This window comes from Saccopteryx leptura, chromosome X (assembly GCF_036850995.1).
Source record: "Saccopteryx leptura isolate mSacLep1 chromosome X, mSacLep1_pri_phased_curated, whole genome shotgun sequence".
Classification (NCBI taxonomy): domain Eukaryota; kingdom Metazoa; phylum Chordata; class Mammalia; order Chiroptera; family Emballonuridae; genus Saccopteryx; species Saccopteryx leptura.
Genome location: NC_089516.1, coordinates 55,391,430 through 55,493,714, shown reverse-complemented (window position 1 = coordinate 55,493,714; position 102,285 = coordinate 55,391,430). Strand labels below are relative to the sequence as shown.

Genomic DNA, 102,285 nt, shown 5'->3' with positions numbered 1-102,285 from the left:
AAGATAAAATATATTATGCTCACTTTGTTAAAGATGCCCATGTGGAAGCCGTCGCCCAGGTGATATTAATGCGTGTTGGGGGCTGTCTGTGGGCAGGCAGGATCCTTGTAGCCTGGGGCTTGGTTTTAGGACTAAGCTTTTCCCACCCTTTTTGATGTGGGGTGGTGCAATCCCAACATGCCCCAGATAAGTGACTTTGTATTAGAGACTTCCCTATTTTGTATATTGAATTAAAGGTTTTGATTTCTGCACTATAAAGTGGGGCAGTCCGAAAGCTTACTCTCTTGGTTCTTGAGATTTGCATTAGAGAGGAGAGAGCAGAGAAGAGAGAGCAGAGAAAGGCCACGTGGAAGAGGCCAGGAGAAGCAGCCAAGATGGTGGAGTGCTGAAGGAAAAGCCAGTTTGTGCAGAGTTTGTGCAGAGAGAAGGAAGGAGATGGGGAACAAAGGTGAATAAGTCTGGTGAGCTAGAAACCTTTGATTCTAGGAAACTTGGATAAAGTCAGTAGCTTTGTGAGCACTGAATGAGTGGGTTTTGGAGCCCAGTGTGTGTTTTTACTTGCCCGCCGGGTGCAAGCTAGGATTAAAGATGATGGCCCACCAGCTTTTGGCTCCATTGCTTCTTTACCAACTGTCTGAATCCAATGCGAACCTGCATGGGCCAGGCGGCTGTGATGGTGGCGGTGCCTACTGGCTTTACATAAACCAAGTGCAGAAGTTCCAGGGTGGCATCAAAACGGTAGCTCTACAGATGGTGGGAAGGTGGGTTGTGGGAGGGAGGGAGGTACAGGGTGGGGAGGAATTACTACAATGTATAGAACTGCTCCTGCTTGGAGATGTCAAGACCAGGGAAGCTCAGGAGCCTCACCCAAAAACTTTTCTGGGTAGAAAAATTGAGGAAAAACAAATCATTACTAATCCTTCATTTAACCCGAACTTTTTTTTTTTTTTAACCCTGTATCTCCATAGTAAATCTGGGTAGTTTCCTAAGCAAAGCACTTTTTGCATCATTCCTTTGTAGATTTCAACCCCCAAGTGGCTTGGACCTTGTCCAATTGCCCAAGCCAGACGGCATCTGCTCCCGGTTCCCGCTTCCTGGGCCTCAGTAAAAATGAGCTTGGGCGGGTGACGGGGGCGACCAGCCGTCTGGCCCTAGCCGCTTGCGCTCCCCAAAACCTCCCACCCCCACCCACGTGCGCACGGCCTTGTGGGTAACGCGGGGCCGCCAGGTGACAGCTAATGGCGGCGACTTCCTAAGCCGGCTGGCTGTAAAGAGGGCTCCAGAAGGCGCACAGCGGGATCTTCCGGGCGTCGCTCCGTTCCTGACTGCGGTTTCCCCGCGGTGGCAGCGGTCTCGGTGCGCAATGGACCGGCCGGCTGCGGCAGGAGCGGGGAGCGAGGGCGCCGGGGGCCCGGGCGTGGGCCTGGCGGGAGGCTGGAGGCGCCCTCGGATCGCTGGGGGCCCGGCCGCCGGCTCGCGGCAGCCCAGCGTAGAAACCCTGGACAGGTAAGCGGGACCGACCCGCCGTGGCCTCCTGCGCCGTAACTCCTAAGTGCCCCTCGTGACCCCAGCCGCCTCCTCGGTGCGCGCGGGTAAGAGGCTGGGATGCGGCGTGCCCCTTCTTGGTCCCTTACCTAGTATCTGCGGAGGCCCCAAACCCTTTTCCAACATCCTGGGCCCCTGACCTGGCTCATTTCCGCCTTGAGCGCAAGAGCTCTCCGCAGCCCTGGGGGACTTTGCAGTTGTCAAACCATTTCCAGTGCCATTACCTACTGTGTTTGGGCTGGCCTTGTCCTGGTCACAAATCACTGGGGAGGACATTTCACACGGGCTGCCCTCTTGTAGAGTGACCTTGTCTCCTGTGCTTTGAAGACCAACATATCTTAGCAATGTGAAGTTTGGGGTCTTTGATGTTGAGGTTGGGACTGGGGACTGGGAGGCACGGAACCCGCCAGTGTCAGAGCTGGTTCACCTGGAGGCAAAGGTACCCTGATTTGAAGAATTGGGATGGGAAACGCCTAAACTGCTCCTGATACATACATAACACACATTCGTTATCGTTCGCTAAACTTGGAAGGAACTGGTTGCTTGTTTTCACTAACACAGGAGCCTACTGCTTATTACGCAGTTTCAGAACTAAGATCCATCCATTAGAAGCATAAACTGACCTTGTCTAACTGAAGGGCCACTGTAACACGCCCAGTGCAAGGGGTGGGTAATCCCATCTCCAGAATATCAAGTATTCTCACATCTTGGCCATTGCACCAACACCAGAGTGCAGTTAGGCAGGAGAGACAGCTCCATCAGGTTCAGATGTTCATTCTTGCTTGGCTTAGTCACACTACTGAGCTGAACTTTTGGGAATTTCCAAAGGCATGAGAACAACTGAAACCCAATGTAATTACAGTGTATTTTAATAAGTTAATCACCCAAGTGGTCGGCTTCACTGAAAACTAATCACAGCTAAGACAGGTCTTGAAATGGCTTAGATTTCACTCACTGTGAATACTTTAATAATGTCTGAGGACTTGGAAAGTCAGAGAATATTTGCTTTATCACCTAGTGGAGAAGACCAGCAGTTTAAATAGAATGTGATAAGGGCTAGGGTAGGGTGAATATGGAAGTACTCTGGGTGGGGTATGTGTGGGAATCAGCTGAGAAGCTTTTAAAAGAACTCTGTGGCCAGGCCCTACTCCTGAGGCTTCGGATTGAGGAGGTTTGGTGGTGGTGGTGGTTCTGGGAGGCCCAGGAGTTAGTATTTAAAACCTCACAGCCTCAGTTTTGATCTGCTACATCAGTGGTAGTCAACTTGGTCCCTAGTGCCCACTTGTGGGTGTTCCAGCTTTCATGGTGGGCAGGAGCAGAACAACCAAAGTATAAATCAGGGGCCCCCAAACTTTTTACACAAGGGGCCAGTTCACTCTCCCTCAGACCGTTGGAGGGCTGGACTATAAAAAAAAAACTATGAGAGCCCTGGCCGGTTGGCTCAGCGGTAGAGCATGGTCCTGGCGTGCAGGGGTCCCGGGTTCGATTCCTGGCCAGGGCACACAGGAGAAGCGCCCATCTGCTTCTCCACCTCTCCCCCTCTCCTTCCTCTCTGTCTCTCTCTTCCCCTCCCGCAGCGAGGCTCCATTGGAGCAAAGATGGCCAGGGCGCTAGGGATGGCTCCTTGGCCTCTGCCCCAGGCGCCAGAGTGGCTCTGGTCATGACAGAGCAATGCCCCGGAGGGGCAGAGCATCGCCCCCTGGTGGGCAGAGCATCACCCCTGGTGGGCGTGCCGGGTGGATCCCGGTCTGGTGCATGCAGGAGTCTGTCTGTCTCTCCCCGTTTCCAGCTTCGGAAAAATACAAAAAAAAAAAAACCCCAAAAAAACCAAAAAACAAAAACAAACTATGAACAAATCCCTATGCACACTGCACATATCTTATTTTAAAGTAAAAAAACAAAACGGGAACAAATACAATATTTAAAATAAAGAACAAGTAAATTAAAATCAACAAACTGACCAGTATTTCAATGGGAACTATGGACCTGCTTTCGGCTAATGAGATAGTCAATGTCCAGTTCCATATTTGTCACTGCTAGCCATAACAAGTGATATGGCACGCTTCTGGAGCCATGTCGTGTGCATCCCACGTCACCGGAAGTAGTACTGTACATGAGCAATGCTGCACTTTGCAGTGCTGCCACATACAGTACTCCAGGGTGCATCCTGTGCTCCTCTCACTGACCACCAATGAAAGAGGGGCCCCTTCCAGAAGTGCAGCGGGGGCTGGATGCGGCCCACAGGCTGTAGTTTGGGGACCCCTGGTATAAATAAAAAGATAGATTTAACTATAGTAAGTCGTTTTATAAAGATTTATTCTGCCAAACTTAGCGAAAATCCGACATAAAGTACTGGTAAATAATAATTATTATATGCTTTAACTTGCTGTAACTCTGCTTTTTTTATTTTTATTTTTTAGCTGTAACTCTGCTTTATAAATTTTATAAAGTAAAGTTACTTCCCTACTTTATAAATCACCATTATTATGGAACTGATGGGTGGTTAGAATATTTTACTACTAACAGAGATACAAAAGTGGGCAGTAGGTACAAAAAGGTTGACTACCCCTGTGCTACATTGTGGATACATGGAGGTGTGGTACTGATTTTTTTGTTAGTGGTTGGGGGATTGGCGAGTACAGACAATAAGTGAGGGCCTTCTGAGGAAGCTGACATTTGAACTGAATGGTGAAGAATGAGAAGTTAGCCAGGGGACAGCGTTAGGTGGGCTTTGGGGACATTGGATTGGAATGTGCAGTCAGGCAGGTGGAGATGAGTGTGGGGAACTGGTGAGAGAAAGGTTTCGTTGGAAAGCAGTGGCCATATTTTGAAGAGGTTTGTCTGCCTTTTAGGGAATTATACCTTTATCTTCTGGGCCAGTGCTTCTTGGGGCATGGTTCTGTGTAACCTGCCATAGAATCACCTCCAATGCAAGATTCAAATGCAAGTCCTTGACTCTCACCCTAAATCTAGTCTGTCCACCTCTGGGATGGTGTCTGGAATTACCATATTTCCCTATGTATAAGACACACCCTTTTAAAAACATTTTGGTGTGCAAAATCTGGGTGCGTCTTATACAGTGGTTGGAGAATTTTTTACTTGCATTTAAGAAGTGTGGCATTACAAATGCCATAGATAGAACTGAGGATGAGGCGATATATGAAGACAGTGATTTGTCATCAGACACAGTTGAGGACAAGCTAATGGATGGGAGTTTTGACAGTGAGGAGGAGTTATATGAATTTTGTGATGAATAAAACTTGAGTTCAATAACTTTATGTAATACTATTTTTTTTCAAATTTCAGGCCCAAAATTAGGGTGCATCTTATACATGGGGGCATCTTATACATGGGGAAATATGGTATGCATTTTTAACAACCACCTCTTCTACATGTAGAGTGGACCATGTGTTGGTCTCCTTTGCCCAGGTTGGTACTGGTTTACCAGTTGGGCCAGTGTAGTTATTAATAGCATTCTCCCTGAACTCACAGTCATGCCTTAGTTTGGACAAGAAATTATATGGTCACTCTAGCTGTGGGGACCACAAAAGGATTTTCATCAGATGAGCTACAATGGGGTAGTCAACCTTTTTATAAAAACTGTGCACTTTTGCAGTGCTGCTCAACCTGGTCCCTACCGCCCACTAGTGGGTGTTCCAGCTTTCATGGTGGGCCAATCACAGCGCTTTTTGGTTGCTGTGCTACCATGAAAGCTGGAATGCCCACTAGTGGGTAGTAGGGAACAGGTTGACCAGCACTGCAAAAGTGGGTGGTTTTTATAAAAAGGTTGTCTACCCCTGAATGATGGGACTGACATTTGAGAACAATTACTCTACAGTAGTGAGGTGAATGGATTGGAAGTGGGGAGTCTTATTTAGCAGATTATGAAAATGCTGATTACTCACTCATTTTTTCTGCAAATATGCTTGCCTACTCTGTCAGGCACTGTTTTGGGCTGAGTGTATAGCAGGAACAGACACAAATCCCTGCCCTCAAGGAGCATATGTTTGATGGGAGAAAGACAGAAACAAAATAAAAGACCAAAACAAAACATACAAACAAACAAGTGAAATATGTTATCTGATAGGAAAAAAGTCAGTTGGAAAAGGGATGGGAAATGTTAAGGGTATGCACTTGGGTAGTGGTTGGAATTTCCTGTAGGGTGCTCACAGAAAGACTCACTGGGAAAGTCACATTTGAGTAATGCCCCCAATGAGGTAAAAGATCCAGTCATACAGATATCTGGGATGATTGTATTCTAGGCAGAGTCCTATGCACCCTGGGGTGAGAGTGAATGAAGTGTTCAAGGGTTAGCAAGGAGACCAGTGTGTCACTAGTGGAGGAGGGTGGAGCTAGGAAGAGAGCAGTAGGGGATGAAGGGCAGAGGAGTCACAGGGGCAAATGGTGGAGAGTCATGGGGAGCCATTGAATGTCTTGGAGAAGAGGAGTGACATAATCTGATGTAGATTTCAGTAAGATCTCAATGGCTGCTGTGTGGACAACAGAGTGAAAGGGCAAGGAGTTGAAGCAGAGAAACTAGCTGGTAGGAAGCTACTGTAGTCATCCAAGGGACAGAGGGTAGTGGTTTAGACTGGAGCAGTAGGGTAGAGGAAGGAGAATTAGTCAGGTTCTGGATATAATTTGAAGAAAACCTCCAGGGTAGAGCCAGTAGTGTTTGCTGAAGACTGGTTGTTGGGAAAGATAGAAGAAGAATCCAGGACGATCCCAAAGTTTCTTGCTTGTAGAAAATGGTGTTATTGAGATGGAGAAGCCTAATGAAGCAGTTTCAGGAGACTGGCAGGTTCTCAGCTCTGGATATATCAGTTATGAGATGCCAGTTATATGTCCTAGAGGCAGCTGGTTTATATGAGCCTGGACTTCAGAGGTGGTATTTAGGCTGCAGACCCCAGTTTGGGAGTTACAGGCATAGAGATGGGGCTTATGCCAAATTCATGAGGCAGGAGGAGAACACAGAAGAATGATGGGTGTCTGCTAAAGGAAACAGGAATAGGATTTGAGCAAGGTGCATTCACATGATATGAGATGCATGAGTGAAGGGAGTGCTGTGCCTGGGTAACTGGCTGTGCATTTCCCTGATTTAGAAAATGTAGGCAGCCCTGGCTGGTTTGCTCAGTGGTAGGGTGTTGACCTGATGTGTGGAAGTCCTAGGTTTGATCCCTGGTCAGGGCACACAAAAGAAGCAAGCATCTGCTTCTCCACCCTTCCCCCTCCTTCTTTCTCTCTCTCTTCCCTTTTTGCAGCCATGGTTTGATTGGTTTGAGCGCTTCGGCCCTGGGCACTGGGGATGGCTCTGTGAAGATGCTAAAAGTAGCTTGGTTGTGAGAATGGCCCCAGATGGGTAGAGCATCAGCCCCAGACAGGGGTTTCCAGGTGGATCCAAGTTGGGGTACATGTGGGAGTCTGTCTATCTCTCCTCTCACTTAAAAAAAATTTAAAAATAAATAGAAAACATGGGGCTGATGCTGGTTCAGAAATGTTGAGTTGGCAGAGTCTCTGAGACCGATTAGTGGAGACATCTTCTAGTATTATAGGCATCCAGATTCAGAGGGAGAGTCCAGGTTGGAGAAACGAAGCTGGGAGACCCCAAATGGTTGTTGTTACCAGACGTGTGGAGGGAAATTTCAGACTAATAAGAAGAGGTGGAGAAGAAGAGATATGGCCTCCCTTCTCAGGTCTTAGGCATGACTATGAGTGTGGAGCCTGGCTCTCTTGCTGTGCTTCAGCCCCCCCACACACACCTCCCCTAACCCCTGTGGACTGTGAGGCCCTCTCCTCTCTTCTAAATACTGTACTTCTCTTAATGATGTCAAAGCTGTGGTCCTGCAAGAGGATGTGGCTTGCTCAAGGTCACGGAGCTGTCAGATGACAGAAACAGGACTTGAGCCAGGCCTCCTGTGCACCCACCTGCTAAACCATGCTGTTTGTAACTTTGTTAGCCAGGATGCTTATGATTGCAGGTGACAAAAAACAAATCATGCTAGCTCAAGCCAAAAAGGAACTGTCTTGGTGTACATCACTGCTGCAAATGGGGAAAAATAGCCACGGGTACATTTGGAGCCAGAGTTGCAAATAGTGTTGTCAGGGCTCCCCCCACATTTGTTGTCTTTTTCTTGTCTTACTCTTTATCTCTGTGGGTTCCTCAGGGTGGTATGGGTGGGGAGTGACCTCCAAGGGGCTGGGGTGACCTCCAGGGTCTAAGAGAAACTCTTTGGATTGGCCCAGCCTAGGTCACTTCCCTATAAATGTGTGCAAGAGGAGCAAAGAGTCTGCCACCTTCCTTCCCCCTTCTCCACAGGGGTCTATGAAGTGTGTTTGTGTATGGGGGGGTTGCTCCCCACAGTGAAGTGTCTTTATCAGAAGAAAGAGAAAAGGATGCTGGGTAGATGTTAACAAGTCACTCACGGTGGGTAAACGGGTGGGTTTCCTACTGTTAGATTTGCAATCAGGGGTACGTCCTGACAGATAAAAAGGCCACGTGAAAAGTAAGAAAAGGATGCTATAACTGGGTAATGAAGATGATTTAGACCTTAGAAAGGAGACTAAAATCCCTCTCTTTTCTCTTTTTTTTTTTTTGTTAGAAATTGTGGTAAATGAATTCTTGGCATGTCATAGGAATGTCTGCACATTCAGAGAATGTTTTTACTTGTATTTTCAGTCCCACAGATAAGCACTGAGCTATCTTGGTCAAAGACTGCAATTTATTTATTTTAATTTTAATTTAATTTAATTTTCTTATTTTAGAGAGAAAGAGACAGGAAGGGAGAGAGAGGGAGGAGGGATGAGAAGCATCAACTTATAGTTGTGTCACTTCAGTTATTCATTGACTGCTTCTTATATGTGCCTTGACTGGGGGGCTCAAGATGAGCCAAAGACCCCCTTTCTCAAGCCAGCAACCTTGGGCTCAAGCTAGTGACCTTTGGGCTTAAGCTAGTGATGTTGAGATCATGTCAACAATCCCATGCTCAACCCAGTGAACCCACACTCAACCTGGCAACCTTGGGATTTCAAACCCAGGACCTCAGCATTCTGGATCAATTCAGAGACTACAATTTAGATCACTAATAGAGAATGCCAGGTATCTTTATTTTACTATTTCGGTTATTTTACATACTGCCTAATCCAGGTTTTTCTGTCCTTCTAATACACGAGTGTGGTTTTAATCAATGATGAGATTTTTAAAGGTCTGGAACATTCTTTACAGTGAAAGCCATCTGCAAGGTAAACTTTCTTAAGCATCCTTTGTCTTTTGTCCTTTTGCTTGATTTCTTTAGTGCTTTGACCAGGTGAGAGAGAAACCTGGCCCCTAAGGGCAATTTTTAATTCCCTCTCTGCCTAGTTTGTTTATGTGGTCTTTGAAGTCAGGAGAGAATAGTCTGACTACTTCCTTAGTCAAACACTGGAGCTTCAGTTTTTTCATCTGTAAAATGAGTCATTGTGAACTAGGGGTGAGGATGTGTGTGGAAATGTGTTGAACACTTTAGACTCTAAAGTTTAGAGCAGGGGTCCCCAAACTTTTTACACAGGGGGCCAGTTCACTGTCCCTCAGACTGTTGGAGGGCTGGACTATAAAAAAAACTATGAACAAATCCCTATGCACACTGCACATATCTTATTTTAAAGTAAAAAAACAAAATGGGAACAAATACAATATTTAAAATAAAGAATAAGTAAATTTAAATCAACAAACTGACCAGTATTTCAGTGGGAACTATGCTCCTTTCACTGACCACCAATAAAAGAGGTGCCCCTTCTGAAGTGTGACGGGGGCTGGATAAATGGCCTCAGGGGGCCGCAAGTGGCCCGTGGGCCATAGTTTGGGGACCCCTGGTTTAGAGCAACATACAAATGGAAGGTGATACATACCTTTTTCTTAACTTTTATTTAGAAAATTAAATTTAACAGAATGACAATGATCAATAAAAGTACATAGGTTTCAGGAAAACATTTCTATAGCATTTGAAGTATTGATTGTATTTTGTACCCATCACCCAAAGTCAAATCATTTTCTGTCATTGTATACTTGTCCCTATTTACTCCCTCCCCCCCACACTCTCCCCCATTCCCCTTCCCCTGGTAACCACTTCAATTTTTTCTAAGTCCATGAGTCTCAGTTTTATATCCTACCTATGTGTGAAATCATACAGTTCTTAGCTTTGTCTGATTTACTTATTTCACTCAGTATAGTGGTTTCAAGGTCCATCCATGTAATAAATGGCACTATTATCATTTCTTATGGCTGAGTAGTATTCCATTGTATATATGGACCACATTTTCTTTACCCAATCCTCTATGGAGGGAAACTGGTTGTTTCCATGTCTTGGCCACTGTGAATAAAGCTGTGATGAACATGAAGCCGCATGTGCCTTTATGTACCAATGTTGTCAAGTTTTTTTGGGTAGATACCCAGTAAAGGGATTGCAGGTTCGCGTGGTAGGTTAATTCTTAATTTTATGAGGAACACAATACAGGTGGTCTTTGGGTTACAACAGTCTTGACATATGACATTTTGAGGTTACGGTGCTCATTCCCATGAAGAAGAGCTATCTGCTGAGGACCTCATTCAGCTGGAGAAGCTGCTGATTGAAGAGGAAGAGATAGTAACCCCAGAACCCAAGAGATTTAGTACCAAGGGTTTGGCAGAAGATTTTTCTATGCTAGAGGATGGGTTGGGAAAATTTCAGGCTGAGGACCTCAGTGATGACAGATTCAGTAAGGTCTACAGAGCTGTTATGGATGGCTTGCAATGCTACGGGCGGATCTTGGAAGAGAAGAAGTCATCAACCTTTCAGACTAGCCTGGAACAATTTTTTAAGAAGGTAGAGAGAGGCCTGCAACAGGTCCTGTACCCTCTACATCAGCTACTTCTTGAGATGAAACACTTGTAGTACAGGTAGAATTATCTCCAGCGTCTCTTGCATGTTCCTTAGGCAATCCTGATTCACTTGACCCAGTATCTCCAGTACCTTTTTCAGGTTCTCCTGCCTCTCCAGCTTCTTCCTCTCAATAGGTTACTCTCTCCCACCTTGCAATGCCCCTTCCAGTGTGCAAGCCAACCACAGGAATAAATGTAAGGCTTTTTTTTTTTAGCACTCATTTTTTGATACTTTTTCTGTTACTACAGTACAGTGTATAGTACAGTATATTTATGTCCTTTTCCTTTTTCTGTGACTTAGTTGTGTTTTTATGATCTACATTATGGTTTTACAACTGTATTAGGCTAGGTAAAGTGACTTTAGGCTAGGGTGTGTTTCAGCTTACACCAAAATTCGGGTTACATCACCGTCATAGGAATGGAACTGTGTTGTAACCCAAGGATCCCATGTAATTTGAAGTTAGGTAGTGTAATACCTCCAGCTTCGTTCTTTTTCCTCAGTATTGCTTCAGCTATTCAGAGCTTTTTTATGGTTTCTTACGAACTTGGTGATTTTTTGTTCTATTTCTTTAAAAATGACGTTGGGATTTTGATGGTGATTGTATTAAATTTGTATATTGCTTTGGGTAATATGGCCATTTTAACTATATTGATTCTTCTTGTCCATGAACATAGAATATTTTTCCATTTTATTGTGTCTTTTTAAATTTCTTTCAATAATGCTTTGTAGTTTTCAGTATATAGGTCCTTCACATCCTTTGTTAAGTTTATTCCTTGTTGTTGTTTTTTTCTTGCAATAGTAAAAGGAATTGTTTTTTTGAGTTCATTTTTCAAAGTTTCATCATTGGCATATAGAGAAGCAATAGACTTTTATATATTGATTTTGTATCTCACAACTTGACTGTATTGGCTTATTGTTTCTAATAATTTTTTGGTGGAGTCCTTGGGGTTTTCTATATACGGGGTCATGTCTTCTACAAAAAGTGATACCTTTACTTTTTCTTTCCTGATATGCATGCCTTTTATTTCTTTCTCTTGCCTGATTGCTCTGGCTAGAACTTCCAGAACTATGCTGAATAAGGGTGGAGAAAGTGGGCAGCCTTCTCTTGCTCCTGATTTTACAGGAAAAGCCTTCAATTTTTCACCATTTATTTTGGTATTAAGTGAAGGTTTGTCATATATGGCCTTTATTATGTTGAGGTACTTTTCTTCTATTTCGATTTTTTGAGTGTTTTAAACATAACGGGACGTTGTATCTTATTGAATGCCGTTTCTTCATCTATTGATAGGTTCATATGATTTTTTTCTTTGTTTTGTTGATATGGTGTATTATGTTAATCGATTTCTGTATGTTGAACCATCCTTATGCTCTAGAATGAATCCTACTTGATCGAGATGTATCATTTTCTAAATTGTGTTGTTGTATTTAGTTTGCTAGTATTTTGTTTAGTATTTTAGCATCTGTATTCATTAGAGATATTGCTCTGTAGTTTTCTTTTTTTGTCCTGTCCTTGCCAGGTTTTGGTATCAGTTATGTTGATCTCATAAAATGTGTTAGGGGGTATTGCTTCATCTTTTTTGGAAGATTTTGAGATGAATAGGTACCAAACCTTTCAATGTTTGGTAGACTTCACTAGTGTAGCCATCTAGTTCTGGACTTTTACTTTTGGTGAGGTTTTTGATAGTTGTTTCTACTTCCTCCCTGCTTATAGGTCTATTTAGGTTTTCCCCTTCTATGTGACTCAGTCTAGAAAGATTGTAAAGTTCTAGGAATTGATTCCTTTCTTCTAGGTTGTTGAATTTGGTGGCAAACAATCTTTCATAATGTTCTACTATGATCTTTTGTATATCCGTGATGTCTGTGTTAATTTCTCCTCTTTCATTTTGGATTTTGTTTATATGAGTCCTTACTCTTTTTTCTTTAGTGAGTCCAGCCAGGTGTTTGTCAATTTTATTAATCTTTTCAAAGAACCAGCTCTTTATTGTGTTATTTTTTTCTGCAGTTTTTTTGTTCTCTATTTCATTTAGTTCTGTTCTAGTTTTTACTATTTTCATTCTTCTGCTGACTTTGCGTTGGCTTTGTTCTCTTTTTTCTAGTTCCTTAAGGTGTAATATTAGGTTGTTTATTTGGAATCTCTCTTGTCTCTTGATATAATCCTGTAACGATATAAACTTCCCTTTTATTATGGTTTTTGCTGCATCCCAGAAATTTTGGCATGTCGTGTTGTCATTTTTTTTTTTTTTGGTATTTTCCTGAAGCTGGAAATGGGGAGGCAGTCAGACAGACTCCCACATGTGCCTGACTGGGATCCACCCAGCATGCCCACCAGGGGGCAATGCTCTGCCCATCCGGGGCATCACTCTGCTGCAACCAGAGCCATTCTAGTGCCTGAAGCAGAGGCCACAGAGCCATCCTCAGCACCCGGGCCAACCCTACTCCAATGGAGCCTTGGCTGCGGGAGGGGAAGAGAGAGACAGAAGGGAAGGAGAGGGGGAGGGGTGGAGAAATAGATGGGCGCTTCTCCTGTGTGCCCTGGCTGGGAATCGAACCCAGAACTCTTGCATGCCAGGCCGACGCTCTACCACTGAGCCAACCGGCCAGGGCCGTGATTTTCATTTGTCTGTAAATATGTTTTGATCTCTGCTTTTATTTATTTTTTTACCCAGTCATTTTTAGAAGTATGTTGTTTAATTTCCACAGCTTTTTGGTTTCTTTACTTCCTATTTGCAAGTGAATTCTAATTTCAAAGCATTATGGTCAGAAAGTATGCTGGTATAATTTCAGTCTTCCTGAATTTGTTCATATTAATTTTGTGGCCCAATATATAGTCTATCCTTCAGGATGTTCCATGTACACTGGAGAAGAATGTCTAATCTGATATTTTGGGATGAAATGTCCTATAAATCTCTGTTATGTCCATTTCATCCAGTGTATCATTTAAGGCTGATATTTATTTACTGATTTTGTTTGGATGATTTATTTAAAGCTGTCAGTGGTGTGAATTTTTTTTTATTCACTGAGAGGAGGGGAGGTAGTGACAGACTCCCACATGCACCCCACCTGGGATCCACCCAGCAAGCCCACTAGGGGGCGATTGTCTGCCCATCTGGGGCCCTTGCTCTGCTGCAACCAGAACCATTTTTTAAATTTTATTTTTTATTTTAGTGAAAGGAGGAGAGGCAGAGACAGACTCTCGCATGTGACCTGACCGGGATCCACCCAGCAAGCCCATTAGGGGGTGATGCTCTATCTGGGGCTGTTGCTTTGTTGCAAATTGAGCCCTTCTTTAGCGCCTGTGGTGGAGGCCATGGAGCCATCCTCAGCGCCCAGGGCCAGCTTGCTCTAACCGAGCCACGGCTGCAGGAGAGGAGGAGAGAGAAAGAGAGAGAGAGATTCAAGAAGGGGGGAGGGATGGAGAAGCCGATGGGCACTTCTCCTGTGTGCCCTGGTCGGAAATCGAACCTGGAACATTCACACGCTGCGCTGATGCTCTGCCACCGAGCCAACTGGTAAGGGTCCCAAGTATGATTTTTTGTCTGTTTCTATTTTTAGATCATATAGTATAGATATTTTATGTATTTTAGTGGTTCCTGGTTCGGTGTATATACATTAAGAAGTGTTATGTCTTCTTGATACAGTGTCCCCTTTATCATTATGATATATCCATATTGTCTCTGGTTACCTTTGTTGTCTTGAACTCAGCATTGTCAGATATGAGTATAGCTACATCTGCTTTTTTTTGTATATTATTTGCTTGAAGAATCATTTTTCAACCTTTCACTCTGAGTCTGCTTTTGTTCATGTAGCTTAGACTATCTCTTAAAGATAACATATGGTTGGGTTGTGCTTTTTTATACAATCTGCTACTCTGTACCTCTTTATTGGTGAGTTTAGTCCATTTACACTTAGGCTAATTAGTAGCACTTGAGGATTTCTTATAGCCATTTTATGTTTTATTTTCTGATAGCTCTGTTTCTTGTTTGGTTCTTCTCTTTTTTGTTTCAGTTGTTTTTGTTTGGTGGTTGTCCATATTTTTTTCCCCTGTTTCTTTTTTTTTATCCTGTCTGTTTCAGTAGTGGCTTTTTCGTGGGTGTTTACCATTAGGTTATTAACCCTTTGAGTAGTGAGTTTTTTTCATGCTCACTGATCCCCAGGAGTGAGTTTTTTTTTCAAAAAATGAAATTAGTTCCAGTTCCAGTTTTATTAACTTAAAATCATGTTTGATAACCAATTTATGGAAACAAGAACATACATTTGCCTTTTTTTTTTTTTGGTATTTTTCCGAAGTTGGAAACGGGGAGACAGTCAGACTCCCGGATGCGCCCGACTGGGATCCGCCTGGCATGCCCACCAGGGGGCGATGCTTTGCCCATCTGAGGTGTTGCTCTGTTGCAACCAGAGCCATTCTAGTGCCTGAGGCAGAGGCCACGGAGCCATCCTCAGCGCCTGGGCCAACTTTGCTCCAATGGAGCCTTGGCTGCAGGAGGGGAAGAGAGAGAAAGGAGAGAGGGAGTGGTGGAGAAGCAGATGGATGCTTCTCCTTTGTGCCCTGGCCGGGAATCGAATCCGGGACTCCTGCATGCCAGGCTGATGCTCTACCACCGAGCCACTGGCCAGAGCCCATTTGCCTTTTTTTAATGTTGCCTTACAAATTATTAAAATAAAAAATTTTGTACGATTATACTCTGAATGGTCAGGAGACATGAGGATGTACATGAATGTTCGTACTACTCAAAGGGTTAAAAGAAAAATGTTCATATGTACAAGAATCCTTTGTCCTATGAAAGTAAAAGGAAAAATAAATTTCTGTTTTGAGAAGTTACTGTTTTCTTCCAGTTGGTGTTGCTGTATTACAAATTTTAGCTCTATAATATTCCTGGGCTGTCCTCTGCTGAAATGTTGCTGTCTCAATGATGTAGGTGGGGCCGCAGTTGCATTGGTGTAGGGGCTTGTGAGGGTTTTACCGATTCTGTTTTCTGGCTTTGGCTTTCTGGCTTTTTGACTCTAGTAATGGTGATCTCAGGCATCAGAGTGCTCCTTCCCAGTCTCAACAGCCTGGGTACCAGACACGGAGCGCCTTTTTTCTTCAGGGGAGACAGTGGCTTTGGAGAGCTGGCTGTTGGCTTTGTCTCTGCCACTCTCCATACTGCAAGGTGAGGGAGGTGGGATCTGGGAGGCTGAGGGGCTGCACTCTGGTTTTCTCTGTCTCTGCTGAGTGCAGGCTGAAGGCAGACCATGGAAACGCTGGCCATGACCCTGCGCTCTGCTGCTACTTTGGTTCAGTATCTTCCCCTCTGCTCATTTATCTCACTACTCCTCCCAGCAGAAGGAGGCCCAGTCATTCCAGGTTTCCCTGTCCGTACCCCTCAGACAAAACCCAGGCATCTGAGCTTCCCTTTTCCCCATAGTCTGTCAGGGAAAAAAAACACCCAGTCTCTCCAGTATGTCTCCTCTTCAGAGCTGACTGAATGAATGTGTTTTATCTTCTTCCCTTTTCCACCGGTCCCACCTTAAGTCCGTTTGGTGCACAGATCTTTCAGGCATGCCTTCACGTCCAGCTGGGGTCCCTTCACTATGTTATAGTTATTCAATTTGTTGACATTTTAAAGGGAGAGATCAGGAATATCTCTCACATTGCCATTACTATGATGTCATCTCAAGGTGCTATATTTATTACATTGTAATATTCTCATATTGGCTAGCATCTGTGGTGCTGTCCTCTGTTTTGCCCTCCAGGTCAGTGAGTTGGCCACTACTGGTTGTGCCATGTTCTGGTAGAACAATCCTAATGGAGCTAGAGGCAGGCCTTCCACTTTCTGACTGGGCATATCCCCTCTTCACCAATTTTCTCATCTCAGAAACAAGTTTGCTATTCCCTTTTATGTCTTCTTATCTCATTGTGTTTTTGAGGCTCTGATATAATAATGGAGAAGAAGAGCCTTTTGTAAGACATCAAAGCCCCTACACAAATCTAAGATAGCATTATTACTAGATACAGGACATGATTTTTCTATTCTATTCTTTTAAAAATCACATAATCAACTTTTATCCATTAAGAGTCACTTTGGTATACTCAAGATTACATTTTCTAGTTTTAAAACAGCAACATGAAATCAATTGTTTGAAAAGCATATACTTTAAGATAAATATTTCACTTGAGAATTAATTTTCTGTACATATCATATTAAGAATATCCACTCTATATACAAGGGTTGGGAAAAGTAGGTTTACAGTTGTTCATATGGAAAATAATATAGTAATTGATAATTAATAGTACAAGAATAAACTTTGATATACTCACAACTGTCAACCTACTTTTGCCCACTCCTGTAATTTTAAGAGTAAAATTCCATTAAATGATAGGGAATTACTTGCTTAGAATCTTAAATTTAAAAATAAATTGTTGATTCATTTAAAATCAATCTGGAAGCTAATCTTCCTAGTGGTTAGTTATTTCAGTTCTTATATTAATATTAAGGTAAAGGAAGAAATACAAATGGCCAACAGATATATGAAAAGATGCTCATCTTTGTTAGTTATTAGAGAAATGCAAATCAAAACTGCAATGAGATACCACCTCACACCTGTTAGATTAGCTATTATTAACAAGACAGGTAATAGCAAATGTTGGAGAGGCTGTGGAGAAAAAGGAACCCTCATACACTGTTGGTGGGAATGTAAAGTAGTACAACCATTATGGAAGAAAGTATGGTGGCTCCTCAAAAAACTGAAAATAGAATTACCTTATGACCCAGCAATCCCTCTACTGGGTATATACCCCCAAAACTCAGAAACATTGATACGTAAAGACACATGCAGCCCCATGTTCATTGCAGCATTGTTCACAGTGGCCAGGACATGGAAACAACCAAAAAGCCAGTCAATAGATGACTGGATAAAGAAGATGTGGCACATATACACTATGGAATACTACTCAGCCATAAGAAATGATGACATCGGATCATTTACAGCAAAATGGTGGGATCTTGATAACATTATACGAAGTGAAATAAGTAAATCAGAAAAAAACAGGAACTGCATTATTCCATACATAGGTGGGACATAAAAGTGAAACTAAGAGACATTGATAAGAGTGTGGTAGTTACAGGGGGAGGGGGAAGAGGGAGAGGGAAAGGGGGAGGGGGAGGGGCACAAAGAAAACTAGATAGAAGGTGACAAAGGACAATCTGACTTTGGGTGATGGGTATGCAACATAAGTGAATGACAAGATAACCTGGAGTTGTTATCTTTGAATATATGTATCCTGATTTATTGATGTCACCCCATTAAAAAATAAAATTATTAAAAAAAATAAAAATAAATAAATAAAACCACAATGAAAAAAAATATTAAGGTAAACAAGTAGTCTAATAAAACTTTGTCTTAAAACATGTGGCATAGTGGTTAGAGTGTCGACTTGGAACTGTGAGATTTCTGGTTCACAACCCTGGAGTTGCCTGGTCAAGGCACATGTGACAAGCAATGAACAATTAAAGTGAATCAACTATGGGTTCATATTTCTTACTCCTCATCCCTGTCTCATCTCTCCCTGTAAAATCAATAAATAAAATCTTTATAAAATGTACATATATCCCCATTCAGTTTTTCTGAGAGCCTATGTCTTAAAATATCTTAATCACATTATTTCTTTTAGTCCTACAGGGTCGCATGTTGAATGGTGTAAACAGCTTATAGCTGCTACAATTTCTAGTCAGATTTCAGGTTCAATGACATCAGAACATATATCCAGAGATTACAAGGTAAGCATCATTGAGTCCTTAATAAATTTTCAATATGCTAAGTAGCCAAGAAGCTTTGCAATTTTTATTGGTTGATTCTTGTATATGCCCTGAATGGGGATGGAACCCACAACCTTGGTATATTAGGATGATGCTCTAACCAACTGAGCTATCCAGTCAGGGCTGGAAGCTTTGCAATTTTACTTTGAGTAAGACTTTGGCCCCTTGTTGCTGGATGACCATTTGGGAAGAAGGCTGAAAGGTTCTCTGTTATTAAACCTGAACTTTAGAAGAGAAACTTTACCAGAATCTAGTATATGTGGTCATAATTTTGTAATTGAGAGGTAAAATGGTCTTTATAATCATTTTTAAAATTACTTTCATTTTACAATTTATTATATAATGCATTTTATTATATATTATATTTTTATATTTTATTATAATAAATATCTATACTTTGTTAATATTCTGAATTTTAGAAAATGTTGATGTACAGTATTTCCCTAATGTCAATTACAGTAGTACCTTGAGATACGAATTTAATTTGTTCTGTAACTGAGCTTGTAAATCAGTCAACTCGTATATCAAACTGCCGATACTGGACCCATGTGCCAATGCGCCAACTAGCGGCAGCTTCCCGAATCATGACTCATATCTCGGAATTTTGCTCGGATCTTAAATAAAGATACGGACCAAGTCGCAGCTCTTATCTTAAGAAAAAAAATTTTGTATGTTGGTCTGTTCGTATCTCAAGGTACCACTGTATACAATTTTTTTCTGTATTTAGGTATTATCTGTGAGTACTCAGCATTAATATGTGATTACAATGTAAAAAATTTGCAAAATCTCAAGAATATTGTATGGGCAGCCTGATTTTTTTAGTCCTTATTAAATTAAGAAATATCTTTTTTGTTTAGTTTTAAAGTTGGATTTCCTGCTTATTCTAAAGTTACGAGTGATAAGCTTCTTGTCAACAGAGAGGGGCTGAGATTCTTTTACTCAACACTGATTTCCTAGAATGATTCTGGAACTTAGCAGGTGCTCAATAATATTTGTTGAATCAATTAACAAATAAAAAACTTGAGTGCTCCATCTTTTAGGTTAACGATTAACTTTGTTTTAATGTCAGTAAACTATTAACAGGTACATTAACTGAAACCATGTTTATATTTCAGCAATAATGCTTGCTTGAATTGAGGTTTCAGCTTATTATAGTTATTTTTGCTTGCTAGTAAGAAACAGTTGATTTTTTCACAAGTATATGCGAGTTATATTTAGTATTCTGGACTACCTTCAATCAACAGTCTCTGAAAATCATGGGCCTTACCAAGCATGAAATCTTACAGACAATTCAAGAACTACAGTAAAGATTTTAATTCATTCCTAATAGCTGCTCTTTGTTTAAGGTCACTGGCCTCAGTTCCTCTTTAGCTTATAATGTAGGAAGTGCAGAGGCTGACTCAAGAGGCCATGTAATTGAGATTTGGCTGTCATGTTGTATTTGCTTCATCCAAACTTCATCAAAAGTCGGATGCTTTTGATTACACCTACCGAAGGAAAGCATGGCTATAGATTAGTAGAGATGGGATGATCTGGTCAGCCAGAAGAGTGACAGTATACTCCTTAATAGGTTTCCCTGCTATCTGGTTTTCATTTTACCTATGTAGGAACAGGGCTTTTGGTCCTCAAAACCCAGCTGGGCAATATACCATCTCCAGGTGGGAGAAACTTCTGCTACCTCACTGATATGCCTGAGTGGCTGATCACTGAGCAGCTGCTGACCCTACTGATCCTGGTCACCCTATTGCCCCCACTTTAGCTAAGAAACTACCCGGCTGAGTGGAGAGGCTCAAAGACCCATATTAGCAGAGAATAGTTCTCAGACCTTGGAGTGATCTTTTGTATGGACAATTATGAGTTAACTGTAATATTTTCATTTTGTTGAATACTTGTTAGTGCTATACTGGTTCTATAAAAAATTGAATGTTGATTGTGTGCATAGTTTTCTAACTGCTACATTAATAGATCTGTACTTTAGCATGAAGCAACTAAGTTTTTTTTCTGTTTCAATTTTTTGTGTAGCAGAACTGGCTCATGTTGAAATGGTTTAACAGATAGTATTCATAAAAAAATCTTTTATATACTTTGTAAATTGAATTTAAAGTACCTACATCAAATCATAACTAAAGCCTTTGATTAATTATTGTAAAACAGTATGTCTTATAATTGTTGGAATCCATGGGAGTCTGAAAAGACCAGAGTAACAGGCTTTATTGGAAGGAAGAAAGGAACCCTGCCGGGTACTTCTCCAGGGAGAAGTGCACCGATTACAGACCAGGGGTGAATTTTATAGGGTTTGCGAGATCCTGAGGGTGTACCGAGTCGAAATTACTGGTATGTGCCCTTTTACAGTTTTACGATTTCAGCTTTCTGGAATTCTTCTGCCTCAGGGGCGATTGTCCAGTAAGTAAGGATGAGGTCAGGCAGCCAGGTGGAACAACAAAAGTACAGTTGGAATTTCATATATCTATTATTTCTCAACTCTGTGGTATGATAAAAAAGGAAAAGGGAGGGGAAGGAAAGGGTATGGGGTTCAGGAAGGAGGTTTGTCTCGGACTGGCCATCTTCTGGAGCTACTTCCTACTGTTATCCTATTGGGGGCCTCCTTCATGAACCTCTCCCTGGGACAGTTGGAGTAGGGGTGTATTTATAGGGTTCCAGATTCTTCTGTTTCACGAGGGCAGGTTTCAGGGTTGGTGTGTAGGGTTAGGTAGATTTTTCCATTTTTCTGATCAGCAGAGGTCTGCATGCGGTTCTGTAAGAAGCTAGTGAACAAACGTAAGAGACAGGGTCCAAAAGTTAGAAAAATAAATAGGAGAGTGAGTGGACCAATGAAAGGCAATAGTCAAGACACCCAGTTTCTGTGAAAACACTGATTCTATGTTTACAAATTCACTGGGCTTCAGAGAGAAAAAGAGTAGGAATAAGGGAAGTGGCCAGTTCCCCTGCCCCTAGACCTATTTTTATAGAAATTTTTATAACAACAGGAAGAGGGGATTACCTGTATAGCTTGTTTGGTCCTTAGATTGACGGGTAGTGTATTAGGAACCAGAAGAGGCTCATGGGGTGGGATTAGGTTGATACTTGGAGTGAGATAGATTAGGGTACAGGTTTTTGTCTAATTAGTAGGGAGATACATGTAGGTGTTGGTCCCACACGAGTAGAAAGCCCCTGATTGGGTGAGGCAGGCTGAGAGGTGAATAGAGAATAGAAGGACAAGAGGTCGGTTTTGTTTCTCTGTTTTTGAGCTTCAGATGGTCAGGGTGGAGGAAAGAGTTGCCCCAATAAGTGGGGAGAGTAGAGGATTGTCAGCTATGGTGACAATTAAACATTCTTTGAAAACCAGTTTTCTGACTGTACAAATTTATTTTTCTCTGTACAAACCTCCTACAACCTGCACAAACCTTCTACAATTTACATAAACCTCAGCTTTCATGCACTTTCTTATCCAGAAATAACTGGCCTTCATAACATCTTGATTTTTCCTTTTTCTTTCAAAAGTATTTCCATACCTTATACCTTCTATAATCAAAACTATACAATTCCTTTCTAGTCAGAACTCTTGATTTAAAAATCTTTAACTTTTAGTGACAATTAAATTGACTTTCTTTTTACTCTAGTTTCCCTTTTCCCAAAATCTGATTAAAAGAGTCCTTAGTTTTTTCATATATTCACCACATGTAGACCAACCAGCTTCTGGTTTGTGGTTGGAGTAAGGCATGCTGTTTTTCTACTTTTAGCAGCAGTGGGAATTGTGAGGATCACAGTGTGTAGACCTGTCTATGTGAAAGTCAGTCCTTGGGTGATGTACTGCTGGAATCGCCTCTTGGATAGTCTTTGAACAGTTTGCTGAGTAACCTGTAAATCCTGCAAGTACTTAGGGAAAGGGTGGTTACATTTCTACACTGTGCAGTTAGAGTTTAAGTCCTAGTAACCACTGCTTCTAGCTGGAATTAGCAGCAGGTCCCAGACTATAATAGGCATGGGGCATTGAGACAAGAGGAATAAAGAAGATGCTTTACATTAAATAAAGTAACAAAATCAGACTGTCAATACCCACAGTAGAGATCTTCGAGGGATAAATAAAACTCACATATTCAGGCAAGGCATTATAGATGGCCTTTGTGTTTACAAGAAATGAGATTAACTTATCTGCTACTTGGAAGAGATACCTTAGGCTCGTGAACGATATCCTTGGACCTTCAGTGGCAATTCCCAGCTTGCTGGGCAAGGTCAGGTCACGGGTAGCTGGAGCATGGCTAGAAGAGACTGAACCCTCCCTCCATGGAGCAAGGGGGCAGCTTACCTTCTCGTGTCCCTCTTTCCACAGCAAAGATGTGTAAACTGGTGGGGCTGGGAAGCCTGGTAGGCTTCTGTTCAATGACTTTTCTTTCCACTCTGGAACAGGGCCCTGATGGAATCTTATGAAGCCCTTTAGGGTGCTGGAGCCTTTAAGAGCATATGCCAAAAGCTGGTATTTCCTGACTTCTTTTGGGCCTTATTTGCCTTTTCTGTTGCTCCCTTGGTCATTATAGACCTTAAAAGCCATGCTCAGAAGATCTCACTGAGGGGCTTGACTAAGAGAGCAAAATTGGGAATCCAGTGTCTAAAGAAGCCTATTAGACCAAGGAAAGAAAGGATTTGATATGCGGTGGTACTTGGTTGGAGACTGTGGAGGGTTTGAATTCAATCTAAGGTGAGACCTCAGGTTGTGGGGGTTAAGGTGATGACCAGATAGACTATGGACTAAGAGTGAAGTTGAGCCTTAGCAGAGAAGACACGATATCTCTTCATAGCAAGGAAGTTAAAAAGGGTGGCGGTGTGTCTCCTTGAGGCAGGCAGGGAAGGGCTGCAGAAGAGTAGGTTATCTACATATTGTAAGAGAGTACTAGTTTTGAGATTTCATGCTGTTAAATTCTGAGCTAGTGCCTGCCCAAACAGATGTGGACTATTTCCAAACCCCTGGTGTAAGACAGTCCACGTAAGTTGCTGTGCTGCATTAGTGTCCAGGTCAGTCCAGGTAGATGCAAATAGAAAGTAAGAGTCAGGGTGTAGAGGAATGCTAAAGAAGGCATCCCTGATGTCTAGGACCGTGAAGTGAGTGGTGTTTGAGGGAATGTGTGATAGTAACTTGTAGAGATTAGGGACTACTGGATGGAGGGGAATTACTGCCTCATTGATTAGATGTAAAGCTTGTATGAGCCAATAAGCCCCTGAAGGTTTTCAAACAGGAAGGATGGGGGTATTGCAGGGAGAGTCAGTGGGGATGAGTAAGCCTAGTTTAAGAGGTGGGTAATTATTAGTTTAAGACCTTAGAAATAGACATAGTTACACGATAAACAAAGACTTTACATACAAATTATGAATTAAGGAATTTAAATGAGCATGCTTTACTTGTTTCAATTAAAATTATACTAGAGATTTTTTCTGACAAAGAGACAAAACAGATTATACTTCTCAATAGACAACTCTGCTTTTTAAACTTTTTTTTTTGTATTTTTCTGAAGCTGGAAACAGGGAGAGACAGTCAGACAGACTCCCGCATGCGCCCGACCGGGATCCACCTGGCACGCCCACCAGGGGCGATGCTCTGCCCACCAGGGGGCGATGCTCTGCCCCTCCAGGGCGTCGCTCTGTTGCGACCAGAGCCACTCCAGTGCCTGGGGCAGAGGCCAAGGAGCCATCCCCAGCACCCGGGCCATCTTTGCTCCAATGGAGCCTTGGCTGCGGGAGGGGAAGAGAGAGACAGAGAGGAAGGAGGGGGGGGCTGGAGAAGCAAATGGGCGCTTCTCCTTTGTGCCCTGGCCGGGAATCGAACCCGGGTCCTCTGCACGCCAGGCCGACGCTCTACCGCTGAGCCAACCGGCCAGGGCTCCTAAACTTTTCAAGATGGCAGGGAGTTGTCAGCATAGAGGGGAGGAAGAGAGGAAGCAGACGGATGGACAGTGTGAACAGCTGGATGGAAAGAAGGAGGGTCAGAATCTGCAGGAGGAGGAAGAGAAGGTTAAAGTGCTGGTGGTGGTGCCATGTGGTCAGAGGAGTCAAAAAGATTTAGAGCTCTGAAGAGAGGGGAGAGGACGAGGGGGAGAAGGGCATAGCTGTAGCCGAAGCCGGTGGGGTGGAAGGATGGGTCAAAAAAGAAAAAGAGACAGAGCCTCCCATCTGTAAGGAGGGAGAAGGGATTTAAGAACATAATGGAGAAGGGAGGGGCCCCTGGCCAGCAGTGGAGGAGAAAGAGACTGGTATTTGCAAGTTAATGAGAAAAGGATTTTCTGAAGGAAGGGGACTTTCTGGAGGGAAGAGACTCAAGTGAAAGAGATTTGCAGAGGTACCAGAGAGGGGTCCCGAGAGAGGGGTTCCCCTGGGCATCAGGCAGGAGGGAGAGAGAGTTGGGAGTCCGCAAAGAAGGAAAGATTAGGAGCGGAGGTTTTAGATGAGGTTTCTTTGGCCAAAAACGGCCTGCGTGTACAACAAGTGGCACAGGAATCAAGACCGAAGGGAGAAGAAAGCCTGCATGTAAAGAATTTCTGATGCCCTCCCCATCCAGTGGCAGAAATTGTCAAGATCTTTTAGGATATTGTAACGGTAGTAGAAAGCAACCTAGTTAGGCACCTGGGTTTTTGAGTAAGTTCATAGAAGCAGGCCGCTTGGAGTAGAAACCTTCCAAACTGTGGACCTCAGAGAGTAGAGTGAGTCCCGAAGGAGTAGAGGAGTCCTGAAGGAGTAGTCCCGAAGTAGTAGAGGAGTCTCAAAGGAGTAGAGGAGTAGTCTCTGAGGCCTGAGATTGGGAGGAGCCTGTGTTTCCAGGGGAGTCTGGCTGGACCCAGGTTTGCACTGAGAGGAGCCCACAGTAGAGGAGACTGGTGAGAGAAGGGGGCGTCCCCACCTTCAGTCACAGTTCCGAGAGGAGAAAGTCTCCGTAGAAAGAGTCTCAGACAAGAGGTCGTCACCCCAAGGCCGAGATCCAGGGACATAAGAGAGGGGCCTGGATAGGTGCGTCTAGACTTTAGTGGAAGTCCAGTAAAGGAGTAGAGGCAGACCATTTGTAGATATGGGGTCAGAAATCAAAACCATCTGACCAGGAAGGGGTGTTTTTAGAGCGAAATTTGGAGGCCAACCGGGGAAGGGGAGGGAGAAACTCCTTACCTTTCTTGTCTAGCAGGGGTTCAGGACAGGGACAGATTGCCAGCCAATCAACCTACAATTACACATCCAAACAGAATCAGGGAGTAAGCCCGGGACGAGCTGCCACTGCTCATTACTTCCCTGGTTGTAAGTTTGGATGGCAAAGGGGGATCGTCCAGGCAGTTAGTATCCTGTCCTGGGTTTCAGCACCAAATGTTGGAATCCATGGTAGTCCGAAAAGACCAGAGTAACAGGGCTTTATTGGAAGGAAGAAAGGAACCCTGCTGGGCACTTCTCTGGGGAGAAGGGTACCGATTTCAGACTAGGGGTGAATTTTATAGGGTTTGGGAGAGCCTGAGGGGATACTGAGTCAAAAGTTATGGTATGTTCCCTTTTACGGTTTTACGATTTCAGCTTTCTGTTCTTCTTCTGCCTCAGGGGCGATTGTCCAGTAAGTAAGGGTGAGGTCAGGCAGCCAGGTGGAACAACAAAAGTACAGTTGGAATTTCATATATCTATCAATAATTATCTTTGTTAAATAGTTATTTTTATTCTTAACCACAAGGATAGTTTTATATCCTACTTATAAAGTAGTTCTTAAAATCAGAGTAACCAAGATGGGCCTTTGAGACATCTTCGGCCTTGGGAGCCATTAAACGGAATTTCCCCTTAAGGTCCAGGTACAGTTCCTTGAGGACTTAATTTGTAGTCATCAGTCAATGATATTTGAATTATCGATTGTACAGATGTCTTATTTGAAGTACACACTCAATTTGGAGGTTGACTTATTATAGGTTAAACTCAAGGTCCGTAATTAAATGGAAGCAGAAGTTTATATGGAGCAGAGCACTTGTGTCATCATTTGAAATGTTGATTGTCTTCTGAGTTGTAGACTGGTGAGGGTGGTTCCACATCCTCATCCTCATCACCCTTTTATGGTTTTGTAGTAATTTTTGACTTGTCCATTTAACCTTAAAATAACCTACTGAGGTAGCTTTTATTATAGTCATCACTTAACAAATGAAGAAACCAAGCCTCAGAAAGGTTACCTGACTTGCTTAGTATCAAACAGTCAGAACTGGCATTTGAACTCAAGTTATCTTATTGAAAAGCTAGAGTGAGTTTTAAAATTTGTCCCAGCCCCTTGCCCATTGTTTTTCAAAATGTGGCTGGCCCTTGGGACTTCTCAAAGCAGCATTTGCTGGGGTGCCTGCAAAAATACAGCTTTCCTTGGACCCCATCCTACTCGGTGAATCAGAATCTCGTTTGAGAGCAGGGAACCCAGTGCTTCATATCTTACATACAATGAAATTCAAAAAACTACTTTTCCAAGGTTTATATCTGTTGAAATTGGTGATGGGACCATACATTTCTGGTGCATGTCCACAAATCTAAATAATTAGTAACTCATGTTAGATTTTGGAGAACAATTTTATTATCATAAATTGACCATTCAGAATCAGATTACTCAAAGTGTGGTAAGAGTATCACTGGTATCACATGAGATGAGTTTAGATGGTATGTCCATAGACATGTTTTAGGTTATATAATTACTTTATTGAGTGTTATAAAAAGTAACATATCAAACTTGTGATTTAATAGATGCTGTTGTTTAGACCTAGGCAAGTATGAGAAAGGAGTGGATTTAAAGTCAATGTAAAGGTAAATACTAATATTAGTACAGGCACTCTATACATATACAGCAAACCAAACTTGTAGAGGTGGTATATGCAATGGCAGAATTTTGAGAAAAATTTCCCAGCTGAAAGAATAGATAGCTATTATGTTAATTTGTAGGTCAACTACATTAATAAAGGTATGCTTTTTTGTGTGTTTGTTTTTGGTGACAGAGACAGAGAGAGAGAGAGTGAGACAGACAGGAGGGGAGAGAGATGAGAAGCATCAATTCGTTGTGGCACCTTAGTTGTTCACTGATTGCTTTCTCATATGTGCCTTGACTGGGGGGCTACAGCAGACCAAGTGGCCCCTTGCTCAAGCCAGCAACCTTGGGTTCAAGCCAGCGATGTTGGGCTTCAAGCCAGTGACAATGGGGTCATGTTTGTGATACCAGGCTAAGCCAGTGAGTGACCTGTGCTCCAGCTGATGACCGCGGGTTTCGAACCTGGGTCCTCTACGTCCCTGTCTGATGCTCTGTCCACAACGCCACCACCTGGTCAGGCAATAAATGTATGCTTTAATACCAAGTCTTCCTGAAGATTTGCTTGATAATTAAGACTCCTAGAAGAAATATAATAAAATGTTTTGTTTTATTTGATACTCCCCTACTATTACTCATTGCTTTCATTTTTACTGAGCTAACAGAGTACAGTTCTCAGAATTTGTCAATAAATTAAAGAACAAGATCAGAATGTAATAAGATTTATAGGTTAGATGAAATAATACTGTTACAAATTATACTGAAATGTTTTTAGGAACTATTAGAAGTGACACAGTTGATCAGTGTTCATTGCTGGGAAAATAGAACTAGGCCAGGAAGAGGAAACATGAGGGAACAGTACAAGAAGTACCAGTTTGGTCCGTGACCTTGTATAACCTCTGTCAGTTTCCTTATCTGTAAGGGTAAGAACGTTTGGATTAGATTGTAAGCCTCAATTCCTTTCTTTATAGAACATTCTTCAATTCTGTTTTGTCCAAAAGGATTTAGTTCTGGCTAGCCTTCAGGAAATTGGGACATTGTAATTTTAATATAATTATCCTCATTTCTCTGGCTCCATCCTCATCATTATCTTTATCACCTCCCTGTACTTCTCCTGTTTCTCCTCTTTTCATCCATGCACACATAGTAGCTAGATCTTTTTAAACATTCTGAAGAAAGAGGAGAAGATGGAGAGGGTCCTGTACTAAGTTTAATAATCACAGATTAGTACAGTGATTAAATCCTCATCTTCAACAAAAATTTCCTGAAGGGCTTTGGAGAGAAGTGGAATGCAGTATATGGGAAAGGCTTCATTATGTTTGAACTAGGTCTTAGTTATATTTTTTAAATTGAGTACTAGTTTATGAAAGTGGAAGCTAGAGCATGATCTTTCAGAATCTATAGCTGTAATCCATTGTTGATAGCTTGGACTCATGGTCTGTTTTTTAACCAGAGTTTGCAAACTCAAATGCCTGCATAGGATAGTTAACAAGCTAGACAGATATAGAAGGGTGCTGTGGTGAACTGGAGAATACAGCATGTCCCCCTAAAACAATTAAATTAGGGGAAAAACCCTGTTATTACCTGTCTGAGCAATAGGCATCCAATTTCTAACCACTGTAATAGAAAAGTGCTATCCTATCTCCCAGGGTTACATGAGGGGAAGAATTATTGCTTAAAAATATAAAGATTTGGACTTCTGTTTCTAGAAAGATGGAGCAGATATACTTTTTCTTATTATTCACACTAAGAACAACTAGAAACCCTGGGCATTATCTGTAAAATAAACCTAAGAATTCCCTGAAAGCTAGAGAGAAGAAGGCAAACTGGTCAGGGACCTTAGGACCCAAGGAACAGCAGGGTAGTGAAGTTCCTGGGTTTTGTGTTTGCCACGTATGTCCCAAACTTACTGCTGAAGAAGCCAGTAACCCACAAATGCCAACAGGCGCAGACAGCAAAAATCTACTCTCTCTAATCAAAGGACCAGAAAAGGGGCAGCCTAGAAAAAAGAAAACTCTTAGACACAAACCACTATACTCCAGCCAAACACCACAGAAAAAGTTACAGCCCCACACCCACCCTCCAACAAGACCAAATGGGAAGCCTGCATTCCACCTTTGCCAGGCTGTCATGAAGCTATGCCCACCCTCCCCTTCTGCTGGGGCAGTGTCAGAGAAAGCCAGCTAAAACAGGTTTAAATAAGATCTCCTAATACTCAGAATATTCATCTTCTCATTAAAAAGCATTCATCATATCAAGAATCAGAAAGATCTTAAACTAAATGAAAGTAGACAATAAGTGCCAAAACTGAGATGACAGAGATGTGAAAAAGCTTTGAAAGAAGCAATCAAAATTGTTTCAACAAGCAATAACAAATATATTTGAAATAATGAAAACATAGAAAGCCAGACACAAGAAATAGAAAAGTTTCGCCTGACCAGGTGGTGGTACAGTGGATAGAGTGTTGACCTGGGACACTGAGGACCCAGGTTTGAAATCCCAAGGTCTCTGGCTTGAGTGCGGGATCACGAGCTTGAGCATGGAGTCACCGGGTTGAGCATGAGATCATAGACATGACCTCAAGGTTGCTAGCTTGAATCCCAAAGTCACTGTCTTGAGCATGGGGTCACTGGCTCAGCTGGAACCCCGGGTCAAGGTAGGCATGAGAAGCAATCAATGAACAATGAACAGCAAATATGCCACAACTACGAGTTGATGCTTCTTATCTCTCTTTCTTCCTGTCTATCCCTTTCTCTTTCTCTCTCTCTGTTGCCAAAAAAATAAAAAATAAAAATAAATGAATAAATAAATAAAAATACATAAAATAAAAAGGAAGAAGAAAAAAGAGAAAAATTTCAACAAAGAAATATGAGATAAAGAACCAAATGGAAAATTTAAAACAGAAAAAATAACTGAAATAAAATACCCTCAATGGATAGGTTCAACAACAGAACAGAGAGGACAGAGAAGAGGGAATTACACTAAGTAAGAAACAACATGTATGTTTTTACTTATATAACAGTCTTCAAATGATGAAATTATAGAAATGGAGACTAGATAGCTGGCTAACAACTGGCTAAGAAAAGAGAGAGGCAGGGAGATAGTAGATGTGGCTATAAAAGGACAGCATTGGGACATTGGGGTCTTGTAGTGATGAAATTGTTCTGCTCTTTGACTGTGTTAGTGTCAGTATGCTGGTTCTGATATGGTACTATATTTTGTAATATACTACCATCAGGAAAATTAGATGACATGCTACATGGTAAATGGAACCTCTATTGTAGGTAAAATAAATTTTGATTAATATTGCTAAAAACTCATGATATATCAGAAGTAGGATTTAAGTGAAACATATAGCTATGTTATTATATATCTAAACAAATAAAAGAACAGGTGTGTTGTAATTGCTGAGCACCAGTCCGCTTCTGTAAATGTGATGTGAGAGCAGCTGTTATTTTCAAGGGGCTGTGCTGGGCTGGGCTGTATGGAATTCATAGTAGGGGAAAGTGACACCAGAAAATAGAGTACAAGTTGGACTGTGGTGAGCATTAAAAGGACACATAAACAAGAAGTGGTGGAGGAGGGAAGGGCAGAGCAGGGCATTCTGGGTATTAAGCCTAAAGGCCTTTATCAGCCTCCTCTGAACAGGTTTAGGTGGGGCTATTTCCAAATTAAGATCATGAACACTAAAACCAGCCAGCTTGTGTTTGAATTACCAACTCTGCTATTGCTGGTTTATGACTTTGAGTAAGTTACTTCACCTCTTACTGTCTTGGTTTCCTCATTTGTTATATGGGGGTAATAGACTCTCCTTCCCTGGTGGCTGGGAGGGTTGACATAACACCTAAAGCAGTTACCACAGTGCCTGGCATGGAGTGGACCTTGTTGGTATTTGTATTACTGGTACTGGGTGGGTTTGAAAACTTTGTGAAATAACTTTTACACTGTTGGGGACTTAAGGGTGTCAGCTATCACCTTCTGAAGAATTCAGACAGGAGTTGAACAGATTTAGACCATAATAATTGGTCAAAGTTAGCTTGAGGGGCCTGGCTCAAGTATGAGGCCACATTAGATGCTGAATTAAATACACTCCTAAAAGCAGCCTTGGATAACTTTGGCCTCTTCTTTGGGGCAGGGCCCACACAGGCAAATTCTTTATGGGCCAGAAAGTCCAGGCTGTACCCTCTGGGCAGGCTGGCACACAGATAGCAGAGAGTCCAGAAGGCAAAGGTGAACACATTGGCTTTCTTATGCAAATTTACACAAAGCGAGTAGTCATCTTGAACCCTTGCCTCTCTAGTGAGGAGTGCCCAAAAGGATGACTTGAATGGAACCTGTGGGCAAAGGAAGGGAGGTTTATGCCCAACACAAATTTCTATACAAATTAAAATTTGGGGGTTTTTCAGGGGAAAAAAATCACTGTTACCCACTCTGCTACTCACACTACACACCTAGAAAACAGTGGCTTGCTAGAGCAGAGGTTTGCCGGTAGAGAGCAGAAGCAAGGTAAGGGGTAGTGGCATTGATTTCTTCATCCACCCAAAAAGACAGATTCTACGTTTAAAGACTATAGTTTAAATGTGTTATTATAGCAACACCATGTTGAGGCAGTGTAGCAGACCACCTGGGTTTAAATACTTGCTCTGCCATCTTGAACGTGGCCAGATCATTTATCTGTTCCTTGGTTTTCTATCAAGACTGGAGCCAATAATAGTTTTTATCTCACAAGGTTGTTCTGAGAATAAAATAACATACAAAGTGCTTAGAAGAGTGGCACCTAAAAATCATATCATGAGTATTTTTTTACAAATTATTGAATTTATTGGAGTGACATTTATTAATAAAATTATATAGTTTTAAAGTGTACAATTCTATAATAAATCATCTGTATATTGCATTGTGTTCACTACCCAAGTCAAGTCTCCTTCTGTCACCATTTATTCCCCCTGTTACCTTCTTCTAGCTCCTTAGGCAGCTGCTGCTTAAGGAAGACAATAAAATAATTAAAAATAAAAATTTCAGTACACAGAGGCTAGGAAGAGTGAGGTAGTAGTTTGAGAAAACTTATTTTCTCATGTTTTAAAATGGGAGGTAACTGTCTAATGTTTAAAGTTGACAAATCAAGAAGTTGAAGTGTAACCATATTTATGGAGGCAAGCCTCAGAATTAAAGGTAGGTCTAATTAAACATGGTTATCACTGAGGAGTGAGGCTCAGGGAGTGGAGACTTTCTATTTTGAGTTTTTATTGCCAAATATGTCGCATTTTGAGTTTTTTATTTACATAAGCATAAGCATTCATTTTATACTAATTTTATTGAGGTGTCAATAACAGACGATAAACTTTGCCTATTTAAAGCACACAATTGAATAAGTTTTGATAGTTATACACTTGTGAAACTGTTACCACATTTAAGATGATGAACATGTTCATTACCTCACTCCCCAAGAAAAAAGCAAGGTTTAAGGTTCTTAGTCTAAATAGTTTATGTGTAGGAACTTATGGACTTAAATCTCTTTTTGCTACAGTGTCATGTAATTCAGAAAACCCTTTTTTTACTACAGTGTTTTCATTTAATGATGATTCAACGATGAAGTAAGTCTTTATGTGCTCTTCTCATCTATCCTTAGAAAAACCTATACAACAGCTAAAGAACCTCTGGCCATTTTTAACAAATGATCTGTTTTCCACAGAACATCCAGTGGTTAGGTGATTGAATTTCAGACTTTGGATTGGGGAAAATACAATTCAGGTCTTCCTCAGACCATTACCACTGTCACTTTTCAAAAGTTTCTTTTCGTTCTCTGAAATGTTTCTTCTGTTCCCTGAAATGTTCCTTCTGTTCTGGGCTTCCTGAATGCATATACTGCATGTTCAAGTAGAATTCATAGGCTACTAAAGCCGAAAGAACGTTGCTGAAATCAGTGTCCCCATTCAGTAAAGCCTGGCTTCCCCTTTCAGGAGCAGGAGCCCGGGCCTCCCCTCCCCTCCCCTCCCCTCCCCTCCTTTGCCTTCACAGACCAGCTAGGTACCCCTTCCTACCCAGAACTGCCCTTCCCCCAGGCAGTAGGAGCTAGATGTCAAGAGAGACATCCTTCTCTTGATGGGGCAGCCACATCAGGGAGGCTTAATTCTGGAGTTCCTATGCGAATTGGAAATATAATTTCTACAGAAACCAGGTTATGATTTGTGGTTAGCTAGGTTTCCTAACACCATTAACACTCTAGCTGAGCTATGTGCTCTTGGTCAGATGTGGGAGCTTTGGGGGGTTTTGGGTTTTGTTTTGTTTCTGTGGGCTGTTTTGTGAGCAGAACCATCTTTTAATATCATTTTTTCTATGGGGAAAATGTATTCAGTATTCCAAACAGACACACAAATGAACTTTTAAACACTGCTTGTTCACAATGGCTTGTGATAACACTTAACAGAGAGATTTGTGTTTAAAATAATGTTGTTTGTCTTAGCCTAAGGTCAATAAGTTTCTTCAAACCATAGACTTACCTGAAATAGGACAAATATGTTAAGATTGATTTGATATTGAATGAAACTGGGAGGAAAAATGTGTTAGGATTGATCTGGTTGATTTTATGTAAAGCATTGTGATAATTCTTAGGGAATGGGCTGTTGAACTTAATGACATCTTGCACAGGTCTATAGTAACATGTTTGTGATGATGATGTTCTGTATTTTAACTAACAGGTTTTCAGGAGGCCTGATATAAGGGTAAGAATGTTCTGCAGATGGGCCTCCTACTTGTATGTCTCTGTGCTTTATAAATACTTAGTCTATTTAGTGTTCTCTATCTTCTAACTGGTTTTTATGCATCACTCGGATCAATTTGCTGTGCTGTGTCATAGTTTTAAGTGGAAATGTTTTATTTGTTACAATGTTTTTATGTGCAATAAAAGCTAATGTGTGTGAGGGCAGGATGTTAAAATTGTTACCAGTGTGTAATACTGACTTTTGTTGTGTTACTTGAATTCTGACAAAATAGATCTTTGTGGCAGGGGCTTATAAGGCTAGGCCTCTGGAGTCCTCTTTTAACCGTGTTTATCATGTAATTCATGCTAAAGAATGCAGCAACAACAATAATAACAAAGTGGTTAGTTGTTGTCAACCCTATGTAAGTAAGATGTTAAGTCACCTTCATGTCTGCATGCTGAATCCAAAAACCAGAAGTCCTAATCCTAATGATAAGTTAAGCAAAATCAGCCCTGTTTAGTATTTCTTAGAACACAGATGTAACAGTTACATCTAGTGGGTCATAGCTTATATTTTTTCATAACTTTCCTTCCATTTATTTCAGAATATTCATAAAGCAAGACAAAGATTGGTAATGTGCATGCATTTGAGTTTCAGTATCAAATGTTAAAAATTAACCTATTTCCATCAAATGAAAACAATGTGGATTTTGATAGAATAATTTATTGACTTCAGTTTAAAATTTTTAATCTTATTGAAGCCAATGAAGTAGTACAAAAAAAGCAGATTAAGTCAAATTCTTATGATTCTAGTTGGTCTTTGTTTAATCTTTTTTTCACCATGTTTTCTTTCACACTTGAGAATCATTGCCTTCCCCCGATTCACATTGTTAAATACATTTTAGTGTTTGGCTTTACATTTGCATGAACTTTGAAATGCTGTGTGTTTTTTGTTGTTTAATGACTCATTTTCTGTTTTTAAAAAAATTTATCAAAGAATGATTCCATTTTCTTTGTATTTAAAAATAAAAATTAAAAAAGAAACTGGCTGCATTTAAGAAATTATCCTTCTTTGAAGGGTAGCAATACCAATTGTGTACTAAATTCAACCTGATATAAAGTATAAAAATGTATTAAGTAACAATGTTATTGACAAAAATAAAGGATGGGAAATAGTATATTTTAAGTCTTTTTTACTTCTTCATTGATTGCCTTTCAAAGAAATATAGTCATTGAAACCAAAGTTTCATCCCTGGCTTGTTCCCTCAGTGGTAGAGAATTGGCCCACCATGTGGAAGTTCCAGGATTGATTACTGGTCAGGGCACACAGGAGAAGCGACCATCTGTTTCTCCACCCCTCTCTGTTCCCTTCTCTTGCCCCACCCCTTTCTCTTCCCCTTCTGCAGCCATGGCTCAAATGGATGGAACAAAGTTGGCCCCTGGTGCTGAGGATGGTTCCATGGCCTCTCCTCAGGCACCTAAATAGCTCGGTTGCTGAGTAATGGAGCAGTGGCCTAAAGTGGGCAGAGCATCACCTGGTAGTTGGCTTGCCACGTGTTTCCCAGTTGGGGCGCATGTGGGAGTCTATCTCTCTGCCTCTCCGCCTCTCACTTAATAAAAAAAAAAAAGAAAAGAAAAAAAAAAGAAACCAAAGTGTCATGAAGGAAAAATATATATCTACGCTAAATTTTAATAATTTAGCCTTAGAGACTTGATGCAACTTTTAAAAGGGGTTATAATCTTGTCATCTTTAGTATTCATATTCTTTATACTATCTGCTAACTAAACATTCAATTTTTAAAGTTTCAACAACTGATTCTATGAAGAACTTAAATTAAGAACAGTGTACCTTTAAGGCAACGGTTCTCAACCTGTGGGTCGCGACCCCGGTGGGGGTCCAACAACCAAAACACAGGGTCGCCTAGAGCCATCGGAAATACATATTTTATTTAAAAATGTATTGTATAATAAATATGTATTTTCTGCTGCTTTAAGGGATTGAGAAAAATTTAAATGAAGATATGTGACTCCTTATTGGTTTTTTTGAAGCATGCTGGTACACTAATTAGAAATATTTAATATGATATTGATTCACAATTCACAGTAATAATTAGCAATAAGCAATAAGTACCAGATTATATGTATATGTATACTTATACATATAATATATATTTTCTCTCCAGCAAGTGATATATGCATGTACATGTTTGTGGAAATTTTGGTAACCCATTGGAGTTGATCTCTGGACAATGTAATAATTCTTGAGACTTTATGAATGCTTATACTATAAAATACATGTCTATGAATTGCTTTTGTATTTTGGCTTGATTTTGCCCATTACGTCGTCACTTTGGTGTGCTTTATTTTCTATGAGCATATTATGTGTCTGATTTGTTCCTTTACTATAAGCTACAGTATGTATTGCTTGATTTTAAAAAGACAGTACATTCTTTGAAATCCATGATGTTTTCTTTTCATTTTTCTACCCCAACACAAATACAGAATAAGATACGCTATTTTAGGTTGAGGATGCTATAGCTGACGTATAGATTTCCTTACCTCCAAGGGGTAAAATGTTGATTTGCAAAGCCATAAAAGGTGTTTTAACTTTTACATGTTTACTGTCTCTTTAAAAAAGAAGTTCTGTCCTTTCACCTGTATGTTTGCATGTGTTTTTCTTTGCTTTTTCTTGTCCATGCACCTGGTGCTGTGCAGGAGATTCAGGAAGAACACAATGGCTACCCTTCTGAAGCTGAAGCTGATCAGGTGGCAAGTTCTACATGCTCATCTGTTTGTAGCTACAGATTGTATATTTAGAAGCCATTTCATACTAGATTCTAGACGATAAGCAAATGCTTTTACCAATACAGCCTGCCCTCCTGTCCAAGTTTGATAGATTCTGTTATGACATTATTTGAAAAAATTGGTTTATCCAACATTTTATCACTCAGAAATTTGTTCATCTGTATTTCTCGCTTTTGCCACATAGGCTTATTGATGAGCTAATGAGCATGACAGGATTCTGAAATGCCTTTACAAAGACTTAGAGGGGACAGACGCATATAATAAATGTGCTCCTTGAGGGTTTTGACTTTGCTTTCTTCAAATGTGCATGGTCCATGGCCTGTGTTGGTACCTGGTACCTTGTAAGTATTTGTGGATTGAGTCTGTGTAGTTTGTAATCAGAAGAAAAAAATTATTTGAGTACCCTTGAGTGCTTACAGTACTTCTAGACCTGGAGTCTTTTAAAGCAGCAGAACTTTCTCCAAAGCTTATGAAAAAACTCACTATTTGAAAGCGGTAGAAGTGCAGTTCCAAGGAAATGTGGCTACCTCCCGTACTCGGCTATGCCTTTGCCTGGCCCACCCTCCTTTGGTTACTCTGGAATCACCTTTAAGAGCCTGATTTGAAAACCACTGTATTTGGCATGCAGTTGTTATAGAAACTGCCCACCCAGCAGCATAGATTCAGATGAGGAGAAAAGTTGTGGACAGGCCTGGGACATCCCATACGTTTGAGTCCTCGAGGACAATTTCAGGGAACTGATGGGCTTTCAGCTGGACCTTCAGGGTCACTGGAACATGACGTGGATGGTATCATCAGAGGAAATTCCTCAACTGGGAAATACTTGGAGCAGAGGCATCAAGAAGAATGAGTGTGTTCATGAGATCAACTGTTGTTCACAAGAATCTGTTCTTTGATTATGCTGAACATGGGTTGGATAAATCAAGGGTCAAATCATGTCCTATGAAACTTGGTAGTTGCAATCAAAGCTTAATGTAGTATAAGTGTGAGTCCCACTTCTTAATACCAGTTTTATAAAGGGAATCTACTGTACTCTCCAAACAATGAACCTATAAAAACTTCTCTTGAATTCCTATGCTAAAGCTAAGTGTGTTTCCTACATGAAATAACCCTTTTACGGGGAAATCTAAATCAGTGGGATCATTTATTTGTTTTATTCTGAGAGTAGCTTTCTCATCACTTACAAAGCATGCCCCAGGTTGAGTTATTATTAGTGAGAGGTTTGTCTCACTGTCTCACCAACACAGTCATGCTTTATAAAATTACACTGATATTTCAAGGCAAATTCAATGTGGCTTTCAGAAGAGAAGAGAAGCATTTGATCTTCAGCCTCTATTTTAAGAGCCTTGCACGTTCTCAGAATGGTCCCAATTACCGCTTTCTCCCATCTACAACATTTTGCTAGCTAATTCTGGGTTGAGGACTTTAAAGTATTTGATATGGCTTGATATAAGGCTTAAAAGTGAGCCACATTTCCCCCTACTTCTTCCAGATACAGTTGTTTAGGACAACTTGCTTTAATAAATATTTCAAAATTACCTATTCCCATTTATTTTAAAATATGAGATAAGGAACTTATGACTATATAATATATGACAATATTTAGCCATTAAAATAAGCTTTAACAATAGACTACTTAAAGTAATACAAAATTTGATAGTGATTAAAATGTCTTTCTCTCATTGCAACTACATATTATAAAATTAGTCTCTAGTTCAAGCAATAGATTAAAGAAGGTGACTTTCAAATTAAGGCTTTTATTAAGGATTTGTGATTTATTTTTAGTGTTTCTAAAACTAGACATTTGAAAGTATAAAAATATTGGTTTATGCATTAGTGTGTAAAATGTATTTTCAAATCAAGTGTGAATATAAAAAACACTTCCCCATGTCTCCTTTAACACTTTTCTACATTTCTAATTTTTTTTTACTAAAAAGTGTCATAAAAACCAATCTGGACTAAAAATTCAAATGAAATGAAATTGTTTGGACATAAACTGTATTATTTTAACCATGTTCTTGATTAGGAGGAGGACGGACTGTGTCATTTTGTGCCCTCCCCATAAATATATCCTGACCAACATTTAGCATTGAATTTGCTTTTTGTATTTTTACCTTTCCTTTTTTTATTTAAAAAAATTGATGAAACTACTATGTATAGTGTTTTTAAATTGAGTTCCTTTAATAAGTCATATTGAAATATTCTTATAGTTGTGAAAATAGTTTTGTTTTTTGTTTTTGTTTTTGTTTTCATTTTTCTGAAGCTTGAAACAGGGAGAGACAGTCAGACAGACTCCCGCATGCGCCCGACCGGGATCCACCCGGCACGCCCACCAGGGGCGACGCTCTGCCCACCAGGGGGCGATGCTCTGCCCATCCTGGGGGTCGCCATGTTGCGACCAGAGCCACTCTAGCTCCTGAGGCAGAGGCCACAGAGCCATCCCCAGCGCCCGGGCCATCTTTGCTCCAATGGAGCCTTGGCTGCGGGAGGGGAAGAGAGAGACAGAGAGGAAAGCGCTGCGGAGGGGTGGAGAAGCAAATGGGCGCTTCTCCTGTGTGCCCTGGCCGGGAATCGAAACTGGGTCCTCCGCACACTAGGCCGACGCTCTACCGCTGAGCCAACTGGCCAGGGCAATAGTTATTTTTAATTAAAATTTTTTTTTCAGATTTTATTTGTTAATTTTTGGAGAGGAGAGGAGAGGGAAAGAGAGAAAGAGAGGGAGAGTGAGAAAGAGAAGGGAGAAGCGGGAAGTATATTCTAGTAGTAGTTGCTTTCTGTATATGCCTTGACTGGGCAAGCCCAGGGATTTGAACTGGTGACCTCAGCATTCCAGATCGATGCTTTATTCACTGTGCCACCACAGGTCAGGCTATTTTGAATTTTTAATAATTTTTATTAGAGTTAAAAAATTACCAGGTTTTAATGTTTGCTTTACAAAATTATGCTGAAAACTTAGTTTGTCCTGAACTCTAGTGGCCTTCTGAAGTTAACAGGTAATATTTTTTGGAGAAAGCAGCTCCTGGTCAAATAGGTATGGGAAATACAACATACGTTAGCACCCTCTTCCTGATTTGGCATACATTGACATGCTAATGACTTATCTCACATTTAAAAAAAGAAGTTTACCTTGTTTTCTTTAATCCTGCATTTTCCAAACTTTTCAAACAAACAAACAAACAAACAAAGACCTATTCACAACTCTTGGGAATTTAATGCTCTGTGAAACACAATGGAGATTTCTGGGGTTTTGAACACATTATTCTTAACACATTGTGTCAGGGACACCAAAGAGGAAGTAACCATTTCCGTGGCAGCATCGCAATGGGTAGCAGTACCTTGGAAGAGGCCTTGAGTTCAGGCTCTGGTCCCTGGCTTTGTAGTTCAAGAGCACCATTTTCTCAGCTCCCCTGAGTTCTCTGGCATTACCCAGCCATACTCATAGGAGAGTGGCTACTGGTGGCAATCTGGACATTTAGAACTGTGGGCATGCACTCACATTTATACCTATCTATCCAAGATATGTTTTTCCTAGTGTCATTTCAGCCAGGAAATGTAATAACCTGATTAGCAATTTACTTGGTATGCGTGGAGTCAGCACAAAGTGAATTGATTTGGGAAAAACCTGATGAACACAGTGTGCTCCACAGTGTTGATTGAAATACTCTTGTCTACCACATGAGGGTGCACTTTCTCATGGCCTGGATCAGATACACACTGACAAGCTCCTGTGCTTTGCATATACACATCAGGTAGCTGGGCTACAGTACAAAAGCCTACAGCTTTTCTTAGTAATATGGCTGCCCTGAGACCTGAGACTTGAGACCTGAGACCCCTGCCTGACTACGTTAGTTTTCAGAGTTTTCCACACTGTCTCATACGCTGGGTTAAGCACCTACATCTGATGTTAATTTTATTTGTTTTGGTTTCATACTCAGAAGGTAACTTTCTTTTTTCTTTATTTCCAAATTCTGGGACACCTTTGAGCTTTCTATGTAGTGATTACAGTATCTATTATGTCAAGCCATTCCTGTATTAATGCTTTCTAACTGTGAACTTTAAATATGTGTAATAATTTGCTAGAATATGTAGCATGGTGTCCTGTGATGCAGAGCTTTGAAATTGTTTTGTAAGGGGAGGGGGTATATATTTTGCATGCTTCTGTTGCTTTGTAATGAGAACACAAAACACCATTATTATTCCCACGTTTACAAAAGGAAAGTGAAATTTACTCCTGTTTGACTTTTGCCAGGCTCTGAGGGATGGAAATAAACTGGCACAGATGGAAGAAGCACCACTTTTTCCAGGAGAATCAATTAAGGCCATTGGTAAGTCTAATGCACAATTTGCTTATGGTGATCTGTAAAATCGCATGGCACTTTCCTTGTGAGCACAGGTGATCTAAGTGCTAAAGATCAGCCAGACCAATTTCATTAGGGAACAAACGGACTAGTTCTATTCATTCTTATTAATGTCCTTTTGACCTTACTGATCCCATCCTTGGTTTTGGCATTCTTTCTGTCTTTGGCTTCTGGAACTGCATTCACTCCTGGAGGTCCTCTATGGCCAAGGTCCATGAGTTTAGTATCTATATATTTTCTTCTATATAACTTATTGTTTCAGATCTTATATTTAGATCTTTGATCCATTTTGAATTAATTTTTGTGCAGAGGAGCAAACTCTAGTCAGGTTTTATTCTTCTAGTCCTGCCTCCATACTGCTTTGGGAATGATCTGTTTAAAATGCAGAGCTAGCCTGACCTGTGGTGGCGCAGTGGATAAAAGCGTCAACCTGGAAATGCTGAGGTCACCGGTTTGAAACCCTGGGCTTGCCTGGTCAAGGCACATATGGGAGTTGATGCTTCCAGCTCCTCCCCCCTCCTCTCTCTCTCCCTCTCTCTCTCCTCTCTAAAAATGAATAAATAAAATAAAATTAAAAAAATTAAAATGCAGAGCTAATTATGTCATTCCTCTGTTTCTTCACCTGACAGCAAACTACACAGATTTAGAGTAAATATGAAGAGTGTTGACACATTATGTACCTGGAAAACCAGCATCACAGTCAAGTTAATGAACATATCCTTCACCTCCTAGGAGTTTCCTTAGGCCTCTTTATAAACCTTCCCTCCTGTGACTTTTCCCCATTCCCAAACACTATAGGCTTGGTTTTATTTTATTAGGTTTTCTAGAAATATAATCATTGAGTATATTTTCTTTCTTGTCTAGGTTCTTGCACTTAACATCATTATGTTGATACTCATTAATATTGTGGCATGGGTCAATAGTCATTCCTTTTTATTGCTGAATACTATTCTATTATATGATGCACCACAGTTTGCTTATCCTTTCATCTATAAATGAACATTTGAGTTTTTTTCCTATTGTTTGACTATTACCAGTAAAGCTGCTATGAATATTCATGAACAGTTCATCTCTGTCCTGATGTCCTATCATCCTCATGCACTCTTTGATTCAGCCATAGTAACCTCCAATAACTGGCTGCTCTCTCTTTCCTCCTCCCCCAACCTCCTCCTTGCTGCTTCCCTGCTGAGTTAAGCCAATCTTTTCTGACTTCTTACCATAATGTGTCCACATGGTTTGATAGCACTTATCAAGCTACAATATAATGATCCTTTTCAATGTATTGTTACTCACAGGTTATGGGCTACTTATGGGTAGGAACTGTGTCTAGTTATAACTGGAACCTCAACAATAGAAGCTGCTGGGTACGTAATGAGTCATAAAAAACTTTAGTAAAAATGTTTGTCTGGATGACAACTTTAGTACCTTTAGTTGGTCCACTTGGACTCATCTGTAGCTATGTATGTTCCTGTCATGCCATTGAAATGACACTTTAGGAAGATTGTGAAGGTGTGGCATCTTTGTGATAGGTGTGAGGTTCTTAATGCTCATAAGAATCAAATGTGCTGTTGATATCATATTAAATATGGTAATATTGATATTCACAGTAAGAAAATAAAAATCTATATGGATGCTGATAAGGAATTTGAAGCAAAGAAGTCTTTTACCACCATTGGATGTGGTTCTAGTATTTGTTATCTGAAAAGCAGTTGCTTTTTGGAGGTGCATTAGGGGACAGTTTTTAGCTTTAGTTTTCATTAGCAGTAATTTACTAAATGGTAGCTCAGGGTCTCCAGAATTTAATTAATATGTCTTTGATATGATTAATTGATCACTCAAGGAAAATGTTAACCACCAGGAAGAAATGAGAAAATGTAGCTTATTATGAAGCCATTCACTTAATGCATCATTAAGTACCAAAATACAATTCTGTTTGGGGAAAAAAAAGGATTTTTATTAGATGACTATCTACATCTTTATTTAAAGTAATAACAAATTAAATATTTCTAGAAAACTAGAATCATATATATTTGGAAACTCATGTTAAGATGTATTGAAGTATAAGTCTATAGTAGTAGTTTCTACTTTGAATTTTTTTTTTTTTTAGTGAAAGATGTCATGTATATCTGCCCATTTATGGGAGCCGTGAGTGGAACACTGACAGTGACGGACTTTAAGATGTACTTCAAAAATGTAGAGAGGGTGAGTTTTTAAAAGTGTGTTTTATTTTTAAAAACACTTCAGGCCTGACCAGGTGGTGGTGCAGTGGATAGAGCATTGGACTGGGACACAGCGGACCTAGGTTTGAAACCCTGAGGTGGCCGGCTTGAGTGTGGGCTCATCTGGTTTGAGCAAGGCTCACCAGATTGAGCCCAAGGTCGTTGGCTTGAGCAAGGGGTCACTTGGTCTGCTGGAGCCCCCTGGTCAAGGCACATATGAGGAAGCAATCAATGAGCAACTAAGGTGCCACAATGAAGAACTGATGCTTTCAGCCCTCTCCCTTCCTGTCTGTCTGTTCCTATCTGCCCCTCTTTCTGTCTCTCTCTCACACAAATAACAAACAAACAAAACAAAACAAAAAAACAACTTCAGAAGAAACCTGACCTGTGGTGGTGCAGTGGATAAAGCATCGACCTGGAATGCTGAAGTTGCCAGTTCAAAACCCTGGGCTTGACTGGACAAGGCACATATGGGAGTTGATGCTTCCTGCTCCTTCCCCCTTCTCCCTCCCTCCCTCCCTCTCTCTCTATCTCTCTCTCTCAAATGAATAAAGTTGTAAAAAAATAAATTTAAAAATATTAAAAAAATACTTCAGAAGCAAGTAAATAATAAAGAAGAAAGTAAGAAGTACTCTGTAATCTCATCACCCTGAGATAATCAGAAGGTGAGTTTTAAGATGTGTACATTTACAAATATTGTATCTTGGGGAAAAAAAGCTGTTAAAGTAGCATTTATACCTGGAGGGGAAGTTTAGTTGTAGTCTCAACATCTACTTCAGAAGACATGTTATAAGTCAGACTTCAGTTCTTAGCTAGGACAAAGAGGAAATGTGAAGTAAACAAACATGTTTTAAAGCCAGTGAAAACTTAAAATATAAAAACTCTCTGTTGATTTATACTAATAGGTATTCATCTTAATTTGTAAATTCAGGACCCACATTTTGTCCTTGATGTTCCCCTGGGAGTGATCAGCCGAGTTGAGAAGATTGGAGTGCAGAGCCATGGGGACAATTCTTGTGGTATAGAGATAGTATGCAAGGTATGGTATCAACACTAGTAAAACTGCAAGAAGCAACCAGCTGGGAACTTTTTCTGACACATTTTTCCTGGTCTTTGGACAGAGTAATTTGTATTATTAGTAATTCAAATGTTTTAGGACAGATAGCTCTTCAAATCTTTATCAACCAACTCGTACCACCATGTAAGTCACTGAAGTAAAACTCTTCTTTTCTCTTGATGTATTCTAATTAGCATGGACCTATACCCAGTGGTGGGAATAAAATAATGTAACAACAGGTTCTCTGCCCTAATGACCGTTTTAAGGATAAAAAAAAATGATATACTGAAAGGTACTTTATTATTTCATTCATTTAATACTTAAGAATAATAAAAGAGGTACACAAAAGTAGATTATGTTATAAGAAAGAGATTTAATATTAATGAAAAACTATTAAATAATATCTGACAAAAAACAATAAAACTGTTGTTTAAGATATTTCCATTTGCTTCTTGATTGGCATCCTCACTTGCAATTTTTTTCACCTATGGACAGAATGAACATTATTACGGATGCTTAGAATATGCTGTTGTGCAGATGAATGTTAACAAGTAGTAAGGAAAATAAATTTGTGATTTCCACATCGGGCAGCTTCCTAGGTGCCCACCTTAGAGAGAACCCTGATTACAAGTGCCATTTTAACAACCGGTTTACCAAGCTCAACAAAAAATTAGGTATCGGTTCTGCCAAACCAGTGGCAACTGGCTGAATCCCACCACTGCCTGTAACCTATATGCTGATATTATTCATTACAGTTCAGAAAAAGTGAGTGGAAAGCACAGAGCCATATTTTTTTTTCCAGTTTGTTGTTTTAAGACTAATCTTCAGAACAGTGGATGGTCAGAGACTTCCTAAAGTGCCAACAATGCAGTGGCCGTTGAACAATGTGGGGCTTAGGGGCCTGCACTGTTGAAAATCCACATATGATTTTTGTCTTCCCCAGAACTTAAGTACTAATTGCATACTGTGGACCAGAAGCCTTACTGGTAATAGTTGATTAAGACATATTTTGTGGGCCCTGGCTGGTTGGCTCAGCGGTAGAGCGTCGGCCTAGCGTGCGGAGGACCCGGGTTCAATTCCCGGCCAGGGCACACAGGAGAAGCACCCATTTGCTTCTCCACCCCTCCGCCGCGCTTTCCTCTCTGTCTCTCTCTTCCCCTTCCGCAGCCAAGGCTCCATTGGAGCAAAGATGGCCCGGGTGCTGGGGATGGCTCTGTGGCCTCTGCCTCAGACGCTAGAGTGGCTCTGGTCACAACATGGTGACGCCCAGGATGGGCAGAGCATCGCCCCCTGGTGGGCAGAGCGTCGCCCCATGGTGGGCGTGCCGGGTGGATCCCGGTCGGGCGCATGCGGGAGTCTGACTGTCTCTCCCTGTTTCCAGCTTCAGAAAAATGAAAAAAAAAAAAAAAAAAAAAAAGTAAAAGACATATTTTGTGTGTTATATATACTATATGCTGTATTTTTACAGTAACATAAGCTTAGAAAAAGAAAATGTTACTAAGAAAACCATAAGGAAGAAAAACTGTGTTTACAATATTTAATGAAAAAAAATCTATGTATAAGTGAACCCACACAGTTCAAACCTGTAGTGTATAAGGGTCAGACTGTATTAATAAATTCTGTGATTATAAACAATTATATTTCTTGGGTATGTTGGAATTTTCACCTGAGCTCTGCTTATTTTTGGTTTTATGCCCTTCCTCCAATGGGTTAATTAGAAATGGATATGATAACTTGAGTGATAATTACTCACTTAAGAAACACCTTAACTGATGTTTTTATTGGAAATACAATTTATCAATAACCTAATAATATCTGAAGTATTAGGAAAGAGTTCCTCTATGCAGAATTGGCAAGGTGCCTTTCAAACTTGAGGGTTGGGTTCCTGCCTATCTGTTTGCTTTGGTCAAATCTCTGAGGACAGCTCCCTCTGGTTGGCCCAGGACTTCAGTTGACATGCCTTTTTACAAGAGTGTGGTGGTTACCAGGGGCAGGGGAAGGGAGGAGAGGGAGGGGGTGGGGGGAGGAGAAGAGCACAAAGAAAACCAGATAGAAGGTGATGGAAGACAATTTGACTTGGGGTGATGGGTATACAACATAATCAAATGTCGAAAAAACCTGGAGATGTTTTCTCTGAATCTGTGTACCCTAACTAATCAATGTCACCCCATTAAAATTAATAAAATTTTTTTTTAAAAAAGAAATCCCTTTTTAAAAGAAGCCTCTTACTCTTTCCAGTCATAGATCTTTGGGCTCATTTGGCTTGCTTTGGGCACTGCATGGCCGTGCTGGCCTTTGATAAATTCCCGGTGTCCTTCTTGGGCCATGATTCCACCTGCGGAACTGTGTAAAGCAGCTGCAGAAGTTCAAGCAGATGGGTGACTTGATTAGTTCTGAAATTTTGAAACAAGTCATTTCTCGACTCAGAGCTCTTCAGTAGCTCCCTATTATCCTTAGGCTAAAGGGAAAACTTACCAAGACCTTGCCGGTCTGGACCTGACTTACGTTCCTCCACAGCTTCATCTCCAGCCATCTTCCCCTCCTTGCTATCCCAATTACTCTGTTACTCACACTCAAAACTGCCCCTGCACACACTCTGGGGTCTTTGCACATGTTCTTTCCTTTGTTTTTCTGTGTTTTCCTTTACGAGCAATCCTAAATAGGAATTCAGCTCAATCAGCAACCAAGGTGTTTGTGTGTAGCCAGCATAACTTTGAGGGAGGCTACACTAGGAAGTTATGTCACTTAGGCAGGTATCCTGTGGCTGTTTCACTGATGTGTTTATGGCTAAGGTGAGCAGCTGATAATACTTGAACATGGTTTCCAGCCTAAAATTATGAGGGCCATGCTCCCAGCCCTATCAGCTCATGCCTGAGAGCCTTACAAGGTATGGGGTTTGTTTTTTATACAGGTGATAATACAATTCAAAAGATAAAAAAAACTGTGTGTAGAAAAAAGTCACTTTCCACTCAACATCCAGCTGCTCTGTTACACTCCCTACAGGCACCCACTGTTACCAGTTTCCACTGATGTGGACTATACTTTAGTCTTTGAAAATATCCTGTCCTTTCTTTTTCCCCTTAACATATCTCAGAACCCCTTGCTATCAATACATATAATGAGCTATTTCTTGTTTTTAACAGCTCTCGAGTATTCCATTGACATTCATTAGTAACATAGATTTCAGCTAAACATTCTGTAGCATTTGAACTGTTGATTATGCTCTATAGCCATCACCCAAAGTCAAATCCTTTTCCATCACCTTATATTTGTCCTTCTTTACACCCACACCCCCTCTGACACATCTCCCTCCCCTGGTAACCACTTCCCTTTTATCTATGTCTATGAGTCTCAGCTTTATATCCCACCTATGTGTGAAATCATACATTTCTTAGCTTTGTCTGATTTACTTACTGTATTTCAATCAGTATAATGTTCTCGAGGTCCATCCATGTTGTCATAAATGGCAGTACTTCATCATTTCTTATGGTTGAGTAGCATTCCTTAGTATATATGTACCACATCTTCTTTATCCAGTCTTTTTTCGAGGGACACTTTGGTTATTTTCATGTCTTGGCCACTGTGAATAATGCTGCAATGAACATGGGGTTGTATGTGTCTTTATGTACCAATGTGTTCAAGTTTGGGGGGTATATACACAGCAGAGGGATTGCTGGGTCATATGGTAGTTCTATTCTTAATTTTTTGAGGAACCATCATACTTTCTTCCATAATGGCTGTCCTAATTAGCCTTCCTAACAGCAGTGAATGAGGGTTCCTTTTTCTCTACAGCCTCTCCAACACTTGTAATTACCTGTTTTGTTGATAATAGCTAATCTAACAGGTGTGAGGTAGTATCTCAGTGTAGTTTTTGATTTGCATTTCTTGAATAGCTAGTGAAGATGAGCATCTCTGCATATATCTGTTGGCCATTTGTTCTCTTGGGAGAAATGTCTGTTCAGGTCCTCTCCCCATTTTTTTTTTTTTTTGTATTTTTCTGAAGTTGGAAACGGGGAGGCAGTCAGACTCCCGCATGCGCCCGACCAGGACCCACCCGGCATGCCCACCAGGGGGCGATGCTCTGCCCATCTGGGGCGTTGCTCTACTGCAACCAGAGCCATTCTAGCGCCTGAAGCAGAGGCCACGGAGCTGTCCCCAGCATCCGGGCCAACTTTGCTCCAGTGGAGCCTCGGCTGCGGGAGGGGAAGAGAGAGACAGAGAGGAAGGAGAGAGGGAGGGGTGGAGAAGCAGATGGGCGCTTCTCCTGTGTGCCCTGGCTGGGAATCGAACCCAGGACTCCGAGTGCCAGGCCGATGCTCTACCACTGAGCCAATCGGCCAGGGCCCTCTCCCCATTTTTAATTGGGTTGTTTTCTTGTTTGTTGCTGAGCTTTGTGAGTTCTTTCTATATTTTGGATATTAACCCCTTATTGGAGCTGTTGTTTGAAAATATCATCCTCATTTAGTTTTGTTGTCAGTTTCTTTTGCTGTGCAGAAGCTATTTAGTTTGATAGGCCCTTTCATTTATTTTTGCCTTTACTTCCCTTGCCTTTGGGGTCAAATTCATAAATTGTTCTCCAAGGCCAAGGTCTATGAGCTTAGTACCTATGTTTTCTTCTGTGTAATTTATTGTTTCAGATCTAATACTTAGGTTTTTGATCCATCTTGAACTAATTTTCTATATGGGGACAAACTGTAGTCAAGTTTCATTCTTTTGCATGTAGCTTTCCAATTTCCCCAGCACCCTTTATTGAATAGGCTTTCTTTCCTTCATTGTGTGTTTGGCTCCTTTGTCGAAGATGATTTGTCTACATATATGTGGTTTTATTTCTGGGCTCTCGATTCTGTTCCATTGGTATGTATGTCTGTTTTTCTGCCAATACCATGCTGTTTTGATTATTGTGGTTCTATAGTATAATTTGAAGTCAAGTAGTGTGATACCTCTGGCTTCATTCTTTTTCTTCAGGATTGCTTTGGCTATTCGGGGTTTTTTGTGGTTCCATACAAAATTGATGATATTTTGTTCTATTTCTTTAAAAAATGACATTGAGATTTTGATAAGGATTGCATTAAATTTATATATTGCTTTGGGTAATATGACTATTTTAACTATGTTGATTCCTCCAATCCATGAACATGGACTTGTACTATTTTTTCATTTCATTGTATCTTTTTCAATTCTTTCAATAATGCTTTGCAGTTTTCAGTATATAGGTCCTTCAAACGGTCATAGTCTCTTCATGACAGAGTCCTTGCTATTAGTACTGGCAAGAAACCTCTGCCACATTTTTATTTTATGGACGGTGCAAGATCTGTAATTGATTTCTTTAGTAATCTAAAGCTCACAATTGATTATGTGGCACCTCTTTAGGAAGTAAGCTCATAGGATATTATGGGATGTCTTTTACATACTAAGCTATTTCTTGGTTGCATCTGATATTTTTTTTCCCAAAACATCCCCTTTGTTCCCATTTCCTCACTTAATTAAAAAAAAATTTTGTTGGAGGTGTATTTGTTAATTAGCTTTTAGTTACGGCAAGATGGAGTATAACATGAGGAATGAATAAAAATATTTTATTGATCTCTTTAGCATGATATCTGCCTCATAGGTAGGCAGATTGATAAATGTTTTGCTAATTGTTTAACAGGATATGAGAAACTTGCGACTTGCTTATAAACAAGAAGAACAAAGTAAACTGGGAATATTTGAAAACCTCAAGAAACATGCATTTCCTATTTCTAGTGGGCAAGTAAGTATACCAAAAATAATTTTTTTTGTGTGCTTTTGTGGGGATCCCAAATTTCATGTTTAATTATTATTTTTTCCAGAGGTTGCCTTTATATTTTTTTTCTATTTTGGTATCTAGTATTAGAATATTTAAAATTCATCAATTCTTTGTAATGATTAAGAAAACTGCATATATGTTGCTCCAAAATTTACAAATAAAATAGGAATCTTAATACATTTAGTTCATCTTAATATATTCAGCTCATAACTGAATGAAAAGCTTTAATATCGGGTATGTGACATAGCAAAGAAATACTGACATATGCGTGTTGTGGTTTTTGTATCCAGACACTCTTTGCATTCAACTATAAAGAAAAATTTCCAGTTAATGGATGGAAAGTTTATGATCCAGTAGCTGAATATAAGAGACAGGTAAAGTATGTTTCTTATCGAACTAAAAGGAATATGTCATCTTTTTTATCTTCTAAAAGGTTAGAAATGTTGTGGAGAAGAAACCTAGCTTGTAGGTTCTTCATGTCTAGGATACCCTGTTCTCCCTGTGCCAAACCTTTGACTATACCACATCCTTTTCCAGAGGCAAGTGGAGTACAAGGACTGGGGTTTAAAAAGCAAATTGACCAGAGGGTTTTTATTAGATATTCTGGTAATGAGTTGATTAAATAAGGATCAAAACCAATGGTATAAATTATATTTTATGTAATTTAATGATATGATATATAATTTAATGATATATAATCTGTTATATGTTTCTCTACCAGAAGCTCTTTAGTGCATTATCAGTTTTAAGATCTTCCAATAAGATTATTCTCATGACATTTAATCTTTATCTCTGCCAGATAATTGGTATGGTGATATATATTACTTATTTTATACATTTATAAGACATTTATGTTTCTCTAAAGGACTTTCGTGACTTATTTTCAAAAACAATACTATGTTCATTCTTTATAGAAACACTATAAGAAATGTGTAGGACTGGGATGCTAGTATATAGTTTTCATTTTTTAGTATGTTTGGAAATTCTTATGCTTCATGAGATTTTTTAAATCGGTAGGAAATGGATCATATTAGGTAAATATATATTTAAAATTTTAACTAACACTGAACAAATTGTAAATAAATTTTAGTAGGAAATAAGAAATGGATGTGGTTCATGGTTAGTACTTGTTGGAAGTAACATTGTGCTTTCCCTCTGTCTGACCCTGCACAGGGCTTGCCAAATGAGAGTTGGAAAATATCCAAAGTAAACAGTAATTATGAGCTCTGTGACACTTACCCTGCCATCATTGTCGTGCCAAGTAGTGTAAAAGATGATGACCTTTCAAAAGTGGCAGCTTTTCGGGTAAAAGGCAGAGTCCCTGTAAGTAATAGATGTCATAGGTATAAATGTATATTGTATTAGATAGTATGGAAAGAAGAGAGAAAATATCTAGTGAACAAAATGGATAGTAGAAAAATAAACCTAGGCCCTAGCTGGATTGCTCAGTGGATAGAATATTGTTCTGGTGCACCAAAGTTGAGGGTTCGATCTCTGGTCAGGGCACAGTGACTGTACAACTGATTGGAGCAAATAAGTGGAGTAATGAGTTATTGCTTATCTCTCTCTCTGTCTCTCTCTCTCTCTCAAATCAGTGGAAAAAATTTAAAAAGCCCAGTAACCTGAATGTATCTTTGATTTGCAAGAACTATCTAATTATGTAGACCATTCTGTTTGCTGACTCGGCCTTGTATGACTTCATATTGCTAAGTACAAAGGTAACTTGAATTTAACTCTCAAAACAGTAGGGGATAAAAAAGGATAGCAAGAAAGAGTTAGCATGCTACTGCTTTAATGATTTATATCACTGGTTTCACTGACTCATCCTAGAGAAAAGACTCTCTTTCTTAGATACTGCATACAAGGCTGCAGCTGCATGGGAGGGACACCATTATGAAAAGAAACAGAGGAGCCAGCATGGGGTGGATTTTTAAAATCAGCTTTATTAAGGATTAATTGGTATACAAAAACAGCACATTTTTAATGTGTACAATGTGATGAGTTGGACATATGTATACCCCTGTGATACTGTCCACCTCAACCCAGGAGGAAGTGAACTTATTTTTTATTCATTTGAGAGGAGAGAGAGAGAGAGAAAGAGAGAGTTTCGAACCAGTGACCTCAGTGTTCAGAACAATGCTTTATCCACTGTGCCACCACAGGTCAGGCTGAACTTTTTTTTAAACAGAATTTATTGGGGTGATATTAGTTAACCTGCTTATATAGGTTTCAGGTGCCCCGTTCTACAACACATTTCTGTACACCGTGATGTATGTTCACCACCCCAAGTTAAGTGTTTGTCCATCACTATCCCCCCATACCCTCCTCCACCTTCCCCCACAACCACCACACTGTTGTCTGTGTCCATGAGTATTTTATTTTCCTTTTTTTTTTGGTCTTTTTTGTTCAATTCCTCCACCCCCTCACCCAGTCCCCGTCCCTAGACAGCTGTCAGCCTGCTCTATGTGTATGAGTCTGTGTCTATTTTGCTTGTTAGTTCATTTTGTTCTTTAGATTCCACAAATGAGTGAAAGCATATGCTACTTCTTCTTTCCAGCTGGCTTATTCGAAGCAAACATTTTTGAGCCTGGAGTTTGTAGTCTGGTACAACCTGAATCTCTTGGCCACTGAAGGAAACAGGAGATTTGGGGATATAGCTTTATATTTATAAGAGACTATATATTCACTTTGTCCTCACCAGCCACATGTGTCATTGTTGAGATACAAACTTGTTTTTAAATTAGGAGACAAATTAAAACTAGTCAATCAAATAGGAAAGGTGCTTGATGTTAGTAATCTTTTAACTTAGTTGCTGTTTTTCTTAGAATCATAGAAGTTTAGATATGGAAGGGGATTTTTAAGCTTATCTAGTCAAACTTCTTTCAACCTGACCCAAACATTGTGCTTCATAGCCACTATCATTGCCGTTGATTGGCCTGACCCCTCATTTTGAGGAAAATATGCGAAAGAAGCTGTGTTTGAGAAGATAATTGGTTTTTTTTTCTTCTTTTTTTAAGTGTTACATGGTAATTAGAGCACATACTGTTTTAGGAACTGTACTCATATTTGTTACTTACAAACACTAGGTTTTGTCATGGATTCATCCAGAAAGTCAGGCAACAATCACTCGGTGCAGCCAGCCACTAGTGGGTCCCAGTGATAAACGCTGCAAAGAAGATGAAAAATATTTGCAGACAATAATGGATGCTAATGCACAATCTCACAAACTTACTATCTTTGATGCCCGACAAAACAGTGTTGCCGATACCAACAAGGTACATTCTCAACATTGCAGAACCAGTTGGTCTTATGTACTGTCTGTAAATTATTATTCAGTTCAAATAACCTGTTGACTTCCTCCCTATCTGAAGGTGGAATCTTTCTGAGTAGCCCATAGCTATTCCTCCCTGGGATATAGCCTATGGATGTCTCATGTGGGTTGAGATCTTGTCTCTCTCATTGTTTCTATACAGTCTTGTCTGCTGAATTAATTAAACAAGACCCAAAAAGAGAATTATCACCTTAAGAATCAAGTAAGTATTTTAATGAAATGATCATGAGGCCCTTGGATGTCCCTTTAAACTGTGAAATATGGTGATGGCTTGATTAATTCATATCTGGTCTGAAGCTCTGTTAGAATGGAGACAACCGTATGAAACTAGGCGAATATATGAGTGAGACATGAATATGTTCTCCCTCAGAGTTTTCAGGAGGAACTAACATTGCCAAAATGTTGATCTGTGAGTGAATAAATCTGTGCTGTTTTAAGCCCCACACTTTTTGGTCCTCTGTTACTGTAGCTCTAGGAAGCTTATCCAACACCTTTACATTACTGGAATAAATCTTGTTCATGGTGCACAGTCTCCTTAATATACTGCTGGATTCAGTTTTCTAGAGGTGTTTTCTAGAGGTTCTTTTCAGTCTAGTCTCCACATCATGGGCAGAGTGATCTCAATGTACAGCTTTGGTGTGTGCCCTCAGTTTCTTGAAGCAAGTCAGGGTTTTAAACAAGTGACCTCTGCATGCCAGGTCGATGCTTTATCCACTGTGCCACCTCAGGTCAGGCACGAAAGCTTTTTCAGTCATATTTCTTTTACACAAAGTGAACATGGAGGGAAGAAATTTAGTTTTAACCTAATACATTTGAGGCAGCTGTGTGGGAAAGATAAAGCTCTGGAGCTCAGAAGGAGGTCACACTGAGTTTGAGATTAGGGCCCAGTTGCCTGGTGGTGGTGGTTGCAGCCTGTGGGAGCACTGGGTGTCTTGAGCAGGGACCAAGCACCAAACACTCAGAAATGTTGTCTGGAGGGCAAGAGAGGGACTCTGTGAAGGAAGTAGGCATCTAAATAGTGGGAAGAGATCCCAAAGAGAGGAGTGTCCAGGAGGAAGACTGGGTTAGAAGGGGGAGTTTTAGTTCTGGCTGCTATAACAAAACACCATAGACTAAGTGGCTTATAAACAACACAGTTCTGGAGGTTGGAAGTGCAAGATCAGGGTACCAGCAGATGCCGTGCAACAATCAAGGGTGTGGGCAAAAACTTAGTTTTAAAACTAAGCCTTAGGCTATAATAATTGTTAGTGTATAAAAATGCCTCTGATTTCTGAGTATTAATTTTATATCCTGCCACCTTGCTGAATCCATTTATCAGGTTCAGTAGTTTTTTGACTGAGACTTTAGGTTTTTCTCTATACAATATCATATCATCTGCAAATAATGATAGTTTTACTTCTTCTTTTCCAACTAGAATGCCTTTTATTTCTTCTTCTTGTCGAATTGCTGTGGCTAGGACTTCCAGGACTATGTTGAATAAGAGTGGTGAAAGTGGGCACTCCTGCCTTGTTCCTGATCTTAAGGGGATTGCTTTTAAGTTTTGCCCAGTGAGTATGATGTTGGCTGTGGGTTTGGCATAGATGGCTTTAATCATGTTGAGGTATGTTCCCTGTATTCCCACTTTGCTGACAGTTTTGATCGTGAATGGGTGCTGAATTTTATCAAATGCATTTTCTGCAACTATTGAAATTATCATGTTTTCTCCTTCCTTTTGTTTATGTGATGAATCACATTGACTGATTTGCAAATATTGTTACCAGCCTTGCCTCCCCAGAATAAATCCCACTTGATCATGGCGTATGATTTTTTCCATATATTGTTGGATCCAATTTGCTAATATTTTGTTTAGGATTTTTGCATCTATATTCATCAGGGATATTAACCTATAATTTTCTTTCTTTGTGTTGTCTTTGCCTGGTTTTGGAATCAGAATTATGCTCACCTCATAAAAGGAGCTTGGAAGTCTTCCTTCCTCATGAATTTTTTGAAATAGCTTGAGAAGGATAGGTGTTAGTTTTTCTTTGAATATTTGGTAGAATTCACTTGTGAAGTCATCAGGCCCAGGACTTTTCTTTGTTGGGAGTTGTTTGATAATTGTTCGATCTCATTTGTTGTAATCAGTCTGTTTAGGTTTTCTGATTCTTCCAGATTTATTTTTGGAAGATTGTATGTTTCAAGGAATTTGTCCATTTCATCTAGGTTGTCTAGTTTTTTGGCATACAGTTCTTCATAGTATTTTCTTACAATTTTTTTTGTATTTCTGTTGTGTTAGTTGTTATTTCTCCACTCTCATTTCTAATTTTATTTATTTAAGTCCTCTCTCTTTTTTTCTCGGTAAATCTAGTTAAAGATTCATCTATCTTGTTTACCTTTTCAAAGAATCAGCTCCTAATTTCGTTGATCTTCTGTATTATTTCTTTAGCCTCTATGTCATTTATTTCTGCTCTGATCTTTATTATTTCCTTCCTTCTACTACATTTGGGCTTCACTTGCAGTTCTTTTTCTAGTTCTTTTAGATGCAGGATCAAGTTGTTTATTTGAGCTTTTTCTAGCTTCTTAAATTATGCTTATAGTGCTATGAACTTCCCTCTCAGTACTGCTTTTGTTGTGTCCCATAAATTTTGAGTTGTTGCATGCTCATTATCATTCATTTCTAGGATTTTTTTTATTTCTTCTTTTATCTCTTTCTTAGTCCATTTGTTATTTAACAACCTGCTACTTAGTTTCCATGTGTTTGAGAATTTTTGAGTTTTTCTGTTGTGATTGATTTCTAGTTTCATGCCATTGTGATCAGAGAAAGTGCTTGATATGATTTCAATCTTCTTAAATTTGTTGAGATAACTTTTGTGCCTAACATGTGGTCTATCCTAGAGAATGTACCATGAGCACTTGAAAAGAATGTATATTCTGCTGCTTTAGGGTGAAAGGTTCTGAAGATATCTATTAAATTAAGTTGATCTAATAATGTGTCCTTTAAGTCTGCTGTTTCTTTGTTAATTTTCTGTCTTGAGGATCTATCTACTGATGTTAGTGGGATATTGAAATCCCCTAGTATTATAGTATTGCTGTTGATCTCACCCTTTATATCCATCAAAGTCTGTTTTATATATTTAGTTGCTCCTAGAGTAGGTGTGTAGATATTTATGATGGTTATATCTTCCTGTTGGATTACTCCCTTTATCATTATGTAGTGCCCTTCTTTATCTCTTACTATATACTTTGTTTTAAAGTCCATTTTGTCTGATATCAGTATTGCTACCCCAGCTTTTTTTTCATTTCCATTTGCTTGAAATGTTTTTTTCTATCCTTTTACCTTCAATCTATGTGCATCTTTTATTTTAAGGTGTGTTTTTTGTAGACAGCATATGTACGGGTCCTATTTCTTATCCATGCAGCTACCCAATGTCTTTTGATTGGATCACTTAATCCATTTACATTTAAAGTTATTATTGATATGTAGTTTTTATTGCCATTTTATTCTTTAAAGCTGTATTCTTCTTTTGCTATATTCTTTTCCCACTTTGTTCTGTTTACAGCAGGCCCCTTAACATTTCTTGCAGCACTGGTTTGGTTGTAATGAATTCCTTCAGTTTTTTATTTGTCTGGGAAGCTTTTTATCTCTCCTTCAATTTTAAATGATAGCCTTGCTGGATAAAGTAATCTTGGTTGTAGGTTCTTGTTCTGCATTACTTTGAATATTTCTTGCCATTCCCTTCTGGCCTCAAGTTTTTCTTTTGAGAAGTTGAATGTCATCCTTATGGGGGCTCCTTTGTAGGTGATAGCCTTTTTTTATTTCTCTGGGAGCTTTTAATATTTTCTCTTTATCACTTAGGTTTGGTATTTTAATTATGATGTGTCTTGGTGTAGGTTTCTTTGGGTTTCTCTTTAATGGAGTTCTCTGTGCTTCTTGATCTTGTGATAGTTTCTCCTGCATTAATTTAGGGAAGTTTTTAGCTATGATATGATTGTACAAATTCTCTGTCCCTGTTCTTTCTCTTCTTCTTCAGGAACCCCTATGATATGGTTGCTTTTTCTCTTCTTGTTGTCACAGAGCTCTCTAAGAGTTTCCTCAGTCTTTTTGAGTCTCTCTTTTTTTCTTCTCTGCTTCCATGCTTTCATTCCACTTGTCCTCCAACTCGCTGATTCAGTCCTCAGCTCCATCCATCCTGTATTTAATTCCTTCCATTGTGGTCTTCATTTCTGATATTGTATTTTTCATCTTCGACTAATTCTTTTTTAATATTTCAATGTCCTTTTTTATACTTGCTATTTCTTTATTTAGGTGTTCGTGATGACCATCCATTGTTGTTCTAAGATTCCAAAGCATCCTTACAATCATTATTTTGAACTCTGCATCCGGAAGTTTGGGTATTTCCATATCACTCAGTTCATTTCCTGGAGATTTCTCTTGTGGTTTCATTTGGATTGCACTTCTCTGTCTTCTCATTATGTCTGTGTGTTTGGGTCTATTGTTTGTAGAGCTGGTTGAGTCTAGGCTTGGTATTGTCTGCCTCCAGTATTCAATTGTGTTATTTCTAGTTCTTCTTGGGTTGGCATCAGCTATTATTTGTAATCTACTTTGGGATTTGGGCCTCTTTGAAGTCTTGATGTGTTTTTTTTCTTATCAGATGATAGTCTTATTTACTGATCTCAGCAGGGGGCTTATTTGAAACTGTATCTGGGAATGCCGTGGGTGTAACCTGAGACTCTGAAGGCCTGATCTGCCAGTTACTCTCTCTGGGGGCAGGGTGTCTTCTCAGCTGCAGTACAGGGAGGTGTATCTCAGATCTCCATGGAGACCTGAGTTACTGCCCCTCCTCCCTACTTCTTCTTTTCAGCTGTGTCTTCTTTGCACTGATTGGAGCTGGAGAGATGTCTGGAGATCTGTGACCTGGAAGTACTTTAATCTTTTGTTTTGTGGAAGGATCAGCCCCTTCCCCAGCTATGGCCACCTCCAGCACTGGATGAATTAGCTTCTCAGGTTGTCCCATGCATTCCTCTGCCCCTCACTGTCTGTCTCTCTCTCTCCCCTTTCTTTTTGGAAGACAAGCCCACCCTTTCAACACACCTCATTCCCTGGTTGACAGGCAAGTGGCTGTGAGCAATATTTTATGCTCTTTTCCTTGGAGTGAGAGCCCTCTGGACTCTCAGCCTCACCCCCCCCCCTCTGTTCCTGTAAGTAGGGGAGATTCACTCACTTCCTACCAGGTTTGGTGTGGCTTCTTCTTTGCTCTTTGGTTTTTGAGAGCTGTTCTTGTAGTCCAGAGTTGGTTTTTCATGCTGAGTGTTCCTAAATTAATTTGTAATCCAGTTTGGTGGTGTGAGCTGGGCGTCTGTGCATCTGCCTACTCCGCTGCCATCTTCAGGTCTCTGTTGTTGTTTTATTTGAGAGAGAGAGAGAAAGGAAGAGGAGAGAGAGGAGAAGCATCAAATTATAGTTGTATCACTTTAGTTGCTCATTGATTACCTCTCATAAGTGCCTTGACTGGAGTTTCATCCAAACCAGTGACCCCTTGCTCAAGCCATCGACCTTTGGGCTCAAGCCAGTGACTTTGGGATTATGCTGATGATCTCACAGTCAAGCTGGTGAGCCTGGGGTTTTGAACTGGGGACCTCTGAGTTTCATGTTGACACTCTGTTGTTCACTGCCACCACTGTGTGAGGCTGACATAGTTATAATTTTTTTCCTTTGAAAATACTCTTTTTCTTTTTATTCTTTCAATCTATAGCTGCTCATCTAAGTATTTTGCTTTGTATTTCTTAAATATTGGCCTTCTTCAGGTTCTTGCCCTTTACTTTTCTTCTTACATTACACGTTGTCCTTGAGCACCATGTGCCAGACCTCTGTCCTCCAATATCATCCACATGCCTGTGACTTCATATTAATATGCACAGCTCAGACCTCTCTTCTGAGCTCCAGTCCTGTGTCTTCCGCAGTCTGAAGTTCTCTCCACTTGTATTTCTCATACGCATTTTGTGCTCACTATACTCAGAGCCAAACACTGTTTCTTTTTCAATAGTCTGTATCCCAGTAAACGATACCACCATCTCTCAGGCTGTGCAGTCCACAATCATGGGCATCACTGTCACCTCCTGTGTTACCCAGTTCTATTGTCGCAATCAGCCTCCATGTCCTGTATCTTAAATATCTCAAATCAGGTGCATGTCTCTTCCCTACTGCCTCCATCATGATTCCTTCTGCCTAATGACCAACTGTCTTTGAGCTGGTTTACCTGCACAGGGTCCAACCTCCTCCAGTACCTTCTATCCCCACGAAGCCAGTGATGATTCCATAGTGTATGTCTGATCCAGAACCTGACCACTCTGGCCTCCTCTCTCCTTATTCTCACCACTTCCCTTACTGTTCTTTGCTGACCTTCTTACCTGCCTCTTGGGCAGCCACAACCTCACCCATCTCTGGTCATCTAAACATGATTACCCCTCCACCTTGTGTGTTTTTGACCTTCCTTTCCACAGCAAAGCTTTCCTGACTTGTGTTCTCTTCTCAGTGTAGACGTGTCTTCTGCCTACCCTGGTGGCCCTATGCTCTCCTACAGTAAAAGACTTGCCCCTGTTCTGTACGCGCACCTCTTCTTACCCACTTACACCACTAGATTTTGAGGGCCTTGAGGACCATAGTCTACACTTGTTCATAATTCTTGCTCCAGTATCTAGCTCAGGGTTGAGCATTAGTACCCATTTGGTAAATGGTTGGAGCCTAAATGATGAGTGTTGTCTTTGGGTCCACAGATGCATTTATTGCTTTTATTGATATAAAATTCATGTAACATAAACTTGCCGTTTAAACATTCCAAAGTTTTACAATTCAGTGACTTTCAATATATTCACAATGTTATGCAATAATTACTATTGTCTAATTCCAGAATGCTTTTATAGCCCCAAATGGGAAACCTTGTGCCTGTTGGCAGTCACTACCACCCTCTGCCCTCCCCCATACCCTAGCAACCACTAATTTAATTTACTATATAGATTTCCTTGTTCTGTACATTGCATAAAAGTGGAATCATACAATAGTAGTCTTTCACGCCTGGTATCTCTGACTTAGAATATAATGTTTTCATGTTATAGCATGGAACAATATTTAACTCCTTTGCATAGCTGAAAAATATTCTATTCTATAGTTACATCATAATTTGTTTATCCATTCATCCATTCATGGACATTTGGGTTGTTTTTACCTTTTAGCTATTGTGAATAGTGCTGATGTGATCATTCATGTACAAGTTTTTGTTTAAATACCTGTTTTCAATTCTGTGGAACTAGAATTGCTGTGTCATATGTTGATTCCATATTTAACTTTTTGAGGAACCATCAAAATTGTTTCCAGATACTACACAATTTTAATTCCCACCAGCAATGTATTATTAGGGTTTCAGTTTTTCTACCTTCTCATCACAGATGTGTTTTGAGTGTTTTTTTTTTGTTTTTGTTTTTTTTATACAGGGACAGAGATAGAGTCAGAGAGAGGGATAGATAGGGACAGACAGGAGCAGAGAGAGATGAGAAGTATCAATCATCAGTTTTTCGTTTTTGACACCTTAGTTGTTCATTGATCGCTTTCTCATATGTGCTTTGACCATGGGCCTTCAGCAGACCAAGTAACCCCTTGCTTGAGCCAGCAACCTTGAGTCCCAGCTGGTGAGCTTTTGCTCAAGCCAGATGAGCCTGCACTCAAACTGGCGACCTCGGGGTCTTGAGCCTGGTTCCTCCGCATCCTAGTCCGACGCTCTATCCACTGCACCACCACCTGATCAGGCTGTGTTTTGAATGTTGATCTGTACAAAATATGTTAGATCAGATTTTCTTATGAGATTACCAAGGAGTGAACCATATATCCCTTTTTGTTACATTTGCATTTTAGTTTACTAAAATTGCTTGAATAAATCTCATTGTTAGGGATTTAAAAAAAAAACATTTTATTATACAGAAATTTTGTGATAGTAAAACTTTTTGTTTTCAGATAGTTGGTAATAACAACTTTTTAAACCTAAATTGCCTTGAGTAAGGTCCCTTTCTTAATGGTTTAAGAATTGATGAGACGTGATGGAGGATTGTTAGGAATGAATTGTCTCCATTAAAAGTATGTGGTGAAGTTCTAACCCTTGGTACCTGTGACTGTGGCCTTATTTTGAAATAAGGCCTTTGCAAATGTAATCAAGTTGTGATGAGGTCATGTTGGATTAGAGTGGGCCCTGATCCAATCTGACTGGTGTCCTTATAAGAAGAGAAGAGACACAGACACAAGGAAAAAGCTATGTGATGATGAGGCAGAGATTTGAGTCAATGTTTCTATAAACTAGGGACACCTGGGACCACCAGAAACTGATAGAGGCAAAGAAGGGTCCTCTACAAGAGAGTTCTGAGAGAGCACGGCTCTCCCAATGTCTTGATTTTGGACTTCCCACCTCTAGCACGGTGAGAGAAGACATTTCTATTTTAAGCCACTCAGTTTGTGGGGCTTTGTTCAGTGGCCACAGGAAACTCATACAAAAGATGTAGGAAGTTTATAATAAACAGATGAGTTTGTTGCTTCTTTAAATGGTCTCTGGTAATACTGGAGAGAACAGAAAAGATAACTCAGATGAAGTGATGTCTGCCTTTTGTCTTTTACAGGCAAAAGGTGGGGGATATGAAAGTGAAAGTGCTTACCCAAATGTGGAACTTGTATTCTTGGAAATCCATAACATTCATGTGATGAGAGAATCACTACGTAAATTAAAAGAGATCGTGTACCCTTCAATTGATGAGACACGGTGGCTATCCAATGTGGATGGGACACATTGGCTGGAGTATATAAAGGTAAAGAGGGCCAGTCCCTTACATGCTTTCTGGATAAGATTTTTCTGTGTTAGTGCCATAAACCTGTATCCAAGTGATTTCTCAACATTGCAAATAAGCACATCTTTGCTGTGTAACTTGGGCTTCCTTAGTTTCCATGGGCAGCATCTAGATTGTGGTCTTCCTTGGGGGCTTTGGTAATATAATAAAAAGGGATACTGCTTACCTCACATTAGGTTTTTAAAGTAGTTTTTGGCCATTTAATAAAGGATGCTATTTACTGCGGTAGTTTTTCTCAATGAAGCTCCCCCACTCCCATGATAGTTTCTAGTGATTTTCAATTGACTGCATTCTTGTTTGGTTTATTGACTTGAATTTCAAACTTCTCCCCAGAATTATTTTTGCTATAATAGAAGTTAAATGTTGCTTGTTCTAATAATGTGCCTTCTTTTCTGAAGATGCTTCTTGCTGGGGCAGTGAGAATTGCTGATAAAATAGAATCTGGGAAAACCTCAGTGGTGGTGCATTGCATCGACGGTTGGGACCGAACAGCCCAGCTGACGTCTCTGGCTATGCTGATGCTGGACAGTTATTACCGTACCACTAAAGGATTTGAGACTCTCATAGAAAAGGAGTGGATAAGTTTTGGACATAAGTTTGCACTGGTGAGTCAAGACAGGTTAATACTCTAGCTGTTTTACTCTAGCATATGCATGTGTGTATCATAGAACATGCACACACACACGCACATGTGCATAGGTTTTTTGCTCTATCAGACCTCAACTGCCATAATATAATACTATGGACGTCAGCATTGTATGTTCCTGGTAGGACCTTTTTTTTTAAAGTGTAGGTATGACTTTTTAAAATAAAAGTTGAGGTAAAATTCATATAACTGAATTAACCATTTAAAGTGTACATTTCAGTGGCATTTAGTACATTCACAATATTTTATAATCACCACCTCTATTTAGTTCCAAAACATTTTCATCATCCTAAAAGGAAACCCCATACACATTAAGCAGTCACTCCCATTCCTCCCTCCCCCAGCTCCTGACAACCACTAATCTGCTTTCTGTCTCTATGAATTGCCTATTCTAGGTACCTGATGATGTAAGTGTAATTATATATTTGTCTTTCTTGATTGTCTTGTTTCACTAAGCATAGAGTTTTCAAGCTTCATCCTTGTTGTAACATGTATCAGTTTAATTCCTTTTTATGGCTAAATAGTCCTCCATTGTATGTATCATGCCACTTTTTGTTTACTCATTTTGTTGATAGACACTTGGATTGTTGGCTATTATGAATAGCACTGCTGTGAACATTGCTGTAAAAGATGTATCATAGACTGGGTGGCTTAAACAACAGAAATTTCTCTCATAGTTCTGGAGACTGGAAGTGCAAGATCAAGATGGTGACAGATTAGGTTTCTCCTAAAGCCTCTAACCTTAGCTTGTAGATGTCTGCCTTCTCGCTGTGTCCTTACATGGTCTTCCCTCTGTGTATATCTGTACATTTATTTATTTATTTATTTATTTATTTATTTATTTATTTATTTTTTATATTAAATTCATACATTTATTATTGTGAGTAACATCTTGTTGATAGTATCTTTTTTTAAAATAATTTTAATGTAGTGACATTGATAAATCAGTGTACATATGTTCAGAGAAAACATCTCCAGATTATTTGGACATTTGATTATGTTGCCTACCCCTCACCCAAAGTCAAATTGTCTTCCGTCACCTTCTATCTGGTTTTTTTTGTGCCCCTTCCCTCCTTCCCCACCCCGTTACCATCACACTCTTGTCCATGTCGCTGAGTCTCATTTTTATGTCCCACCTATGTATGCATTCATATAGTTCTTAGTTTTTTCTGATTTACTTATTTCACTCAGTATAATGTTATCAAGGTCCATCCATGTTATTGTAAATAATCCGATGTCATCAGTTCTTATGGCTGAGTAGTATTCCATAGTATATATATACCAAAGCTTTTTAATCCACTCATCCACTGACGGATCCTATTTCCAAATCTTCACTGTTGTGAACAATGCTGCCATAAACATGGGGGTGCATTTCTCCTTTTGGAACAATTCTATGGTGTTCTTAGGGTATATTCCTAAAAGTGGGATAGCTAGGTCAAAAGGCAGTTCGATTTTTAATTTTTTTTTTCTACAGAGACAGAGGGTCAGAGAGAGGGATAGATAGGAACAGACAGACAGGAACGGAGAGAGATAAGAAGCATAAATCATTAGTTTTTCGTTGTGACACCTTAGTTGTTCATTGATTGCTTTCTCATATGTGCCTTGACTGAGGGCTACAGCAGACCGAGTAACCCCTTGCTCAAGCCATCAACCTTGGGTCCAAGCTGGCGAGCTTTGCTCAAACCAGATGAGCCTGTGCTCAAGCTGGCAACCTCGGGGTCTTAAACCTGGATCCTCCGCATCCCAGTCCAACACTCTATCCCAGGGGTCCCCAAACTTTTTACGCAGAAAGCCAGTTCACTGTCCCTCAGACTGTTGGAGGGCCGGACTATAAAACAAACAAACAAACAAAAAACTATGAACAAATCCCTATGCACACTGCACATATCTTATTTTAACGTAAAAGAAACAAACAAAACGGGAACAAATACAATATTTAAAATAAAGAACAAGTAAATTTAAATCAACAAACTGACCAGTATTTCAATGGGAACTATGGGCCTGCTTTTGGCTAATGAGATGGTCAATGTGCTCCTCTCACTGACCACCAATGAAAGAGGTGCCCCTTCTGGAAGTGTGGCGGGGCCAGATAAATGGCCTCAGGGGGCCGCATGTGGCCCGCGGGCCATAGTTTGGGGACCCCTGCTCTATCCACTGCACCACTGCCTGGTCAGGCTCGATTTTTAATTTTTTGAGGAATCTCCATACTTCTAAATTTATTTTTATAAGGACACTAGTCAGACTGAATTAGGGCTTACCGTAATGGCCTCATTTAAATTTAATCACCTATTTAAATCCCTTCTTTAAAGACCTTATCTCCAAAAACAGTCACATTCTGAGATTAGTAGGGGTTAGGACTTTAACATACAAATTTGTAGTGTATACAACTAAGCCCGTTAACAGTCTGCTTTTACTTCTGGGTGTATATCTAGGAGGGGGATTGCTGGGTTATCTGGTAGAATGTTCTTGGGATGCATTTTTTTATGTCCAAATGGCAGCTAATTCTTGGTTTGTCCAGGCTATTGAATTATTGGGAATTCTTTCTGAACCCTGTGTTTAATTACAATACTGCCAAAACCCCATTTGGGTTCACTTGTGGAAAGCAGAAGGATGGGTGGTTTAAGGACCTAAGGAGCTCCAGCCTTGAGGATGCTGATTGCACTCACTGTGCCTGCACTCTCATGGAGGAGAAGGAAGGGCAGTTCCATAGCATCCTTTAGGGAGCTGCTGTCAGATCCTTGGACACATGCCTTCACTCTCTGTGTCTTGGTTTCTGTTCTCTGAAATGGAGTGTCGTGGGCTGGGGATGAGTTTATATGTAAGGTGTTTAGGACAGTGCCTGGCCCATGCAGTGTGGATAAGTTTGGGCTCCTTTATTATTTAAACATGATCACAAAGTCCTTTGTCGCTTCTTCCCTCAGTAAAAGTTGTTGTCTGCACTATCACTTTCTTTCCTTCTAGTCTGTTTTTAAACCCATTTCAGCCAGACTTCCTCCTCACAACACCCTCTCCTCAAAACTGCTCTTGTCACAGTCATCAATGACAGCCACGTTGCCAAATAGCCACGTTGTTTAATAGGTGATTAAATCAAATAGGAGACTATTTGGCCTGAGTATTTGATGCTGTTGCTTCTTTCCTTCCTTTGGTAACACTTTCCTCACTTGGCTTCTAGGTCTCTACAACCTTTTGAATTTCCTTCTAACTTCTGGTCCTCCCTTTATCCTCAACCTCTTAAATTTGGGCTCCCCCAGGGTTTAGTCCTTGAATCATTTGTATTCTGTATGCTTAATCCCATAGTGATCTCAGGCAGTCCCATGACCTGAAATACATTTATTGCAAATCTTTCATCTTGCCATTGCCGCTGATGCCCCCTTAATTCAACCCTGGTCATTTTCCTTGGGACTACTATGGCAGTCTCTTAACAAGCCTCTCTGTTGTCTGTGTCCTTTCAATTCATCACCCTCACTGTAGCCAGACTGAGCTTTCTAAGAAGCAGATATGATGCTGCTGCACCCCAGTGTGAATCGCTCAGAGCCTTCCTGTAGCCTACAGGATTGGAGCAAACTACTCAGTGCAGCACTCAAAATACTTGGTGATCTGGCCCTAGTCTACTTTTCCAGCCTCACTTTGCCTCTTTTTCTTTGCCTCATCCTCTGAGCCTCAGCTGTGCTCAGCTAATAATGGCACCCCTAGTGCCCCCCACTGCTTCTGATATAATATCCCCCTGGCCAGCCAGTAAGCAGACATCTTCCTGTCCTTCAAAGTTTATCTCAAATGAGACTTCCTCCATGAATGACTTGTGTGACTTTCCCTCCTCGTTTACTCCTCTATCCCATCATAAGATGTCCACTTGTTCCTTTATGCCCCCCCATACCCATTGAAACATTTTACTGTTCTTGTTATTTATAGGTCTTTCTCCCATGACTAGACCATAAAGGAATTATTCATCAAGTATGAATACTATGTCTCATCTGTCTTTGTACCTCAGGTCCCTAGCCAAGGACCTGGCCTCAGACGCATGAAAATTCCTGAAATCCCGAAGGCCAGGCAGATGTGTTACACACCACCTAGTTCAGTGAATGTCTTTTCAAAGAAGAATGAATCCTAAACTGTGAACTGTTAGTGTGAAACTGTTCATAAGGTGCCTTCCTTAAGTTCTATTTTCACAGCCATACCGGGTGTTCTGAAAGACTGAAGAGCAGATTCTATGAATTCTTGTATACAAAGGAAATAAGGCAATACATGCAGCTACCATGGAAACCAGTTGAAGTTCTTTAAAAAAATTGAATTGCCATTTGACTAGCAATTCTGCCTTTGAGTATATACCCCAAAAATGAAAGAAGAAACTTAAACAAACATTTGGTCAGCCATGTTCACAGCAGCAGTATTCAGAGTAGCCCACAAGTGGAAGGAACCCAAGTGTCCATCAACAGATAAATGGATAAACAAATATGGTCTATACAAAGAATGGAATGTTATTCAGTCATAAAAAGGAAGGTTTTGACACATGCTGCATGGATGAACCTTGAGGACAGACATTATCCTGAGCGAAATAAGCCCGTCACTAAAGGAGAAATAGTATGTGATTCTAATTAGATGAGGTCTTCAGAGCTTTCAAATTCATAGACAGTAGAATGGTGGTTGCCAGGGGCTGGGGAAGGGGAATAGGGAGTTTCTGTTTGATGCAGACATTTTCAGTTTGGGAAGATAAAAATTTCTGGAGATGGATATATTGATGACTACACTATATGAGTGTTCTAAATGCCACTGAACTGTATACTTAAAATGGTTAGGTTGGTAAATTTTATGTTATATATATTTTACCACAATTAAAAAATTTTAGAAAGAAGGCAGTACAGTTTTACTCTGAGGTGTTGACATTGACTTGGTCATTTCCTTGTTTCTATGTCTTTCCTGATGGTAATTTCATAGACTCAGTATTTCTCACTGTTAGTATGTGGTGATTGTGTTGTATCTTCACAATGTGTTTTCTTTTCTTTTTTTGCTTAGTGTATTTGAGTCATCAGATTATTGAAGCTTATCTTAGAATGCTTACTTTTGAGTTGTTTAACTTATTTTCAATGTCTTTATCAGTCCTGTTTATGTATTGGAAGTTAGCTTTTACTTTTAATATGAATCTATTAATCTGCTAAAATATCCAAACGTATAAAATACAATTCTCGCTATCAATTATATCTCAAAATTGGAAAAAATAAATAAATACATCATTGGACTCCTAGAGCAAAGACTCTACCTATTACCATTTCAAGAGTGTGATTTTTGGGGTTCTCCAAGTCATGTAGAATTGCTTAAAATTTGTATACTGTTAATTACTATTTTGATTCTCAGACTTCCTGAGATTTCTGAACAATGGAAAACTTTCTTTCACTTGTGGAGAAAATGGCAGTCATAATGTGCTTTATGAGCTGCTAATGGATAATCCTATGGTGACACTGTGCACTTGGTATGGTGGCTGAGACCATCATTTGGACTGAAATATGCTGGCTGTTTGCTTATAACTCTTTATCCCATTTATATGAAACATTATGAAACAATCAACATGCAAAATATAGTACACTGAAATTTTGTTTCCTACGAGTAATGAAAAGTAAGTCAGTTCAATTATGTGAACATTTTTGAGTGCCTGCTATGCACTAGGAATCTGTTAGGCCTTGGGACATACAAGTGAGACATGATTCTTGTCACTAAGCAATGTAAAATGACTTTTGAAAGGACTGTGGCGTACTTGAAAACTTTTAATCTCTTGTTTCTTTTCAGCGAGTGGGCCACGGCAGTGACAACCATGCTGATGCTGACCGGTCACCAATATTTCTTCAGTTTATTGATTGTGTTTGGCAAATGACAAGACAGGTGAGATATTTCAAATATATTTTGACCTATGTGGTCTGTTTCAAGCATATCTTAAAATTGAAGAGTACATAAACCTTCATGTTTATTCAAAATGAAGATCTGTGTATATGTGTAGAATATGACCCCTTCTATTATTTAATTCATTTCTATTCAAATTCATTAAGCAATCTAAGCAGAAAATGAGAAACAACCTCTCACCAAAAGTAACTTATTGTGCAAGTGGTTTTTCTCAATCATCTGTTCCTCAGCCTTGCAAACCAAGGCCCTACACCTTAGCCATTTTGCCTCTCTTGCTCCCTTTTTGTCAATGCAAGGAAACACAATCCCCAGCTGTGCTGGAAATGCAAGATCCTGCAAGATATTAGAAATGGGGATGATACTAAAGACCAGGTGTCTATCAGCAGACAAATGGGTGAACAAGTATGGTATATACCAGTGGTAGTCAACCTGGTCCCTACTGCCCACTAGTGAGCGTTCCAGCTTTCATGGTGGGTGGTAGCGGAGCAACCAAAGTATAAATAAAAAGATAGATTTAACTATAGTAAGTTGTTTCATAAAGATTTATTCTGCCAAACTTAGCGAAAATCTGACATAAAGTACTTGGTAAGTAATTATTATTATATGCTTTAACTTGCTATAACTCTGCTTTATAAATTTTATAAAGTAAAGTTACTTCCCTACTTTATAAATCACCATTACTGTGGAACCGGTGGGCGGTTAGAAAATTTTGCTACTAACAGAGATACAAAAATGGGCGGTAGGTATAAAAAGGTTGACTACCCCTGGTATATACATACAATGGAATATTATTCAGTCATAAAAAGGAAGCAAATATTGACACATGCTACAACATGAATGAACCTTGAAGACATAAATGATTTTCACATTATGGAAAGGGAATTTGACCAGGGAATCTAGGAATCTCCATACCTTGTTCCAGGCCACAGCCCCTCTAACCTCAAGATCACTGAAGGAAATGACTATTCAAAAACCAATGGAAGATAAGAAGCTGCAGAGTATTTTGTCATCTCCTGGTGCTTAGTATCCAGCCATGCATGGACCACCCTTCCCTAAGCCAGTTGGGCCCTGATGGTTTTAGTTCAAAGCAGACTATGAGGCATGTGCTGTTTTTCCCCTCATTTTCAACATCCAAATGCGAGTTTGGGGATTTACCTTCCTGGTGGGAGATTGTGCCATGGAAATAGACCTGGAATCAAGGAGAGAGAGAGCCAGAGCCAAACAAAGAGAGATAGACAGAGATGGAGTGACAGAGAGAACCTGGCAGAGAGAGTGGCAGAAGGGTAGAGATAGAAGGATCAGAAGCAGAGAAGGGGAAAGAGAGAGACAGAGGAGCAGCAAGAGAGACAGAGAGAGAGAGCGAAATGGAGAAATAGAGGGCAAAGAGATAGAAAGAAAGAAGCAAGGAGCCTGGCCAGGTGGTGGCGCAGTGGATAGAGCATCAGACTGGGATGCAGAGGACCCAGGTTCGAAACCCCAACATCACCAGCTTGAGCGTGGGCTCATCTGATTTGAGCAAGGCTCACCAGCATGAGCCCAAGGTCGCTGGCTTGAGCAAGGGGCCCCTCTCTCTCCTGTGACTCCCCGGTCAAGGCACATATGAGAAAGCAATCAATGAACAACTAAGGTGCCGCAATAAAGAGTTGATGCTTCTCATCTCCCTTCCTGTCTGGCCATCCCTATCTGTCCCTCTCTCTGTTTCTCTCTCTGTCACACAAAAAAATAAAGAAAGAAGCAGGGAGAGGGGGCAGAGAGAGGTAGAGGAAGGACCAGGGAGAGAGAGTGGTTGAAAGAGGCAGAGAGAAGCGGTGGTGGTGGGGGAATAGGCAGAAGAGGGGAGGCAGAGAGAGACAGACAGAAGCAGAGAGAGGGGCAGAAGTAGAGAAAGGGGTAGAGGGGATAGAGGAAGGTTCAGAGCAAGATGTGCAAAGAGGCAGAGGTGGGTGCAGAGCAGGAGCAGCGGCAGGAAGAGGTAGAATGAGAGGTAGATGGGTGGTCAGAGAGGGCAGAAGGAGGCAGAGGGAGAGGCAGAGTGGGGTGGCAGAGAGTGGGGTAGGAGAGATAGGTAAGAGGGTAGGGAAAAGGGTAGGGAAAGTGGTGGTAGAGGGAGAGTGTAGGCAAGAGGGCAGGGGCAGTGAGGGGAGCAGGGGGGCAGAGGCGGAGGGGGGAATAGGAGCAGAGGGGGAGGCAGAGGTAGGTGGGCAGAGGCAGGGAGGGAGGACGGGGGCAGGGATTGGGAGACAGAGGTGTGGGGCAGAGCCAGGGGGCAGAGGCAGAGGGGAGCATGGGCAGAGACAGAAGGAAACAGTGGGGGCAGGGGTGGGAATGGGGGTGCAGGCAAGGAGTCAGGCATGGAAGCAGAGGAAGGTGGGGAGGGAAGGGGTAGAGGCAGAGAAGGGGAGGGGAGGCAGGGGCCAGAGGCAGAGAGAGGCAGGCAGGGATGGGGACAGAGATCGAGAAGTAGTGAGGCAGAGAAGGGGAGGCAGGGGGCAGACAGAGGAGTGGAAGTGGTACAGGTTGGGGGCAGTGGCGGGGGTAGAGGCAGTGGCAGAAGTGGGAGCACTACAGAGGCAGAAAAAGGAAGGGGGGGAAGAGAGCCAGGGCAGGGGGTAGGGTAGTAATCAGGGGCAGAGAGGTGGGCAGAGTCAGGAGGGTTTGGGCAGAGGCAGGTGTCACAGTGGGGGGGCAGGGAGAGTGGGGGGAAAGCAGTGATAGGAATACAGGCAGGGAGATGTGGGTGAGAGCAGAGAGTGTGGAGAGGCAGAGCAGGGGCAGAGAAGGGGAAAGAAGAAGGGTGAGGAATCAGAGGGGACTGGGGGTAGAGAAGAAGCAGAAGGGGCAGAATCAGGGCTAGAGGCAGAGAGAGAGAGATGGGGCAAAACAGAGAGGGGGAGTTGGAGCAGAGATGGAGGGGACAGATGGGAGGCAGAGGGGGAGAAGCAGAAAGGGGAGGGTCAGAGAAGAGGAGAGAGGGGCAAAGATGGGCAGGGGCACAAAATTATAGAGTTTAGCAGGTAAAGAGAGCGTGTGTCGCAGTGAGACAGGATGGCATATAGAGTATGGCACAGAATTTTCCTAAGTGCCTGCTGCCCAGCCTGGTTGAGTGTGGGGTTGTGGGGAAGGAGAGTGAGAAGATAAGAACCATGTCTGGGCTCTCTCATTCCTATTGGCATGGAACTCTGGCCTTGGTGGCTTCAGTCATATGATGGGGACCAGTGGGAAAGATTTCTGGCGACCAGCATGATTCCACCAACAGCCATGGAGCTCATTATTGAGCTTCCTGGCTGCCTTATCAGGATCATCCTGGGGCCTTTTCAGAGGACATCTGCCTCCCCCCACCCTGGAAAGTCTGAATTATCATTCCAGTTTTTTCACAGTCAGGCTCAGTTACTGATGGGGCTGTGTGTTAAGAAAGGCCACCACACTGCCTGTGCCCCTCTCTGCACCAGCTAGGGCTCTTCCCTAAGGGCCATTGGAAGACCAGAAGCCCCAACTGCCCACTTACAGTTCACACTGTCAGCCCCTGGAAACATAAAGATTTACCTGCTTGGGCCTGTTCCTGGAAACTTTTCTTCCCGTGGGTCTGGGGAGAGACCTAGGTATGTGTAGTTTTTAAAAGTTCCTTCCCCGGCTGGTTCTGATGTGCACATGGCTTAGAGCAGTGGTAGTCAACCTGGTCCCTACCACCCACTAGTGGGCGTTCCAGCTTTCATGGTGGGCGGTAGCAGAGCAACCAAAGTATAAATAAAAAGATAGATTTAACTATAGTAAGTTGTTTTATAAAAGATTTATTCTGCCAAACTTAGCAAAAATCCAACATAAAGTACTTGGTAAGTAATTATTATTATATGCTTTAACTTGCTGTAACTCTGCTTTATAAATTTTATAAAGTAAAGTTACTTCCCTACTTTATAAATCACCATTACTGTGGAACCAGTGGGTGGTTAGAAAATTTTACTACTAACAGAGATACAAAAGTGGGCGGTAGGTATAAAAAGGTTGACTACCCCTGGCTTAGAGGATCAGTAATCTTAGACCATGGCTCCAAGTGCTCAGCGTCCTCTGGGAACTAGAGATGCAAATTTTCAGGCCTGCCCTAGACCTGCTGACATGGGCGAGGGGTACCCAAAACTGTTGTTTCACAAGCTTTCCAGAGGATTCTTCCCTAGACCTGTGTAACTCAAACTTATGGGAGCACAGAAATTCCCTGGGGATTATATTAAAATATATAGATTCTGATCCGTGTGTCTGGGGTGGAGCCTGAGTCTTCATTTTTGACAAGTACCCAGGTCCACAGATCACAGCTGGAGGAGCAAGGGTCTAGAGCAGTGGTCCCCAATCCCCGGGCCACAGACCGGTACCAGTCTATGGGCCATTTGGTACTAGTCCGCAGAGAAAGAATAAATAACTTACATTATTTCCGTTTTATTTATATTTGAGTATGAACAATGTTTTATTTTTTTAAAATAACCAGATTTCCTCTGTTACATCTGTCTAAGACTCAGTCTTGACACTTGTCTCGGTCACCTGATACATTTATCTGTCCCACCCTAAAGGCCGGTCTGTGAAAATATTTTCTGACATTAAACCGGTCCGTGGCCCAAAAAAGGTTGGGGACCACTGGTCTAGGGAACATAGACATACCTTCAAAAATAAGAAAAAATTGAGGGGGTGGGTCTGAGCAGCCAAATAAAATCCCTAGAGTCTTAGGGCCTCCCTTAGAACTCACTCTTGGACTAGCTACCCCTAGCTGATTGGGCTCAACAATCCTCTTAAGTGCCAGATCACAGCTGACTGAAAGCAGCCGATGTTGAGGTAAGAGGAGTGGTCTCAGAGGTAGGCACCCTGGTGTGAGTGACAAGTAGTAGCAAATACATACTCAGAAGACTGGCCAGAACTCTCACTATTTTGTGTGCCCTGTACTTCTTGTTGTGCATATCGATGCCAAGCCAGTAAAAAAAAAAAAAAAAAGAGTGATGATTACATTCAAGTTCAGACAAGGAAGTATGAAATTCTTCCTTGGAAGGAAGGAAGTATCTTAGAAAAAAGGCATAGAAAAGTTGAACACAAAAAATAACTCTGAGGCTCTGAAAGGGTAAGCATCATTTTGTGGATGCGAAGTAGCTTATTCCTCCCAAATGTCTAGGTAAGTGTGTGTTTTTAACATCTTCAGTCTGACTACCACTTGTCATGTTGATTAGTGCCTGTTTTCATGTCTAATTTGTATCATTTTTGTACTGTTTATTTCTTTTTAAGTAAGAAAATAAGGGATTTGGATTAGAAGATTTCATATGGCATTCACAGCTCTAAGACTTTGTCCATACAATGTGTATAGTTATTTTAAAATGATATTTTAATGCATTAGATGCAGAAACATGAATGATCAGCCTTTAGTTATCAATTAAGTCACAAGTGAAGGAGATTTAGCCTGATAGAAAAGATGTATTAATTTAAGAAGATTAACTTATTTTTAGGTGTGGTCTACTGTGAAATCAAGTAAGCTATAAATAAGTGCACAGTTGTCAGGAATCTCAGAATAAAATGAACTGGTCTCTGCACAAATTAATATAGAAGGAACAAAGGGAAAAAGTAATAGAGGGACTCTTGTAGTGACTCTAGAGAAGAGTCTCAAAGATATTGCACAACAGCCATGCTTTAGATTCTGCCCTTTTGAATAGGTTTAATAAGTTGTTGATATTTTTGTCACTCAAGAGGTGCAGAATATGATTATGGATCTCTGAGGAGTGTTGGAGACAATACTTTTTAGGTAAATGGTATGGTTTCTAGGATAAGAGGCCAAAACAAACTGAATCAGAGTAATTTCTATTTACCTATTGCTACTTACTCTAATGAAATGTTTTCTGAGTTGAAATTAATGCCACAATGCCTTATAAATGTGAATAGCAGCTGTTGTTTCTCATTGAGAAGCTTATCTCGGTTTACTAAAATAATAAAATCTAAGCTAAAAAATAAACTTGTCTATCAGTGACCCTGGCTGTCACTCTAGAGATGACAGGATTAGTCATGATAATGTGCAAACATCACTCTGATTGGGGAATAGGTCTTTAAACTGACAAATAAAGACATGTTAGGGCTTTGTTTCAGTAAATGATGAATATTTTACTGTTTTAAAATTAGAATTCTCGCACATGCCTGCTTCTAGGATCATTATCATTTATAGATTGTCTCCTCATGGCTACTAAATACCAGTTACTGGCTAGAACCTCCTGGCAATGGAAAAGTCTTTGTTGGAATTCTCTAAAACTTCATTAAGAATTAGTTAAAACAACAGTTGGGATGATTATGTGATTTTCTTCCTTATGGAAGAAAACCCACCTTAAATGTGGTGAATGTCACTAATTAGTTTTTTGTAATGTTAGTGATTTTCAGATGTTAAGGCAGCCTTTCTTCCTGAGATCTGCACCACTTGGTCATGTATTGGTACCCTTTTTATATATTGCCAGGTTTAATTTGTTTATATTTTGGTAAGGATTTGAGGGTACATGTTCAGGGAGTTGTCTCTGTGGGACAGTTTTAAATTATGAGGTGTTTCTTTAATAGATGTAGACTTTCTATTCTCCTTTGAGTCACTTCTGGTGTATGCTGTGCCTGTGATCCACCCTCCCTTCTCCATGGCTCAGAATATGCCTCTAGGCAGAAAGCTGGGACAATAGTTGGGATAGCCTCCTTGTTTCCTTTCTCTTGGGAACCTCAGTCCCATGCCACCTGTTGTCAATTTCTGAAAACAGCTGTTTCATATATTTTTATCCAGCTTTCTAGTTGTTTCTGGAACAAGAGTGAATGTGGGCTTTGTTCTACAATCATGGTGAGAATTGGAAGCTCCATAAGCTTTTTTAGGCATTGAAGAGTACAAGTTTTGTTGCTTCCTCTTCAGCCAATCTATAAGCTTAGACTGAAAACTATAGTTAGTTATATGGGCTCTGTCTTCCTTCTATTTTATTTTTAAAAATATTTTATTAATTGATTTTATAGAGAGAGGAGAGGGAGGGACAGGGAGCAAGAAGTATAGTTGCTTCACTTGAGTTGTTCATTGACTGGTTGCTTTTTGTATGTGGCTTGACTGGACAAGCCCAGGGTTTTGAACCAGCAACCTTAGTGTTCCAGGTGGATGCTGTATCCACAGTAGCACCACAGGGCAGCCAGCTCTGTCTTCCTTTTAATCTTTGACTGTATTCCAAGTTGAAGTTTAGCTGTCTTTTACAAAACACTGTTTTAGAATTGTACTTTAACCTTATTTCTCTCTCCATTTAAGTTTCCCTCAGCATTTGAATTTAATGAACTATTCTTGATTACAATCTTGGATCACCTTTATAGCTGTCTCTTTGGGACTTTCTTATGCAACTGTGAACAGCAGCAGTTCAAAGAGGTAAGTGTGTTATGTCCTGTCAATTGTTTTTTTCCCAGTTGCTCAGGTGCCTTTCACATTAAGTGCCACTGTAGAAAGGGGAGGACTAAGTGGAAGGGACTTGGGTCTAGCTCTGTTGCTGTCTGTAAATGGAAGGGTTGCACTAGATACCTACCTGGGTTCACCAGCCCTAGTGCAGATGTCTGATCTTCCTGGTTATCTTAAACAAGCCCATTACTTTCTGGTTGCTGGAGGATGGAACACAGCAAGCCCACAACTCTGAAGTTTGTAGGATCACTACTAACTCCTGGATCTCCTGAACTCCAAGCTAATGTACTTTTCCACTGTACCAACTCCATAATGATACGATTCTACTTGCCATTCTCTGTGCTGTTTGGCAGAAGGGTACTTGGAGACCTAGGAAAATGAAGTCTGTAGATTAGCCCCAAACCTCCCTCTGGATAGCAAGCTAAACTTTCTTTTCCATCAAGATGGTAAAGCAGCAGCCACCAAGCCTCTCAGAATTATATTGAGTCTCTTCTTTCTTTCTTCCTTACTTCAGGATAAAAGAAAGAAATGATTAAAAGTGAGGAAGTGTTGGGGAAAGAGCTTACAGAATATCTTCTGGATAATAGAAGAGGATTGCCATGTCTAGCAAAATGTATTAGAACATTAAGAATTTAAGAGGAAACAGTAGGTCATCAGCACCCACCTCTCTATTTCTTAGCAGCCTCCTCAATGTTTAGGGCTCCATTGTTCCATGCTATTCCCATCTGGCCTTTCCTCAGGTCAGTGACTGCCTTTGCTAAGTCTCTCCTTTTTTAACCCATCTTCTATTCCATTGGAGTAACCTGGCCCCAGTCCTTGGTCCTTGTCTCACCCCAAACCCTGTGTTCTCTCTCTAGGTGACTTCATCTGTCTTAGTGCTCCAAGTGCCATTCAACTCCTTCCCAGATCTTTTGCATCTCAGTAAATGGAACCTCTTCCTATTGAGATGCTAAGGCCAAAAACTGAGTCCATCTTCAATTCCTCTCACACTCTCACCACCTCTGCCACATCCAATTCATTGACAAGTACTGCTGGCCCTGTCCCCAAGTACATTCTTAATCTGGCAACTTCTCACTGCTTTACAGCTACAAGCCTAGTTCAAGTTCCACCATCTCACATTTGGCCTAAGGCCCAGGAATGGACTTCGCTCCCTCCATTTCTGATCTCCAGTAGTCCACTCTAACCATAGCAACCAGGGCAGCATTCCCAAACTTTAGTCCCACCATATACTTCTTCCCTACTTAAAATGTCCCCAAAGCTTCCCACTGTGATCAGGATAAAACCCACATTCCTGGGCCCAGTGTGATAGAGCTGTTTGATAAAAAGAAAAAAGTAAATAGAGAGTGAATTTTATAGTATAGAAATTATATCTCAAGCCATTAAAAAAATAGCAGCAGACACTGGGGAATAATGTCAGAGTAATGGCAGCATGAGAGATACCCTTGTTTTCTCCCCTTAAAATTTCAACACATTGAACAAGTATAACATAGTGAAGGAACCTCAGCTGGGCTCCCAGGTGCATCTGAAAGATCCACACACCAAATGGACTAAAGGTGGGATGGGTTGTAAAAGGGGGCAAAAGATAAAACACATTCACAGTTGGCTCTAGAGAGGAGACAAACCAGAGTGATTGTTTTTTTTTTTTTTCTCTACCTGACTATGGGGAGGAGGGAAGCTTGCTCTGTCTGGGTTTTTTTCTCAGGGGTGTAGAGAGGGAAACCCAGAGTGACTTGGGTCTGCTTCTGTCAAGAGGAATGGTGAGAAAGGACAGAGCACCCTTCAGAGATATAGGACCAAAGTGCTGGCAGAGCGTGGGGACACAGCCTATTTTCCCATGGTCTGCCTGCAGCCTGCACTCAGCAGAGACAGAGAAAACTACAGTGTAGCTCCCCAGCCTCCCAGATCCTGCCTCCCTCACCTTGCAGTAGGGAGAGTGGCAGAGACAAACCCCACAGCTACCTCTCCAGAGCCACATTCTCTCCTGAAGAACAGAGGTGCTCCACATCTAGTGCCCTGGTTTGTTGAGAAGTGGGGAGAAGCTCCTGGAGGCATGAGATTGCCACTGCTAGAACCATAAAGCCGGAAAGTCAGAGTTATAAAGGTGAAGCTGTAAAGCCCTCACAACATGCTCCACCCACCAAATCAACTGCAGTCCCATCTACATCACTGTGATAGCAACATCTCTGTGGAGGATAGCCTATGAACTTCAGAGCTAAAACTTGGAGTACAGCAACAGCTACTGGAAGAAAACATTAAACTCTCAAAACCAAAATTTATTTCTCTTTTTAAATTTTTTACTTTTCCCCCTTTTTTTCTTATTTTTTCTCTTAAAATTTTATTTAACTTTTATATTCTTATATTTTGTAGGTGTTTTGTTTGTGATTTCTTTTGTTTTTGATCATTGTCTTCTGTGGTTATTCTTTTTACTTGTTTTAAATTTTTTATATTTTTTTGTATTTTTAAAATTTTAATTTGCATTTTTTAGTTTATATTTTAAATTTATAGTTCTTAACTGTACCACTCTCAAATGCCATCAAGGAAGAGGAAATAGAATACCATGGTTACACAAGACAAAGAGGTAGTTCAAAAAGAAAATGAAAAATCTCCAGAAAAAAATCTCAATCACATGGAAAATTTGGAGTTAAATGAGAGAGAATTCAAAATTGAAGTTCAGAAAATACTCGACGTGAGTAACCACCAATAGGCAACTTCATGAGCTCATCAAGAAGATTGAAACTCTAAAACCAGGGATGAAGAACTCAATACATGAAGTGAAAACTGAGTAACAAGTTTAGGTAATAGAACAAGCCAGATAGAGAAAGAATCAGTGACATTGAAGACAGGCAACTAGAGATGCTATAGAGAGAAATGACAGAGACTCAGAATTTAAAAACAACTGAGAGAGCTCTACAAGAATTATCTGACTCCATCAGAAAGATAAATATAAGAATAATGGGTATATCAGAAGAAGAAGAGAGGGTGAAGAGAATGGGGAGCCTATTCAAACAAATAATTGATGAGGATTTCCCAAGAAGCAAACAGAACACTGAGTTATCTCAACCCAAAGAGACCTACTCCAAGACACAGCATAATAAAATTGTCAAAAATCCATGACAAGGAAAAAATTCTCAAGGCAGTTATGGAAAAGAAGAACATAACATGTAAAGGAAAGCCCATTAGGTTTTTATCAGACTTTTCAGCAGATAATCCAAATAATCTGCAAGCCAGAAGTTAGTAGACCGAAACATTCAAAGTACAGGAAGAGAGGAATTACCAGACAAGAATACTATATCCATCAAAGTTATACTTTAGATATGAAGAAACAATGAAAACTTTTGCAGACATACAGAAGCTGAGAGAATTTATCACCAGAAAACCCACACTTCAGGAAATACTCAAGGAGGTTATATGACCAGACACAAAGAACAAAACAAATCAAAACTACAAGTAAAACTCCAACAAGGTCACAGAAAGATAAGGATAATCTGTGACAACCATAACATAAAAGGGGAGAGGATAAAGATCTGCAGTAGCAAAGGAGATGGAGTGCAGAAGCACTCATAGGACAAAGGACTCTTGTACATATGAACATTTTTCTCTTAAAAACCTAATGGTAACCCATCATGAAAAAGCAATAATTGAAATACGCAGCTTAAAAAAAGAAGAAACTGGGGAAAGAAGTGTGGAATACCAGCAAATAAAAACAACCAACGGAAACACAAAAGAGAAGAACCAGACGAGACACAGAGCTACCAGAAAATAAAACATGAAATGTCTATAGAAAATCCTCAAGTGTCAGTAATTACCCTATATGTAAATGGAATGAACTCACCAATTAAGAGGCATAGAGTAGCAGATTGGATCAAAAGGCAAAACCCAACCCTGTGCTGCCTTCAAGAGACACGTCTAAGTTGCAAGTACAAAAGTAGACTCAAAGTGAAAGGTTGGAAAACAATTCTTGTAGCAAATAATATCCAAAGAAATCAGGTGTAGCCATACTTATATCTGAGTGCTGACTTCAAGACAACAAAGGTAACTAGAGACAAAGAAGGACATAATCATAATGATAAAGGAGACATTATCAAGAAGACATAGTACTGTTTAATATATATGTATTGAAACAGGGAGCAGCAAAATATATAAGACATCTACTAAATGATCTAAAGATAGAATAGACAAAAACACAATCATACCTCAAGATTTCAGCACAACAATGATGGCTTTAAATAGACCATTCAAACAGAAAATCAATAAAAAAAATAGCCTTAAATGACATACTAGACTAAATAGACATAAAACACATTTATAGGACATTTCATCCCAACATCATTATAACCCAAAACATCAGGTTATACATTCTTCTCCAATGTGCATGAAACATACTCAAGGTTAGACCATATGTTGGGCCACAAAATTAACATAAAAAATTCAGGAAGATTGAAATTGTACCAAGCATATTTTCTGACCATAAGGCTTGAACTTAGAATTCATCTGCGAAAAAGAAGTAAAGAAACCCAGAAAAAGGTAGACTTTAAACAAAATAATTCTAAAAAATGACTGGGTCAAAGAAGAAATAAAAGCAAAAACTTCCCTGAAAATAAAAGTCCAGGACCAGATGGCAACACTAGTGAATTCTATCAAACATTCAGTGAAGATTTGGTACTTATTATTCTCAAAGTCTTCCAAAAAATAAAAGAAGAAACATTACTCCCTAACACATTTTATGAGGCCAACATAACTCAGATACCAAAACCTGGCAAGGACAACACAAAATATGAAAACTGCAAACCAATATCTCTAATTAATTCCGATGCCAAAATCCTAAACAAAATACTAGCAAATTGAATATGAGAAATTTAAAAAATAATACATCACGATTAAGTGGGATTCATTCCATAGTACAAGGATGGTTCAATATACTGAAATTGATTAACGTAATACAATACATCAACAAAACAAAGAAGAGGAGTCATGATCCTATCAGTAGATGCAGAAAATACATTCAATAGGATACATCACTTTATGTTTAAATGACTTAAAAAATTGGAACAGAAGGAAAGTACCTCAACATAATAGAGGCCATATATGACAAACAATCAGCTAATATCATACTAAATCTTAAAAAAATGAAGGCTTTTTCTCTAAAATCAGGAAAAAGAGAAGCAAGCCCACCCTCTCCACTCCTATTCAATATAGTTCTGGAAGTTTGAGCCATAGCAATCAGGCGAGAGAAAGAAAAGGCATGCATATCAGGAAAGAAGAAGTAAAGGTGTCACTTTTTGCAGATGACATGATCCTGTATATAGAAAACCCCAAAGACTCCATAAATAACTCTTAGAAACAAACCAATTCAGTAGTCACAGGATACAAAATTGAAATACAAAAGTCTGTTGCTTTCCTATATGTCAACAATGAAACTTCAGAAAATAAACTAAAAGAACCAATGCCTTTAAGAATTGCAAGAACAACAACAACAAAAATACCTAGAAATAAACTTAACAAAGGATGTGAAGTACCTATATACTGAAAACTACAAAGCATTTTTGAAAGAAATTTAAAAAGACACAGTGAAATGGAAAAATAGTCCATGTCCATGGATTGGAAGAATCAACATAGTTAAAATGGTCATATTACCCAAAGCAATATGCAAATTTAATGCAATCCCCATTAGAATGCCAATGTCATTTTTTAAAGAAGTAGAACAAAAAATGACCAGGCTTGTATGGAACATAAAAATCTCCAAGTAGCCAAAGAAAGAATGAAGCCGGAAGTATCACACTACCTGATTTCAAATTATGTTATAAAGCTATGATAATCAAAACAGCATGGTATTGGCAGAAAAAGAGACATACAGACCAATGGAACAGAATCAAGAGCTCAGAAATAAAACCACATATATATGGACAAATCATCTTCGACAAGGAGCCAGAAACACACAATGGAGAAAAGAAAGTCTTTTCAATAAATGATACTGGGAAAATTGGAAAGCCACATGCAAAAGAATGAAACGTGACTACAGTTTGTCCCGCTGCACAAAAACTAATTCAAAATGGACCACAAACTTAAATATAAGATCTGAAACAATAAATTACATAGAAGAAAACATAGGTACTAAACTCATGGACTTTGTCCATAGAGAACAATTTATGAATTTGACCCCAAAGGCAAGGGAAATAAAGACAAAAATAAAGGAATGGGACTATGTCAAACTAAAAAAGCTTCTGCACACACAAAAAACCTGACAACAAAGCAGAGAGGCAGCCAACTAAATGGGAGATGATATTTGCAAACAATAGCTCAGATTAGGGGTTAATATCCAAAATATTAGAACTCACAAAACTCAGCAACAAACAAGCAAACAATCCAATTAATAAATGGGGAGAGGACCTGAACAGACATTTCTCCCAAAAATGCTATACAAATGGCCAACAGATGTATGAAAAGATGCTTATCTCCACTATCTATTAAAGAAATGGAAATCAAAACTACAATGAGATACCACCTCACATCTGTTACACTGGCTATTATCAACAAGACAGGTAATAAGTGTTGGAAAAGCTACTGAGAAAAAGGAACCCTCATTTACTGCTGGTGGAAATGCAAATTAGTACAACTGTTATGGAAGAAAGTATGGTGGTTTCTCTAAAAACTAAGAGTAGAACTACCATATGACCCAGTAATCTCTACTGGGTATCTACCCCCAAAACTTGAAAACATTGTTATGTAAAGACACATGCATTCCCACATTCATCACAGCATTATTCACAGTGGACCAAATATGGAAACAACCAAAGTGTCCCTCGATAGAGGATGCATAAAGAAGATGTAGTACATATATACAATGGAATAGTATTCAACCATAATAAATGATGACATAGTGCCATTTTGACAACATTGATGGACCATGAGAACATTATACTGAGTGAAATAAGTAAATGAGAAATAATTTAAGAAACGTATAATTTCTCACATAGGTGGAATATAAAACTGAGACTCATGGACATAGATAAAAGTGAAGAGGTTACCAGGGGAAGGGAGAGGTGGGGGAGGGTGTGCAGGAACAGAGTAAAGAGGGACAAATATACAGTGACAAAAAAGGATTTGACTTTAGGTGATAGAGATACAACATAGTCAACAGTTTAAATGCCATGGAAACGTTTACCTGAAACCTGTGTTCTCTTATTGGTTAATGTCACCCTGTTAAATCAAATTTTCTAAATTCATTAAGAAAAACAGTAATAGAAGTATGAAGTTCATATATAGAATATATAGAGTAGAATTTATACCCTTATGTACTTACCCTCTTTTATTTTTGCTAAAATGTACTTAAAAAATACAAATCTCTTGAGATATTATTTACATACCATATATTTCACCCTGTAAAATTGTCAGCACCCTCAAAAGAAGCCCTATACCCATTAGCAATCACTTCCCATCCCCCTGTCCCTGAAAAATACTAATATATTTTTCATCTCTATGGATTCAACTTTTCTGGACATTTATATAAATGGAATCATAAAATACTTGTTTTGTGATTGGCTGATTTCACTCAGCATGTGTTCAAGGTTCTTCCATACCAAAACGTGTAAGAACTTCCTATTTATGGTGGAATAATTTTGTTTCGTATGGAGAGAGACTACAGTTTATTCAGTCGTCAGCAGATGGATTTTTTTTTATCTCTTTTGGCTTTTATGAATAATGCTGATATGAAGAGTCATGTGCAAGATTTTGTGTGGACATGTGTTTTTTTTATATAATTTTTTATTAATTTTAATGGGGTGACATCAATAAATCAGGGTACATATGTTCAAAGAAAACATGTCCAGGTTATCTTGTCATTCAATTATGTTGCATACCCATCACCCAAAGTCAGATTGTCCTTCGTCACTTTCTATCTGATTTTCTTTGTGCCCCTCCCCCTTTCCCTCTCCCTCCTTCTCCCCCTCCCCCGTAACCACCACACTCTTGTCCATATCTTTTAGTCTCTTTTTTATGTCACACCTATGTATGGAATCATGCAGTTCTTAGTTTTTTCTGATTTACTTATTTCACTCCGTATAATATTATCAAGATCCAACCATTTTGTTGTAAATAATCCCATGTCATCATGTCTTATGGCTGAGTAGTATTCCATAGTGTATATGTGCCACATCTTTTTTATCCACTCATCTATTGAAGGGCTTTTTGGTTGTTTCCATGTCTTGGCTACTGTGAACAATGCTGCAGTGAACATGGGGCTACATGTGTCTTTACATGTCAATGTCTCTGAGTTTGGGGGGTATATACCCAGTAAGAGGGATTGCTGGGTCATATGGTAGTTCTATTTTCACTTTTTTGAGGAACCACCATACTTTCTTACATAATGTTTGTAGTACATTGCATTCCGACCAACAGTGAATGAGGGTTCCTTTTTCTCCATAGCCTCTCCAACACTTCCTATTACCTGTCTTGTTAATAATGGCTAATCTAACAGGTGGTATCTCATTGTAGTTTTTTTTTTTTTTTTTTGTATTTTTCTGAAGCTGGAAATGGGGAGAGACAGTCAGACAGACTCCCGCATGCGCCCAACTGGGATCCACCCGGCACGCCCACCAGGGGCGACGCTCTGCCCACCAGGGGGCGATGCTCTGCCCCTCCGGGGCGTCGCTCTGCCACGACCAGAGCCACTCTAGCACCTGGGGCAGAGGCCAAGGAGCCATCCCCAGCACCCGGGCCATCTTTGCTCCAATGGAGCCTTGGCTGCGGGAGGGGAAGAGAGACACAGAGAGGAAGGAGGGGGGGGTGGAGAAGCAAATGGGCGCTTCTCCTGTGTTCCCTGGCCGGGAATCAAACCTGGGTCCCCCGCATGCCAGGCCGACGCTCTACCACTGAGCCAGCCGGCCAGGGCCCTCATTGTAGTTTTGATTTGCATTTCTCTAATAGCTAATGAAGATGAGCATCTTTCCATATATCTGTTGGCCATTTGTATTTCTTCCTGGGAGAAGTGTCTGTTCATGTTCTCTTCCCATTTTTTTATTAGATTGTTTGTTTATTGAGTTTTATGAGTTCTTTGCATATTTTGGATATTAGGCCCTTATCTGAGCTGTTGTTTGAAAATATCATTTCCCATTTAGTTGGCTGTCTGTTTGTTTTGTTGTCAGTTTATCTTGCTGTGCAAAAACTTCTTAGTCTGATGTAGTCCCATTCATTTATCTTTGCCTTCACTTCTCTTGCCTTGGAGTCAAATTCATAAAATGCTCTTTAAAACCAAGGTCCATGAGTTTAGTACCTATGTTTTCTTCTATAATACTTTATTGTTTCAGGTCTTATATTTAGGTCTTTGATCCATTTTGAATTAATTTTAGTAAAAGAGGACAACTGTAGTCGAGTTTCATTCTTTTGAATGTGGCTTTCCAGTTTTCCCAGCACCATTTTTTGAAGAGGCTTTCTTTTCTCCATTGTGTGTTGTTGGCACCTTTATTGAAAATTATTTGACCATATATATGTGGTTTTATTTCTGGACTTTCTATTCTGTTCCATTGGCCTGAGTGTCTATTTTTTTCTGCCAATACCATGTTGTTTTGATTGTCGTGGCTCTATAATATAATTTGAAGTCAGGTATTGTAATGCCTCCAGCTTCATTCTTTTTCCTTAGGATTGATTTGGTTATTTGGGCTTTTTTTATAGTTCCATATAAATCTGATGATTTTTTGTTCCATTTCTTTAAAAAATGTCATTGGAATTTTAATGGGAATTGCATTAAATTTGTATATTGCTTTGGGTAATATGGCCATTTTGATTATATTTATTCTTTCTATCCAAGAACAAGGAATATTTTTCCATCTCATTATATCTTTTTCGATTTCCCTTAACAATGCTTTGTAATTTTCATTATATAGGTCCTTTATATTTTTTGTTATGTTTATACCTAGGTATTTTTTTTTTGTTCTTGCAATCGTGAAGGGGATTATTTTTTTGAGTTTGTTTTATAATGTTTCGTTGTTGGCATATAGAAAGGCTATGGACTTTTGTATATTAATTTTGTATCCTGCGACATTACTGTATTGGTTTATTGTTTCTAGTAATCTTTTTGTGGAGTAGTTTTGGTTTTCGATGTAGAGGATCATATCATCTTCAAAAAGTGAAACCTTTACTTCTTCTTTTCCAATATGGATGCCTTTTATTTCTTTATCTTGTCTGCTTGCTCGGGCTAGAACTTCTAGCACCATGTTAAATTAGAGTGGAGAGAATGGACAACCCTGTCTTGTTCCTGATTTAAGGGTGAAAGTCCTCAGTTTTATGCCATTTAATATGATGTTAGCTGGTGGTTTATCTATTATGGCCTTAATCATGTGGAGATATTTTCCTTCTATACCCATTTTGTTGAGTGTCTTAAACATAAAGTTGTGTTGTATTTTATTGAAAGCCTTTTCTGCATCTATTGATAAGATCATCTGGTTTTTGTTCTTTCTTTTGTTGATATGATGTATTACGTTAACTGTTTTACGTATGTTCTTGGGATTCTGAGATGAATCCCACTTGATCATGATGTATTATTATTTTTTTAATATGTTGTTGTATTCAATTTGCTAGTATTTTGTTTAGCATTTTAGCATCTGTATTCATTAGAGATATTGGTCTGTAGTTTTCTTTTTTTGTGCTGTCCTTGCCAGGTTTCGGTATGAGGATTATGTTGGCCTCATAAAATGTGTTTGTAAGTATTGCTTCTTCAATTTTTTGAAAGACTTTGAGTAGAATAGGAACCAAGTCCTCTTTGAATGTTTGATGGAATTCACTAGTATAACCGTCTGGGCCTGGACTTTTATTTTTCGGGAGGTTTTTAATAAGTTTTTTCTATTTCCTCCCTGCTAATTGGTCTGTTTAGGCTTTCTGCTTTTTCATGACACAGTCTAGGAAGGTTGTATGGTTCTAGGAATTTACCTGTTTCTTCTAGATTGTTGAATTTGGTGGCATATACTTTTTCATAGTATTCTACAATAATTCTTTGTATATCTATGATGTCTGTGGTGATTTCTCCTCTTTCATTTTGGATTTTGTTTATATGAGTCCTTTCTCTTTTTTCTTTGTTGAGTCTTGCCACACGTTTGTCAACTTTATTGATCTTTTCAAAGAACCAGCTCCTTGTTTTATTAATTTTTTTCTATAGTTTTTCTGTTCTCTATTTCATTTATTTCTGCTTTGGTTTTTATTATTTCCTTTCTTTGCCTGGTTTTAGGTTGTCTTTGTTCTTCTTTTTCTAGTTCCTTAAGGTGTGAAGTTAAGTGGTTTACTTGGGCTCTCTCTTGTTTGTTCATATAGGCCTGAAGTGATATGAACTTCCCTCTTTTTATTGCTTTTGCTGCATCCCAGAGATTCTGATATGTCGTATTGTCATTTTCATTTGTCTGTATGTATCTTTTGATCTCTGCGCTTAATTCTTTGACCCATTAATTTTTTGAAAGTATGTTGTTTAGTGTCCACATTTTTGTGTGTTTTTTTCTTCTTTTTTGCAGCTGAATTCTAGTTTCAAGACTTTATGATCAGAAAATATGCTTGGTACAATTTCAATTTTTCTGATTTTGCTGATGTTATTTTTGTGGCCCAATATATGGTCAGTTCTTGAGAATGTTTCATGTACACTAGAGAAAAATGTATACTCTGTCACTTTGGGATGAAATATCCTGTAGATGTCTATCATATCCAGGAGCTCTAGTGTTTCGTTTAAGGCCAATATATCTTTATTGATTTTCTGTTTGGATGAACGATCTAGAGCCATCAACGGTGTATAGAGGTCTCCAGGTATGATCATATTTTTGTCAGTTTTTGTTTTTAGGTCAATAAGTAGCTGTCGTATATATTTTAGTGCTCCTTGGTTTGGTGCATATATATTAAGCGTTGTTATGTCTGACCAGGCGGTTGCGCAGTGGATAGAGTGTCGGACTGAGATGCCGAGGACCCAAGTTCGAGACCTCGAGGTCGCCAGCTTGAGCGTGGGCTCATCTTGTTTGAGCAAAAGCTCACCAGCTTCGACCCAAGGTTGCTGGCTCAAGCAAGGGGTTACTCGGTTCGCTTAAGGCCCACATTCAAGGCACATATGAGAAAGCAATCAATGAACAACTAAGGGGTTGCAATGCGCAACGAAAAACTAATGATTGATGCTTCTCATCTCTCTGTTCCTGTCTGTCTGTCCCTGTCTATCCCTCTCTTTGACTCTCTCTCTCTGTCAGTGTAAAAAAAAAAAAGAATTGTTATGTCTTCTTGATTCAGTGTCCCCTTAATCATTATGAAATGACCATGTTTGTCTCTGATTACTTTTGCTATCTTCTCGTCAGCATTATTAGATATGAGTATTGCTACACCTGCTTTTTTTTTGGATGTTATTTGCTTGGAGTATTGTTTTCCATCTTTTCACTTTGAATTTGTTTTTATCCTTTTTGTTTAGATGTTTTTCTTGTAGGCAACCTACAGTTGGATTTTCTTTTTTAATCCATTCTGCTACTCTGTTTCTTTTTATTGAGTTTAATCCATTTATATTTAGTGTAATTATTGACACATCTGGGCTCTCTATTGCAGTTCTATAAATTGCTTTCTGTTAGTTTTGTATCTTGTTTGATTGATCTCTTTTGTTTTTCTATCATTTGTTTTTGTTTGGTTGTAATCCATACTTCTTTCCTCTGTTGCTACCTTTTTTAAATTGTGCTTCTGTGGTGGGTTTTTCAGGGGTAGTTACCATTAAGTAATGAAAAGGATACCTACCATGTTCATTGTAGTACAGTATCTTATGAGTGCTTCTGCATTCCATCGTACTTTATTACTGTTAATCTCTGTCCTCTCCTTTTTTTTTCTTTTGTTGTCACAGTTTAAATTTGGTTTTATTTATTTATTTATTTTTATTTTTTGTATTTTTCCGAGGCTGGAAACGGGGAGGCAGTCAGATAGACTCCCACATGCGCCTGACTGGGATCCACCCGGCATGTCCACCAGGGGGCGATGCTCTGCCCATCTGGGGTGTCACTCTGCTGCAATCAGAGCCATTCTAGTGTCTGAGGCAGAGGCCACAGAGCCATCCTCAGCGCCTGGGAAAACTTTGCTCTAGTGGAGCCTTGGCTTTGAGGGGGGAAGAGAGAGACAGAGAGGAAGGAGAGGAGGAGGGATGGAGAAGCAGATGGGCGCTTCTCCTGTGTGCCCTGGCCGGGAATCGAACCCGGGACTCCCGCATGCCAGGCTGACGCTATACCACTGAGCCAACCAACCAGGGCCTATATTTGGTTTTATTGTGTTCTTGGTGGAGCTTTTACTTGTGGTTTTGTTTTGTTCTTTGTATCTGGTTGGAAAACCCCCTTTAGTATTTCCTGGAGTGGGGGTTTTCTGATTATAAATTCCCTCATTTTTTCTGTATCTGAATGTTTTTATTTCTTCTTTGTATTTGAAGGAGGGCTTTGATGGGTGTAGAATTCTTGGCTGAATGTTCCTCTCTTTCAGAACTTTAAATATTGGGGTCTGCTCTCTTCTAGCTTGTAGAGTTTCTGCTGAGAAATCCAATGATAATCTAATAGGCCTTGCTTTATATGTTGTATTCTTCTTTTCCCTGGCTGCCTTGAGAATTTTTTTCTTTGTCATTGGTTTGTGCCAATTTCATTATGTTGTGCCTTGGAGTAGGCTTGTTGGGGTTAAGAAAACTCAATGTTCTGTTTGCTTCTTGATTTTGAGGCTTTAGTTCTTTCCACAGGTTTGGAAAATTTTGTCTATTATTTGTTTGAATTTGTTCTCCATTCCATTTTCTCTCTGTTCTCCTTCTGATATACCTATTATTTTTATGTTAGTCTTTTTGATGGAGTCAGACAATACCTGTAGGGCTTTCTCATTTTTTTTTTAGTCTCTCTCTTCTTCTTCCTGTTGTGCCTCAAGTTGTCTTCTATGTCACTAATCCTATCTTCTCTCTGGCCTGTTCTATTAGCTAAGCTTGTTACGTCATTTTTCAATTCATGAATTGAGTTTTTCATCTCTGTTTGATTTGTTTTTATAGTTTCAATTTCCTTGGTAATATATTCTTTGTGTTCATTGAGTTGTTTTCTGAGTTCCCTAAATTGCTTTTCTGTGTTTTCTTGTATATCTCTGAGTATTTTTAGGATTTCTATTTTAAATTCTTTGTCATTTAGCTCCAAGGTTTCCAATATATTAAATTTTTTCTCCATAGATTTTTCCTATCTATCTGTGCTTTATCTCTTTCTTTTGTATACATGATATTCTATTTCCTTTACCTTAATGGCATCTGAGCATGGTTTTGTTAATAGCACTAATGAAAATTAATAAAAAATTTTAAAAAATGAAAAAGAATCATTTTTTTCCTCTTTTCCCTTCCTCCTTGAGAAAATACCGTGATAAACTGTGAATTATAATGTGCTAAATGGAACAAAAACTACCTATAACGGATGGCCTGAGTTGGGGAAAAGTGATAAAGGGGCAAAAAAGGAGGTATGGACCCACAAAATGCAAAAAAGTGAAAAATTTGGATCAAGAATAAAATGATTTGCTTGTAAGTGATGGTTGACTGAGAGATATAATGAGAGGGATAAGAGGGAAACAGAAAAAAGAAAAAAAATTACTATTGTATTAAGTGGAACAAAAACTAGATAGAATGGAGAGCCAGGTTGGGGGGGAATGCTAATGAGTTAAAAAGCGAAATAAAAAGCACCCAAAATGCCACAAAGGAAATTTTTTTTTCCCAAATAAAATAATTTGTTTGTGACTGATAATGAGAGGAAAAGTAAAGGAGAAAAGAAGAAACTAATAGAGAGGGAGAGAAAAGAAAAATGGAAAAAAGGAAAGAGGAAAAAAGAAAAAAAGAGAGAGTTAAGTGTTTTGTCATGTAACCCTCATAGAGATAAAGGAAGAAGAAAGAAAATGAGAAATGTAACACTTATGGGTAATGTATTTCAAGAAGAGAAAAGAATAAGACGGGCAGAGAATAAAACTACCAAGGTGGAAGAAAAAAAATAATAAAGACAAGAAGATGAAAGAATAAAAAAAAAGTGGAAAAAGTTATAAAGTCTGTGGATTTTTCTTGATTTTGAGAGGTTATCTTCTTCCTTTTTCTTTCCTCTCCATCTTCCTGGTTGGTGACCCTGTACTCCAGGCTCTGCCCCTGTGGCACACTTAGGTAGAGATTTGCATTTGATGAGTGTCTATGGCAGGGGTCCCCAAACTACGGCCCGCGGGCCACATGCGGCCCCCTTAGGCCATTTATCCGGCCCCCGCCGCACTTCTGGAAGGGTACCTCTTTCATTGGTGGTCAGTGAGAGGAGCATAGTTCCCATTGAAATACTGGTCAGTTTGTTGATTTAAATTTACTTGTTCTTTATTTTAAATATTGTATTTGTTCCCGTTTTGTTTTTTACTTTAAAATAAGATATGTGCAGTGTGAATAGGGATTTGTTCATAGTTTTTTTTATAGTCCGGCCCTCCAATGGTCTGAGGGACAGTGAACTGGCCCCCTGTGTAAAAAGTTTGGGGACCCCTGGTCTATGGTGGTGTCATATATTAGGCATCAGTTTCTTTGGTAGTTGGGGCTTGTTAGCATTTGCAGGCTCCAACAATGATAGAGTTCGTTTTCCTGGAGCCTCTCTCCTTCCTGAACTAGCAGCCTGATGATCCAGCTATGAGGTTGCCGCTGCCTCTGCCTGGAGAGCAAGAGGCTCAAAGAGCTGGCAAATCCCCACTCTATCCCCACTTAGCGCAGGGCTCTGTGTAAGGCTCTGTCAGTCAGAGCCACCAGCGTAATCAGGCAGGTTTGCGATCAATTGCTCTCATGGTGCCTTTCTGTGAGCCTCCAGGCATGTTTAGTATGCCTCAGCACTCTGGAGTACCCCTCTCCCCAGGCTTTTTGCACTTTGTAACCTGTTTTAGCTGGGAAGAAGATGCCCTAGTCGCTGCCTGCAGAACAGGAAGTCTTAAAAGCTGCCAAGTCCCTCTTTTTTTTTTTTTCTTTTTTTTTTTTTTTTTTTCATTTTTCTGAACCTGGAAATAGGGAGAGACAGTCAGACAGACTCCTGCATGCGCCCGACTGGGATCCACCCGGCACGCTCACCAGGGGGCGATGCTCTGCCCATCCTGGGCGTCGCCATGTTGCGACCAGAGCCACTCCAGCACCTGAGGCAGAGGCCACAGAGCCATCCCCAGCGCCCGGGCCATCTTTGCTCCAATGGAGCCTTGGCTGTGGGAGGGGAAGAGAGAGACAGAGAGGAAAGCGCGGCGGAGGGGTGGAGAAGCAAATGGGTGCTTCTCCTGTGTGCCCTGGCCGGGAATCGAACCCGGGTCCTCCGCACGCTAGGCCGAGTCCCTCTTTTTATCATCTAGCCCTGAGTATGAAAGCTCTGCCAGTCGGAGCCACCAGCTTAATCAGGTGGGGGGGGGCGTGTTGACTTCTGGTCAGTTCCCCAGGTATATCTAGTTAAATTTGCCTTAGCGTTTGTGGTATTGCTTTCTGCAGGCTTCTTCCTTGTTAAAAAGCCTACAGACTAGCCCAGGCATCCCCAAAATTTTTACACAGGGGGCCAGTTCATTGTCCCTCAGACCATTGGAGGGCCAGACTATAAAAAAAAACTATGAACAAATCCCTATGCACACTGCACATATCTTATTTTAAAGTGAAAAAACAAATCGGGAACAAATACAATATTTAAAATAAAGAACAAGTAAATTTAAATCAACAAACTGACCAATATTTTGATGGGAACTATGGGCCTGCTTTTGGCTAATGAGATGGTCAATGTGCTCCTCTCACTGACCACCAATGAAAGAGGTGCCCCTTCTGGAAGTGCGGCGGGGGCCGGATAAATGGCCTCAGGGGGCCGTAGTTTGGGGACCCCTGGCCTAGCCTAACTTCTGTTGCGTTCTCTGAGGTTTGTTCCATGGGAATGTATTTTTCACCCTGTATTGGCTGACAGGAAGTTGCCCCCACCCCTACGTGCATAGCAAGAGGCACCAAAAAAATGTCACTCCTCTTGTCTTAGATCGCTGAACTGAGAGAGATCTTGTCAGTTAGAGCCACGAAGTCAGTTGGGAAGTGAGGAGACTGGGTTAAACTAATTTCAGCGATTGGATCCTCATATCTGCTCCAGAGACAGACTGCAAGCTGCTTCCATGCCCCTCCCCCTAGCGCTTTTCTATTTTTTATTCCTGGGATGTTAGCTTGAATGGCTGGGTGAGGCGCCCCGCCCACCCGGAGAAGTTCATGCGAAGTGAAGTATGCTTTTGGACCACACTGAGACTCTGGTCACAGCCCATACAGAGGCCTCTGACCCTGCCCCTCTGTCCGGGAACATGGACGCCCACTCCTGGGGCACTAGGAGGAACCTCTCACACGTTATTTGTGCTCGCCGACCAGGATATCGGGCTAATGGCAGCTGCTGCTCACCTGCCTTTGCTGGGGTTCAGTGCAGGTGTTAGCTCATGTGGGCTGAGTCGCCACAGGCATACTCTTTCCTCTGCTTGGAAGTCTGTGCCAAAGCCTGGCTCCCTCCACACCCTCAGCCCTCACTCTATCTCAGTTCCAAGTGAAAGCAGCCTTTGCTCAGGTTAGTGAGGAAGGCGGAGTGTTCGTCTTATTTCCTACAGGGTTGATTATATATTTACTCAATTTTTCACTCAATCATACCTTCATGTTCAGTGTGTGGGGCTTCCAGATGCTCCAAGGATAGATGTTTCTGTCACTGGTTGAAGAACTTGTTGAAATTTTGGGGAGAGGTATTGGGAGCGCTCCTCACGGCGCCATTTCTCTGACTTCACTGACATGTGTTTTTTATATCTTTTGTGTATATATTGTACTTAAGAGTATAGTTTCTGGGTTATATGGTTACTAGATTTTAATCTTTTGAGGAACTCCAGACTGTTTTCCAAAGCATTTGCAACATTTTTTACCAGCAATATCTAGGAGTTCCATTTTCTCCACATCCTTGCAGACATTTATTTTGTCTTTTTGATCCTAGCCATCCCAGTGTGAAGTGGAATCTCATTGTGGTTTGATTTGCGTTTACCTGATGCCTAGTGATGTTGAGCATCTATCCATGTGCTTATTGGCCATTTGTACATCTTCTATGTGGAAATGTTTATTCAGATCCTTTGCCCTATTTTTTTCCTTAGGTTATCTGTCTTTTTTATTATTGAGTTGTAAAAGTATCATTTTAAATAAATAAATCCCTTATTAGATACGATTTGCAAAAATTTTCTCCCATTCTGTATGTTTCTTTTCACTTTTGATGGTGTCATTTGAAACAAGTCTTTAATTTTGATAAAATCCACTTTATTTTTTTCTTTTGTTGCTTGTGCTTTTGGTGTCATAGCTAACAAACCATGTGTAACCCAGAGACGTGAAGATTTGGGCCTATGGTTTTTTTCTAAGAGTTTTATAATTTTAGCTCTTAAATTTAGGTCTGTGATCCATTTTTGACTTATTATATATGGTGTGTAGTAAGGGTCCGATTTCATTCATTTGCATGTAGTATCCAGTTGTCCATCGCCATTTTTTGAAAATATCATTATCTTTCTCCCATTTTCTTGGCACTCTTATTGAAAACCAGTTGTCTGTAAATGTGAGGGTTTAGGATATTTTTTTCTATTCCACTGATCCATATGTATATCCATCCTATACCCACACTGCTTGTATTGATTACATACCAAAACCTATAGATTTGTAGAAGTTTTGAAATCAGGAAATGTGATGCCTCCATATTTGTTCTTTTTCAATTCTCTTTTGGCTATTTGGGATCCCTTGAATTATTTGTGGTGCTTCTCTTAAAAATATATTATAAAATATTAGAAGGTCCTAACTGAATTTTCTGAATCTGGATAGCTTATAAGGAAGCCAGCTGTCTTGGGAATAGCAGAATGGTAGAAAACATTCTTGGTCTCCCTGTTTTCTTGTTTTGATTTTATCACTGTGCTCAATCCATATTTAATATTTACCTGTCCTACCATGCCTGTGAGTTTGGGTATTTTCACTCAAATGAGCAATGGAAATGATTATGGCATTTTTAAACATGAGCAATGGAAATGGCTATAACATTTTTAAACTGTACTGTAAAATCAGGTGGTGGGTATCTAACTTAATGATATATTTACTTCTCTATATAAACCTCAATTCTGCTACCCTGGCCTGTTTTTAACAAGGTAGCCATAGTTTCCCAATGAAAATTTTCTTATCTGTAAATTCTACCCACAGTCCTTAATATTAAGAGCCACAAAAGCAAACTGTAAACTAGAATTAAAAATATATGTTATGGATGAGCCCCATCATTCTGTGGTTATTAGAAAGTTCTTGTTTTTGCCTTCACACAGACACAGTTGCCAGATGTTACCTAACTCAGCAATACATTTTTTCAGGATAGTAATCAGTGTGTGTTTTCATGTCATCTCTATCATGAGCTGATGCATGACAGAGGGATGAGTGTGGGGCTTAGTAAATGTTCCTGAATTTTTCACTATTTTAACTTCATTCATTATGCAAGTCCTTTTCTTTATGTAATATGAATTCCTGAGGATATGAAGAAAAGCCAAATTTATTTCAATGTGTCCCTTTTCTGTTTTTCAGGATGTACAAACAAAGACTATATCCTTATGGTCTTATATCAATAGCCAGCTCGATGAATTTTCTAATCCTTTCTTTGTGAATTATGAAAACCATGTCTTATATCCTGTTGCTAGTGTGAGTCATTTGGAATTATGGGTGAACTATTATGTGCGATGGAATCCACGAATGAGACCTCAGGTATCTTTTTATTTTTTATTCTTTTCAAAAGAGTATGTATTTCCTGACCAAGCAGTGGTACAGTGGATAGAGCATTGGACTGGGATGCAGAGGACCCAGGTTCGAGACCCCAAGCTCGCCAGCTTGAGTGCAGGCTCCTCTGGTTTGAGCTAAGCTCACCAGCTTGGACCCAAGGTCACTGGCTCAAGCAAGGGCTTACTTGGTCTACTGAAGGCCCATGGTCAAAGCACATATGAGAAAGCAATCAATGAACAACTAAGGTGTTGCAACGAAAAAAACTGATGATTGATGCTTCTCATCTCTCTCCATTCCTGTCTGTCTGTCCCTATCTATCCCTATCTCTGTAAAAAAAAAAAAAGTATGTATTTCTGTTCAATTAAAGATGGTGTTACAGAAATGGGTGCATACTACATGTTAGCACATTATTCTGAAGGACCCCTACCCTTGCCTCTCCACGTTCAACCCTTTGTATTCATGTTCCAGCAGATTCCTTCCACATACCAATCCAGATGCTGTTTGCAGGACTAGAGTTAAACATCTTAGCACCTTTGTCTTCTACTGCTGATGGTACATAGATGAACTGTATCAGCTACCATATTTTACTCAATCTTTCCAGGAACTTGACTCAGAGATGTTATGAGAGTAGCAGAACCAATTTTGCAGGTCGCCATGTGTAGAGTCAGTGGAGGGATATTTGAAAAATGCATCATGGTTTTAGTTTCTAGATTCTGATAGCAAAACAAAGGGAGCCTGTGCTGAGTCACAGAGCAGGTGCCCTTTGAAGAAGGGATAAAGTTTCCCCCTCCCGCCACACTTTTTTCACTCTAACATTTTCTGAGATTGAAAAAAAAAATATTAGAGAACAGTACAAATCAAGGTGAGGCAGCTGAGCTGTGGTTGCCCTTCGTGTTCAGTGGTGAACTTGGGCTGCGGCTCAAGTACTACCAGTTAGGGTTCCCAAGGTGCTCCCCTAAGTGCCTGCTCTACATGGTCCTGCCCACCCTCTGTCTCCTCCACATGGGTGGCCAGGGCATGGTTGGTGCTGGGTGGGGAACAGACTGATGGAGGCAGCCCTTGCCTCCCTGGACAGATAGCTTTCTGCTGAGGTTTTCTTTTCTTTTTTAAAAAAGTAATATATTCTTAGGGTTTCCAGCTAGTCACCCTAGAGCGTGTTTCCAAGGCCTTGTTTAATATCATTGCTTCAGTTAGTCACAGATACAAAATTCTGTTTTTCTTCTCTGCCTTCTGCTCAATCCTTTCCTCTCATTCAGTGTCATCCCAGTCTCCACAGGCATGTTTCATTTCTGTCTTAGGCTGCCATAACAAAGTACCACAGGCTGGGCAGCTTAAACAACAGAAATGTATTGTCTCCCATTTCTAGATGCTAGAAGTCCAAGATCAGGTGTCATCAGGGTTGGCTCCTTCCAATGTCCATGAGGAAAGTACTATTTGCTCCAGGTGTCTCTTACCATTGTCTTCCTTCTATGTTTGGGAATGCTGCCCCAGGTTCTGTCTGACAGGTGCAAACTACTGCCCAAAGAACTCCTTTTCATCTCCTGACCAGCTTCCTTTCTCCCTAACACCACAGCCCAAGCTGCTAATCACTAGCTGCTTCTTTCCTTGTTCCTGGTTCATTCCATTTGTTCATGAAGCTTTAGCTACAAAACCTCTTTCCTCTTCTAGAACCTCTGAGTCACCTCTGCTACCCTTAAGACATGAGGCCTGTTTTCTGGAACACTGTGATCTGGGCCTGCTCAGCCCATTACTTCTTTTCAAGAAGCCCTAAAATCAGACTTTAGTTTCCCCTGCACCTGTGCCTTTGCCAACCCCTCTTCCCAGAGTGATGCACTCCATGCCCACAGGCCAACCCTCAGTCACCCCCCAACTCTGGAAACATTTTTCCTGTCCTCTGTCTCTCGTGGTGCCAATAGCGGATGGTCTGAGAACCTTCCTTAGGAGCCTTCCCTGACCTGAAACTCCCCTCCATTTATTGTATAAGGACCAACTGCTGTTACCGTGTACCATAAATTTATAACGTGGTGCAAGGGGCCACTAGCTACAACAGTGCAGAACAGCAAGGGCAAAAAGCATTTCCACACCGATGTGAGGGAACCTTAGTGCTAGGGGTAGCCAGAGCACATTTCTAAGTATCAGATGGTTCTGAGTTTAGCGTGTGTTTTGAGTGGCAAAAATGCTAACTTTTTGTTGTTGTTGGTCAGACTTCTTTTATTTATTTTTTTATCTATGTATATATTATTTTGAAATTAAATTTAAAGGGTTTCATTAATCAATAAGAGTACATAGGCTTCAGGTGAACAGCTCTATAGCATTTGAACTGTTGATTGTGTTGTGTGCCCATCATAAAATATTTTCTTTATTGTAGAACATCTGAAGCTGGAGAGACACACAGTCTTAACTGTTTACCCTATGAAAACAGTATACTTTTAGCCAGCTTCTTTAGTCAATATTCAGTGTTTTAAATTCAAGTTTAAAATTTTATTTGTGGCCATTAAGCCATTAGTAACTCATTTCAGATGTTCCGTGCTTATGCCTGCACTACCGAGCATACATCCGTAGCTTTGTGCATCTGCGCAGAGTGCCTGGAGAAGGGCTCCTGGGTATCCCTCAGAGGGCGGCTGCCGGGGAGGGGGCCCAGCAGATACCTTGTGTTCTTTGGGACCCTCTTGGCGTGTGTCTCATACATGCTAGCACTCACTGAGTACTGATCCTTGGTGGGCATTTTTTTTTGAGCAAGTGTGTTTTTGGCTTATTGTCAATAAGATTACATACAAGAAAAGATCTGAAAGGCTGCATGGAGATGTATGATGCCCCTCTTGGGCTCTGGATGTGTGTGAAATTGCGTACTCCTCATGCAGTCTGCTCTATCTGGGGCCACATGCACGTGTGTTAGTAATGGGAGCCTGATTGGAACCAAATGATCCTGCGAACAAGAATATGCCAGATAGGCCCTAAGAACAAGTGGCTTTGGCATCAGTACCAAATCAGGTACTCTTTGCTGTCAGACTCCCATGTTGCTGACCCCCTTATTCTGACCTGCCAAAGTTGGGAGTTTGTTCTTGGCCTCCTCAGTGCTAGTCACTGAGCCACCCTGCTATGATGAGGACACCTGGCTGCCCTGGTTTTCATCTCCCCCCACTCTCGCTCTCCCTTCCTCTCTTTGCCTCAATCACTCACATCTCCATCCATTTTTCCTGTTTCCCACCTATCTCTCATTTTCCCTCTCATCTTTGTCACCCCTTGTCTTTGTCTTTTTCTCCTTCTCTCTGGTTTGTCTCTGTCTTTTCCTGTCATCTGTCCCTTTCTTATCTGTTTCCCCCTTCTCTCATCTCTGCCCTTATCGTCTCTGTCACTCACCCCCTTTACCTTTTCCTTCCAGTCGGGCTGATTGTCATTGGCACCCTGATTGGACAGTTCAGTCTTTGGTGGAGGTAAATGATGAAACAAACTGGCCTGGTGGAAGGGGCATCCAAAACCACCCAGAGCATGTGTTATGTGCTGGTCCCTGTGGGGTGAAGTGAACATGTGTGTGAAAAGGGTAGGAGGATAGCACTCAGGAAAAAGGAACAGCATATGCACAGGTTCTTCCAGTACCTGCAGTGACAGAGGGGAGTAGAAGCAGGACCTGGTGAGAGGTGAGCAGGAGAGGCAGGTTGGGATGTGACCACATAGGGCTTTGAGGCCAAGGTCAGGCTGTTGCCCTCAGGGTGGCAGGAAGAAGCCATTGGAGGGTGTTAAGTGGTTGTGCCTGGTTGCATGGAGAGAGGAGCCAGTGTCCCCAGGGGGCTTCCCTCTTCTGGCACTGCCCTCTCCAGGGCTTCTGCCAGTTCCTGTTCCAATTGATGAAAACAGATACAACATCAAGTTGTAGAAAGTGCTGATTTAACGGTAGTGTTTTTATCCCGTAGAGCTATTTATAATGTTACCAAAATTTGGAGGAAATGGGAAGTTTGTATGCATGGGGGGGCATACATGCTTTGGGGCAGCTCGAAAGCCAGTTGCATTTTCCAAGTTGAGGTAGACTGACTGTCCCTTTTACAGTCAGTGCCTGTGGCCTTACCTGATACATAGGTTGAGGTCTCACCTTAGACCACTTGTGTTCTCTTGGAACCTGGCCAAACTGGCAGGAGAGCACAGTGTGACGAAAGCATCCCCATGGGGTCAGTTGAAGCCCTCACTCCTGGATAGGGAGTCCTTGTAGCTTTGCTTTTGGAGACTCTGGACAAACGGGGGCATCTTGGTTGTGACTTCCTCCTACAGTAAGCAGTGTCTGCATGTTGAAAGGCTATGTAAGAACACAGTGCCCAAGAGTGGCCCACTAATGCAGCTGTGTCTTGCTTGCCCTCAGATGCCGATTCACCAAAATTTCAAAGAGCTGTTGGCCGTCAGGGTGGAGCTGCAGAAGAGGGTGGAGGACCTGCAGCGGGAGGTGGGCTCTCGACTGTCGTCCCCATCTGAGCGGGGCTCCTCGCCTTCCCACTCGGTCACACCTGTCCACACCTCAGTCTGATGGGCTCCAGATGCAGCAGTTCCAGTGAATCCAGCATCAAGGCCATCCTCCGGCTCCACTGCTCTCCCTGGTGACTCAGGCAAGGGTCCTGTACCTGTTCCGGCTATAGCTTATGATCTTGTCTTTTAGGATTAAGCCCAGTGCCCTCCACATCTGGATGGTACTTCCAGCCACTGGCCATGTGTATGGCTAGATGACAGCTCCCATGGTTGTCTGTACTTGTTTTCTGAACACCCCATTTCTGTCCTGTTGCAGTTTCTCAGGGTGGTTGTGTCCCACTGACCTTGCGACCTGCCTTTCCATTGCCCAGGCAGACTGGGGAGAAGCCATAGTGAATGGAATGCAGTGCTTAGGTTCATGAAGGTCTCATACCATTTCTTTCCTTTATTAAAACAATGCCATTCACTTAGAGACCATGTTGCCAGCCACAGGGTTTCTTTTAGTTCCTTCCTACAACTTGAAAACTATTTTAAAATTAACTATTTACAAGGAAAGACAGACCATTGCCCTCTGTTCTAGAACTCTCTTCTTGCAAGGGAGCCCCTATACCAATTACTGTTGTGTACATACAAGGTATTTTTTTTAAAGAAATATGCATTTATTTTCCTATGCCCTTTTTTTATGTTTAGACTAGTTATCCCAGGAGGTATCTGCTAAGTGGATTATGTCAGAAATGATTTTCAAACAAAGCTCATGCCAACTTTTATGTGGTACATTTGAAATGTGATTTTAGTATGGTCATTTAAATGGCAGTGTGTTCTGTCCTCACCTAACTCTGGTACTTGCCTCCTGAGGTGGCATAGGCCATTGATGGCAATAGCAGCAGTTTCCCTCAGGATAGCTTTGCAGAAGGAGGAACGGGGACTCCAGCAGTTCTGCACAGGCAGCAGCCTCCCCGCAGGCTCCTTCAAGGGGTTGTCTATGGCTCCTGGCCTGTCTCACCTCGTGGCCTCCTGCTTCTTTACTGCTGCTGGCCATTTGGGTCAAAGTGAATTTGCTCTTAACCTGTTACCTGCCTGTCTGAAGATCCCTTTAACTCAGTTTATCCATAGGCCTTCATGTCAGTATGTGAAAGCAACCATTGCCATGGCTTCAGCTGCCAAAACCATAGCATGCACTTCCCTTGGTTTTCTCGTCTCAGAGCCAGCCTTCTGTAGCCGGGTCTTTCCTTCCAGTTTTGCACGTTCACTCACTGACATGGGACTCTGGGACTCTTATCAGTTTGGGCAGGAGCTAACTTATGATCAACTGGTCTCTATTAGCACTAAAGCTCTCAGCTTCTTTGTGTGGCTTGTCACACATTCTTGCACATTTGTGCCTGCCCCAGCAGGTGACGCCCTCCCCCTGGCCTTCCCACGACTGCCAGTCACTGCAACCCTTAGTGCTGCAGGAACCAAGTTTTCCTTTCTAGTTAGGGGGCCTCAAACTCATGGGTCAGACCTGAGTACAATTGCATTGGAATATCTAGTTTGTTTCAAATTATTAGATGCCATGAAGTTTTATATATTGATCTTATTTTTGAAAAGATATTCTTAAAAAATGATTTTTACAGTCAAATTGTTAGACAGTAGATGCTTTTTCAACTTGGAACTTTCTGATTCTTATAGAAAATTATCTGGTATCTGTAAGGTAGCAGAAGTACTTCTTCAAAGTAATTTGATCAATTAAAATGAATTATCCATTTTTTATCAGCTGGGTATTTGTTTCTAAATCATAGTTCAATTGATATTAGCTTCTGATTTATGCTCTCAACATATCTGAAAGCCTATTAATGAATCGGTAAATAGGATTATTCATCGATACACTGATTTTTTTCCTAAATGGGGATATTTCCCATTATTTTCCTAGAAATTTTCTTTAACCCTTTGAGTAGTACGAACATTCATGTACATCCTCATGCCTCTTGACCATCCAGGGTACGATCATAACA

The 102,285-nt window shown here is 40.4% G+C and overlaps 1 protein-coding gene across 6 annotated transcripts; it reads left to right on the top strand.

Moving 5' to 3' along the window:
• Positions 1 to 1,212: 1,212 nt before the first annotated feature.
• On the top strand, positions 1,213 to 101,472 carry MTMR1 (myotubularin related protein 1). 6 transcript variants are annotated; one of them, XM_066356158.1, is made up of 18 exons: positions 1,213 to 1,506; positions 18,094 to 18,199; positions 33,719 to 33,742; positions 34,326 to 34,352; positions 36,436 to 36,486; positions 40,775 to 40,850; positions 42,991 to 43,085; positions 44,034 to 44,141; positions 49,807 to 49,908; positions 50,235 to 50,318; positions 51,118 to 51,267; positions 53,031 to 53,219; positions 61,910 to 62,095; positions 62,533 to 62,739; positions 68,559 to 68,651; positions 75,943 to 76,056; positions 95,651 to 95,827; positions 100,194 to 101,472. In XM_066356158.1, exons 1-18 carry the CDS (start codon positions 1,364 to 1,366, stop codon positions 100,353 to 100,355), a joined length of 2,094 nt encoding a protein of 697 aa, XP_066212255.1. In that variant the 5' UTR covers positions 1,213 to 1,363; the 3' UTR covers positions 100,356 to 101,472. The 6 variants fall into 6 exon arrangements, with proteins under 6 accessions (XP_066212255.1, XP_066212256.1, XP_066212261.1 ...); XM_066356159.1 differs by lacking the exon at positions 36,436 to 36,486; XM_066356164.1 differs by lacking the exon at positions 95,651 to 95,827.
• The last annotated feature ends 813 nt before the right edge of the window (positions 101,473 to 102,285 follow it).

What these genes read in the sequence shown, in the direction of transcription:
- MTMR1 (XM_066356158.1), top strand. Translation starts at nt 1,364, where the DNA reads ATGGACCGGCCGGCTGCGGCAGGAGCGGGGAGCGAGGGCGCCGGGGGC. An exon ending in GTATAGAGATAGTATGCAAG is followed by an intron (nt 44,142 to 49,806) that starts GTATGGTATCAA and finishes ATTGTTTAACAG; the next exon opens with GATATGAGAAACTTGCGACT. An exon ending in TTGGACATAAGTTTGCACTG is followed by an intron (nt 62,740 to 68,558) that starts GTGAGTCAAGAC and finishes GTTTCTTTTCAG; the next exon opens with CGAGTGGGCCACGGCAGTGA.